This window comes from Coptis chinensis, chromosome 3 (assembly GCF_015680905.1).
Source record: "Coptis chinensis isolate HL-2020 chromosome 3, ASM1568090v1, whole genome shotgun sequence".
In the NCBI taxonomy this organism is placed as follows: domain Eukaryota; kingdom Viridiplantae; phylum Streptophyta; class Magnoliopsida; order Ranunculales; family Ranunculaceae; genus Coptis; species Coptis chinensis.
The window spans coordinates 14770888-14915066 of NC_141458.1; the positions used below are offsets into that span (position 1 = coordinate 14770888).

A 144179-nucleotide genomic window follows, 5' to 3' on the forward strand; every position below is an offset into this window, starting at 1 on the left:
CCGATTTGAATTTCGAGGGTTGCGAGTCCTATTAGCAGGAGGAATATCTCGACTATTTGGTCTGCTTTTTGTGCTTACCATCTTGATTGTTTCACGTGATAATGAATTCTAAGTTCCCCACAGACGGCGCCAATTATCTTTTGGCAATAAACTGCTTCAACCTGGCGAGAGCAATGGTAAAGAACGACTAAGAAACAGAGAGGAATTTGATATTGGGGGAGATGAAACTGAACCAAGATAATGGCTACCTACGTACCCAAGATCTATTCTCTAGGGATCAAGTTTCCACGTAGTTCCTTATGAAAAATAGTTTGGTATTTATAGAGGTAGAGTAGAGAGTCCTTGTAGCTTAAGTAATCTTGTAGCTTGAGTAATTGTGATAGAATATAACTCTCAACTGATAATTATCTCTTTGATAAGAAATGAATCTGGACTTAAATCAATGTACATTAGTAGCAAGCCATGTGGCTAAGGTTCATCCTTAGACACATGAGTTAACGGGCCTGTACATTGATCCATGGTATTGCAAATTGGGCTTTAGCCCTGTCGATTAAATGAATAAAATAGAGACCCCTACTAATGGACGTTTGCCACGTAGGTGGGGGTTGAAACACCTATCATTTGACAAAGATGAGCAGAAACTGTTTTCTTGTCACTACTTTCTCAAATTTCTTCAAAACCTATCCAAAAGAGAGAGAACATTCGATCACGGTCAATGTAAAAATGCAACTAAGTCGAAACAAAATGGAACACATGAAACCAAAAACTAACAATAGTAAGGCCAACGAGAAGTGTCATAAGATCTGCTGGTAAAAGGAAAAGAGCAACAGGTATTAGATATAAGTACTAAAAGCCTTTTATATAAAGGGACTAAACGTATCCAACTGCCCCTTCCCTATAATTTATCCTTAATTAATGAAAGAGGAACCAAGTGTCCTATCAGTGACATCTGAAATTAGTAAAAAAACAAGACCTATTCTTGTGTCTAACTCTAACAACCAGTTGCTGCCACTATGTTTAGATTCATCCAGAAGCTCACAAACATATAAGATAGTTGCTTCTCAGAAAATATTATTCATTATTTATTGGGTTAGTTAGACTTATCCCCCATTAATAGTTGCAATTAGGGTTACCCCCATTTTCAAAAATATTAGTGATACCCCCAATTGCAAGATCCAACGACTATGAGATGATTTTTTTTTTTTTCAGATGAAGAAATCTGACCATTGGATCTTACAAATAGGGGGGTAAGTCTATCTGACCCTTATTTATTTAAGTTTACTCCATGATGAACTTAAATATAGCAAGCACGACACAAATGAAGGAACAAACAGCATATATCCACAATGATAAACCTAAATATAGTAGTAATAACTTGAGTCAAAACTAAGCTGCAAAAGAGGCAAACTTCGGCTAAGGTCATTTCACTTGTTAAGGTTAGCCTTTTCAAATATGTAAGTGAATGAGAATGCTCAGTGACTAAGATTAAAGACCTCCACTTGCTGTATATAAGGTTTACCCATAGGTATTCCATCCCCTGGTAACATAAGTTTCCGAAGAAGTAAGAACTTTTCTTAATTTGCCAACCACATAAAAAGAAAGGCAACAACCCTAACAAATCCATATAGAAATAGACACACACCTGGTAGCCGAGAACCCCAAAATACTTGGATAGTTTTCTCATGATATTTTTACAATACCTGCAGGATCACAATGATTCTCTCACAATTGGTTCATAAATTGTGTATCTGAACAAAGACAACAATATATAAGAAACTGTAAAATAACTACGAACAATTAAATATACTTCTCTTTCAATTAGAACTCGGAAGACACCTTAACTAGCTAACTGAATTTTTAATATACCAATATAAATGTCCCCATCAGGCCTACACAACTAATTGGGCTTCCAATAAAACTACAAGAAAAACAAAATGAAGGACAACTAGAATTGATACACAGGCACATAATAGTTTACTGACAATAGAAGCAACTCTTTAAATGCACTCTTAACCTCCACAATTTAACAAGCCGACAACGATTATGCCTAGAAGAATCAAATAAATAGTCCTCATTTATACTACAACATCAATCAGTAAAACAAGAAGAAACATTCTTTTAGAACACAATAACAACTCCTATTGTAAACAACTTACTACTTCATCCATTCATCTAAGGCACAAGGAAATTAAGGAGGGAAAAAAGTAGAAGATAAATCTACAATGGGTGAAATTAAATTATCAATACAGGCTATAACCAAAGTATTAGCTAATCATAATGGCAACTCCGAGAGAAATAGCTAAAAGAGAAGCAACCCAAGTCAGTATCTCAGTTAGGGGTGAGAATTTGGCCCTAACGACCCTAACCCGGCCCTGACCGACCCGACCCTAAGCCCTAAGCCCCAGCCCTTACAAACTAAAGCCCTCCCGGAGTTTAGGGCAGGGGCCGACCGCCCTAATGCCTTCTAAGGCGGGGGTCGGTCTAAGGTTAAAACATAGGCCGACCCTAACTAAGCCCAACCAAGCCCTAGTTATAATTTCACTATAAAATACACAACTAAAACTATCCAACTCCTTGTTACATATTTTCAATTAAAATAACACTGTCCTTTGTAATTTATCACTTACCATATGGGTACTTCTAATAACTTGTCTTATATCATAAAAACTTGTAAACCTAATTGTTTCTATCTCACAACTCACGTAGACCTCACAACTCTCCGTCTAACCTAGTCGCCAAGAACAATAATGAGCATTGGGCACTAGCCTAATGAAAAATAGGTTGACGTCAGTAAAAACTCATTCCATACTCTTATTTGTCTTTGTGTTCTTCAATGTTAAATGTAATTTTGGTGAGATTTGGGTACAAGAAATAACGAATTTATGTCAGTGAAAGCTCATTCCAAAATGTGTCTTGTGCATTTTAACTGTAATTTTGAAATATAAATATGAGTCTCTATGTACTTCAGTTTATTAGATTGTGGATATGCATTTTAAATTATTGGACTTATCAAGAATTATTACTAGATTGGTTGTTATTCAAATTTCAAAGTGGTGGGACTTTGAGTTTGCAAATCTTTGAATTTTTTTTGTAATATAAATGAGTTTTAAAACTGATACAGTAAAAAGAAGAAAATATATAGGCCCGGCCCTAAACTGTTAAAGAGGGCTTAGGGTAGGGTCAGGGCTTGAAATTTAGACTTATGACCCGGCCCTATGGGGACTTTAGGGCCGGGCTGGCCCGGCCCTAATAACTGAAAGGCTTTAAATGTTTAGGGCCGGGCTAGCCCGACCCGGCCCATTGCCCACCCCTAATCTCAGTTATCCCATGTACCCTTTCTTTAAATGGGTGACTACAAGAACCCATAATTAAAACTGTATAAGTTCCCATGGAAAACACGGAGTAAGAACATACCTAGAAAGGCAACTCCAGCCAATCGAGAAAGCAAAGCAAGGGCAGGAATTTTCCATCAACCATTATCTTTTAAATCACTAAATTCCAAGCATAAAATGCCTATAGTTCCTTAAACCAGAGTAAACACAGGTACAAGCAAACATAAATTTTTCAAACACAGATATCCTTGATTTACAATCTTGAATAGCCATAGCCATAATGGACAGCATACAAAAGGATGAAAGATACAAACAAAGGCAGCTAGGTACTGAACGGTTAAATAGCTTGAACATTGTACCTTTGGAGGTTGCATCTCAAGGGATAAAGCACCACCATAATATTGCAGTACAAGTGAGTTACTAGAATTAATTCATTCAGCCTGTGCTATTAAATCAGCGAGTACTCGATGGGGAATCGCTACTCGGTACCTAGCCGACCCGACCAACCAATTACTCCCCATAAGTGATCGGGGTCCAAAAATCGCCAAGTAATCGGCCGAGTTGCCAATTTATGAGGAATCGGAATTGGGAGAGTTACTCACCATAAGTCGGTATATAAAAGAAAACGGAGATTTTTTAATTTTCTAACCGCGAAATCAAGTTAGGGCTTTGGAATTCCAACCTCTTCTCCAGCCGCAAAATCAATCAGTCTTCTCTCTAATTCCATCCACACAATGATATTTCTCCTTGCATCACCACTCCAAGAAATTGTAATAGGAGAGCCATCAGCATTCACAGAGACTTCAAACGAAATGAAGTTGTCCCAATATTAGGCCATGAGCAAAATGTGAGTAATAAAACAGTGATAGATTACAAATTGAGAGAACAAGTAGCTACAAACCCCGCACTACTAACTTGTGCACCATCAATATTTGTTATAGAACATGCTGATTTCACCGCGGCACATATTACATGCCATATATCAGTTGAAGATTACTGGTTTTAACATAGACACTACTAAAAGAAGGGCTTTTTGTGTCACTTTTTAAGTGACACAATAAGTCACTTGTGTCACTTTTGAAACTAATTCTGAAGTGACCTATAAGCCCCCGACACATAAAGTTATACCAAAAGTGACACAAAAGCCTTACTAAATGTGTCACTTTTTGTTAATAAAAGTGACACTTAAGAATAGCCTCTTGTGTCACTTTTAAGAAAGAGTGTCACAGTGTTTGTCTCAAAAGTGACACTAGTTGTATCCGTTTAGGACCAGAGTGGGACATAATTTCGTTAAAAGTGACACATTAAGTATACTAGTTGTGTCACTTTTGGACCAGAGTAAGACGTAAGTACGTCAAAAGTGACACATTAAGTATACTAGTTGTGTCACTTTTATATTAGAGTGAGACATAAGTACGTCAAAAGTAACACATTAAATATATTAGTTGTGTCACTTTTGGACAAGAGTGAGACATAAATACGTCAAAAGTGACACATTAAGTATACTAGTTGTGTCACTTTTGGACCAGAGTGAGACATAAATACGTCAAAAGTGACACATTAAGTATACTAGTTGTGTCACTTTTGGACCAGGAAGATGAGACATAGAATGCGTCAAAAAGTGACACATTAAGTATACTAGTTGTGTCACTTTTGGACCGTGAGTGAGACATAAGTACATCAAAAGTGACACGTTAAGTATACTAGTTGTGTCACTTTTAGACCAGAGTGAGACATAAATACATCAAAGTGACACATTAAATATACTAGTTGTGTCACTTTTTGGACCGTAGATGAGACATAAATCGTCAAAAGTGACACATTAAATATACTAGTTGTGTCACTTTTGGACCAAGATGAACACAAGAATGCGTCAAAAAAAAGTGGCGTTATAACTTCGTGATACAAAAGCCCCTTACTTCTTGTGTCACTTTTGGGGAATCAACTCCATACAACTTCGTATGAAAAAGAAAGTGACACATAAGAGTAGTCAGTTGTGTCACTTTTAATAGATATTATGTCACTTTTTCCAAAAGTGAGACAAATGAAAATAATTTTTTTTTTAAAACATTTTCTCATTTTTGTATTCGATCGTATTCATTTCTCAACCTGCATCCTATACGTCATAACCAAAATCCCATTAACCTGCTTTATGACATAAACAACATCCACATACATTTATCAAAACATCACAACCAAAATTACTTTAACTTTTGCTTTATGATCGTAAAACAACATCCACTCGAGGAAGAAAGAAACAACATTCAAAACAATTAACTTCTATTGATTTCATCGATCAAACCAAGTATTTATCATCTAGTTTGACTCCCAACAAAAGAAGTCATTCCAATACCAAAAGAATCACAATTAAAAAAAGCCTACATAGCGCCAATACTATCCTAGCAATATCTTAGCTTGTTGTCGCGACTTCCAATACCAAAACCTAGCTGCCATCTATTCATATGTTAATTGATCCATGACACCTGCATCATATCATGAAGTCGTCATTCCACTATGACTAGTATATCAAATTAAAAAGCAAGTGAATCAAAAAGGGTATATTGTACAAGTAAGAAAAAAAAACGATAAGAAAAGTATATATACATAAACAAAGGGAAAATATGGAAGCCCACTTATCCAAATTAACTACTCGATAAATTGTTGGATAAAGTCGATGAATTCAAGACGAAGTTCATCTATTTCAGTGGTGTAACTCTTCTTGCTAGAGAACTCCAATACCTGTTCGACGAAAAATATATTATAAATATTATGAAAATGAATAATGCAGGCAATGCATTACCTACCATATTTACAAATGCACCAATTTATAAGCTAGCTAAAACTATATGAAAAATAATGCTACTTTATAGTCACCTTCTTTTTGATCGGTGGACCAGGATCCTCTACTAAATCTCGCATAAAGCGCAATATATAATATCCGCATACAATCCCCCCTAGTTGTTATGGGCACTATACATAATTAATACTTGTATTAACACATACACAAATTGGAAGATACTTTGTATTGTATTCCAAAGAAACTAAACTTACTATCACATAGTTCCAATTTGGATTTGGATTCATCTTTCTCTTTTCTTTGGACATATTTGATGTCTTGATCGCACTGAAAATGCATTTGTTTCATTCTCATTATTTTCAAGATATAATCAAATATACAATGAAAAATACAATAAATAAAGACTAAACTCACGTGTTTACTAATAATTTAAAAGCTGGATCTGGCGGCCCTCGAAAATCTTTTAAAGAGTCCAACCAGTACACTTCCATTGATGGTATGTCAAGAACCATTAAGACCCAATGCCCCATACATGACCAATTATGTGGATACAAATTCAATTAAGTACTTTTATTTATATAACCAATCAGAAAAAAATAAATAAAAATAAAATAATTTTAATTATATGAAAATAATGTATATGTACTGCAAATGTATAAACACAGTTACCCTGTGTTGAAAGGAATTAAAAGCACACGATCACCGTGTTCTTCAGCCAACTTCCGAATATATTGAGACTTCTCATCATCCTTTGTATAAATAGTAAAACTTTCTAGGTTACCAAATAATACTACTTTACAGTCACCTTTTTTTTTAGTAGTGGACCAGGATCCTCTACTAAATCTCGCATAAAGCGCAATACATAATATCCGCATACAATCCCCCATTTGTTGTTGTGGGCACTATACATAATTAATACTTGCACTAACACATACACAAATTGTAAGATACTTTGTATTGTATTTCCAAAGAAACTAAACTTACTGTCACATAGTTCCAATTTGGATTTGGATTCATATTTCTCTTTCCTTTGGACATATTTGATATCTTGATCGCACTGAAAATGCATTTGTTTCATTCTTATTATTTTCAAGATAGAATCAAATATACAATGAAAAATATAATAAATAAAGACTAAACTCACGTATTTACTAATAATTTAAAAGCTAGATCCGGCGGCTCTCGAAAATCTTTTAAAGAGTCTAACCAGTACACTTCCATTGATGGTATGTCAAGAACCATTAAGACCCAATACACCCTACATGACCATTTCTGTGCATACAAATCCAATTAAGTACTTTTAATTATATAACCAATCGGAAAAAAATAAATAAAAATAAAAATAAAATAATTTTAATTATATGAGAATAATGTATATGTACTACAAATATATAAGCATAGTTAAAAGGAATTAAAAGCATGTGATCACTGTGTTTTTTAGCCAAGTTCTGAATATATCAAGCCTTCTCATCATCCTTTGTATAAACAGTAAAACTTTCTGGATTACCAAATGCATACTTTGCTTGAGCAATTCCAAAATGGGACAATGACATGGACATTTTGAAACTTGGTTCACTTCTACAGAGAATAGAAAGGTATGCCACAAAAATATAAAAGATAAAGGAAAATAAGAGATTGAAAGTGACATAACTTACCTTTAAGGCCAGTTGGCAACCATCCATCACAGCCTTCTCAAGTGGATCCTTTGCTTCTTAATGAAAAATAACTTAGTGTCAGCCGAACTAATTTCTACAAGATTAGCTAAACAACAAATCTTTTTTTCCCCTGATACTTAGCTAAATAGCATAAGTAATGATAATAATCTAAAATCATACAAGTTATAAAATCAGAGTTAGCTTGAAAGTATTGACTACAATGAGCAAGTTTGTAATATTCCAAAGGAGTCCATTTGACCAATTAGGGAACAAAAGTTCATGATAAACATATGTACCTACACAACCTGTTGGATTGTGATGCATCTTAAAGAAAGTAAATTCATTAACATATTTCATATGTATGTCTCATTGGAATTTATAAAACAGATAATATTTTACAGATGCAAATGTGGCAGTAAGTTATCACATCTTCATCTGTGAGATTAGGAAATTTATAAATATAAACAACTAAGAGATTTATCTGGACAATAAACTACAAACTCTCGAAAGAGTGAAAATCAGAACAATTACCTTCCAATATGGTTTTGCTCTTTTACGAGCAGCCAAGAGTTCTTCAAGAATTTCTGGAAGTATCCCCTGATTTTGCACATTCAGAGCACCACATTCAGACCTTCATCCAATGGATGTCTCATGTTACAATTGAAAAAAAACATCAATAATAGAACTTACCTTCTAAAGATTCGATTTGACAAATGTTTCACTAGATGGAGTTTTGTTTACACATTTTGGCAGCAAATTGAATTTACGCACATCCTCAGGTGTTACCTTAAGAGAGACCACAAGCAAAAGAGCTTCAGACATTATGATCTTCAAATTGAAAATGATAAGAGTTAATTATTAAATCTAAACAGTTTGACCATTTTGGCGAGGCGAAGGCGATGAGCAATAAGGACAAATGGAAGAAATAAGACTCACCAGATTGCAATAACATAGATTATAGTCCATCATAATGGACGGATATAAAGATGTGAAGTCCAATGTTGCAATAGGCTTCTCATAGAATCATGTCTTGGCCTCCAAAACCTATATTATAAATAATTCAATGGGTCAAAGTGCATTTATGCTTTTAGCCAACTCGTCAGCTAATTTAATTAAAGTCTGTGACTTTATGAAAGTTCAAAAAAGAGTGAGATTTCTATAAGATACAATACTACACAGCCCTTAGATCATGCTCATAAAGTCACAACTTGCTTAAACGATGCCCTATGAGCCCTGTAAAAAAACTACCATGTACTGAAAACAATAACATGGACAAAATAAACTTACAATTGCACCTTCAAATGTGTTGTCTCCAGATCCCTGCTTTTTGACACTAGGGATAACAAGATTCTTCTGCTTAGCTTTCCTCAAGAGTTGGGAAAGAACCTGAAAGCAAAATTTTAGAGTCAGAAGATCAATGAGCTTGACTCAGCATCATATTTCCTAGTTTAATCCAGTTAAGCAACCCAACACACTTACCTTAATGCTTTGACCTCTTGAAAGCAAGAAAGAAATTGGGACACCCGTGACACGAGCCATCTCCACATATAAACATCAATTTGTCCAAAAGCCTTTGTGGAAGGTAAGCATCCTATAAATCAAGTAAAAAAGATGGTATTTTAAGATGTCATTATATGATTGTTCATCATAAAAGAAGAGAGTTTCCATCATTATATACAAGTTACTTTAAATTATTAAAAGACAGCAAGCTCCATTAATAATTGAATTCTAAGAAGGCAGTGAAACCCTAAAGATAAATAGATTAAAGCAGAAAACTGAGTGAGAAAGGAAGATAAATGCAGGAAAAAACAATCTTGAGAGTACCTATGAAAAGCAATTAGAAAAAAAGGAGATAATCTTCACAGCACGTGAATAAATGTGCCTATGTTCCAAACATTAATGACGAGAAGCAAATTTGATGTTACATGTAATTTTGTTCACAATCATATCCAAGGAGGCAAAATCGATGAACATTTTGTAGATTTGAAAGTCTTGAAAGCAAGATATAAGAGCTTTCAATAAAAAGGACGAAATAGTGAATGAAGCTCTTGTCCGGAACTGACTTTTAGAACTGAAGGAAAGAGGGGAACATGGTATGTGATTCTATGAGCCAGCTGAAAAGGGAACTAGAACGGAGAGTGAGAGATGGACGAGAGACCGCTGGGTGGGAGAGTGCACGTGGTGTTAGAACGTCGGTGAGAATTAGTTGGGAAGAAGAACGGTGAGGTCTCTTCAGTGTTGTTTTTGCGAGACTGAGTTTTTCTTTTTTTTTTATTCTATTTTTTTTTTTCTTTTTTAACGCTAAGTGTTATTTTACTTTTAGGTTTAGTAAGTTAATTCTTTTTGGCCCAAATCACGACTTTCAATTTCGTGGGGCATAAGCAATTACTAGTGTCACTTATTATTTTGATAATTTGTCAATTTTCTTTTCGATTTTTTTACACCCAGAAGTGACACAACAAGGCAAACCACTAGTGTCATGTTCAAATAATGGGACACAAAAAATAAAATTACTTGTGTCACTTTTCCTAGAAGCAACACATCAGCCCTCATTCCATAAAAAAGTGACACATCAAAACTGTGTGTGTCACTTTTTTCTAGCAAGTGACACGAGACAAAAAAAATAAGTGACACAAAAAGCCCTTCTTTTAGTAGTGAGAAATGTAATAAATATTAAAACATAGAGAGAAAAAATAATATAATATAAGTTTATTATATGTATCAACCTCAATGTAGTCTCCTTCCTTCCATACTTGTATTGGACTACTTGTTATTCCCAAAAGCTTCCCAGTTTCGTCAAACAAACCTGTGTTAACAAAAGTAAAACGTTTATTTGTTTATTAATTTGATGAAATGGAAAATGAATGTTACCATCGATGAATCCAGTTGTGAAAGTAGCAAAGCCCTAGTTTCTTTTTCCCAGCCAAACCAAAAAAAAAAAACAAAAAAAACAAACAAACAAACAAAATTTTCCCAATTGGGATAATAAATTTAGAGTCTAGTGTTACAGTTCCCACAAAAAACATAATTTCCCCAAATTTATCAACAAGAAAATCAAATAACCTAACTTGAACAATTCAAGGAGCACAATTAAAACAAAAAAATTGGAAATTCACTAGCTAGGGTTTGGGGGTAGAAGGAGAGAGAAAGCATATCAGGAGAGTGAGAGAGAGAGGAAGCATACCTGGTTCGAAGTTGACAAAGGAGACAGGGAGATAGTGTTTGATGGAGGCTTGAAGACTTGAGAGAGACGAGCGTGGGAGATATCAACCATAACCAGTTTTATTTAATTGACTAGCCATGCTACCTGCCCTATGGTCGGGCCTGTTAATTTGGGTAAGTAATCAAGTTGAGCAACCCAAAAAAATGTTCTTGCTGATAATTGGTTAGTACCTATTTTCCATCAATACTATGACTGAAATGGACTAATGAATCCTGCATATTACATATTCCTGTAATCAACCATATTTAATTATTTATTATGTGATCGCAAAAGTGCTTAGCTACTGCCATCTCTTAGTACACAAACCTCCAAGCAGCCAATATATTTAGAATCATACTTAATTAATACATGTGAGTTTACAATGTTTCGTTTTAGCCATATTTCAAAGGGATGAATAAGTGCTATAGACCTCCTCTGGGTTTCGTTGTTCACTACTGCTTGCAAATTACTCTTGTATCTACCGTTCATTCGATAGAGCTTGAATTCAAAAATAACCAACTAAATATATGTTATATATAACCTCCTCTAGTCAAAATAATAGTAAAAACAGGATAGTACAGGTTCTAATTATGTTTATACATAGATGTTTAAATAAATTTACCATGAATGTGTCGTCAACGTTTACGACAAATGCTTCTGGATTAGGACTAATGCAATGCCAATCATCTTTGACAAACACTTGTAGTTTCCAACAAAGAATTCTTGGAACACGTATATGATAGGGTTATATACTAAAAGCATTACTTTTGTATTAACTCTAATTCTTTATATTTTGAATGAGAATCATATGGGCAAATGTTATGCATATTATATATGTTATTAGTTATATGCATGAGTCTAATACTTTATGTTGTAGATGATATGGTGTGAACACACAGAAGATCATATCATCAGTACCTTATAAAGTATAAGTAATCGTTCACAACCTAGACGGTTTTGGACAAACCATTAGTACGGTTGTAGTATAATCTGGTATTAGTCTATCTTGACTATAGGATTACACTAGTACACTTTGTGTGTATTGAACAGGACCAAGTGAAGTTGTTTCTCCTTATACTGACTATATAAGAGAACAAACACCTTTGTTATTATGGATGCTTGTCATCCTAATCCAGATATAATAACAGGCACTTGCATGCATTGTACATTGCTTTAAATCATCAATGAGTGAGATTCATATGTGAATCAACAAACTCGATGGATTGGGTAATGACATTGTATGTAAGGTGTGATGTTGATTATAGAAAGAATCCGTGTCCCGCAAGAAGTCGGGTTGATGATGTCCCCTTGAGGAGCTTAAAAAGATTGTCATGTAAACCCTGCAGGTGGATTTATTCCGACATGATAATGAGGTTGAGTGGTACTACTCAAGGACATAAGAAGTTGATTAATGTAGTTGTCAGTAACTTGACTTAATCAACGGACATTCGATATCTTAAACACGGAGAGATCAACGAGCATATAATATGGAGCCCATAAACGCTAACACGTAATTTGGGATTAGGGCGGTAGTGCAACAATGGCATTTAGTGGAATAAGCCATTTGTTGACGGACTTGGGCCATGTGTTCGGGGCGAACATGGGAAGCCCAAGCCCGTCAGGAGGCCCAACCCTAATTTCTCCTCATGGTCCCTGTTGTAGCCTATAAATAGAATACTCTTTCTCTCTGGCCGAGATTGACTATTCACTGGTTCTGAAAAAGAGGCAAGAAAAGTAGATCTGAATTCGTTTATGATCTTGAGAGAAAGAAAGGGGTTGGTAGATCGTTGTCCACACAACGTCCAATCTATTCTAAAGGAATACAACAGAAGATCAAGGGGTTGATTGTTGATTTCGGATTTGATAAAGCTTGGATTCTCAGAGTTATCTAAATTGGATTCAAAGGTATGTTTTCCAATCACAAATCGTGGACACCCATTAATTCCGCTGCGCGTGGTGTTTGCAGTTTGTAGAAAATAGTCATTCTGAAATAACGGTTCCTACAGTATATAGATTGTTTGCATCTACCTATGTAATCACATATGAGATATTTTATTGTCCATGTCTAGCGTATACAAAGCACCATACAATGAGAAGCCTCGACAATCAAATTTTGAAGGATCCAGCCACAGAACCATCTCACCCTGATATTAAGCCTACTGCAACTACTATTACAATTCAAACACAAAAATAGAAGTCTATTGGAGCATAATAGATCAAGGAACATTGAGTGAGAAATAAATACATTCAAACATATTAAGCAATGTAGAAGTCTACCTACATTCTTCAAATTAAAATTATTATGTTAACCAATGACATACCTGATACAACTTTGGTTGAATCTTTGTTTTGGTCAACAGAAAACACGAAACTTCTGCCCCTTATACCTCCCCATATCTGGCACTTTCGGCGAATACAAATCCCCATAAGGCAAACTAATATAACATCCTATAACATCACCTTCCATATATCCTTGAGATAAAAGAGGAGGATATAAAGAAATTCACATTAGATTACCTTGGTATAACTAAAAGAGATGAGAATGAAATACCAACAATAAATCCAAAGAAAACTCCAATAATAGTTGTGAGTGCAAGTTTAGCACCATCACTTGATTTCTTATTTACTCCAAATTTAATGGGAAAAATAGCTTTAAATGAATATAAACCTGTAGTCATATTGTAATAAAAGCTAAGAGCAAGATAGGTGCTAGCATAATAAAACCGCAGCATACATATGACTATCACTAAACGTATTGATAAGTGCATAAATATTATATATTTACGCTCAATTTTATATTAGTTAGTTAGTTTAATTTATTCGTTTGATTTAGTTAGCGTATTTTTTATGATTTTTGCAGAATTGGATTTGAGTTGATTAAAAGTGCCGAAACTATCGAGATTCAGGATGTTAGTGCATGAGTTCGTGGTTAGGTTGCTTGGTGTTGGTTATTCAGTTTTGGAGATCGAGATGCCTGGTGATGGTTTGTTTGCGTGCATTAGATTTGGCTTTGTGTTCGCTAATGAGAATTTAAAACCAATGGAGTCGTTAATCTGGACTTAATTGGTACCTTAAATTAGCACCTGATCGTAACAGAGAAACAAGGCTCTAGTTATGAATAGGCGGATAAAGACTAAACTTAAGTAGGCAGCTTAGATCCTTCATGAGCAAAGGCGTGGATCTGTTTGTTTAAATTATGGGCCGAAATTAGTTATGGCCCATGAGCTTAAGTAGTCACATGACCAGCAACGGGGTGGACCAAGAATTAAGGACCAGACCATGTGCACTTAAATAGACCCGCACCCAATAACTTGCCTTTAGCCTACCTACTGGACCGCCTGATCACCACATTCTATTTTTCCTCTTCAATTCTCGCGAACAGAACTTCAACCCCTTTTTTTTTCTCCACCGACCAAATGGAAAACGGAAGTTTCCTAAAACAAATGGGATTCTTCTAATTTCGGGTGGAGGGAACTATATAAAGAAAAGGGAAGCCAAAAATAGAGGGGGGATCAGCAAACAAATTAAAGTAGAAAATCAGATCTTAGGGGAGGAGAAACTCGAGTTAGCGCCAGCAGAATTGAAGCTTGGGCAAACCGAATTGAGAGAAGACGACACCACTGCTGGACTACGGTTTTGCGATGATTATCTCTTCTTTTAATTTCGTTTTTCCCTTCATTGATATTGTTATGTGTAACTAAACCCAAATCTAGGGCTTAGATGAAGCCCTGGACTGCTATTTGTGTATTGAGATTAAATTTAATGATTACCAGTTCGTTCAATATTATTTTATTCTTCTAGTTTCATATATTGATAGCTAGCTTATATCTTTCATATAGTATGTCACGCATACTTTATAGTTTGATATTCGTTGCTATTAGTTAAGCTTGTTTTAATTGTTGACGTCAAATTTAGATATTATTCGTGCCGTAAAAAGACGAGTAATCTTTTAAGTTTGATCTGTAGTGCCGAAACTTTAGAAGATACATGTTTAGTTAAAAGTTGTCACGATCATATCTCCGAGAAAGCAGTTGATTCTCATCGATAATGCTACTCGTATAAATCTGGAACATTGAATTTGATTCTAAATATACAAACAGAAGTTAAGGTGGATTCGATAGTCCTAGAATTCTCTTCCCATTTGATAAAACCCAATTATTTAGTTTATAGTTTTCATAGTTTAAATAGTTTAGTGAGTAGTTAATTCAATTTTCCATAAAAAGAATATTATCTGAATTAGTTAAGTATAATTTTAATACTCGTTTGTCGTAATTAGCAATCCCTGTGGGATCGACCCGTTTGCCGTCGTAACTATTTTCAACGATAGTTATGCGCTTGCGGTTTAACTAGGGTTAGATTAGTCTAATTAAATAGACCGACTAAATTCCTATCACGTATCTGACCCCATCTTCGTATAGCAACTCGATTTAGGAGGTCATACCATTACCAAGGAACAAACACTGAAATCAGAACAACACGATCGAGAACAACTTAATAGTAGTTCAGCAATAAAGATCAAACATACAAAAACATGAGATTGACTTAAATATCAACATTTTTTTTTAGGTAAGTACAAATGATGTAACTGTGAAGGCATATTAGAATGTACCCATTGATACTTCTAATCCACACAATCTTCGAAACCAAATCCAAGTACAACATTCAATATTTAGAGAATTTTCATAGATCCTTCATACAAATGAATGAAATATAAAAAGAAAATGAAAGAGCAATCAAAGTCAGAAAAAGCATAGAGTAACAACTACAAAATCTTAAAAAAATTTGGAGTAGATGCTAGTGCACTATTTTCCATTGAAACCATTGCCAAAGTACATGTAAGTTGACCAAAAAAAAAATTGAAATCCAAGAGAAACTCAATTAATCTGTACATGTAGGTGTTATAAGAAAAAGTGTTTGGATATACTTTCCAAGTTTCTATCATTGTTTATGGCGGTGAGCCTGCCGTCTTAATTCACTCAAACGATACATGGTAAGTTTAAAATCTATAGAACGAAACAGATGCCGAATGCAATGAGCAATTAGCAACAGGCGCTATGCAAAGATGATATGCAAATGGTGGAAAATGGAGAAAGCTAGGAACTCAGTAATAGAGCAATAATACTCGAGGAATTCGACAATAATTACCTGAAATCTGTAAAAGAGCGATAAATCTCACCTGAAAAACACCTCGCTAGAAATGGCCATTTTCGAATCCGGTGAAGGTAGATAATTTGAGAAGATTGATGAATTGAGGGAGACGATGATTTCAGATAATAGAGTTTAAGTTCTTAATCTGCATTCATATATATATATTTTAAAAAAAAAATCTTTCACCAAAAAATAAGAAAATAAAAACACAAATGTACGTTTTTTTTCCCCATTTTCAAGTAAACTAAAGCATATTCATAGGGCAATCACACATTCACACTTAATGATTGTAATAACGGATATAAATCTAGTCACAGTCTTGTTAGAAGTTAAAATGGTCATCATTTAAGACTCAAGAGACATATACTAATACCTGCAAGAGATGATGTATTCATAGTTGAAGCCTCTGAAGGAGTGTCGCGTGCTCCAGACCCAACGACATAAGAATTTGCTGCCACTAAATTCTCAACATCTTTTAAATACGAAGCTGACAAGTTTTCTAATACAGGTTCGGTACTTGAAGCAATTGGTGCACCACCACTCTGGAAGACAATATTAAGGAATAAGAAAACGATAATACAAAATTACAAACCCAACAGAATTGAATATTTGTTCATGAACACAACAAACTACTAATCCCTCAAGGTAATCATATGATTGAAGAAGAACAAAGTAATCTTACCAATTTCAGAAGATCAAATGAGAGGGAAGGAATCAAATATAAAAAACATAAGGATAGGTATTCACAGAAAGCAATGGGCCTTGAAGCAATCTCTTCTTCTTCTTCTTCAGAAAGATTGGAGATAGAGATTTGATAGATGTGGCCGCTATGTTCATTTTTTAGTTTGGAGCATTTGGAAAGGTTGTTTCTATTTTCGGTGGTTAACTACTGAATTACCCCTGACGTCTAACTCAAATAAGGGCGTGTATTTGGTTTTTTATTTCCTAATCATATGAAAATACCAAAAGGGTTTTTTATAAATTGCTAAACACACCCATAATAAGGCTAATTTGGTAATCAATATAGTAATTATTCTTTAAGTAGGGATTTTTTTTAAAAATAATGCTAACGTGGCTCTCTATGAGCATATTAGGAGAAACAGATATTAATATAGGTAGGATGTCTCTTCTGTTAGTTCCGTATATACCCTTTTGCACTTTATGCGAGTTGTTTTTTATTTGTTCCTAACGGACACAATTGTTACCAAACAATAAAATGATATTTTAATAGTAATTGGAAAAATAAATTGAGATATACTAACGAATACAATAGAACCTAACAGTTATGTCCGTTAGGTAGGCAATGATGGATATATGTGTTACAAATGAAAATTTTGCTGTGTTACAAAATGCCCATTGTGGTGTAGTGATGCTATAGAAAGTCTTGAACACGCCAAGTACTTCATCCTTGGTCTTCAGACTATATGCCCATATCTTTGGTGACGCATCATCAATGAGAGTCAAGAAGTACAAAGCTCCCCCGTGGGACTTTACTTTCATAGGACCACATAAGTCAGTGTGAACTAGTTGAAGGACATTGTCCTTTCTGTGAGATGGGAATCTTTGGAAAAACACCCTATGTTGCTTTCCTACCAAACAATGAGTGCATCTATTTAAATGTGTGTCTTTGATGTCTGGCAAGGACTTTTGCTTGGCAATAACTTCCATGCCTTTTTCACCCATATGACACAGTCTTTTGTGCCATAGTTTGGAGGAAGCTTCTTCATCTTCTGCCGTATTTATTTCTGTCGCATTTACTTCTGCTTTACACAAACTAGCCTGTGTCTTGTAAAGAGAGTAAGTTTTCTTCCCTTTGGCTACTACAATGGAACCTCTGCTCAGTTTTCATACCCCGTTACCAAACGAGTTTAGAAAGTCATCATCATCTAACTTTCCAGCGGAAATTAGGCTTAGCCGAATATCAGGGACTTGTCTTACATCCTTGAGTGTCAAGGTGTAGCCGACATTGGTTTCTACATGAACATCACCAATGCCTACAATCTTTGAGACTCCAATGTTACCCATCTTTACTTCACCAAATTCACCACAGCTGTAGATAGTGAAGAATCCCCTGTGCTGTGTGACGTGATAAGATGCTCCTGTATCTATCACCCACTCTGTATTCTGGCATGAGGTACTAAGACAGCACACACCACAATCTGACACAATTCCCACTAGATCACCGTCTACTAGTGCGGTAGTATCTCTGCTTGTGTTTTCGTTTCTCTTCACCATGTCTTAATGTATATAGTTATTTTTCTCATCCCTCTTCAGTGTTCTGCACTTATACCTGAAGTGACCCTTGGTGGCACAATAGTAACATTGCCTCTCTACCTTAGGAGTTCTAGCTTCACCCCTAGATTTGCTTCTGTCATCACCTCTAGAATGAGATGGTTTTCTGCGTTTACCTCTCCCCCGCTTCTCTGTGACAAGTATCTCTGAGTGGGAGGAGCTGCTTCTTGAACCCTTCTTGTCTCCTCATTCAACAATTCCCCGATAGCCATCTCCATGGAAATAACTCCATCCTTAGCGGCTCTGTTAAGAGAAATTGCTAACGTCTCCCAATTGTCGGGTAGAGAGTTTAATAGGAACAAAGCCTCAACTTCGTCTCCCATATCAATCTTCATCAAATACAACTAATTGATGGTATTCTGTACTTCATTAAGATGCTCAGACATTGAAGAACCTTTTTTGTACTTCGTGTTGGCAAACTTCTTAATGAGCAACACTTTGTTTCCGGCCGACTTCCTCTCATAGAGGTCTTCGAGTTTCTTTCACAAGACAAAAGCAGTAGTCTCTTGGGATACATGGTGGAAGACACTGTCATCAATCCATTGTCGAATGTACCCTATTGCTTTTCTATCAAGCTTAGTCCACTCAGCCAAAGGAATCGCTGTCGGTTTTTCTCCCCCATTTTCAATGGGTTGTGTCAAGTCCGTGCAATATAGCAAGTTTTTCATCTTAGCTTTCCAAATAGTGTAGTTAGCTCTATTCAAACTAGTCATGCGAGTATTTACGGAGTGGTCCATCTCTACAAGTTATTTAAACTCAAATCTTTTATCAGGAATTTCGTCAAACACCTTCCGAGCAAAATTTGGATAACACCCTAGATTAATCTAACCTGACTCTGATACCACTTATTGGGGAATAACACCGATACCAATCGATCCCCACTACACAGATAACTTATAATATGAAACACTTCTACTCCAGACAAATTCTAAATATCAACTACAACCTAGCTAGCATGCTCAACTCTCTAAACAACTATCAACAACGAATAATAATGTAAAGAGAAGAACAAACATACTACTACACAAAGATGTACCATGGTTCGGCCAATAGTGCCTACTTCCACAAGAGCTAATCCTTTTATAAATTGGGAAGGAAGATTACAATCACTTCTTTCAGTCTCTCACTTTATTAGATCACTCCTCTCTCTTTACAGGCTTTTCTCTCTGCAAATGTTTTCTCTCAATCTTGATTGCTCTTAAAATTGGGTTTTTCTTTGTGTTATGTTTTCCAAAACCTTGTTTTAGGTTTTTATACCAAAAACCAAATTCGCGGTTATTATAGCGAATTAGAAACCATAATTATAGACATGGGCGCGGGCGCGCTCTCGACAAGGCCAATGTCGAGCGTGTGCGCCCTCAACAACCTATTCGTGACTTCCAGTACCAAGGGTGTGGGCGCGCCTTGGGTTTAGCCCAATCTAAGTGCGTGCGCTCAGACCTTTTCATGCAGAATTGAACTTCTTTCTTTTTCATCCTCTTGTGATGGATAACTCCAATAGAAATGGCCTGCATGAATGATATTTTGGGATGAAAACAAAATTTGCATGTTGGTACGTCCATTCCACAAGACCATTAGCGGGTATTAACAATTTTTTGTTAAAAGGAAGATAGGAAGTTTTAATTTTACTTGCATGCAGGTTTTCTTTTGTCTCCATGGTGAAGCAAATGTCAAACTTATGAATGCTATGCTGCTTTAGAATATAGTTAAATGATGTAGATGGCTTTTTACTCCCTTTGAAATTCCAAAAGCAAATCTGTAATGCTGAAGAGGAGGAAGCCATGGATTTGGGTAATTAAAATTTGTTGACAAGTTGTTAATAGTGAGAAGATCAACAGAGAAAAAAATATATAGGGTGTTCAAACGAGTAAAATGAGCGGGAGCTAGTCTATGAAAGGTTGAGTTACCTAGTGATCGGTAGGGATGAGCAGTTCAGCATACTTGTGGTAGCCAACTAGCCATGTCTTGACATGCAACATCAACAATACATCTAGCAATGCCATGATCATCAATTTGATGATTTTCCATACTGTTTTCAGTGGGTGTGATATCGACAACCATATTTGTACCAACTGCAGCTTCAAAATCATAAAGTAATTTAATCCTCTTTTTAAATAGAGGAGAGAGCGCAAGGATTTCTTCTTGATCATCAGCATCCTCTTCGCGGGGATGCTTTTTGGAGTTGAAAGAAAAGTATGACAGGGTAGAGCTAGGTGTGGAGTTGGCAGTGGGGTTTGTATGGGAACTAGAGGCCATAGTTCTCGGGATCCTTTTAAAAGAGTGTGGGGGTTTGTTTAGAGCAGATGAAGAGTTTTTTGTTTGGGAACTGGAGTTTGACTGTTGAGTGTTAATATTCTTGTCTGTGGGTATTGGGTTGTCCAAAGAAATGGATTTGGAAAAGGTTAGGTCCAAGAATGGATGATTACTTGGCGACTAGGGGCTATTTGTTTTTTTGGGTTAAGTTATAAGAGGGTCTTATAAAACTATGTGCTATAAGAGGTCTTATAAGATGGTCTTATAAAGTGGTTTCTTTTTCATTTTAAGTTCCTTTTATAAGCACTTGTAAAAATAGAAAAAGCAAATACACGACATCCTATAGATGGTTATTTGACAAATATAACCCTACTTTACATCACATTTAACTTGAATAGATTAATTTGAAACAAGCGTATAGTTTGATTTTCGATTTTAAATCAATTTTGATAATTAGAATATCGATTTTAGGAAACTACCTTAATTGGCGGTGGTGGTGGTAGTGGTCTTAATAGCATGGTGGTGGTGGTGGTGGTGGTGGTAGTGGAAGTGGTGGATGTCTTAATAGCACAATGGTGGTGGTGTACGGTGATAGTCTTAATAGTACGGTGGTAGTGGTGGTGGTGGTGGTAGTGGAGGTGATGATATTGGTCTTAATATCACGGTGGTAGTGATGGTAGTGGTGGTGGTGGTAGTGGAAGTGGTGGTGGTCTTAATGGCACTGTGGTGGTGGTGGTGATAGTCTTAATAGTACGGTGGTAGTGGTGGTGGAGGTGATGATGGTGATGGTAGTGGCGGTAGTGGTAGTGGGGCTTTTAATAGTTTGGTGGTGGTAGCGGCTAGGGCAATGGAGTTATTTGGAGAAGAAGATAATGAAAATGGAAGAAGAGAGAAATGAGGTTAGGGTTTGTGGACGGGGGTATTTTAGTCATTTTTCAAGTTATAAGACTTAAAGAATTGAAGTAGATCCAATTTTGGTACTTATAGAATTGGAGCTTTTTATAAGAGGCAAAAAACAAACCAAAAAAATGTCCAAAATCACTGGGGCCACATCTTATAAGAGGTTATAAGACATCAAGGTCTTATAAGAGGCAAAAACAAATGGCCCCTAGGTTTCACTTGGGGTTTGGATAGAGGGAGCTGACATATATAGGCTCTTGATCAGTAGTAATGAGAGAAACTTGACATGCTTCTTCAACCTGCATCTCAGCAACTGTTGATTGTACGTGAGGATTTTGACAATACACCATTGAGCCATTACTACCATCGGTTAAGTCTACATTCATCAAATGAACATCTAAGTTCGATATGGCACTCTTAGGAGTGGCATGAGCATTTTTGTTTGCGACGTGGCTTGGAAGAAATTTGCTGGCAAGAAATTGGTCCCTAGGCCCATTTTCAGGTGAAAATCACTCTCAGAACTAGTGTTTTTTTAATCGCTCTCAAGGACAATTTTCGGGTGAAAATAACACGTAAGGACAAATAACCCAGATTTGAAATAAATATTTTTTGATTTTACCATTTTTGTTGTTTTGGTACCAAATAGGTGAACATACTTCATACACTATGTTGATGCATGAACAATTATTGTTTATAACTCATATTAAGATATAAACAATAATTGCTCATACCCCAAATATGCATGAACAATGATTGTTCATACTTCAATATGTGTTCTTATTGATCATATATTATGTTGAAGTATGAACTTATGAACAGTGATTGTTCATACCCCAAATAGGTATGAACAGTGATTGTTCTTATGAACAGTGATTGTTCATCATAACTCATATTAAGGTATGAATTGTGATTGATTGTTCATACTACTCCAATAGGTGTTCCTACTGACCATACATTATGTTGAGGTATGAACAATGATTATTCATAGCTCATATTAATGTATGAACAGTGATTATTTGAGGTATGAATAATGATTGGTCATACCCAAAATAGGTATGAACAATGAGTTCGTGTTCATATGAGTAGTGATTGTTCATACCCCAAATAGGTATGAACAATGAGTATTCATATAAATAGTGATTGTTCATACTCATGTTGAGGTATGAACAATGAGTGTTTGTTTATATCCCAAATAGGTATGAACAATAAAGTGTTCATATAAACCTCCCCAAAAAAAAAAAAAAAAAAAATGTATGAACAATCATTGTTCGTATCAGCTCATGTTGATATATATGAATAGTGATTGTTCGAGGTATGAACAATGATTCATGTTCATAGAACAATGATTGTTCATACTCCAATAGGTGTGAACAATCATTGTTCGTATCAGCTCATGTTGATATATATGAATAGTGATTGTTCGAGGTATGAACAATGATTCATGTTCATAGAACAATGATTGTTCATACTCCAATAGGTGTGAACAATAATTGTTCATACTTATTACTGACCACACATTATGTTGAGGTATGAACAATGATTGTACATACCATATACACTGGGTCAGTTTGGTTGGGTCAGGCAGTTTATTATTTCGTGTCAGGGGTATACTTGACATTTCATCTACCCGAGCCATTTTTAATTTTGTTTCAAGGGTACATATACTTGACCTTTCATCTATCTGGTCCTTGTGAGTGATTAAAAAAAATTAGTTATGAGTGTTACTTTTTCCCCCGATCTGTCCTCGAGAGTCATTAATACATTATCCCGCCCACTTGGGTTTGGGTTTGATTGTCTAGGCCTGAGAGCAAGGAACTAAATTTTGTTTTCAGTCACTCTTTTGGTTACCACAGAAAACGAAAATATTGAAATTTTCAAGAAATTTTCAAGAAAGTAAGAGAAAATATGTGAATACATTAACAAAAATTAAAAATATGGGCACCAACTATACTTTCAAATTTAAATGTCTATCCACCAAAAATGACCAAAATGGCATATAAGCAACTCCTTATCTCAAAATTAACAATCCTCTCAAATACACATATATTACATATTTCAATAATTAAATGTTTAGAAAACAAAAGGAAATCAAAATGGAGGGATTGGAGGGAGGATACACACTTACCAAGGTGAAGTGATGAGTCTCTCAAATATTTGGATAGCTAAGTAAATGTTTGAGAAAATTAATAGGGCTTTAATGTTTAGTAACTAGTAAATACTAAATACTAAATTGACAAAACTAACCTCTATTTAAAATATTATTACACTTGCTACCATTTTGAAATTTTCTCTAAATTTCATGAAACACTGCATATCAATATATATAATGAACGAAATCGAAAAAATACCGAAATTTTCGCGAAAAAACTTTGAAAACTTGCAAACATAAAATGTATGGTCCAAAATGTTTCGGTGCCCACTGAAAACGAAAAATTTTGTGAAATTTTCACGAAATTTTCCGAAATTTAGTTCCTTGCTTGAAAGATCTCTTTTGCAGGCACTTCCTTGATTGCTAAGGCAGCTGTGCCACATGTTGACAAATTAGAGTGCTTGTGATTGTGTGCTCCCGTATGAGTTTTGCTTTGTTGCAGCTGGCAGTTGGTGGCAGACTTCAACAATTTTTTGGAAACGCCACCTTTCAACCAACTTGAATATATATCGTCTCTTGTTGATCATATTTTTTGCCTAGCTGATAGATTCCTTTGCACTATAAGCAGTTTTTTCATGACCCGATCTTCCACATTCAAAGCAGAACAACTCCAATCTTTCAATTTTGATTAGAAAAGATAAGACATTGTTGTACTGATCTTGTGTTTCAGCATGCATGGGATGGGAAGGGGTTTGTTATCATGGAGAATAACTCGTACCCTCATGTAAGCACCATCATATCATAATGTTGTTCTGGATCAACAACTTGAACTTCTCCAACTGAAGCTCCCAAAGATTTACCCGTATCCGCTGTGAATCTTTCAAAGGGAATACAAAAGATTTGAATCCAAAAAGGCATGGAAAAGAAATCCATCTTTTCTGGTGGCTTATCTTGTGCCCAAGCTTTGAAGGACATTACACGTCCTCTAATGATCCAAGGAGCATTGTTCAGAACATGATTTATCTAAAGATATTGTATATGCATATCTATGCAACATACCATATAAAGTCTTCAATTCCACATATTAAGAATTTCTATACTTATAGATTCTTAGTTAGGATAGATTTTATCTCCACATATGTAATAGTTGTATGGAGAGAATAACATAGGATTTCCTTTATTTTAGGTTCCTTGATTGTGGGTTATATCTTTGTATAGTTGTATATTCAAATTTCAAATTTACTTCCTTGTAATACATGTAAATGATCTATAAATAAATCTTTTCTTCTTGGTCTTCTTAAGGAAACCAACCAAATCAATTCTTGATTCTATATGGTATCAGATTTCTAACCAAAAAAAACAAACAAATGGCTTCACCTTCCACTCCAAGTTCCACTTCGGTAATCCCCAATGCAAACTCCATTTTGGACCCTTTTTCCATGCATCATTCCGATAATCCAACAGCAGTTTTGGTCTCTCCAGTCCTCTTCGGTGACAAATATGGCACTTGGTCTCGTGTTATTAGCATGGCCATGCGAGCAAAAAATAAGCTTGGCTTTGTTGATGGCACACTCAAGAAATCGTCTGAAGAGAAAGATGTCCCGAATTGGGCTCGATGCAATAACCTTGTTAGTAGTTGGATACTGAATTCTGTGTCAATGGATATTCGTCATAGCATTCTTTATGCCGAAACTACTACAAAAATATGGGAAGATCTCAAGGAAGGCTTCTCACAATCAAACTCACCAAAGATTTATCAACTCAAGCAATTAATCTCCGCTCTCAAACAGGACGGTTCTACTGTATCGGTTTAGTTTACTCAATTAAAATCTTTATGGGATGAACTTAACTCTACTGTTACTGTTCCCCCTATGTGTTTGTGGTTATGGTAAGACCATTATTGAACATTACCATCAAGATCGTGCAATGGAGTTCCTCCAAGGACTTCATGGTCGCTTCTCTGCTACCCGCAATCAAATACTTTTAATGGATCCATTTCCAACCATCCAACGGATTTATTTTCTAGTCCGCCAAGAAGAGAAACAACAAGAAATAAATGTTGTTATATATGGTTCCTTCTATTGATTCCGCTGCTTTCCATGTGCGTCAATATGACTCTCGTCCTTCTAAATTAATTCATTGTGATATTTGGGGGCCATTCTCTATGCCCTTGTAGGAACTGTTATTCAGAATGCAAAATTTCTACAAACCGCGAGAACCACGCGCAGCGGAATTAATGGGTTCTCACAATTTGGATAGAGAACATACCTTTTAGATCCGGTTTAGATAACTCTGAGAATCCAAGCTTTATGAAATCCAAAATCAACCTCTTGATCTTCTATTGTATTCCTTTAGAATAGATTGGACGTTGTGTGGACAACGATCTACCAACCCCCTTCTTTCTCTCAAGATCATAAACAAATTCAGATATACTTTTCTTGCCTCTTTTTCAGAACTAGTGAATAGTGAATTTTGGCCAGAGAGAAAGAGTATTCTATTTATAGGCTACAACAGGGACCATGAGGAGAAATTAGGGTTGGGCCTCCTGACGGGCTTAGGCTTCCCATGTTCGCCCCGAACACACGACCCAAGTCCGTCAACAAATGGCTTATTCCACTAAAGGCCATTGTTACACTATTGCCCTAATCCCAAATTACGTGTCAGCATTTATGGGCTCCATATTATATGCTCGTTGATCTCCCCGTGTTTAAGATATCAAATGTACGTTGATTAAGTCAATTTAATGACAACTACATTAATCAACTTCTTATGTCCTTGAGTAGTACCACTCAACCTCATTATCATGTCGGAATAAATCCACCTGCAGGGTTTACATGACAATCTTTTTGAGCTCCTCAAGGGGACATCATCAACCCAACTTCTTACAGGACACGGATTCCTTCTATAATCAACAACACACCTTACATACAATGTCATTACCCAAACCATCGAGTTTGTTGATTCACAAATGAATCTCACTCATTGATGATTTAAAGCAATGTACAATGCATGTAAGTGCCCGTTATTATATCCAGATTAGGAGGACAAGCATCCATAATAACATAGGCGTTTGTTCTCTTATATAGTCAGTATAAAGAGAAACAACCTCACTTGGTCATGTTCAATACACACAAAGTGTACTAGTGTAATCCTATAGTCAAGATAGACTAATATCATATTATACTACAACCGTACCAATGGTTTGTCCAAATTCATCTAGGTTGTAAACGATTACTTATACTTTATGAGGTACTGATGATATGATCTTCTGTGTGTTCACACCATATCATCTACAACATAAAGTATTAGACACATGCATATAACTAATAACACATATATAATATGCATGACATTTGCCCATATGATTCTCATTCAAAATATAAAGAATTAAAGTTAATACAAAAGTAATGCTTTTAGTATATAACCCTATCAGCCCTCTCATAGTGGTAATCGTTTTTTCTCACTATAGTAGATGATTATTAACATTGCACTTGGATTTATTTAATGAAAGCAAAATCAGAAATCATGAAATTACTGCTTTATTTTTTTTAATCTTGTAAATAGGCAGTTCAATAAAAAAAAAAAACCAATAATATTCATTCTGGAGCTGATGATATTTTTCCACATGAATTTGATATGGATGGTGATGTGAATGGTAATAGGCTTTGGGTGAAACCATACTCTAACTGACCGTTTGGATATATGAATGGTGGTTGACTATTTATGGTGGAACTCTATGAATTTTCAACATGATTAGAAAACTTTTGAGTGTATGGGATACTAGGGAAGTTTGAAAATTGAGGTTAGTAATCGTAAAGATTCCCATAGTATACTCAAATTCGGTATATGATAGACAATGGAATAACCAGCGATAAGGACTACCGCAAAAAGAATAAGGTTTTGGGTTTGCATTGTAATTCCATGATAGTTGCAATGCATATTGATAAGACATGAATGCTCAATCAATGATAATGCACAAACAGTAGAAATTCTTTTTTTTTTTTTTTTTTTTTTGAAAATATTTGCTTTTGTCTATAATTTACTATACCCTATTCAGGGGAACAATTGAGCGCGAGACTAGGATAGCTCTACTACATGTCTTAGAAGAGTAGCCAGTCATTTCACCAAGTGGTGTGCTACCAAGAATCTCACTCACAATAAATCTGGGAGAGGGGAGTGAGGAAGGTAGTTAGTCCACCGAAATCTGGTAACTGATTACTCTAAATCCTCATGGCTAAACTTTTGCCCTTTTCTGAAGGAGCGTGACTACTTGGGCACTAGTTGATTGATTTTAATTAATTTTTTTGGTCTAGGGCTTTCAAGAATCAAGCAATGCGATACCATAATAGGATATTTGCAACACCGACCTTTTTTGCTTTGCAACGGTTATTTATCGTTAGCAAGTTGCCAACGCTATATAAGCGTTAGTAATGTTGTTAAGTGTTGTTTTAATTCTAGTGAATTTCATGAATTAATTTCTAACACTTAAAAAGCGTTTGAGAAGTGTTACAAATCAAAATTTTAGAAATTTTGCGAAAGAGGGAAACCAAAAAAAATCGCGCTCTATTATTTCGGTCGAAATATAAAAGATAAACTTTAGTCTCTCTCCTCTCTCTCACCGCCGCTGCACTCTTAGGTCTCCTCCCTCTTTCACTGCCGGTACCCTTTTCTCTCTCTCGCTCACTTGGGTTAATACTATTTCAATCTTGCTTGGCTTGATACTGCTCCAAATTTCTTGTTTCAAAGGTACGATTTTTATTTTTGCCGATACTGAATTTGGATAATTTTCTTGCTTCAATTTGCTTCAAAGGATCTTTTGTCGGAATTGGTTTTCTCAAATGCTGAAGATCATGGATTCATGGCAATAAACAGAAAGTCCCACTGAGCATCCAAGATGACAGAGTTTTGGAAGAGATGATGGGAAACAAAAAACTCGGAGTTGTGTTCAAGCAGATTTATGTACTAGCGGGAAAATAACTGATTGAACACAGAATCTGGAGTCAAAGTTCTTCATTCAACAGATCTGTTCTTCATTCAAACGTCGTCTATGATATACTTCCCCATTCAACAGATCTATTCTGTGAGTGTGAAGTGTTTTATTGGTTGATGCAAATAGTTCATAAAAAAAAAACTAGTGTGACTTTTTAGTTATATATTCATAACTGGGAAATTGATATTGGTTTATGTAGTCTGACCACTACTTTAGAACTTGCTTATTATGTTTGAAGTGATTATGTCTTTAATTGATATGTTGGTGAGACCTTCTGTGGTGAAATTCAACATCTATCACCAGCTCTATTAGTCAACAACAAAATGCAAACTTCCGCAATGCCATTGCGCATCCAGGGAGCAAGGTTACATTCTTCTCTTTCTTGGAAATGTGTTTATATTCCTTTATGGTATTGGTTGATCAGCTAGACGCTCAATTAGGATCTTGACTAATATACTGGTTGTAATTCATGTGTGTTTGTTACACCCTGAACCTCATGCATCTTCTGGTTGGACTTTCATGCGTGTTTGTTAAACCCTGAACCTAAATCAGTTGAGTCTTTTCATATTCTAGTGAGGTTAGAATGAAAAAAACAAAAGAGATAAGCGGCAAGGAAAAACTTCTGTAAAGATATGGAAAAGCTGCATATTTCTAATCAAGAAGTATTTAGGCTGTTAGGCATTTAATTATTTTTAGAGGTATTTATGACCGAAATATTAAAATGTTCATTTGTTTAAAGTGATGCAAATGGCCATTAAATCAAATATGGTTGTTGTCTGAACATTATATTTTCTTATTTGGGGCTATTAGGAATTAACCCATAGGCAACAATTCTTTTTCTGGAAGAACTACATAAACAATCGTCTGAACACTAGTAGAAAAAAGGGCTTTTGTGACTGTTTTAAAATATTATTTGTGGTTGTTCTGTTCGAAACGGTCACAAATGGCAGAAAAGGGCTTTTGTGACTATTTTGAAATGCTTTTTGTGACTGTCGGATCTAGAATCGTCACAAATATTTTTTTCTTGGAAAAAATTCATGTATTGAAGATTATTTGTGACTATTCTCCCAAAATAGTTACATACTCCCGCACTTTATGTCACCATCTTAAATGACCTCATTTAGTTTTCGGTCTGCGCCACAACTCCACTAAAAAATAACTACTTAGATACACAAACACACCCCAGTGAGCCCACGTTCAGACTCCTGCTTTCTACAAACACTTCCATCCCATACGTGGCTACGTGCCATCAAAAGAACAAAAAAATCCCGTCTAAAATAATCCCAACACTAAACACACTTAGAAAAAAAAAATACTAGACAGTTCCAAATGAGCCAACTTTCTCCTTCACCCACTTAGTTTCGTCAGCCGCCTCTGCCAACTAACCTTTTTTTTTTTTTTTTTTTTTTTCTCCTTCTCTCATCTTAACAATGCTTGTAGAAATAAATTGTGAAACTTTACTTTTGAAGGGCCTTATATTGGATATGTTATATTTGCTGCCCATGATTTCCTTAGTTCACATTGATTGTGTATAATATGCAAATTTGGCTTGCAAAACGTTATTACATACTTTGTCCGTCTGGCTAAATCATTGTGTATTATTCATGCTATTAATTTCCTCCACCCATTCCCACAGAAACCTACTATTTTTTATTTTATTTATATTTATTTATTTATCGTCGATAATTCCATGGAAAGCTGCTTATCACATGCAAGGTAACTCTTGTATACTAATGTATCGCGATTCACCATACCCTATCTTTCATGTGGTGATTTTGAGAGAAGCTTTATGTTTAAGTTGGTCTTTTAGGGGTTGGTGGCAGCAGTACTAATGACAGCTAACGAAGTTTGTAACAAGGTAGCTCTCTGTTTACCGTTTTGAGGTGCACTAAGCTTGAACTGTGCTGGGATCTTTTACCACAAGGAAGATAAAATCACGAGTCACCAGGAACAGAAGTCTGTGAGGTGAGTTATTTTCTGCAGACATTATACATACCACTTATGTAGTAGATGTGAATACACATTTCAATTGCAAGTTACTAGTGCTATTGTAGAAGTAATGTTTCCTGATTTCATTATGTTGTAAATCATTTCTTTCATATCATCTAAAAAATCTTGGAAGGACTTTATTAGTTGCGGTCTTGAGGTCAATCATAACGTTATATTAATATATTATACAGATATAGGTTAACATTTTCCTATTGACGGTTTTCTTATTCATTATGTGATTACTCGATATAATCTTGCTAGGCATTCAGTTCATATATTCTCATCATCTGAAGATGCACGAGGGTGTTATAGCCTATGTTGACAACATTTTCCACTTTTCAGTAACTCCATAAGTATTGCCAAACATCAGACTCTAATTTGAAGTTCTGTGGAAAATTTCTTTCACAAGCATATAGGAGGGAGTTAAGTATTGTATACTATTTAAGTATTAACCCTTTAACTCTAGTTCACATAATTGAATACATTGTTTAGATTAAACAAAATCAGGAGTCGCCAGTTTCCTCTCTAACACATTAAGCCACTTCCTCATAAGAGCCCTGTTGAGTGTTGAACCTCACCACATGCCGACAGTTTCGGCACGTCCTTATTGAGTAACCTCTCCATAGTAAGCCTTCTCATCTTTGTTTTACTGTAGACATTAAGATAGTTTAGTAATCCAGAAATTTGGGTATGGCCTGCCAATTTGAAAGTGTTTTGATTGAAGCATAAGTATATACTTAGGAGCTACAATACCAATATAGGCAATGTTCCATTTACATCCAGGGTCAAAAAGTATAAACACTTTTTCTGGTGTCTCTGGTACTTTCCAATTGTCATTGCATAATGTGTTTAAGTCTGTTCCATATTTGTGTTTGAGTAGGCAAGACGTCGTGTATGTAAGCTTAGGATTGCATTCAAATATTATTTTATGGACTGATAAAGCTATGTTTTTTCACTTAACACATGAAACAGATGTGAAATACCAAAGCACATGAGCTCATGACTTAATTGACTGATTTCTAGTTACTACATCAGAACGCGCATTTTGATCCCAAATCGCTCACAATAAAAAAATTGCCTTGTAATGATGTCAATTTTTGTTAAGGTTGAGCAGCCATTTGATCTCAATGTCAGTGAAAACTTTTCTGGAAGCACTCTTAGCAGTTAGAAAATATGTGGGAAACTTTTTATTCTTCAGAAGGTTTAATTATTGTGAAAAGTCATGGTTATGCACATTCTTTCAAAAAGTGTTTCTGTTTACTTCCTATTATTATGTTTCTATATGATTTTAATTTATGATCTATCCTTGTTTCTCATCTAGTTGCTACAAAATTGAGAAAAAAGAGTTTGTTGTACTCTGTTAGAAGTATTTTCACCTCCACCCAATTTTACCTCATGTTGACATTTCAAACTTAAATTGGATTCATTGGAGGTGAACATAAGACTCCGAAGAGTGCGCATTAAATTTATTTCCCTTATGACGTATTTTGCTATTTCGATTGCGGGCTTCTTTTATATGTTCTGTTTATAAGGAACGGTGAACTTTCCTACTCACATTAATTTGATAGTGTCTTTTGTTAAAAGAATTTATTTATTAGCATAACCACTTCTATGTTTTTTCCGAAGTAAGAGACCTTATTTTCTTGGTTGCATTTATTCAGATTTCAAGATTGGAATTCTGCGAAAACTTCAAGTTCCGAGAATCAAATTTCAGCAAGAGGTAGACAATACTCAGACCACCTTACTGAAACAAGCTCATCTCATGAATGGATAAAAAAGTACTTTGCTTGGGGCTCGGACATAATTAATAGCATTACAAGATCCTTCATGAATGTGATTATAACAAAAGGTGAGCAACTACTCCTTTCTAAATTCTTACAACATCTCCATGTGCCTCTTTTAAATTTCTATTGTTTTCACTGCGTCTTCTTTGATGTGACCTTTAATCTCTTGGAAGCAGGGCCATTTCCCTGACCTCCACAAAAATAAATGATGTGGAACTTACTAATATAGAGATAGAGAGAGATGAGCCCTAATTTCGTTTTTGGAAGGAAGACTCTCTCAGAGTGGTCGGACTGAATTTGTTTTCTGTTTATATATCATTTTTCTTTTACCAAATTGGGCCCTCCTTAATAATGGGCCTTCAGCCCATTTGACTTGACCACGTTAGCTTAAATTACCGATATAAATTACAGGGAGGAGTTTTGTTTTATTTGGAGAATTTTCTAGGTTGGTTTTGGTATTATAATTTGTGATAAAAGATATAAGGGAACTAAATCATGAACGAGTTGGCGATTAAATGTAGCTGAGCCATTGAGGCTATACACATTGTGAATTTTAATTTGTTGATTTTGTGCAGCAATCATGGTGAGAAAGAAGAGGACTGAGGATACTGGTGGTGAGGAGAGCTCGGAGGAACAATCCTCGAGCAGTGGTGGATGTGGTGGTGCCCAAGCACCGCCCTCGAGTGGTGGTGAACGTCAAGGACCACCAGTGCACCAACAGTATCCACCACTCCAGCAAGGAGGTGGTCGTGGTACAGAGCAACAAGGTGGAAGAGGTTTGGGGACCTTCTCAACCTCAACAGGGGGGCCGAGAAAGATACAGTGGTGGCCCTTAGGGAGGACCTCAGCAAGGAGGCCGAGGAGGATATGCTGGTGGCCCTCAAGGCGGTGCCCCTTTTCAACTCAGCAAGGGGGCCGAGGAGGATACGCTGGCTCCTCAAGGACATGGTGGGTACAGCCCACAAGGTGGAATGGCAGCACCACCTCAATTTGGAGCTCTTCCTACATGATATCAAGGCCGAGGTCAGCCACCTCCTCCTATGCAAGTTCCACAACCTCGAGTTGTTGGTGTTGGTAGCGGTTTTACTATCAAGTGCAATTGACATATCAAGTGTGGTCTGTCTAGTTTATCTCTTTTGTTTAATTTGCATATCTATTCTTAACATGTGGTTATTTAATTTTTGTCTGAATTTGCATATCTATTCTTAACATGTGGTTATTTAATTTTTCATTTTTATGGGTATTCAGTGACACAAAATTGTGGATGCCATTCATTTTTTGTAGGTTTAGCTGGTCTCGTTACAAAATATGAGATTTTTTTTTTTATCAGCAATAATTTATAACCGTTACAAATGATTTTTAAATTAACTAACAATTTTGCAACGGTTAAGAACCGTGGGTAATATTTTTAACAAATTACTAACGTTTAAAAAGTGTTGGTGAAATCAAAAAACTGTTGCAAAGGTTTTAAATTTGTGTACGATATAGTTATAAAAAACTTTACAAATCATTATTGCAAATAAGCGTTGTAAAAATTTTCAATACTTTACCCACGCCATATTTGCAACGCTTAAAAAGCGTTGCGAAAATTATTAGCAACGGTTTTTTTCCGTTGCAAATAGCCTATTATGGTGTAGTTAACGTCCACTTTACCTACATTGGGCAATGATTTCCCAATGGTTGTTATGGCTCGGGTTCAGCTTTATGCGTGAATGTAAATTGCAGTGCGAAAAGTAAATTTTAAACAATCACATAAGCATGCTTAAACACACAAGTATCCTCTTACTTGGGCTTCGAGGAGGTTTAGAATTTACCTCTCAAGCCATGCTTACACGCTGCTTGAAGAGAAGACGATGTCAGTTGGCGCCTGATCTGAGAATCAGGCCCAACCTTTCGAGTTTTACCCTATTTTAAGTTACAAATAAAGGCCCACTTAAAAAGCCCACAAGTTGGGTTTTTGATAATTTATACAACTTTGCCTTCAAGGGCTCAAACTTAAAACTAATCTAAGATTATTCTAATCTAATTAACTAGTTTTTAGATTAATCATCTAGATTAACTATAGTCAAATGGACTTAAAGTGTTTATTACCAAGTTGATCCATAGTGTGTGAGCTATGATCCACAACTTGCTTCACACACTTGAACTTCCCAAGCCAATTAAAACTCTAATCCCTTGGTAAGTATTAAATTTAAACTAAGTTTAACTCCTATTCATCATAAGAAATCAATCAAAACCCAAGTTTTCTTTTTCTTTTCTTTTTTCGTTTTTCTTTTTATCCCTAACTATTACAAATAAGTTTCACTGTTTTCTCCTACTCTATTACAAAATCCGGGCTCGGAGTACAACTTCTTGTCACAAATGAATTGGACTACAAAAAAAATCCCACACACTTCTATTGAGGTGGCTGGGCGATCGCCCTCACCATGTGCGTGGGATCTCCCGCGGGTCGCCGGTGAACGGCCGTCGGTTTTTGTCTATTTCTTCAGCTCCTCTCCAGCTTTGTTGTCTCACAACCTGATTTGTAAAAAAAAAGTAGATAGTACTAAAAAACAATAAAAAAAATGACAAAAAAAAAATTAAAAAGAAAGAAATGGAGATATGAGAATGATGCTCCTTTCTTAGATTCTCAACCAATTACTCTCACTCTTTCAACCCCAGCGGCGGCGCCATTTGAAGCTTTAATATTGTAGTGAGTATACTTCAAAAGAGTCTAGATTAAGAGTTGAGGTTCATCCTAAATTGTTTAGAGTTTGAGTGAAGGAGATATGAAGAAGAAAAGTATACTCTTGAATATTAGAATGATTCTAAGCTAATGAACTTGAAAGCTTTGATTATTTGATTGAAATAACTTAAAAACATTAAAGGAAGATTGATTAAAATATTGAAATGAAAGCAACAAACAAGATTGAAGATTAAAGCAAAGAACAAATAACAAGTTTGATTGAAATAAAGAAAATGAAATAACAAGTTGATTGAAATAAAGAAAAGGAAATAACAAGTTGATTGAAATAAAATAAAACAACAAGAAATTAAAGACATGAATTGAAAAACAAGACAAGAAAATAAACAAACCAAATGGTTTGGATCCGAAGATAATGGATGAGTTCTCTCTTCTTTGCTTTTTGATTATATACCCTTACTTTTGCCCTTTACAGATTTGCCCTCATCCATTATAAACTAGACATCTCACCCTTTCACTTTTGCTTTCACTTTTTGGTGCCTTCTTGACCAAGGTAGGTTAGGGAGAAAGTTTTCATAATTTTAAATAAGGGCATCCATCTTTGGTCTTCTGATTTGAGGACTTTGACTGTTGACTTTTACCAGTTGACTTTGGCTTTTTCAGCACTTTTCCATAGCAGCTACTGGTTTTCATAATAAGCGTGATTAATGCTCATTTTGGTACTAATACACAGCTTTTATGATAAGTGGTCTGAAATACTCCTTAACCTGAAAAAGGCAGTAAAAGCTATTAGTTGTATTTTCGTTAAGTGTAAGAGGGACTGTAATACAGCAATATACGGGTAATAAAATGCACATTTGGGAGCTTATCACCTACTCCTATCCTAGGCCACCAAATCTCCAAACCAAATTTTGTTTGGTGCCTTTCCTTTTTACTCTTCTTTGCGAGTTTTCGGATGCTTATGTTTCAGCATGAACATGAGTATCAAAAACAAATTCAATGCACGTGCCAAACCAGGCATTTTCATAGGATACCCATATGTCCAAAAAGGTTATCACATCTATGATATCGCAACTCGTAAAATATATATATACATCCCGTGATGTTATTTTTTACGAGGACAAATTCCCTTATCAAGACATGCATCCCCACCAAATCAGTGGATTCACATGTATTTGTCAAACCAATACTTGATGACACATCATATGATCTTCCATTATCACAAAGTCCTTCTCCACTCAGTTCTATAACACCTGAGTTATCTCAACACAATACTTCACTTGGTTCTCTTATTCCCGAATCGTCCTCCTCAAACTCTCAAGCTTCTACAGATGAACCAACACCAACATCTCCCATAATTGATCAAGCTTCTACATATGAACCAACACCAACATCTCCCATGATTGATGTTACTCTTCCTCCACGAGTTCGATGCCCTCCTATTAAGTTAGGAGATTATGTTTGTTCATCTACATCACGTGCAACAAATTTTCCCATTGCAAATTATTTCTCTCGATCTTTCTCATTTTAAACAACACCATCATGTGTTTATCACAAAAAATTTAACTAAAGAGGAACCAACCTCTTTTACTCAAGTAATTAAAATTCCAGAATGGTGTGACGCCATGGCCATAGAAATCAAAGCTTTAGAAGACAATAATACTTGGTCTTTGAGCATTTTACTAGCTGAAAAACAAGTAATAGGTTGTAAATGGATATTTAAAATCAAATACCGCTCTGACGGTTCCATTGAAAGATTCAAAGCATGACTAGTTGCAAAAGGATATACCCAAATTCAGGGTATCAACTATCATGATATGTTTGCATCTGTTGCGAAGTTAGTGACAGTTTGTCTTCTTTCTATTACAGCCATCAAGGGTTGGTCTCTTCATCAACTAGATGTCAACAACACATTTCTTCAAGGAGATCTTAATGAAGAAGTGTACAAGAAATTACCTCCCGGGTTCTCTAATAAGGGGGAGACTCGCGTTTGCAAACTAAATAAATTCTTGTATGGTCTTAAACAGGCTTTTCGGCAATGGTTCTCTAAATTCTCCTCGACACTCAATAGAAAGGGATTCACTCAGTCCATTGCAGACTATAGTCTCTTCACATACATTAAGGGAAATATATCTCTTTTTGTTATTGTTTATGTTGACGACATAATCATCACTGGAAATAATAATGATTCAATTTCCAATCTCAAATCATTTCTAGAAAAATCATTCTTCATAAAGGATCTTGGTAAATTACAATATTTTCTATGCATTGAAGTTTCTTGCTCAAAACGTGGAATATATTTTTCTATGCCAACGAAAATATACACTTAATATTTTAAAAGATGCTGGAATGACTGGAGCACGAGTCACTAGTTTTTCAATGGAACAACAACTCCAGTTACGTCCTGCTGATGGAGAACCTCTTGCTAATCCAACATCTTATCATCGCTTAATATATAGGGCGACTACTTCTCTATCTCACTGTGACATGGCCAGACATTCAGTATGTCGTCAACACATTAAGTTAATTCATGCAAACCCCTCATACCGCTCACCTTGATACTGGTAATCGCATTCTTCGTTATCTCAAGGGTTCTGTTTGCAAAGGTGACACGCGTTCATTTTGTGTGTAGAAATGAATGGAATATGGAATGTGTAGATGGATGATGGATAATGGTCGTTGAACAAAACAGAAGCGTATCAAAACCTAATTATCCCTCAATGAGTAAATAATGAGTTGGATATCATTCCACTTTTAAGTGTATGTTATATGAAGGACAAGACTGGAAATGGGGTTTGAAGGATTAAAAACTATGATTATAGATATTGTAAATTGCTTAACTAAACTAAACTAAACTATTGAGAATTTATAAGAGAGATAATTCAAGAGATTAGAATCCACCGCTACCTTTGATCTGTGACCTTCTCCTTCATGGTTGTTCTCACGAGTAGACTACAATTAGACAATCGAGCGAGTCTCGATGCCCTCTTGGACGAAACATAGTTAACAATTAATTCTACTCAAGGTTGTTCCTATGTTTATGTTACTAGTATCTTCTCTCCTTTTATGTAAGCTCGGGCAGCCATTCAATGTATTACCGAGAGCAACATCAAAAAGTACTTTCTAATAGGGCGGCCATTTAATGAATCACCATTTAAAGCAAACACAAAAAATACTTTCCGTAGGCAGCAACTCCCTGAGCTACCCCTACTAGGGCAACACAAGGAATACTTCCCTAACTCTAAAGAACTGTACTACTAGAAGAAAAGTAAAGAACACTAGCATGATATTAATTAATATTGAAAAACATAAACCTTATTTTATACTTCCATCCCCTGGTGTGGGCAATGGAACTAATAACTAAAAACATAAATAACTAACATGATTGGAGAACACCATGAACCAGAAGAATCATCAAACCCTAAGCACCGGCTTCATCTTCTCTCTTGAAGGAGAAGATTAGTCTTCCATGAAAAAGGAAGAACACGAAGAACGAGAAAAAGAAGAAGAGTCGAAGAACATAAAAGTAGAAATACTATTTATCAAGACTCGACTAGTTAAAACTGAATATTTTATTATTAATCTCTCTCTGCCTCAAGTTCTGGAGACAAGAATGTAAGTGAATTGGCGAGTTTCATGAAGCACTTAGGTCCTTTATTTATAGGGGTTACAATGAGTTCTAGAAACATCTCAAGCCGTGGCTTGTTTTCTATTACAAATCAACCTCTTTCTGATTCCAACTTCATTTCCAAAACTGTAAAAGAGGTGGGCTACAGTGTCGGTTTCATGCGTCTAGACGCACAGGCTAGTGCAATTCTTTGCGTCCCAAACGCAAGAGTCTGTTTTCCCTTTTTTTTGTTCCATCCTTCTTTCCTCTTTTGCGGGCTTTGATCCAAGCAACAAATCCTTTTTTCCATGGGCTTCCAAATAAGCTTTAAAACAGGTCTAAGTCACATGTTTCATGGCTTCAAATCCTTGGCCTTCTCCATGATTATCTACGGGCTTTCCATATGGTCCTTAATGCTCCAAATTGCTCCGTTTTGTCCCCTTTTTCTCTAATATTCTACAAAACTCTTTTTTTCACTTGTAGAATCATAAAACATGACTTACAAGCACTGTTAGTCCACTAAGATGGCTAAACAAGAGGTATAATCGAGGGTTAAAATACACTTTTTGAGCACTTATCAAAAGGCACACTATTATTCGCATCCAGTTCACTCCACCTTGGTGGATATACTAATTCTGATTGGGCGAATTGCCTTATTTCACAATGCTGGGTTCTAGTCCAATCTCTTGGAAAGCCAAGAAGCAACCCACAGTATCTCGATCTTCAACTGAAGCTGAATACCATGCCCTCGCTGCTCTATCATATGAATTACAATGGCTCAAATCTCTCCTCACTAATCTTTGCATAGATCACTCGCAACCAATTTCAGTTCACTGTGACAGCCAAGCTGCTATTCACATAGCAGAAAATCCTGTATTTCACGAATGAACAAAACATATCGAATTTTATTGTCATTTTGTTCATGAGAAAATCACTTCTGGCTTGACAGAACCTTGCTACATTCAGTCTCGTGACCAAGTTGCCGACATATTTACCAAACCACTTGGAGATGAGGCCTTTCAACACCTATCTGGCAAGTTGGGTGTCGTTGATCTCTCAACACCTACTCCAACTTGAGGGGGAGTCCAAAGATATTGTATGTGCATGCATATCTATGCAACATACCATATAAATTCTTCAATCCCACATATCAAAAGTTTCTATACTTATAGATTCTTAGTTATGATAGATTTTATCTCTACATATGTAATAGTTGTATGGAGAGAATAACGTAGGATTTCCTTGATTTTAGGTTCCTTGTATATTCAAATTTCGAATTTACTTCCTTATAATACATGTAAATGATCTATAAATAAATATTTTCTTCTTGGTCTTCTTAAAGAAGCCAACCAAATCAATTCTATAATTTAGGTTTTCCTTCTTTTCAAAGTCAAAAATAAACAGCCCAGTTTTGACAATGGTAAAACTGAAATTGGAAAACCCCTATTGGATTTGTAGTTGTACAATAATGTTTAGCAAAGTCTTTGTGTAATAAGTTTCCTGTACGCCTTGAGCTTCCAAACTTTGAGAACATTATCATCCACTTGAGGGAGTTATTGAAGCCTGTATGGGGCATTGCTAGAAATCGTTAGTGCTAGTGCTGAAGTAAAGTCTGGACTGAGATCATCATCATACTGCTGGCCTCCTGAGTAGCTAGACTGCGACATCCCTACAGACACCAGATAAACGAATGAAGGAAACAGAGGTGAGAGGGAAAGAAAGTGAATGAGAAAAGATAGTGCAAGGACAAACTAAGATAGAATTATGATGGAGATCGAGAGGAAGAAAAAAGAAAGTTGATGGGGGAGGGGGTGGTGAGGAAGGTTTCTCGATCACGAAGGAGGAGGCCTCAGAAACGAGTTTTTTCTCACTCAGAGAGAGAGACTCATGAAAGGAAACAACTTTTGGAAAAAATTTAGTAAGACAGACATATTTATCTCATTTTTGCTAATACACAATTACCATCTAGCAAAAAAAATGAGGGTTGATCATAATATAAAACAAAAAAATCATTTTCCATTGTGGATCCCAAATTGGCTTCTCTAGTATATGAGAGATCGTGCATTATGATATCCTTTCACTGCAATGTTTAGATCTAACTCTGAATCTCCATGGAATTGCTCCTGATGCATGCAAATATAAGAGTATAGAAACATGTGATGGTTAGTTAGGTTGTTAGGACAGCTGTCCATTATGTTAGTCTGTTATGACAATTGTCATTCTGATAGATTCTATATTTAGAAGTGTATATAAAGAGTGATGTGCATAGTAATCAAACTAGTTCTTTGGCCTGTGCGTTGCACAGGCTAATCTATTGGGATCGGTAGAGTTTACATTTAAGGAAGTACATAACACTAACAACAGATATAGAGGTGTAGTAATATGGATACGATTGTATCTGAAAGTATATATTACATACTAAGCCATCTGAATTCTTGTACAGAGTAAAGAATTAGATGGTATACAGGCAACATAGATGAAGTATATATTGTGTACTAAGCCATTTGAACTTAAAGTTTGAGTCAATATGTCAAATTCTTATACTGAGTAAAGACTTGGATGTTATACAGACAACACAGTTGAAAATACGAGGCAAACAAAATAATGGCTCGTGATCAAAGTTATTAAACATTAGAGTTGTTTGGTTTGTGTTAGATAGAAATGCACTGCAAAGGAGGATGATAATGATTTGTTCTAAAAATAAGAGGAAGAGGATGAGCCAAGCTCATATCGAAAATTTGCAGAAAACAAAAGAGGCCATCCAGTTAACACCCTACACGGATGTCATATATTAGAGTCCATGCCACAATCTAAATGCAGGATGAAAAAGGAACTCAATCCCGTTTGTATTAGAGTTTCAATTTAAATAGCATATGCGTGCCACCCCTAGTACTATATATATGGGAGATCGAAATACGAAAAAGAATAAATTGTATAGTATGATAACTCAACAGCTAAATCAAAACGAATCAGTCTCATAAGTGAGAGTTATTCATCCATTATTACAAATATTATACTAAGGAAGTCAAAATAAAATAACTTATATAGATACGACAGTAAACTCCTGACCAACATCGACGGTTATTCGACTATCATCAATTTTGCTTCTGCAAACAAAACAATTTAATTTTGCTTAGTAAATGATATGTTGTAGTTGTAGTTGGTCCTAAAAAAGTTGATATCATACTTATTTTATAAGTTGTCCTCTTTATTCTCTTTGACTTGTAGCTCAAGGTTGAGCAATCATTAGGAGCGTCATTTGTATCAGACTATGAAAAAAACATCGAAATCATTTAATTTAAATGTGATACGGTGGGAAAATCATATCATAATATTAAAGGTACCTTTGTATTTGTTTTGTCTGAAGTTACCATCTTGGAAATCAAAATGTTTTCTTCCGAGCAATCATTCTCTTGTTGATCAATAACTATTTGATCCTGCAATAAATAACAATTAAGTGTACTTTACAAAGAAAAATTACTTTTTACGCATAATAGTAAGTGAGTCGGATACTAAACCTTTTGGACGTTCTCATTCATGTATGCCACCAATCTATATATTCCGATCTATGTGAAAGATTTTACTGACAGTAAATGATTTATTCTGATCTTTCAAATTGAATGGAGTTATTTTAATTTCAAAAGTGAAAGATACTCCTATCAGTTTCTTCAATTCTTCTTTGACCAGTTCAGAACAATTATCAACAATGTTTAGTACATTTTCCTTTTACCGTGCAAGGTGTATCTCTCTTCAATAATCCACATGGCCCATCATGAACTGAACAACATGTTCATATCCCACTGGATCAGTTGTCTTATCAGGTAGTTCTGCTGAAATTATTTTACAAAGTCAGTTATAAAATAATTGATAATATATAGTGTGGATTAGACTATAACCACACAGGATGTTTATTTCTTAAGAAATGCTTTTAATCCTTAGTATGTATATATTAGAACTTAATTTGTTCTAACAATACTGCTACCGTCGGTTAAAAGATTATTACCATCTAGCATAGGAACCACTTTAAGAAAACAAATCTTGAAGGAAACAGTGTAGGCAGAAAACATTATTACCACTTTTTTATAAAAAAACCTTAAAGAAAATAATGATGCCAGTTTCGAGGGAAAGCTAATAAAACTTATAAATACTCCTATGAAATCGAGTTGAGAGAATGTTTTGTTAATTTATACTCACTTGATTTCCATGGGGTACATTTTGAAAGATGTTCGGGCTCTGCAGATGCAGATCTGCCTTGTGCTGCGAACATTGAGCCTAGTATGTTGAAGTGATAAAGAACATTATAGCATACCCAAAATCTTCTTTTGACTTGGACCTTTCCCACTCGGCAACATATAAAAAGATGGTTCCCTTGGTCGTTTTCCCTTACTGTTCCTTTCTGCATACCAAGCGATCGAATATTCAAATGCTCCACAATGACAACAAATTTGATTTGGTGATCACAAATTGTGCATTTCAAAGATATTGCCTATAAAAATAAAAATAAATATAATAGTAATTTCCGGTTAGATAAATACAACGTTTCTTTCAATAATCAGTTCGAAATTCGAAAAATATCGAAAGAATGGCCTATAAATCGTTGGTGGACCTGGACTGAAACCGAATCGGAGGTAATGTTAAAATCCAGAGACGATTGTTGCGCAGTGTTTGAGGTAGTTATGGTCGTCATAGATGTACCATTCATATGAACAACAGTATGAGAATGTACACAAACCACAGGCCTTGAGTTATTAGAACTTGGCAAACTTGGTTTTGGTCTTTTTCCTCGAAAACTGATTGCGCACACAGGGACCATTGTTGCTTAAAGCAATCTGGATTCAAAAACAAATATCGAATGATAAACTGTCGGTAGATCTGAACAGAAAAGAATGAACTCAAATGGTATGTAAATAAGGAAACAACCATTATAAAGAGATAAGAAGGAATAAGGAGAAAGAAGTGAACTTACAAACAATGTTATTTTAACCAATAAATTTCGTTTAATGAATAATTAGAAAGTAAATAAAAAGGGCGGAGGGGAATCGGAGTTTACCGTCCTGCAAAGTCTGGCAGTCTGAGCGACTATGGCATGATCACGAACTTGCCGATTTTGGGGTAGTCTACGACAGTGGTTGCTAGCTCTGCCAATTGAATTGCATTTCTCATACGAGGCCCCATATTCACTTCGATCGGTGAGAACAATATGGGTGTTGCATATAGCACCTGTAATATCCTTCAAGATATTCCTACTGAAAAAATCAGTGATATCCTAGCAACAAATTGGTCTGAAATAAGCGTTGATATATAAATATCATAGTGAATGTCAACATTGTGATTTGTGAGTTCTTGGTACAATTACGGTTGACTCTATCACAAAGGTCACAAAAAAAGAGTATAGATGAAAGCATTTCATACCCGTTTAAGGTCTCCTTCAATGGGGGCGGGACGAAGAGGTGCTCCTGTAGCTATCACTTATGCATGTGTCACATCAGTTTGCACCTGCCATCTCTTCCTACAATTTGGTTTAAAATATAATATACCCAGGTTAGAGATGCTTAAGCAGAATAGTCAGACAACGTTAGAAATGATGCTAGGAAAACTGTAGAAATAAGAAACACCCTCTCTATGGTCAAAATTCATATGTATACTTGTTATCATTGACATAAGACGATAAGGTTGAAGCATCTAAGCGTCCAGTTATGATCTACAATAAAGAGATAAAGAATAAAAAGTAAACATTGTTGCTAACTGTATAAAAAGGATTGCCCAGACGGTGTCGTACCTTGGATCCCTTTTTCTGATAATGGAAGGTATCATTTCTCCTTACTTGGTCGGTGCATATTTGAGTCGCTGGAAATACAGAGAAATGTCAAACTTTGTTGTTCCGGTCCCATATAAGGATGAATGATACAGAAAATTCATAACACAACATTTGTAAACTACATCTGTTAAAGAACATTTACTGCATAACAATGAGCATTTAAAACTAAGATTAGTCTTCACCATCTTCAATAACCATTATGGTTACGTTCGATAACGACCCCTGCTGACACACTTGAAAAGCACTTGCTCTGAACTTTCACCCTCCTCGGAAAATCTGTATCCAATATCTGTTTTTCCATCATCAAGGCGATTTTGAGACAAAAATATTATTGTATAGGATTGATCTAACTGACCCACTGCAAAATAGTTAAGAAGCATGTAAGAAACATGCTTATTATTATACTGGGATTCACTTTCGAATTTGGTCATAAGTCCTAGGGATAATATGGTTGAAGACCCATTGTGGTCGTTCCAAAAGTCGAATATTTGGCCGCTCCTTGAAGCCCCCACAAACTTCAAACTTTAAAAGAGCAGAACCTAAATATGTTAAAAGAACAGAGTTTTTATAGAATACTATAGAAAAATACATTACACATTGTAAAGCATCATGTCTATCCATTTCATCTTTAATTATGAAAATAATAGAAGTTATAGGATTGTGAATACAAACGAAAAGTTTCCCGATTCACTAAACAAAAAACGAAAAGTTTCCCGATTCACTAAACAAAAACTTTCACTATACGATAGTGATTAAACTGAACTGTAATATAATTCTCTAGAACTCGAATGCCTGGTGAGAACATATAGATAAGTGAAAAAGGCGGCAGTAAAATCTTCTTAGGCATTTTCATAAACAATATCATATAGTTAATAGAGAAATGCGGAAGTAAAGTGTTCCTAGGCATTTTGTCAAACAACATAGGGAAACGAAAGTGTTAAAGAAAAAGAAGAAGAATTCTCAAGAAAAAGTTAAAGAAAAAGAAGAAGAAAATAGAAAAAGGGCGCACCTGAAGAAACCGTTTGCTAATTTGCTCGATTGCTGGGAAGAAATCATCTTAAAACTGATGATAAACTAAGGAATGGCGATTTGAAATGAAAGTGTCGCACTATTTGCAAATGAAGCAATTAGGTGAAAACTGAAAAGATTCATTTTCGGATTGTCTCTTTTGAGTTTATCTTTTTCCTGATTTTTACGACAACCGCTGTAGTCTGTAAACCTGATGAAGGAATGGCCATTTATATAGAGAGACTGATGAAGCGACTGAGTAAGTTTAAAATAAAGCGTCGCAACATTTGGGAACAAAGAAGTGAAATCAAAAGGATTTAGTTATTCGGGATTTTTAACAGTGTGTTATTTTGGGTTTAGGATAACTGCTTTTTCCGATTTTGTAGGATAACTGCTTTTTCCAACGTGGAGCGCTGAGCACACAATATAAGGCTCTGTTTGGCAGTAGAAAAACTCGTAGCCGACCTGGTTTAGCTGATCTAATTCTGTAGATGTGCAACTTAAAGCAAGGTAACCTGGAAGCTATGCTCGCTGTTTGGTTCACACTGTATTTGTTACACTGAACCTGTTACATACTTGAAAAAATAATAGAACATTATGAAGCAAAAGGAAAATAATAACTTAAATGCCCCTATTCTCACCCAAAATTTCTTTAAAAAAAAACTCCACAAAATATTTAATTAGAAACACATACCATCGATCATTTCATTCTTAACATGAAACAAATCTAAAAAGGAAAATCAAAATTATTACATCAATCTGCATTGTGATAGTCACAATAGTCATTCCACATTGCAATGGCAATAGACTTTCTATAATTTGATGTCATTTCTCGTATTCTATTTCTACTAAGGTTTTCTAGATCTTGTCTCCTCATTCCAGAGTCTCCTTCAAGTTCTTCTTGCTCTTTCCGATCCTTATCGAAAAATTCATCATTAAGTTTCTCTCTTTGTATGTGATTGTGTAGAATACAACATGCTATTACTATCTTTACTTGTGTTTCAAACGGACATAGAGGTGGAAGAGCCAAAATAACAAACCGCTTTTTCAAAATTCCAATGATACATTCAACAGTATTCCTCAAGATGAATGATGAAGATTGAATAACTCTTTGTAATTTGTAGGATGCAACACTCCAAATTCTTTTAGATGATAGCGAGTGCCACGAAATGGAGCAATAAAATTTGGTGCATTGGCATAGCCCGCATCCACCAAATAATATTTACCTACATTGCAAATTAAATAAAATTTGGTTACAAATAATATACAAAACGCCCTAGAAAGATTTAAGAAACTCTTAGTTTATTACTAGAAATATTTTCCAAAATAGGTCTGTGCACCTACAACAACAACATGGCAACTTGATGAAGCTATAACTTTCTCTACATTCATCCAAATGACACGTGACTTGATTATTTAGAAACTAAGATATGTACACTTATTTTTTCATATTGAACACAAAATCTCAATGCCAGCCTATCCTAGAAGTAAATATAGCACAAACTCGGTAAAAATCATGATTTCTACAGACTAGAAATCAGACCTAGTATCTTCCGGATGGCACATGTCTTTCCATATATGCCCAAAAGCTATGAGGCCTTTTGCGTTGAAAAGAAGACTCACAGACCTTACTTTTATATGTTTTACAAAAAATCTAACTCTTATGCTAACTATACAAAAACGGGGCTCGAATACAGTGCGTAGAAACTGTATTCTGACGGAATATTTTTCTGCCAACCAAATTTCTAGACACCATAACTATCTCCACATGCCTCGGAACGGGATAAGGCCAATTGGATTAGAAAGAAGACACTCAAAACTTACATTTTCATGTTTTATCAAAAACTTAAATCTCAACTTAATCATGTGAAATCGTGGATCCAATCCAGTGCACACAACCTGAGTTCTGCAGTCAGAAAATTCTGACAGGCTAAGTTCTCGAGTCCATAACTCTCTCCTCACAAATCCAAAAGGACTGTGGTTTGCTGCATTGGATAGAGGACTCAATAAAGTTTCATTCAGAGTTGCATTTGGTGAAAAAGACTAACTATTCAATTTTAGACGGAATTTCAAATATCACCGCAGATACAATATTATAGCTAAAAGCAGACATCAAGTTTGTTATACAAAACAAATGGATGCAACAGGCCATCATTAGCTAACTTGTCACAAAACAAATGAAATGTATGAGCTAACTTGCACAATAATCTTGTTTAGAAAAGAATGAAACAAAATGCTACAAGAAAAATGTACGAGGTAACTAGTGTTACCAAAAAGCTCAAACTAAAACAATCTATAAAGAAGTTAGTGTGTCCCCCGACTCTCTTATACACCCATACACTCTTACTTTGGCAAATATTTCCAACTTGAACACTCTATATAATTGATTAAGCAATCAGCAATCAGCAATTCAGCACTAGCTTCATGTTCGACATAGTCGATTCTTGATTCAACCTCATTCGCCCTAAGTAAGGCATATGGTCACTTATACATAGAGCATACTAGACTACTAGAGTAATAAGTTGTTCACTGGGCACCTTTTGGAAGAACTTCACACCTTAGTTCATGGGAACCTTGAACTAATCTGATAAACGGTCTTCATCAGTGTAATAGTTTTAGTTGGACATAGTAACTCATAAGAGGGAATTGAACTAACTAGTATGTCATACTAATATATTACCTACAAGCCCACAAAATATGTAAATCGTCCCTCAGCTCCTTTTCCTCTTCAATTATTACTCTCTAGTTGAGTACTCCTTTTCCTAAAAGCCTATGGAGCTCTAATCGATTGACTCGCACAAACAATAGCATATACATTTTCCAAACTCCAAAGGCTAGATCGATGACTTGTGCCAACCACATACATATTTTTTGAAAGGCTATAAAGTCTTGCAAACTACTGAAACTAGTTACTTAGTTAGAAACCATTTTGCATAACAAATTGCCCAAACTTTTAACAAAAGAATATAACGTACAATAACTGCAGAAAAGTGATGGATTTCAGGGGGTAAATTTGTGTTTTCAATTTACCAACATTCCTAAATTTTGAAACCCTTTTACATTGTTCAAACTCACACTTCCATTACCAATGTTCTTGAAATATAAAAGTAAGAGAGAGAAGAAATACCTGAGTTTGAATCAAAAGTAATAAAGAGATCAATGGATAAAAATGGTGGGAGCTAGCTGGTAGCAGGTTGTTTCTTCACTTCTCTTTCGCGGTCATTTTTTTTTCTTCTCGTGGTTTTTTTCTTTTATTTTCTTGTTTATGGGTTTTATAACTTAATCTGTAGATCGGAATCCAGTGCTCCACAAGTGATACCAATATACACGCTTTTGTGGTTGGGCCAACCAACTAGTTGCCTACGGTCTACGGAATTGGGCTCAAAATATAAGAACCAAACATAAAAACCTGGATAGTGCACCCTAACCATGTACAGGTTTGCCCATACAGGGCCTAAAGGACAGCCTTTTAGTAGTGTTAATAGATAATTCATTTTTCAATAATAAAGGTTTGTAGTTTTCAAACCTATGTGTCGATATATCCACCTATAGGCATATTAGATGCTTTTTTTTATTTAGCTACAATGTCGGCTACAAGATTTGCTTCCCTACATATGTGTGAAACATAGATGGACTGAACTATTTTCAAACAAGTGTTCCACCGTCCTTTGAGCTTCCAGGGCATTGCACCGTTTTAAAGGCTGAAACAGCAGCGGATCGGAGTCTGATTCAATCCACAAATTTAACCAGTCTCGTTTTAGGCTACTTCAGTGCATGATTGCACAACACTCTGCCCAGTAGTTATCTGCCACACCCAATGCTTTACCTGTAATCAACTTAAAGTTGCCTTCGCAGTCCCTAAAGGAAGCACCGTAGCCCGCACTGCCCCTAGCGCGCTGCTTCATGTGTATTGATTTGGATTATGATTTCACAAGACCTTTGGAGACGTTGGAGAATAAGATATATATATTTCTGATCTCCATTTCTTTTCTTGTAATAAGGATATAACTTGTTCTTGAGATTATTCCATCTTGTAATCTCTTTGAGAATATATTAATATAGCCTCTGTCAATTGGGCATCATCCATACTGATGACCTATTTCGTCCGTTTCTTTTTCTTTTTTTTTCACAATACTTAAATTTAATTTGCAACATTTCTCTTTTACTAGTTTGTAGGCATGTGCATAAGCACCGGTTCTTTTGAAAACATTTAGATTTTTTTTAGAAAATTGGGACTACCGTTTTAGTCGCTAACCCGTTTTAATTTTCTAACAAATTATTTTAAATTAAGTTTTAATTAAGTTTTAAAAACCCGTTTTTTCAATTGGGAGAGAGATTCTGTTTTAATAGGAGAATGATTCTTGTTTTAATTAGATACGCTAGATTTTCTCTTAATTTTCAATATGAGATAAATTCCTATTTTAATAGGAGAAGGATTCCCGCTTTAATTAGAAGTGTTATAATTTGTTTTAATAGAAGAAGAATTCCCGTTATAATAGGAGAGAAATTCCCGTTGTAAAAAAGAATTTCTGTTTTTCAAATATGAAAAAAAATTCTTGTTTTAATAGGAGATAACGTTGAATTTTAATAGAGCTCAAAAAATACCCCTTGTGGGAGCTTTAATATTAAGATATAGATAGATATACTTGATTTCATATATTTATTTATTTGACCCAAACGAAATTTCAGGGTTTCTAGGACATACTTAGTCTTTTGCTTGTTCCTGGGTGTGAACCAAAAAGAAGCTGGTGTAAATTCTATTTAGTACAATCACACAAGGGCACAAGGCTTTATTCCAAAACTCTTTTATAAACGTTTTTGGATTATGAAAGACATTTCAATGGATCGACGGCAAATCAGATAAATAAGTAGTAGAATCAGGTAGAGCCCGGCTACTGAGGAGGCTCATTTGCTTCATTTCCATCTCAATTAGTAGAGTACACCATAATTAACATGAGCTTTTAAATTGTACCAGCCTTTTTTCTACTACTAAATATCCTTGATAAAATATTCAAACAAATTATTCAATGCCTTTAAAAAAGATTATTTGGTCATTTCAATTTTTACTACCGTTTATACCCTTAACTTAACATAGGAAAAAGAGGGCATTTGTGTAAATTCAAGTCGAAAACCAACTGCATGCAATATATGAATTATACGCATGTATTAATTATTTATAAATTAAACTTTAATTACCATAAATACACTCTGCCTCCTTTCGCCTTCCCTCTCCCCTCTTTTGGTAAACAATAACTTCTTTCCTTTCATATTCTTTTTCTGTCTCGTCATCTTTTCTTCTCGACTCAAAAATCTCTAGACACTCTTCTCTTTCTTCTTTCACTGTCAATGCAAGTGCAGAGAAGAAGAAAGTACTTATTATTAATACTAACAGTGGTGGGCATGATGTTATTGGGCTTTACTTTGTTAAAGATCTTTTGAGTTATGGTCATGAAGTTATTATGTTGCGGGAGCGAGGATGTAAGTAAGATTAGAAAAATAAAAGTTTTGCATCCTCTCGCTTTCCAAAGTTTCAAAACTCCTCAGTTCTCCAAAGTCCCAACCACCTCTCTGAGTCTTCCTGAAACTTCGTTTCTTCACCAAAGTATCAACCAAGAAGAAATCTGAGAAATTTAAGCTCTATCAAGTTAATTGAATGATTTAATCCATTGTTTTCTCTATCTTCCTCTGTTGGCAAGAGGTGACTACTCCGTTTCCTCTCGCTCAGGTTCTTTCCATTCATTCTCTCCTATTACGTTCATCTTCCTTATTCGACTTCACAATACAAATTGTTAAAAATAGTTTGTGTTAGGACTTGGGAAGGAAGCAACAATTAGTGTTTCAATTTTTATCGATTAATTTTACTGGAAATTTATACATTCTTCTATTTCTCTCCTCATTCTATTGCACCTTTTAACCATCCATGTCTATGAGGCCATGTGTGATTTCTACTGTTCTAGATAATTATAGGAAAGTTAGTTAACTCCAAGGAATCTATTTGTGTTGTAGTATATTTTATTATTTTACAGGTTAAGCAAATTTGCTTATGATTTTGGGTCAATTTATTCTTTCTAATTTGTTGAAATGAAATGCCTGAAATGTTGTAGAAAAGCCTGCGGAATTATTAGTTTCTTTCTGTTATGCCAAGTTATACTCTATTAAAGTCTGGTAGAATGTCAAAGTTATCTCCACTGTTAGTTCATTTGTATCGAAATACCAAATATGTGAATAGAGATTGTACATGTTTTTGTCCATTCAGAATGTGTTATGGTGGTGTAGTGTGTAGTGGAGCCTGTATCTTTATTCAATATTTTCTTTTGGGTGCATATATGTTGTTCACTGTTGAAATATATTTCTTCTTCAAAAATAAATCTATATATAATTCCAGTTTTAAGCCCTGATCTCTATAACTTATGTTAATTCGTAATCTTGGGATATTTTCATCTTCAATGTGAACTTGATTTTTTTCCATTAACGTATAGGTTTTGCCTTCAAATATCACAATTTTGCAAGCAACTTGATGGAAGCTCCTGCCAATCTGCCATGTATTATCTACTTAAAGAAACTCGGTAAAGAGTTGTCAGGTTCTCATGGGATACAGGTTAGTCTTGACACTTCTCTTAGAGTTCTTTTCCTTATCAATTTGTTCCCAGTTAACTTTTCTTTTCATTGATGTACTCATATATATCCAAGTTGACTTTCTGATTTGGGGTATTCTAGGGGTGTAATACGGGGTGGGCCGGGTCAATTACGGGTCAAATAGTGATGGGTCGGGTCGGGGCGGGTCTAGGGGATACAAATCCAATGGTCCCCGACGGGGCGGGTTGAAGTGTCATGTCTTAGTACCATCACCCGGCCTGTTGGGTCAGCTTACGGGGCGGGTCATCTGGGTCAGGTGGAAATTATTATTTTAACCCAATTTCACCCAAAAAAACGTTCTAATTCTGCAAGTAATATATTTCCAATTCACAACATAGAGAAAAAAATGGAATCAATCAATAAAAAATAAACAAAAATAAAATAAAAAAATAAAAAAAACTTAAACTTGAACCCAAAACCATATCTGTAAATTTGAAACTTTTTTCTCATGATTTACCATTTGTAAATTGATTATTTTCCATAACATGATAAAATGAAGATGGGAGCGAGGATCTATGGTACAAAATAATAAAATATAAACTAAAAGAATTCAAAATTAATACAAAAATGAATGATTCATCTTCTCCAAAATTCGAAAGTTGAATTTGAACTTTTGATATTTGCCCAATGTTCAAACTTGAATATGTGAAATTGATGTTTAACTCATAAGTTTGTATTCATATTTCTCAAATTCCTACAAGTTAAAAGAAAATATAAACAAAATACAAAAATATTAGATTTAAAGTCTTGAAATTGTGCAGGTCAACGGGGTTGGGTCAACGGCTTTTGACACGGTGTGGGTTGGGCGGCTTGATGGGTCGGGTTTGAACATAGAAGTATAGAACCTACATCCATAGCCGGACCGCGTAAAAATGGTGGCGGGGTGGTGCGGGTTTGTGTTCGGGTCGGTGTGGGTTTGGGTGGCGGGTGAAAACCGGGTACCCTACCGGATGATGGGTAAACGATTTTTTTTTTACACTCCTAGGGTATTCCATCATTGTTAAAATCTATTAGGTTTTTTTATATTGATGTATTCATATCCAAGCCAGTTTCTAATTTGGGGTGGTCCCTCATTGTTAAATCTTATTCCACTTTGCCAATGCAATCTAATCGCTAAAATGTTTAGTTTTACCCATTGTGATCAACAGGTGTTCTTCTGTCAAAAAATTGCCTTGCAGTCGTTTTTCTTTTTTCCGGTTTTGCCCTCTCTTATTTCTTATTGTTTCCGATTTTGCCCTCGCCTATTTTTATTTTTCCATAAGATTTGCTCACGCGGGAGATATAAGGAAAAACAAACACCGACTCACCGACTCTTCCTCCCTCAATATCACCCCCTCCTAATATCACTCCCTCAATATCATGTATGTAATTCTTCTTACTATTCTCATTTCGGTATTGATTTTTGTAAATTGTGTGAGTGGGTTCTCCATGCACTTAGACTCTTTTCAATTTCCGTGTACGTGGATACGTGATGTGGGGTGTGTTTTTTTTTTTTTTTTTTTTTTAAGGTAATCGTATTTTTATCTTTAAAACGCCATTTATTTTAGACGTTTATTACTCTCCCTGTAGAGACCATTGAACATGTCAACGACTCAAACACCATCTGACCAGCCTGATCATGTATGTCGAAACGCCTTCTTAACATTAGTGAGGAACAATTGGCATTGGAACGAGAACGTCGTCGTCTTCGTGATAAACAATGTAGACAAACTATGAGCGAGGAGCAAAGGTTGGGGAGAAAAGGCACGTCTACAGAGATATTATCAACGTCGTAAGGGTGTATTAAACAATTGTCGTGGCAGTGAATCTCCTAATCAGGATAACAAATACTGCTCCAACAACGATGTACATACCCCTACCACTGACAACATATCCTCTGTTTCTAACACTATGGTTGGGTGCACCTTTCGTTCGTTGTCCATGATTCAGCCACCGACACACATCAATCTCTCAGGTATGAATACAACTCTAATATTATTCTTTGTATATATATCATGCATTAACATTTCTACTTAATACAACTATGATATTATTCTTTGTATATATATCATGCATTAACATTTGTACTTTAAAAAAATCTTACTCTGCACCTTTTACAGACCACGTACATAATGTCATTCAATGTCACGCATAATCGGTGGACCGGGCTTAGCGAAATTTACCTCTATCTACCATTCTAAATCTAGATGGAAGGAATCTTGATATTAACATTGGTACTCTGCTTTAACATACTCTTTTGTTGATTTTGTTTTTACGTGGTATTGGTTTTAACCCATTCTTGACGTTTACATTTTAGGAAACTCCGGCAATATAGTAACTACAAGAACGCCTCTCCAGGATGATATAAACGGGTATGACAACGGTGTTCCGGACGACGCTAGCACCAGTTATGATAACGACATTCAAGGAACTTTCCTATTGTTACACGAAATATTTGTCAACTAATTTCTTATTCTGCATATACAGTTATTCTTATTAATTAATGACTTAATCAATATATTGTTACAAAAAATGCAACATATGCCACTAGGCCAAGAAGATGAGAATTCTGTTCAACCAATCCACCCCCTTCGAACTAGGAGAATTCCACTTACATGTAGATCTTCTCACAATTATGCAAGAGATTTCGTTTACACCCCGAACTTCCAGCGTTTCGAGATAACACACATAAACACATGCAACCATCGCCATGCCGAATTATTCCGCTCTGAATCCCGTCAATTTTGTTGTCTTCGTGGAAAAGTCAATCTCCCGCTATTGCCGACACCACCTGATCTGATGTATCTATATGCATCACACACGGATGAGGCTGTCCACTTTCGTCATAACATTCGATCTTACAACAATGCATTCTCCTTCGCTTTAATGGGTGTACACTTGGACGAAAATCTAGCCATTGGAAGGCGTGGTATTTATACATACCGTGCGCAAGGATCTATCTACCACAGAATTGGTGGTCTTCTACCTTAGTCTGGGCAGCGACCAAGATATATGCAGATGTATGTTTATGACACAGATCATGAGATTGCTAATCGACAAGCTGAGAACAAGATACTCTCAATCCACAAGTTCTGTCCATTTTACAAAGGGTCCTTGATGATCATAACCCCTTTGTTCACACACTTCGTCGTATTTCACAGTCTGAAAACATACTAGACATACGATTGCTACTAAAGGAAAAGCCATGTGAACATCATCATTATACCTTGCCAATGTCTTCCCAAGTGGTTGCCATTTTGATTGGGGGTGACGACCCTGCAGAACAAAAAATGAGAGATATTATTGTGGAAACTGTGACAGGAAAATTCCTAAATGTCCCCGACCTTCGCGACTTCTATGATCCTCTTCAATATCCACTGTTTCATCCTTATGGAAATTTTGGGTCGATTTACAGATTTTCAAAGAACGATGCACGGAGAATCGATTGCAGAGAATTCTACTGTTATATGCTCCAGGTTCTTTTTGTATTCCATCTATTACTTTCTCCCTTTAATTTTTGTCATTATACATATATATGTATCAAGAGTTTACTGTATCCAAAATCTTTGTTGGAACAGATTCGATCTAATTACGACTCGGTCCTGCTTCGTTCCGGTCGGCTTTTGCAACATTTTGTTGTCGACATGTATGTGAAGATTTCCACAATGTAGCTTCGATATATCCGAGACAATCAAGATGTTATAAGAGCTGATTTGTATCATGGTCTGATAGATTCATTAGCCTCCGGAGAAACAAATGCAGGTGAATAACATGTCTATATATTAGTTTAGCTTTAGATTTCTTTCTTTCATTTCCCACTCACACACAGTTTATCTATTTCTAGCTAACATCGGTCGAAGAACTATATTACCGTCATCATATATCGGAAGCCCTAGAGATATGCATGAAAGATACCATGATGCGATGGCTCTGGTTCAAAATTTTGGAAAGCCAGACATTTTCCTCACCATGACCTGCAACCCAAATTGGGTCAATATAACACGTCGGCTTGAACCTGGTCAACTCCCACAAGACAGGCCTGATCTGACTACGAGAGTTTTCCATGAAGCGTGTGAGGAACTCGAAAAAGATTTATTCAATATCGGGATCTTGGGGAAAGTTGTGGCACATGTACATGTCATTGAATTCCAGAAGCGGGGTTTGCCACATGCACATATGCTCCTAATACTTTATGATGCTGACAAACTAAAATCTCCCGAAGATTACGACCGAGTCGTCTGAGCTGAAATTCCTGATCCCTTAAGTGAGCCCGATTTATACAATGTTGTTATTAAGCATATGATACATGGTCCCTGTGGCCCATTAAATCCTGATTCTGTTTGCATGAGGGATGGGGCATGTAAAAAAAGATTTCCAAAAGAGTTCTCTGCAGTAACTTTTCACGGAAATGACTCCTACCCTATTTATCAACGACGTGATAATGATCGTACATTTTTGCTTCACGGTGATCTTAGTGTCGACAATCGTTGGGTTGTCCCATACAATCCATGGCTGCTGTTAAAATATGATTATCATATAAATGTTGAAGTATGCTCAAGTATTAGATCAGTCAAGTATTTGTACAAGTACGTGTACAAAGGTTTTGACCGAGTCTCCATGGAGGTGAACTCAGCTGCGCCACATGACCATGATGAAATCAGGCAGTTTATGGATGCAAGATGGGTATGTCCACAAGAGTCACTATGGAAAATTTTCAGATTTCCTCTTAATAGAATGTACCCTGCAGTTTATGCTCTACAAATCCATCTTCCTAATATGCATCAAGTTATCTTCTCGGAAAAACGGGATGTCAGACATTTGATTGCAGATGGACGTACATCCTGAACAATGTTAACTAAATTCTTTCATACAAATATGGCTGACCCTGAGGCAAGACAATATTTATACAAGGAGTTCCCTGAGCATTATACATGGAATAAGTCAAACAAGCGTTTGCGGAAAAGGGGGAACAATGTCAAGGTGATTGGTAGAATGCGTGTTGTACATCCATCTGATAGTGAGAGGTACTTCTTACACATTCTTCTTAATCATGTCAGGGGACCTACTTCTTTCAATGACCTTAAAACTGCTGGCTCACAAACGTGCTCAACGTTTAAAGAAGCTGCTGAACTACTGGGACTTCTAGAACACGACAATTCAATACGCGAGTGCTTATTGGAAGCAGCCGCAATACATATGCCATCAGCCTTAAGAAAATTGTTTACTTCTATATTGGTTTTCTGCAATCCAGTGGGTGTTCATGAGCTATGGAATGAATTTTACCCGTATATGATAGAGGACTATTCTTCCACAAGCAACATAAATTCTGCCATTAATCGTTTGCTTATGGAGATTAAAATATCTTTGTCTGAAAAAGGGAAGAAGTTGTCAAACTATGATTTGTCAGCCATTTCTAAAGACTATGATGATCATTCTAATCTTCAGAGTCTGATTGCTAAAGAAAAATCAATCGTCATACCTCAAGACAATCTATCATTTGTTAGTATGTTGAACGATGACCAAATGTATGCCTTCAATAAAATAATACACTCAGTTGATCATCACAAAAGCTCTGTTTACTTCATCAATGGTCCAGGTGGTACTGGTAAAACGTTTTTGTATCGTTATATTCTAGCTTACTTGAGAAACAGAGGCCACATAGCCATTGCAACGTCTACTTCAGGTCTTGCAGCTACCATGCTTCCCCGGTGGTCACACCGCATTATTCAAGGTTTAAAATTCACGCGCGCTACACAAAAGTCCACCTGTCAAATAGGCAAGCGAACCCCTCTTGCTGAATTGCTATATCAGTCAAGTCTCATTATTTGGGACGAGGCAACTATGACACTGCCACACATTTGAAGCACTGGACAGAACACTAAAGATTTAACCGGTTCCGACTTGCCTTTTGGTGGAAAGATTTTTGTATTGGGAGGAAACTTTCGACAAGTCCTCCCTATTGTTCCTCATGGAACTATTGCTGAGAAGGTCAATGCATGTATAACAAAATCTAATATATGGAATAGTGTCAAAATGATTCATCTGAGAGAAAACATCCGTGTAAGGACTGATCCCTGTTTTTCAGATATGCTATTACGCATAGGCGACGGTAACGAGCCTTGCATACTTGACGATATGGTCAAAATCCCAAATGACATTCTTATTCCATGGGAGGGTGAGCATTCTTTGTTTCACTTAATATCTAATGTTTTTCCTACACTTCCGTAAAATGCTCATAATAAAGACTACATAGCTCATAGGGCGTTACTGACCCTAAGAAATGACTGTGTTGATGAGCTAAATGAGATAGTCATTCAAATGTTCCCGGGTGAGGAAAAAACATTCTATTCGTTTGACTCAGTTGAGAATGACCCTAGGCATTTATATCAACAAGAGTTCCTAAACTCCATATCTCCAGGGGGTTTGGCCCCCACAAGTTGACATTGAAACTAGGAGCTCCCATTCTACTTCTCAGAAATATTGACCCAGCTAATGGTCTCTGCAATGGGACCAGGCTTATCTGTCGTGGATTTCGAAGAAATGTCATCTATGCTAATATTCTAACTGGAAGTTATGCTAGCAGACCGGCTTTTCTTCATCGAATTCCGATGAAGCCATCAGAAGATCTCAATCTTCCTTTCGACTTCACTAGAAAACAGTTCCCAATTCGCTTGGGGTTCGCTTTGACGATGCACAAGTCACAAGGACAGACATTACCTCATGTGGGAATCTATTTACCAGATCATGTGTTCGATCAGGGTCAACTGTATGTTGCACTATCACGAGGTGTGCCCAGGAGCACAACCAAAGTATTGGTGAGAAATGGAATCATAAAGGGTTTCACAGGCACTTTTACTAAAAACGTTGTCTACAAAGACGTTCTTCGATCAACAATGTAACATGCATGTGCAGTCCGATATAACTTCTCCATAATCCATATCTCTCCTCATTATAAGTACCCTTACTTCAATTGTCTTCTCTGAATATAGTAATTTCTTTTGTAATTTTCCTGTATGCTATAGTACCAACCTCTTACTTCTGTTTGTAAGTTTTTGTAGTTTTTGTTTGTATATCAAACAATATCTCCATACACAGTGTCCACCTTTGCAATTCTCTTCTTTTTGGACATGTTATATAATGTTTTTACTGATTATGCTGAAATTCGATACTACCTTCTTTATCTCATCTAAAAGAAAAAATATACTACCTTCTTTATTTGAGCTGAATTCTGATGTGAAGGACGGAAGTATTTGCTAAATTCTGATTCGCTTGGGGACGTTACTTATTTGCCTTTTCCCGTAAATATTATATTAAGTTCTGGTTATCCTTCGTCTACTAGACTTAACTGTCGTCTTTTGGTTTGTTAAAATTTTGATTTGTTGTGAATATAACACTACGGAAACAACATTACCCACTACAATAGATCAATCCTACACAAGGATCGATCCTTCTTACTAGACAAGACTTCAACACCCTCCAAAGTAATCCCAACAATTCTCAATATCAAATAACAAGTATATAAAGTAAAACAATTAATATAAAAGAAAAACAAACCACAAGACGAGATATATTGTAGTTCGTCAATTTGCCTACGTCCACACTACGAGTTCCAAGCTTTACTAGATGTTCGGAGTAAAAGATTATAAATCTCTCAATTCACTCACAAAGAATGAACACTCAACTCACAAAGAATTGCTGACTTATAATCTCTCTCTTTCTTGGTTTTGGAAAAGTTAGGTTTCTACAGAAAAAACCTATATTTACTCTATTTCATAAAACTTCCGAAAAAAGGCAAATTCATGCTGAAATACGGTAGAGCGCAGGTCGCGCCCTCGACCAGGCAAAGTTGAGCTCGGGTTGCGCCTTGTCTAGTTATTGTAAATGGAGCGCGGGCCGCACCCTTCACACCAGAATGAGAAAACATCTTTTTTCTCTACAATTCTCCACCTCGGTAAGGTTTTAACACATAAAACCGAGCTAAACACATCTAGCAAGAACACATCCATCCAGAAACTTGCAGTCCATCCGCCCCTAAGGGCCATGCCCACAAAGGCTCTATCAAGCATGTAGGATTTGGAGCAAGTCCAAACAATGTTAGAACTTAACTCCGGTGACAACCTTAGTCAGCATATCAGTAGGATTGTTATGGGTGTCCACTTTCTCAAGTGACACATCATCATCCTCAACGACATCCCATATAAAGTGATAACGGACATCAATATGCTTGGTCCGAGCATGATGAACCTGGTTTTTCACCAAATGAATAACACTCTGACTATCACAATGCAAAGCAACACCGTTCTGCTCAATACCCATATCATCCAGAAGACCTCGAAGCCATAATGCCTCTTTTCATTTGCCTCGCCATTGCCATATACTACGCACCGGTAGTAGATAGAGCAATCAGAATCAGTAGCATAGACCTCCAACTAACCGGTGCACCATGCATCATAAACACATAACCAGTAGTCGATCGTCGTCTATCTATATCACCTGCATAATCTGAATCCACATATCCACTGACATAACAAGTGTCTTCACCATAAACTAATCCTACATCCAAGGTACCCTTCAAGTACCTTAATACCCATTTCACTGCTTCCCAATGCTGCTTCCCAGGATTAGCCATATACCTGCTTACAACACTAACTGCTTGTGAAATGTTTGGGCATGTGCACACCATAGCATACATCAAACTACACGCTGCATTAGCATAAGGAACATGTTCCATATGTTTTTGTTCCTCCACCGAACTAGGAGAGAACTTAATTGAAAGCCTAAAATGCCCAGCCAAAAGCCTAGAAACCGACTTTGCATTCTCCATACCAAAACGCGAAAGTACTTTCTGAAGGTATTTCTTCTGAGATACAACTATCCGTCGCTTCTGCCTATCTCTGTCAATCTCTATGCCCAGTATCTTCTTGGCTCCACCTAAGTTTTTCATCTCAAACTCAGAGCTAAGTTGAGATTTCAACTTGTCTATCTCCACCATGCTTTTGGAAGCAATAAGCATGTCATCCACATAAAGTAGGAGATAGATGAAGTCATTACCACGGCTTCTTAAAGTAAACACAACAAGCATACTTACTTCAGGTGTACTTATGTTGCATCATGAACGTGTCAAAGCGCTTGTACCATTGCCTGGGCGATTGCTTTAACCCGTACAGTGACCGATTCAATTTGCATACATGATCTTCTTTCTCAGCAACGACAAACCCTTCAGGTTGTTGTCTCATATAGATCTTTTCCTCCAACTCCCCATGCAAGAAAGCAGTTTTTACATCAAGTTGATTTAACTCCAAGTCGAAGTGAGCAACTAAACTCAATAACACACGAATGGACATATGTTTGACCACTAGAGAAAATACCTCATTATAGTCGACTCCTTCCTTCTGTGAAAAACCTTTTGCTACCACTCTTGCCTTGTACCCAGTACTGTCGGACTCAGGAAGGACCTCTTTCTTTTTGAACACTCATTTACTGCCGATAGTCCTTTTGCCCTTTGGCAATAAAACTAGGTCCCATGTGTGATTTTTATCAAGAGATTAATTCCATCTCTGCTTGCATAGCTACCAACCAATATCTGCAATAAGCATCTCTAATAGCTTCCTTGAAGCTATCTGGCTCATCATCTTTGATATTCAGTGCATATGCCACTAAATCCACCTGACCATAGTATTTCACCGGCTTCTCGTGCCCATACTTGTGCACTTCTTTAACTTGTCTCTTTGGCCTAGGGTCAGCCACTACAAGTTGCAGATGTTCTTGCTTTTCTTCCTGTTGTTGTGTGGTTCCATGATTTGGTACCTCATCATGATCTAACGAGTCATCTGCTACATCAAACAACTCAAGCTCAGTAGCTTGAACTTCTATAGACTCACCATTCTGCCCAGCTACTTCCGGCTTACTGAAAGATAACAAGGAAGTCTCATCGAAGATAACATGCATCTCTGCTGACTAGGAACTTGTGGTCTTCTAGACACCACAATTTGTATCCCTTTACCCTATTTGTGAAGCCTGATAAGTACCCAAAACTGTAATATTAAACCCCGAGAGACATAGCATTTTGGTCGATTATGTGTTTAATAATCATGTAATAACTATATTTTCGTACTTTTGCAGGTTTCCGCAATTAAAATAAATATAGTGATAAAACATGCATCGAAGTACGGGAATACGGGAATAATTGAAGTTTCCCACTCAACCCCCGTGAAGCCCAACAAAGCCTGACTAGAGCCGAAGTTTCCAAAAGAACAAAACCAGTCGCGAACGGTCCACATATAAAGAAGCAAAAACTTCCGCCTCAAATCGGATAAATCTAGATGCCGACGTTGGCTAGTGAAGCCGCCAAGTCAGAATACGGGGAATATTTGAAGTTTCCCACTCAACCCCCGTGAAGCCCAACAAAGCCCGACTAGAGCGAAGTTTCCAAAAGAACGTAACCAAAGTGAGAATGGGTCCACATATAAAGAAGCAAAAACTTCAAGCTCAAATCGGATAAATCTAGATGCCGACGTTGGCTAGTGAAGCTGCCATAGCAACCCCGGCGAATTTAACTCGAAGGACAAAAGTCGTAAAATGCCAAAATCGGTAGCCACTAGACACACTAAGTGGGATCTACTCTACGCCCCCGTAAGGCATGACCGGTCAACAAGATAGCGGTGGCAAAGAATGGTTTCAATTTGGTACCACGGCAAAAGAGAAGACACGCACTAATTTAAACCAGGTGGTTTGAATTGAAATGAGCTAACAAACAAAACATTAAATCAGCAAAAAGACAAAAAATTAAAACAGATCAAAACTTCTCAAAGTTTTGAAGTAATCAATTAGCTACCGAACAAAACTCAATTAAATGGGTCTTCAGTCTCCAGCCTATATATATGAGGGGGTCGCCTTCATTATTACCCCTTCAGCATATTAATGCTTAAGCTTCCGCCTAGTTAGATTTCTTTTCAGTACTTACATTCTACCATTTCCATTCCAACAACTTAAATACTATAAGTTATTTTACCTTCAATAACAGTCATTTCTTTTCTAGTTTAATTCCTGTCTTGCATTTATTTACTTAATGTATACAGCAAGTTTTATTATTCCTTCTATGACCATGAACTAATCCCCCCCCCCCTCAGGGGGAAAGTTATGCCGCTTGTATGAAAATCCGGATTGACTCGTTAATATTCTAGAATCACTACTTAGGAATTAGGCATAGAATTGACATCCGGTCCCAAAATGACTGAGACTGTACAAAGTTAGACTGCTGATGCTCCAGATCTACGCTACGACTCCAAAATGTGTCCTGCGACTCTGCAGTGTCGAATGACTCTCCAATTCGTCCAGCTGATGTGAAATTGTGCCAGGAGCTGAAATAATATACCAGAGATGAAGTATTATTGAAACTCCTTATGCTAGTGAAATGCGACCTAGAGATGTGGGGATGCACTAGGGATCAATACTCGACGTCGTCTCCGAAAACGAGACGAAGTAGAGATGTAGTGATTTGGAAATAAAAACTGTTGAAAAAATGATTCTTGCATGAGCATGATTAACTCTCTCCCTGTTTCTCTATTTTTGTTTACCTACATATAATCGCCGTAGTAATTTACGTTATCTGCATTACCGTTATTTTAATTAAAACCAACTAAAAAGAAACCTAAAAATTCTACTCACCAAAAGTTGTAATTCCAGTTGTGAACCTATCCGAGCCCTAAGGTTTAGACGATCCCTTACTCGACCTATCCTACCAAACCCACGTGAGTAAGGTAAACTGACTAAAACGCATGCGACTATCACGGACGTTGGACTTTGGACTTTGGACTTGGGTCTTTGGACTTCGGACTTTGGACTGTGGACCTCAAACTTAAGAAAATAAGTAACTGAAAACCAATAAACGTGTATAAAGAGCGTTTTATCAAAGCCTAAGAATATGACCTTCTTAGCTCTAGGATCTAGCTTGCTTTCCCTCAAATGGTAGTAAGCTGTCGATCCAAACACTCACAAAATACTATAATCAGCTGGGTTACCTGACCACACCTCATAAGGTGTCCAACAATCTATAGCTGGTACTGGTGACCTATTGTACAGGTAACACGCCATGGACACTGCATCTCTCCAATACTCTTTGCCTAGACTGGCATTAGACAACAAACATCTTGCTCTTTCAAGCAAGGTTCTATTCATCCTCTCGCCATTCCATTCTGGCGTATGCGTGCCTCGATCGATTAATCCGGTCCGACAATTCCCCTCATTGCAAGACAAAACTCTTAGAAAGGTCCATAGGTATACTCAGTACCATTGTCAGACCGTAATGTCTTTACCTTCTTATCTGTGCGATTCTCAACCCTTGCCTTCCACTTCTTAAATGTCTCAAACACTTCATCTTTCGATTTCATCATATACACCCACACATAGCGAGTATGATCATTAATGAATGAGACATAATAGCGGTTACCTCCCTTTGAAGCCACCCTGAAGGGTCCCCAAACATCTGTATGCACATAGTCAAGGATGTCTATTGTCGTGTGCTTGCTTGACTTGAACTTGACTCTGCACTGCTTCCCATAGACGCAATACTCATAGAACCCCATACTTGGCTTCTTCAAATTCTTCAAGAACCTTCACTTGCACAACTCAGACAAACCCTTTTCACTCATATGCCTAAACGCATATGTCATATCTTAGTGCACTCAGAATCATTACTACATTCACCCACTGCTACATCGCCTATCACCGTACTACCTATCAAAGTATACAAGGTTCCATGTTTTTTACCGTTCATAACAACTAAAGAGCCATTAACAATATTTATGACTCCACTTTCGCCCACAAACTTGTAGCCTTTGGAATCCAAGGTACCAAGAGAAATAAGACTTTTCTTTAGCTCAGGAACATGTCTCACATCGGTTAAAGTCCTCACTACACCATCATACATCTTGACCCGTATAGTTCCAATTAATTCCTACAGTCTTACAAGCAACGTCATTACCCATCAAAATGGAACCACCATCAATGCTCTAATAAGAAGTAAACCACTTTCTATTCGGGCACATATGATAGGAACATCCGGAATCAAGAATCAACATTTCGGTCATATGGTCTTGTGTGGACACAAAGAGACTGAACTCATCCCCTTCAGAGCCTGAAGCATAACTTGCCTCAATTTTTGCCTTACCTTTCTTCTGACCATCTCTCTTGTTCTCTTTCTTCGGGTGAGGATAATTACTTGCATAATGTCTCTTTTCATTACAATTGTAGCAGTGTACATGTTTTAAAGGCTTCTTTAACTTGGACCTAGAATTCTCATTGCTTGTAGAATTCTGTTTATACGAATTTCCTCTTGCCACTAGCCCCTGTCCTGCATCAATGCTATTCTCAACTCGTGTCTTCTTCATCAACTCATAAGAAAGAAGTGCAGTTTAAACTTCATCGAGATCTACATCTTCTCTGTTCATAAAGTTAGTCATTAGATGCTCATAGCTTTCTGGCAAAGAGAATATTAAACATGCCGCTTGATCCTCATCATCCATCTTCATGCCAACATTCAAATAATCCGCTAGGCGTCAATAGAACTCACTAACGTGCTCTTGCATCGTTGAACCATCCACCATCATGTACCGATCAAGACGCTTCTTAAGGTACATCATGTTAGTCATGCTCTTGGTCATATACATAGACTCTAGCTTGAGCCAAATACCAGCAGCGGTATCTTCTCTCATCACACTATACATAACCTCATTAGCAAGACACAACCGAATTTATGAACAAGCATGTAGATCGAACTCTTCCCAATCATCATCACTCATACTCACCGCCTTAGATTTAATCCCCTTTAAAACCTTATGCAAACCTTGTTGGATGAGAATGTCTCTTACTTAGATTCTCCAAATCCCAAAATTATTCTTCCCATTAAACTTCTCTATTTCAAACTAGAATTTGACATCTTAGGAGCCAGTTTTTCAAGTTACACACAATAACAAAAAAAAAAAAAAAAAACTTTAACTCTGGAATTTAATCGAACACCTTGTCTACATAAATTCCTAGGTCGTAAACATACTCTCTAATACCAATTGTTGTGAATATAACACTGCGGAAACAACGTTACCCACTACAATAAATCAATTCTACACAAGGATCGATCCTTCTTACTAGACAAGACTTCAACACCCTCCAAAGTAATCCCAACACTTCTTAATATCAAATAACAAGTATCTAAAGTAAAACAATTAATATAAAAGAAGAACAAACCACAAGACGAGATATATCATGGTTCGGCAATTTGTCTACGTCTACACTGCGAGTTCCAAGCTTTACTAGATGTCCGGAGTAACAGATTACAAGTCTCTCAATTCACTCACAAAGAATTACTCACTTATAATCTCTCTCTTTCTTGGTTTTGGAAAAATTAGGTTTCTACAAAAAAAAAACCTATATTTATCTTATTTCAGAAAACTTCCAAAAAAAAAAACAAATTCGTCTGAAATACGATGGAGCTCGGGTCGCGCTAAAGAGCCTGTAAGTCACCAAATGCATGAGCTCGGGTCGCGAAATTCACACCAGAATGAGAAAACATCTTTTTCTGTACATGATTGTACTTTATTTTCAAGTTACTTTAGTAAATCTGATATTTTTGTGGTGTTTGAACATTAGTTATGATGCTTTATAATCTAAAATACATTGTCTGCATGGAAAACAAGGTTTCTAGGTAGTGAAAAAAAAATTTAGGGATTACATGTGTCTTTATAGCCACGCCAATCTTGGTGCTCAAGTGATTATGCTCGGTAGAGGTCGGTCACGTATTGAGAGACAGAATAATGCTTGGTTGCGATGAAAGGGAACTGGGAAAGTATAAAGTTTATTTACTGATAATTGTGACAAAAGTTACAGTGTGTATCTCTACACTATAATCTTGTTAAGGCGACGGGCAACCAACGCAATTAATCTTTCATCATTAGAATTACATACAGAGACAGAAATAATCAGATCTCATGCTTACTTCAAAGAGGTACAGATTATCTAAAGAAGATGATACTGTGAAGGTTACTCAGATAGACATCCAGGATTAGTAGTGTTTTTGCAAGACTTTTCAATGGATGCCCGAGTTTTATTGATCCCAAGCATGACACCTCTCTCGCATTGGTTTGTGAATTTGGGTTCAGTAACTTTCCAGAATTCCAGTTCACTTTTTCTTTCCATCTATATTAAAAAAAACACGTCAAATACTATTGTGGATGATACTACCTTCTTTATTTGATTTTTGCTAGATACTGCTGTAAAGGGGATAAAAAATATGTGCGTTCTATTAAGCGTGTTAACAGCCTCAGGGACCAATTCACGCCATCTAGCGTGCCCAGATGGCTAGTATATATAAGTGACGACCTCTCCCATCAAAATTGTTCTTTAGGGGGAGATCACTCTCATGCATGAGTCCTATTTTAAGGAATTTTGGATTAAAAAGTCAGACCTGCAAATGGTGTTAATCGTTCAACTTTTAAATATAATTCATTTCTGTGAGGTCTCAACGCATTATAACATGCAAGGTGCTTAAAATGGCCTTCTATTATACAGGGTATTTAAGCAATCAAGCTAAAAGAGGGATAAATTGAACGTTACATGCGTAAAAGGAAGTAAAAAACAATTAGAACAAAAAACAATGTGACACTACTCCATTACCCAAACGTTGAAAGAAAATGAAAGTTATAACCTCATTGCAAAGAAGCACGGGTATGAAGCGCTACCAAGGACGCGTAAAGTCCATCCTTGATGTTAATTAAATAATCATGCTTTCCTTTCTCAGCGATAACCCCATTCTTAACAACTGCGATTACGTCTGCATTTTTAATTGTTGACAACCGGTGTGCTACCACAACAGTTGTTCGATTCACCATGACTCGATCCAAAGCATCTTGAACTATTCGTTCAGACTCTGCATCAAGTGCACTCGTTGCCTCATCTAGTAACAATATCTTTGGTGCTTTCAACATAGCACGTGCAATAGCCACACGTTGCTTCTGCCCTCCTGATAACTGGATTCCTCTCTCTCCAACTATTGTATCATACCCCTTCACATTTACAAGTGAATATATAGTCATCGTTAGAATGCACTTAACCAACATATAAACTCGTCATTCCAAATGCTTCCCCATGTTTTTTCTTGTATTTGTGTATTATTTAAACTATTCAAGCCATTGCCCATTGGATATGAGAGTTACTAATGGCGTGAGTGTTGGTGTGTGTCTGTGTGATGTATTTATTCTGTTAAAGTACTAATTAGCTCGTGATCTAGCTTATGCTGCTCCTACCTGTTGCAGCCCACTAATGAAATTGTGCGCATTTGCAAGCTTAGCTGCAGCTAAGATTTCTGTCTCTGTGGCGTCTCCTTCCTTTCCGTACGCAATGTTGGCTCTAATCGTGTCATTGAACAATGCGGGTTCCTGGCTCACTAGACCCATCTGCTGCCTCAGCCACCTTAACTGAAGCTTCTGAATTTCAATGCCATCTAGTGTAATATGACCTGAATCGGGATCATAGAATCTCAGGAGCAATGAGATCACTGTCGATTTTCCACTGCCACTCTCTCCGACCAGAGCAACCGTCTGATAGATGACATTTAAAAGGGTGAACTAGAATTAGTTAATGGTGCCATGAAAACAGACCGAGTTTTTGAACTACTTGTTTTAGAGTTTCCAGTGTGTTGGACAGAATTAACCTTATCTATGAGTTTTTCACGTGATTACCTTGCCGGAATGAATAGCCAAGCAAAGGTCTTTAAAAATTTGAACGTCGGGCCTTGCTAGGTACTTAAAACTGACATGTCGAAGCTCAATTTCTCCCTCCGTGTTTTGTAATGTAATTCCAGAGTCGTCACTTGAATCTATCTTTGACTTTTGATCGAGAATCCCGAATATAGAAGCAGTAGAACTCTTAGCTTTACTGGAATCAGGTGCAAGGGAGCTTGACTCTGAAATTCCTGTGGTTGCCATCGTAAGAGCAAGGAATACCTGTGAAGCAAGAAAGACGTAACAGATTAAATGACGAATAAATCAGGAGCCTTTGGTGCTTTGTGTGTGTTTATGTGTAAACTGCATTTGACTGCTTAATGATTTCTTCAAAATGTTTAAAATGAAAAGCTCGATAGAGGTAAATATATCTTGATGCATAATAATTCAATATAGATGGAAGGGAACGTACTCGGAAAACCTCCTCCGTGAAGCGTTGTTTTTCCATCCTCAACTAAACGCCACCAGCATAGAAACTGATTGCAAAGAAAGTGAACATCATGAAATTAGAAATCCCAAAACCAATTCCACTGACCAAACCTAGCCTTATTCCTGTCTTCATTGGGCCTTCACACTTCTTTTTGTACAATAGCATCACCTTCTCTTCAGAACAGAAAGAAGCCACTGTCCTTATACTCCCAACTGCATCATTAGCAACTTGACTTGCTTCCTCGTTACATCATCTGCAACATTAGATTACTTATCTTCACTAAGAAGTAATAACTAAGGATATGCATATGCTGAGAATAATTAGTTTTGAGGTTAAACCATATATGTACCATTTCTTTCATAAAGGAAAAATATTTTTTATATGTTTATGAAAGTTGGCCTTAACCTTTTAGACTAGCTGAGTTCACAAAACAGGCATTGTCAAAGGAAGGAAAGATAATTTCTTCTTTTTGTATGATTTCTTTTAAAATATATACATTAAAAAAGCATCACGATCCAAGGTTCCCATTTTTTGGAAACAAGATAGAATGATGACATTTAGTATAGATAATCGGCCCAGCTCTTAAACGGACTAGTCTGTTTACGGACATGTGTCTTGAACAGCTTATATAGTGTCGTGAACAATTTATATAGTGTCTTGAACAACTTTTTAAATTTACGCTTATTAACTTTTTAATTTATGCTTATATATGATACTATATAAGTTGTGCAAGACACTATATAACATGTCCGTAAACGGACATCCGTTTAAGAGCCGGGCTGTATAGATAATACTCTACCAAATTCTGTCTACATCTTTCTTTACCTCAAAAACTTGAGACCAGGGTAAGAACAAACCTTTGCATCTGCACTGAACCCTTTCAAGAACTTCATTTGGACGTATCCATTCAGTACTATCAGCGGTAGCAAGGCAAGAATGATGAGAGCCAATGTCCAATTTGCTGTGAAAGCAATAACCAAGGCAGCAACTACTGAAGTTGCATTCTGAACAAGCAGAGCAAGTGCATCCCCAACCAAACTGCGCACAGTAGCTGCATCTGCAGAGAGCTTTGCACCAATTGCTCCGCCAGAATGTTCGGGCTCATCAAACCAATTGATCTCCATGTGAACCACCTTTTTGAAACACATAGAGCGAATCCGTTGTATTAATCTACAACCAGCCACAGAAAAGAAGTATGTTCGACCAGGTGATGCAATGAATGAAACCACACCAAGGGTGATAAACATCAATGCCCAAAACCTAGAATCCTTCTGAAGCTTTTGTTTTGGCTCAAAAAATGTTTTAATCACACTAGAAAGGAGTAAACCAAATACTGGAAATATGACTCCATTGACGACTGCGAATATGACACCAAGTACTAGTATAGGAATCTCCGGCTTATTCAAATAGGCAAGTCGTGGCGGGGAACTTCCTGTGGCTGTTCTATAGCTGCTGGCGGCGTGCATTCACTATCTGTTACCACAGTTTCCTCGATGTGTCCTATAGGTATCCCAAATGAGACTGAGAATGAGCGGCGGCTACTGTTCCCCCTCCCTGATGATGCCAGGCTTATCGATCGTCCAAATGAGTGCCGTTCACTGGGGTTTCTTGCTAACCCCACATTTTCTGCCTTTTCTTTGTCACATCTGTTTACTTCTTGTAAGCGTATAAGCTGGCAGTATGCACCATCAGGATCCTTTAGGAGCTCTAAGTGGGAACCTGGTCATATGTACAAGGATGCCACTTCTCATGCACGTTCCCAAATTAATAAGCAGGACTATTTTAAGTTCAACAAAGAGCAAAACAACCACACAACAAATTAAAGCTGCCCATATGGCATCAATCTACGAGCATCAATATAAGGGGTATGTAAATTTCTTACCTTTTTCAACGACCTTCCCTTGATGAACAACTGCAATCATATCAGCATTCTTAATTGTACTCAAACGATGGGCAACAATGACAGTAGTCCTGTTGACCATAATCCTGTCCAGGGCCTCCTGAACAACGTGCTCAGACTCTACATCAAGTGCACTCGTAGCTTCATCTAAAAGTAAAATCCAGCTGGTCTTTCAGAATCGCTCTAGCTATGGCAAGCCTCTGTTTTTGCCCCCAGAGAGCTGAGTCCCATGCTCACCCACCAAAGTGTCTAATCCCTGGATGAGAAATTTATTGCAATATTGCAGAATTCACATTATAATTTACTAAGGTAAGAATTAAGAGAAACAATACGGCGTTATTTTAGTTTTCAAATGTCATAGGAGGTATATAATAATGTTCAAAGGAGCACCTTTCCTATATTAAGATCTATGAGAAAAAGCATTATCAAACACAAAAGTAAGAGAAAACAACAACAATTTTTTTTTCACAGTGACAACAACAAACAGATAACTTCCGGAAAATGTTAAATTCACACAAAACTTTACATCAAACACAAAACGATGGAAAAAAAGAAAATGAAAAAACCTGTGGCAGTTTGTCTATGAACTTCGCAGCATTAGCAAGCTCAGCTGCAGCTGTAATTTCTTCAATAGTTGCACCGTCCTTGCCATAGGCAATATTATCTTTAATACTTGAGGAAAATAGCACAGGTTCTTGGCCGACAAGACCAATTTTCTCTCTGATCCATCTCAGTTGAAACTCCCTGAGATTTATACCATCGATCAGAATTTCACCAGCTTGTGGATCATAAAATCTCTCTATTAGACTGATTACAGTTGACTTTCCGCTACCACTCTGTCCAACCAAAGCTGAAGTAGTGCCACTATGCATGGAAAGAGAAAATCCATCAAATATTGGCTCATCTGGTCTAGCTGGATAACTGAAGCAAACATCCCTTAACTCGATATCTCCAAGAATGTCATCCAATATACATCCATTGGTGTCAGAAGAATCAATCTGTGGTTTCCTATTTATTGTCTCAAACATCTTATATGCTGCTGCTCGTCCAGAAGCAAATGCCCCCAAGCATGGAGATGCCTGCCCCAGGGACCTATAAAAATCAAGTACTACATGAAAATGATGTACAAGATCATCTTATTCAATTCTTCACAGTTACTATGTGTGATATTTTTGGGAACAGATATATTTTGATAAATAAGATAAGGATATTGTTGCCTTTATCCCTCACATGAGGAGGAAAGAATTTCAGCCTGCACGGGAAAGCTTGAGCGCACCGTGCGCTCGACTTGTGCTTGATCGAGGCGCACCCACGCTCGAGTCTATTTTCAGAAGAAGTCTAATTTTGTGGACGCAAGTTTGCAATAAGAGTTAGAGTTTTTGGCAAAACCTAACAACCCAGAAAACACACGAGTCAGCACAAAAGTTAGAGAAAACCCAATCTCGAAAGCTATCAAAATTGAGAGGTAATTTTTACAGAGAGACAACCCTATAAAAGAGATAAGAGTGATCTAGTAAGGTGAGAGACTGAAAAGAGAGATTGTAATTTTCCTTCCCACTTTATAAAGAACTAGCTCTTGTGGAAGTAAAGATCATCGTTAATGAACCACCAGGTATCTTTGTGTTGTGGTATGCTTTACATTATTATCTGTTGTTAATAGTTGTTTAACGAGTTAGGCATGTTGGTATATCTTTGTGTTGTGATATGCTTTACATTATTATCTGTTGTTAATAGTTGTTTAGCGAGTTAGGCATATTAGTATAGGTTGTAGTTGATATTTAGAATTTGTCTAGAATTGAATTGAATTCAAATACAAATTATGTGTGTAGTGAGAGAATCGATTGGTATTGGTATAAATCCCAACAGATATGATAACTCCAAAACATATCCGTAGGGACAGCAGGTTGTGGGTTAATTGTTCTATGTAGAGTAATACAAGTTTGAAAAGATAACTTACAAGGAACCAGTCAGCACAGCAATAATAATGTTTATGACAACTCCACCATTATAGCCTTTTTCAATTATCATCTTTCCACCAAACCATACGGCCAAAGCATAAGTACAGAATACAATTAGCATAACTGCACCAAAACCTAAACCAGAAGCTAGGCCCTCGTGTACACCAGACTCGTAAGCCTTCTTTAGGTACTTTTCGTACTGAATAATAGCATGCTTCTCCCCAGTAAAGGATGCGACCTGAACACAACCTTAGGTTCAAGCAAACTACAAAAAAAAAACAAAAACAAAAGACAGCTTGTTGCTGTTTGTCTAAATTATTTATAAAACTCGTTATCAATAAAATTTCTACTTGTTTTAAAAAAAAGGCACCTAATTAATTATACATACTGATTAAGATGGATGCAGCAATTACGAAACTTTGTCCTTTGTCAGAAGAATACTATGGCGGTTGGAATTCTCAAAGTCTACATATGTGCTACAGTTAGCTAGCACATATATATGGAGGAAAAGGAATTATAAGAGATTCATAAACACTACTCAAGACTGACTGTAAGGAGGTTAATTACTTGCAGAATTAACTATCAGTAGTAAATTAAGAACTTAGGGCAGTTGAAGGGCACTGTTAGATAAGTTGGGGAATACTGTGACGGTGTGACCTATGTTACTAAAGAGCCAGTCCAATGTATATGGAAGAAGCCAGAGAGAGGAACAACCAAACTAAATTCTGATGGCAGCATGTTAGAGAATAGATGTGGGATAGGGGAAATCTTAAGAGATTCTAATGGCATGGTAGTATTATATTATACTAGAGCTGGTGGTCCAAGGTCTAATATATCAAGAACTTAAAGCTATCTTGGCTGGTCTGCAAGGGTTCTAGAAGTTACAACTACTCGAAGTGCCTTCTGATTCTTTGAGGGTTGTAACCAAGAAAGAGCACCATGGCAGTGTGCCAACATTTCAGCTGCTATTCATGATCTCATTAGGCAATTTGTTAGTGTTAAAGTAATACAAGTATATAGAGAAGCTAATAGAGCTGCTGATCATCTTTCTTCTCTAGAAAATGATCATGAACTTGCATTGAGTATTTTGTACCCTCCTCTGTCTTCAACTTGAGGAGAACAGAAAGGGAACTATTTATTTGAGAACTTAATGCAGGTGGTGTTGGAATCTCTAAGTGTATTTCGAAATACTTGTGAGTGTGTGCAAAGTGGAGGAGATGAACTATATGTGTTCTCTCCACTTTAGTCCATAGTAGATAGTCCCACATTGGTTATCCACCACATCGGGGTAGGGTTGGGCTTGGGCTTGGAAACTACTTGTTGTGGGTAGTGGTTGAACCAATAGCCTAAACTTGTTTTGCCTTTTTCTTGAAGCAAAGAAGTTTCAGTGTTCTATTAGGAGTTGGTCTCTCTTCCTCTTAACCTCTATAAATAGGACTTGTGAGTCCATAGAGATTTGACTTGATCGAAACTCAACTCGAGAAAGAAAAAACTCAAACCAGGTCATTTTTTCTTCTCTTCTTCACATCCACCAAAAAGAGTTATATTACTCGTTCTAGAGGGGTAGTCCGTTCTAGTGCAAAAGTCAGGCTCTTTGTTAACCATTGAATCCCTCGTGAGGAAGACGCATGCTTGTTGCCTTTCCGCACCATTGGAAGGGGCGAAATCTTTCCTAAGGACTGACTTAATCCGCCTTTGGTTATTCCCGGTTATTGTTGTCCTTGTTTCTTCATTTCTTCTTGTTCTTACGTTTCTACTTTTAGTTGTTGTGTTCATACAACTATTCTAACAATCTTAAGGAAAGAGTTTTGTAGTAGAACAAAGGAGAGTGCTTTTAATACGGCAATCAAAAGATAAGTCTTTTACTTTGAATTATTTTTGTGTTATTGTGTTATGACTTTAGAAATTTTCTAATAATTTCGTTTTTGTTAGGGAAACCAATTAAAGATTCAATATTTATTGATCTTTTGTGGTTTATCAAACCCTATATGGTTGTAGACCTTTCTCCTACGTTTGTGGGAGTCAAATATGAGATTTCTATCAAGAAAAACGTCAAAGTTCGTCTTTTTGACAGCTGCGTCACTCGTTACGGAAACTGCTATAACTTTCAGCTCAGAGCTCGGTTTTGCAATCCGCTTCTTGTGTTGGATAGCTGATTCAAAGAGCTTTCCAGTGGTATAAGGCTTGATACCCAATTCGTCCTGAGCTGGTTTAGAATTACAGTTCTTTTGAACTATTTTTCTAGAATGAGGAAAATATGGTAATCCGGTTTTTCAATCGGTTAGGTATCGTATTCTTTCACTCTTTGCAATTCTTTTGGTTGAATTATATGGTGATATTCTTGCCTTGAGTTGCATGCTAGTTTTCTTAGGAGGAAAATCCCTAAGCTTAAACTTATTTAATAACCTAGTCAACAAATTATAATGTTTATCAATCGAGGAATTAATTAGTTTGACTAGAAGTAGTTTGATATTAATTTTCTTTGTACATATGTAGATGTATGTAGATGGTCTAAGAGAGACCTTAAGATAGTTAATATCAACCACACTCAAATCTTGGATAGTAATTATAATGTATTCAATGCATAATTGCTTACCTTTATTGAGTGAACGTGTTGTTAGACGATGGTTATAATTGTACTGTTGTGAAAATACATGTTAGATGAAGTAACTTGTAGCTTATATCCAATATAGCATATGTTAAAGTTGTGTAGCATGCTAGTTTTGGATATTAATCATCGTGGATGGATTTACTTTAAACTTGATAATAGTTTATTGATAGAATTTTTCTAGTTGAAGACATTAATGGGTTGAGCCATTAGATGTTGTGGTAGTACTTGAGGTCTTGTTGATGGGGTATTCTATCTTACTTGAGCTCATGTAAAAAGAGGAGGTGGAGTCCTCGGTTGTTTTGCATATTCATTGGCTAGATTTGCTTAAATATCATATACTTTTTGTTGTGAGGGTACAGTTAAAAGTTTACTTTTTCTCAACCTATGATATGATATTTACCATGTTTTTGGCATGAATGCATTATTTAACATTGACATGAAGTTTAACCATGTCATATATTATTAAGTAATGAGCATCGTTGTCTATGAGAGGAAACAATATGAGAAACAATCATATCCTCCTAAACCTAATTTAGTCAAGGAGATGTAAGGTTATGGATTGTCTTCTTAGACAATATCCTCCAGTGACTATTTTAGATAAGGAGATGTAACGCTTGTGGATTGTCTTATTAGGCATTATCCTCCTATGACTATGGATAAATAGCCAAGGTGATGTACAAGTGTGTGGATTGTCTCCCTATGACAGTTGGAATGTTGAATGATGAAAAGAATGATGATAATGATATTATCTCGGGTAAAACCATTTTCATCTAATTCTTCTATTCTTTAAGATTCATTAGAATCTTTTTTGAATTTCCTTTCATATAGATAACATGAACATAATATGACTATGTTTAATATGATCCAGAATCATAGACTTGAGTAAAGTATATTCTTGTCATAAGAGTGCATTTTATTGTTGTTGTTTCTTTTAGTGTTTGTAGCGGTATAATGTGTTTTGCATGTAAGTTTGATTAGGTTGAGTAACTATTGAACTGTGGGGGGTGGTGACCCATATGCATAACATCTTTTTTACCATAGTTCATCTCACAAGATAATTGGAAAGACATTTGAACTACAAAGTATGGAAAGGTCTTGGGCCTATCCAAAAATGTTTCAAAATGTGGGGGGGTGTCTTGCCAAGGCTATTGTGAATGAATCTAAAAGAAGTCTTTTTGAGACCTAGAATTATCTAGTAGATATTCATTGGTGAAACTCATAATAGTGATGTTTGTTTTCAGTTGTCATGAGTGATAACAATTTTGTAAATACCACACTATTATTGAATGTCTTATATGCTAATTTTATTTGAGGTTGTGCTTTTCGAGAAATCGCATAGAGTGGTTGAATGTTCATAATGAACTACATAAGATAATCCCATTATTTACGCACAAGAAATTTGGAAGACTATCAATGAGTATTTCCACCATTCACGGTGATGATGTTTATATGTTTCTTGAGGAAGATTCATTAACCTATAAAGAAGTTGTCTGTCTATGAGAAGTGTTCTTTTTGAAGGATACAACTCCTCTAAACTGGACTCTTGATTTATTGGGGGATCTATAGGTTGAATTGGATCTTCAAGAGAAAACTAAAACGTGATAGTTGTATTGCAAAATACAATGCTAATAATAATAGCCGGGGGTTTCAATCGAGACAAGATTTATACTATTTTGAAACCTTGCTCATATAACTAGAATTTCTTCTTCGAGAATTCTAAAGACTCTAGTTGAGTAGTTGTCTTGGAACTACAATACCAAGTAGTACCGGTGATGAAATGAAGGTATACAATTTAGTTAAATCTTTGTATGAGTTGATTCAAGCCCTATAAATGGCATGAGCAATTCAACAACATATTAGTGTCATATGGATGTCAAAGTACCGTTGTTGATAAAAAAAATGTGTACTTTCTTTAGAGCAAAGCAAGACATATGTGTTAATCTCTCTTTTTTAGATGATTTAATATCATGAGTGCTAGCATTGAGAATGTGTATGAGACGAGAGAAATTCCTATTTGAAACACGCCATAAACCATCATTGAAAATGATAGTTTATTATGTTGTTAAACTCATTTCTCAGAATCGCTATATATTAGGTTGTCAAGATGTTGACATTTGAATATGGTTGAAAACCAATCGTACCTTAAATCGGACCGGATGATGGTATAAGGGAATTTCGGGCACTCTGAGAATTGAATGGTGGGTGAATATATGAATTAAAACTCATGTTGGTCTCATTATATTGTTACAAAGACTTTAGTAGAAATATTTTTCATTGAAAAGTATGGGTATTATGATAGTAAGCATGTGTTAACACCTTTTGTGGCATATATCCATCTTATGAAAAATAATTTTCTTGTGTTTTCTCATACTAAATATGTCAATATCATTGGTAGCCAATTGTACTTGATGGATAATGTATGTGAGACATGACATTGCCTACATTAATGACATCTTGAAATGATAACTCATTGTGTCCTTATAAGGAACTTTGATGTATATTGTCGATTATCCAAGTACTATAATAGCGAGCCATTGATTATGGACTGATATTTAGTAGATTTCCATCATTGTTAGAAGGGTAATATGTTATAAACCGGATCCATAATGTTTATGTGTTTACCTTTGGTGGAAATTGAGTGTCTTGGATATCATCCAAGCTAATCGCCTTTAGAAAAGGCATGTGATGATCTTTGTGGGTTAGCAACCTCTTGGCAAAATCTTCTCATTGGCTCTAAAATGACCTCTGATGTGTATATGCTTTGCAACTCGCCTCATTGCAAATAGCTAAGACATGTTATCTTATGTGCAATGGGAAAAGAATACATGTAAGTTGAGATATAACTTAATCAAGCAGTTGCTAGAGATTATGTTAGGTTGGACTTAGTTTGGCCACATGTCTAACCGCACCACTTCTTTGGAGGCAAGTGGTTATACGTCGAGGGGGATGGGACTTTTGCCTTAGATAGAGGGCGACACTGACGGCAACCCCACCTATGTGATTGGAGATCCCATGAATTAGGTTCAAAGGGAAAAACAAGTCACCTCGTCGCTCTGGTATGCTATTGTCTTTCTTTGAGACGTCCCACCCTATGACTAGATAGCATTTTTTGTATACTTTGTATAACTTGAATTGCAATGAGTAAGGATGAGTTATTTTACTCTTATTGGAATCCATAGTCCATTTTATAATGAGATAGTGTATTTTAAGCTACAATGTACACTTGATGGATATCCACTCGTGAATGTAGAACCTGGTCGGTTCTTATGAGTATACGGGCAAATACTCTAGAGCATTCATGGAACACAATTGTAGCGTAAGGGCCAAAAAAAAAATAATCGAAACATATATAATGAAAAGCAATGTGGGTGCATGTCCTCTATTTTACTACAAGGGAATGTTGGTTCAAAGATTTTTTAATCCACCACTTTCACGTATTATAAGACATGTTACCTTATGATCGGTTCAAGCCCTAAAAGCACCAATATCTTATGCATTGTTTTTCGATTCTCTCGGCATTTCGTTAACCCTTTTCTTTTGTAATATCCTATTCCAAAATAGTGGGGACTATTAGTATTTTGAAATAGTGGGGGATTGTTGGAATCTCTAAGTGTATTTCAAATACTTGTGAGAAGGTGTGCAAAGTGGAGGAGATGAACCATATGTGTTCTCTCCACTTTAGTGCATAGTAGATAGTCCCACATTGGTTATCCACCACATCGGGTAGGGTTCGGCTTGGGCTTGGGCTTCTTGTTGTGGGTAGTGGTTAGACTAATAGCCTAAACTTGTTTTGCCTTTTTCTTGAAAGCGCCAAGTTTCGGTGTTCTATTAGGAGTTGGTCTCTCTTCTTCCTAACCTCTATAAATAGGACTTGTGAGTCCATAGAGAGAAGTGACTTGATCGAAACTCAACTCGAGAGAAACGTAAAAACTCAAACCAAATTCTTCTTCTTTCTTCTTCTTCTCCGGCCAAAGAAAGAGTTATATTGCCGCTTACAGAGGGTAGTCGTTTCTAGTGCAAAGTCAGTTCTTTGTTAACCATTGAATCTCGTGAGAAAAGACGTCCACTTTGTTGCCTTTACGCACCATTGGAAGGGGCTTAAATCTTTCCTTAAGGACGACTAATCCGCTACTTGGTTATTCCCGCTTATTCTTTGTCCTTGTTTCTTCATTGCTTCTCGTTCCTTCGTTCTACTTTAGTTCTTTGTGTTCATTCATACAACTATTCTAACAGTGGTGCCTTAACCAAAACATATATACATGCTTTGAAACTTGAATAACGGTTACATACAGTCTGATTGAGCCGACTGTCTGATCTACAACAATCCCTGCTTGGGAATAAGCAGCTTGTCCACGAGATGCCATCTTAGATACAACAATAGCCATGAGTGCACCAGAGATCACAAGAAGAGGTATAGAGCTCAACAGCACAAGGGTAAGGAGCCACCCTTTGGTAAATGCTATTGTAAAACCACCTGTGAATGTTGAAAAAAGTTGTATGAACTTCCCAACCTGAGAAATTCAGAAATAAACATGTTATTCATTAATCGTTGAGTTTTCAACTACAAAAATAAGTTGATAAACTGATAAAACTATTTCAACAGAGGTTGCGGTGATACCTTCTCACCCATTGAGTCTTGAATAAGAACAGTGTCACCTGCCATCCTCCCAACTACTTCACCCGTGTTTGTTTCTTTATCGAAGAAAGCAACATCTTGCCTCAGTATAGCTTTCAAGTATAAACTCCGTATTCTTGCAGCCTGTCTCTCCCCTGTCACCATCCAGCATGACACCTCTGGCAAAGATAAACACTGATATCCTTAAGACCTTAGTATCAATAGTTTAATATTTCTGCGCACTGCGCAATGTAATTTAAATCAACTAATCAAGAGTGGGAACCTGAAATGATGTACTTACGCAACAGTGATGCAACACCAGAACCAGCGGCCAAATAAACAAATTTCAAAGCTATCTGAAGTCAAAACCGAAGAATATATAAGTTCTCTACCTGGCAATATATAAACAGTTCAACGGTATTGGATTTTGCAGTAGACAAGATTCTGTGTACTCTGATTGAAATTAAGGTATAAACCTCAAGAGGATTAGTTTTAGTTTCTGCGGTGGAACGAACTTTACCTTGGAAACTTCATGAGCTGTATTCTTGCTGTTTGCATTTTCTCCAAATGCGTTAATTAGATCTCCAAAAAGAATGGTCATAATAGGCATACACACTCCATTTCCAACAGATGCAATTGTCCCGATGATCATGAGCAGAACATCGTTCGAGTCTGCGAAGGAGAATAGCCTGTAATATGGAACAGTACCAACACTCTCTTCTCCCTTGCTGTTTTCTGAATCTTGCTGGTCATCTTTCTTTCCTGAGGTTTCATTTGCCACTTCTATAGGCGAGTGACTCGTTGATGCAGTGGCCTGGTAATTATTTAAATTACCCTCCAAGCCGATTTCCTCAGCCATCTTTCGTCCTCCAAGGTTCGATATTCTTTTCTCCTACGCTCCTAGCCAGGCTTATAGAGTTTTAAAAAAACACACATACACACACACACGTTACAAGTAAAGCAGAATAAGTACAAGCAAGGGGGGTGTATATAAAGACAGAACAAGGCTAATTACATTCTGTTGTGTGTATCTAAGGGACCTAATCAAACTGATTGTTTGGTTATGATTGATAAAAGCTTACTGTAATTACAAAGTTATGCAAGACAGGGAAGATGAGTTTTAGAGATTTTGTACTTTGTGAGCATAAACATCTTATACCTTTTTCTTTATGGAGATGTGATTTGTCAACCTTGTCTGTAACCAGCAAAGTTGCTTACTGGTGAACAAAAAACTTATAATTAACTTATGTAAGGTGGACTACAATATAATGGCTGTTATATTGAGGTCTTTCACCTCATTGTATTATACGTCAATAGAAGTTTCTTGTTTTCATTTTCACAGAGTCAAATATCATGGAACTCATTATCAAAAAATAAAACACATCATGGAACTCGTGAATATGCATAGTACTACTTGTTAGTAATTTAATAAACGTAGCTAGTTGCCTAGTACTACTTGCACTCCAATAGAATAATTGAAGTGGAAGCATCAACAGATTGCGTAGGATTTGAACACTGGACTACTCCGGGTGTCTTTGGAATTGATTGCAAAAAGATTTCCTTGGCATTTAAAAACTACAAGTGATTTTTCTTAGCGAAACACGTGCTGAGACGTACAGTGCCATGTGCGGGAATTTAAAAAATGTTTTAATTAGATTAGTCAGATTTCGAGGTGTTGGAAGATTCCTGAACTACTGGGCGCTGTTCATTACTTTAGTAGGGTAGACCAACTGAAGAAATACGCTAACATACGTGGTTTGAGAGATGAATGTGACTGTGTTCTATGAGGCATACTAAATTGAGATTTGTTCTCGTAACGTGCAATGTTGTTATAAATTTCTTACTATGGATCCTCGCACTCTCGACTTAATCAAATTAGATTGCCGCCACCAAAGGATATTAGACTATCTCAATATTAGAATATGTCTTATATGGAAAGTCACACGTTTCTATAAGTGTGGACATTCATATCTAGTAGTTTTCATTATCATGTTTTGGGTTACTTCACATACAAATTATATTAGTATAAATACGTAACTCTCGGTAGAGAACAATAATCAATCTATCACTCTAACCCTAATCAATCTATCTCTCTCTCTCAATCAATCTATATTATTCTCCATTGTTCTTTTTCTTGGTTTCTCTCAATATATCAATGCCACAACTCTCCTAGAATCACCACTAACATGTAATTTAACATAGTATCAGAACGTCAGGTTCAAATCAAATCAAAGTTTAGTGGTCTTGGTTTCTCTCAATATATCAATGCCACAACTCTCCTAGTATCACCACTAACATGTAATTTAACATGGTATCAAAGCGTCAGGTTCAAATCAAATCAAAGTTTAGTGGTATGTTACGAGAGGAATCTCTCAAAATCAATATCTATCAAAAAATCAATTTTTTTTTTCAATTTTTAATATTCAATTCAAGTCAAGTTTCAATCTTTCTCACAAAAAGAAGTTTTTTTATCTCGATTCAAGTTTCAATCTTTCTCTAGATGGATTTACTGTTCACCGGCACTGTTCACGGGTGTTGTTCATCGTCACTATTCACGGGTACTGTTCATCGTCACTGTCCGCCGGTACTATTCATTGCCATGTTCAAGGCACTTTTCAAGGTTCTACAATCTCTCGTCTCATTATTCTCCATGGTTCGAAGTCAATATTCAAGTTTCGCAATCTTTCTGACTTCGTAATCTCTCTGTTTCGAAATCAGTATATAGGGTGCGCACGCCCTCAAGATTGCCTTCATCAAAGTGCGTCTACTTCTCTCTCTCAGATCACGCGACTTCGCTATAAAGCGCCATCACGCCAAGATTGCCTTCATCAAGGCACACCCGCGCCCTCCTCTCTGTATCTCGCACTAGCTGTTCAATTTTGTTGCATGGGGCGCACGCGCTGGATTTAGCCTTGCTCAAAACGCGCCCACGCCCTTGTCTAAACATATCAGGTCCAGTTTTTCGTATTCTTCAGAAGTTTCTCCTCGTCTCAACTAATATGATTTCGTAGAATTCCTGATTATTGGTTGGTTGATAAGTTCTTTCATTTATAAGGGTTTAACTCCCTTTCATGTCATGGTTCTGAGTTTTATGGTGTTTCACCGGATTTCTATTTTTCGCCTTCTTATTAAGGAGCTTCTCATATGTTGCTGTCGTTGATGGTTCAGCTTTTCAGGTTTTGATTCTTTTTATGCCACAGTGGTGCGGTGTACTTTCGATAATCTCTCGGTTGCAAATCCACATTATCAACGCCTCTATTTTTCATCAATCTCTCAGGTTGCAGTCACATCATCACTATACTATTCAAATTCATCTCTCAGGTTGCAGTCATCACACAAGTGTTCTGTTTCCAGTTTGTGCCTGTGGTATAAATTTAATTTTCAGGTTAGGCCATTGTTTACACCGACAATTTCACTTTTCAGAACGTCTCATCTCAACAGTTGTTTGAGTTCTTCAACTAAAAGTAGTTCTATGCGAAAGAGGGAGCTATATTCTTATCTTTTCTTTCTGTCATTCAAACTGTAATTTGCAAGTTTGCGGCATTACAACTTGAGGGGGAGTATTAGAATATGTCATATATGGAAAGTCTCACGTTTCTATAAGTGTGGACATCTATATCTAGTAGTTTTCATTCTCATGTTTTGGGTTACTTCACACCCAAGCTAAGTTAGTATAATATGTAACTCTGGATAGAGAACAATAATCAATCTATCACTCTAACCCTAATCAATCTCTCTCTCAATCAATCAATCTATATTATTCTCCATTGTTCTTCTTCTTGGTTTCTCTCAATATATCAATATCACAACTCTCCTAGTATCACCACTAACATACAATTTAACAAACGAGATGCCGAAGATTTTCTAAGGGACATGCAATTTTTTGGAAATCTTTCCTTTTGGAATGTCTCTACATAATTAAAAGGCCCTTTATGTCATGGGTTGGGCCCCGATTTACGACGCTATACGACTGTGTCCCCGCACTGTTCACACTTAACAATCATAGCTGGCGAATTTAACGACGGTGCCTGGTCACATATCTTTTGAGCGTCCTTCTTTTTGTCCAGTTCTCCTCGTTACCAAAGTCAATATTATGAAAGATGATTGACGACACTTGGGTCCCACCATTGACGAGGAGGAGTAAAGTTTGATTTTGTACGTGTGTCTAAAAGAAAATTATGATGCTTCCTTATGGTACGAAATTGATCCCAATGCCTATTCATTCGATGACGACACAACTACTTGTGTTTCTAGGATGCCAACATTTTCTCAACAAGGTTTTCCGCATACACATGCGTATGTAGTCTTAGACACGAAAATATATATCATAGGTGGTTATGAAAGTATGTTCTGTAAAACACCTTCTGTAGTTACTAAATTTATTCAGTACGTTCCGTCTTTGAAAGTTTTCGTATACGATACTCACTTTCCTGAATGTGGTTGGAGAATGGGTGTTCCAATGATTGGTGGAAAAGTGTAGAGAAAAAAAGTTGTTTGCGTTTTTTCTTGTAAGGCACGACTCGCGTCCTAGTTGGCTTGGAGCATACCGCGACATCCGCTCCTTTGGAGGATTTGTACTTAGCCAAATTTTGGGTCGAGTGAAAGAAAAGTTAATGGACTTTTGTGTACAAATTTTATTAAGCGCGCTCACGCTCACCTAAGCCTAAGGCAAGGCGCAACTGACGCTCGAACCCCTTCACAGACACATCGATTTTTTTTCAGTTCAGTATAAAAACAGAAGTTAAGTTTTCTATTCAACTTAACCTAATCAATACTAGAACAGAGACAGATATTGAAGAGTGCATTCTAAGTGAGTGTTTGAGTGTTCATTCTTTATAAGTGAATTGAGAGCTCTTGTAATCTGTTACTTTGTGCATCTAGTAAAGTTTGGATCTCACCGGTGGACGTGGGCACATTGCCGAATAACGTTATATCTGTGTCTTGTGGTTTGTTCTCTTTTACATTAGTCTCTTTACTTTATATGATTATTAGTTGATATTGAGAAGTGTTAGGATAGTACTTGGAGGGTGTTGAAGTCTTGTCTTGTAAGAAGAATCAATTCTTGGGTAGAGTTGATTCTTTCCTGGAGTGGATAACATTGTTTCCGCTTTAGTTATTCATAACAATTGGTATCAGAGCAGAATTTAAGACATTTCGAGTTTGAGTCTGTGAACTCAAAAAATTTATGGAGACAAGGTGTTTGATAAAATTCCTAAGTGAACGTTTTTTTTTTGTTATTGTATGTGACTTGAAAAAATGGCTCCCAGGATGTCAAATGTTAGGTCTGAAGTAGAGAAATTTAATGGAAAGAATAACTTTGGGATTTGGCAAGTCTAAGTAAAAGACATCCTCATTCAACAAGGTTTGCACAAAGCTTTAAAGGGGATTAAATCAAAGACGGCAAATACAAGTGATGATGATTGGGAAGAGTTCGATCTACAGGCTTGTTCATCAATCCGATTGTGTCTTGTTAATGAGGTCATGTATAATATGATGAGAGAAAGTACCACCACCGGTATTTGACTCAAGCTAGAATCTATGTATATGACCAAGAGTATGACGAACAAGATGTACCTTAAGAAATGCTTTATCGGTATATAATGGTGGATGGTTCAACGACACAAGAGCACGTTAATGAGTTCCGTCAACGCCTCGCGGATTATTTGAATGTTGGCATGAAGATGGATGATAAGGATCAAGCGGCATGTTTAATATTCTCTTTGCCTGAGAGCTATGAGCATCTAATAACTATATTTATAAACAGAAAAGATGTTGATCTTGACGAAGTTCAAAGTGTACTTCTTTCTTATGAGTTGATGAAGAAGACACGAGTTGAGAATAACATTGATGCAGGACAAGGGCGAGTGGCAAGATGAAGATCGTATGAAAAGGCATCTACAAGCAATGAGATGTCTAGGTCCAAGTCAAAGAAGTCGCTGAAACATGTGAAGTGCTACAATTGCGATGAAAAGAGACATTACGCAAATAATTGTCCTCACCCGAAGAAAGATAACAAGAAAAATGGTAAGAAGAAAGGTAAGGCTAATGTTGAGGCAAGTTTTGCTTCAGGCTTTGAAGTGGAAGATGTAAGTCTTTGTGTGTGTCACAAGACTATATGACGGATCGGTGGATCCTTGATTCCGGGTGTTCCTACCATATGTGCCCAAATAGAAAGTGGTTTGCTTCTTATGAGAGCATCGATGGCGGTTCCATTTTGATGGGTAATAACCATGCGTGCAAGACGGTTGGGATTGGAATTATACAGATTAAGATGCATGATAGTGTTGTGAGGACTTTAAATGATGTAAGACATGTTTCTGAGCTAAAGAAAAATCTTATTTCTCTTGGTACCTTGAATTCCAAAGGCCACAAGTTTGTGGGGAAAGGTGGAGTCCTAGAGATTGTTAGTGACTCTTTAGTTGTTATGAAGGGTTAAAGACATGAAACATTGTATACTTTGATGGGTAATACGGTGACTGGAAATGTAGCAGTTGGTACATGTAGTGATGATTCTGAGTACACTAAGATGTGACATATGCATTTAGGGCATATGAGTGAACGGGGTTTGCCTGAGTTGTGCAAGCGAGAGTTCTTGAAGGACTTGAAGAAGCCAAGTATAGGGTTCTGTGAGCATTATGTCTATGGGAAGCAGTGTAGAGTCAAGTTCAGTTCAAGCAAGCATACGACAACATGCATCCTTGATTATGTGCATACAGATGTTTGTGGACCCTCCATAGTGGCTTCAAAAGGAGGTAACCGTTATTATGTCTCATTCATTTATGATCATACTCGCTATGTATGGGTGTATATGATGAAAATGAAAGATGAAGTATTTGAGATATTTAAGAAGTAGAAGGCAAGAGTTGAGAATCGCACAGATAGGAAGGTGAAGACTTTAAGATCTGACAATGGTACTGAATATACCTATAGGCCTTTCCAAGAGTTTTGTGTACAACAGGAAATTGCCAGACACTGGATAATCAGGGGCACACCTCAGCAGAATGGAATGGCAGAGAGGATGAATAGAACCTTGCTTGAAAGAGCAAGATGTTTGTTATCTAATGCCAGTATAGGCAAAGAGTATTGGGCATGCAGTGTCCATGACGTGTTACCTGTATAATAGGTCACCAGTTCCAACTATAGATTGCAAGACACCTTATAAGGTGTGGTCAGGTAACCCAGCTGATTATAGTATTTTGCGAGTGTTTGGATTGACTGCTTACTACTATGTTAAGAAAAACAAGCTAGATCCTAGAGCTAAGAAGACAATATTCTTGGGCTTCACAAATTTGGTAAAGGGATACAGATTGTGGTGTCTAGAAGACCACAAGTTTCTGGTCAGTAGAGATGTTACTTTTGATGAGACTTCCGTGTTATTTTTCAGTAAATTGGAAAAAGTTTGGCAGAATGGTGAGTCTATAGAAATTCAAACTCTACCGAGCTTGAGTTGTCGATCGCGATGAGATGACCGGTTGGTTCATAATGAGGTACCGGATCATGGAACCACGCATCAACAACGAAAAGAAGAGCATGAGCATCCGCGAATCTAGTAGCCGTGGTGAATCTCCAGCCAAAGAAACAAGTTAAGGAAGTACACAAGTATGGGCACGATAAGCCGGTGAAACATTATGGTCAGGTGGATTTAGTGGCATATGCACTGAATATTGAAGATGATGAGCCAAATAGCTTCACGGAAACTGTTAGAGATGCTCATTACAGAGATTTGTTAGTTATTATGCAGAAAGAGATGGAATCTCTTGATAAAAATCACACATGGGACCTTGTCTTATTGCCACAGGGCAAGAGGACTATCGACAGTAAATGGGTGTTCAGAAAGAAAGAGGTCCTTCCTGAGTTTGACAATACTGGGTACAAGGCAATTAAGAGTGGTAGCAAAGGGTTTCTCACAGAAGGAAGGAGTCGACTATAATGAGGTATCTTCCTCGGTAGTCAAACATACTTCCATTCGTGTGTTATTAAGTTTAGTTGCTCACTTCGACTTGGAGTTAGAGCAACTTGATGTGAAAACTGCTTTCTTGCATGGGGACTTGGAGGAAGAGATCTGTATGAGACAACCTAAAGGTTTTGTTATTGCTAAGAAAGAAGATCATGTGTGCAAGTTAAATCGGTCATTGTATGGTTTAAAGCAATCGCTAAGGCAATGGTACAAGCGCTTTGACACGTTCATGATGCAACATGAGTATACCCGAAGTAAGTATGACTGTTGTGTTTACTTTCGTAGGCTTCGTGGTAATGACTTCATCTATCTCTTGCTTTATGTAGATGACATACTTATTGTTTCCAAAAATATGGTGAAAATAGACAAGTTGAAATTTCAACTTAGCTCTGAGTTTGAGATGAAGGACTTGGGTGGAGCCAATAAGATATTGGGCATGGAGATTGACAGAGACAGGAAGAAGCAACAGCTAGTTGTATCTCAGAAGAAATACTTTAAAAAAGTAATTTCTCAGTTTGGTATAGAGAATGCAAAGTCAGTTTCTACTCTTTTGGCTGGGCATTTTAGGCTTTTAGTTAAGTTCTCTCCTAGTTCGGTGGAGGAACAAAAGCATATGGCTCATGTTCCTTATGATAGTGCAGTGGCCAGTTTGATGTATGCTATGATATGCACACGCCCGAACATTTCACAGGCAGTCAGTGTTGTAAGCAGATATATAGCAAATCCTGGTAAGCAGCATTGGGAGGCAGTGAAATGGATATTTAGATACTTGAAGGGTACCTTGGATGTGAGATTAATTTATGGTAGAGGTACTTGTTATGTTAGTGGTTATGTGGATTCAGATTATGCAGGTGATCTAGATAGATGACAATCTACTACTGATTATGTTTTTATGATGCATCGTGCACCGGTTAGTTGGAAGTCTATGCTACAGGCTATAATTGCTCTATATACTACAGAGGTAGAGTATATGGCAGTGGCAGAGGCAGTGAAAGAGGCACTATGGCTTCGAGGTCTTCTATATGATATGAGTATTGAGCATAACAGTGTTGCTTTATATTGTGATAGTCAGAGTGCTATTCATTTGGCGAAGAACCAGGTTCATTATGCTCGGACCAAGCATATTGATATCCGTTATCATTTTGTGCGGGATGTAGTTGAGGATTGTGATGTAGCACTTGAGAAAGTGGGCACCCATGACAATCCTACTGATATACTGACGAAGGTTGTCATCGGAATTAAGTTCCAACATTGGTTGGACTTGCTCCAAATCCTACATGTTTGATTAGAGCCCTTTGTGGGCATGGCCCTTTGGGGTAGTTGACGGCAAGTTTGGGATATGATTTGAAGACTAGTGCTTCTTGATGGATGTGTTCGGCTTGGTTTTATGTGTTAAAACCTCACCGAGGTGGAGAATGTAGAGAAAAAGGGTTGTTTGCGTTTTTTCTTGTAAGGCGCAACTCGCGCCTTAGTTAGCTTGGAGCACAGCGCGACACGCGCTCCCTTGGAGGATTTGTACTTCGCCAAATTTTGGGTCAAGCGAAAGAAAAGTTACTGGACTTTTGTGTACAAATTCTATTAGGTGCGCTCGCGCTCACCCGCTCCTAAGGCAAAGCGTGACTCGCGCTCGGACCCCTTCACAGACACATCATTTTTTTTTAGTCCAGTATAAAAACAAAAGTTAGGTTTTCTATTCAACTTAATCTAACCAATAATAGAACAGAGACAGACATTGAAGAGTGCATTCTAAGTGAGCGTTTAAGTGTTTATTCTTTGTGAGTAAATTGAGAGCTCTTGTAATCTGTTATTTTGTGTATCTAGTAAAGCTTTGATCTCGTAGGTGGACGTAGGCACATTGTCGAACCACGTTATATCCGTGTCTTGTGGTTTGTTCTCTTTTACATTAGTCTCTTTACTTTATATGTTTGTTAGTTTATATTGAGAAGTGTTGAAATAGTAATTGGAGTGTGTTGAAGTTTTGTCTTGTAAGAAGAATCAATCCTTGTATCGAGTTGATTCTTTCCTGGAGTAGATAATATTGATTCCACTTTAGTTATTCACAAGAAAAAAGTAGTGCAGGAGTGGGCTAGTGGCTGCTTTCAACGGCAAGATATATGTGTTAGGCCGGCTCAAGTAATAGAGAATGTCCTAATTAGTCTCTGGGTGGGGTATTTGATCCCACCTCGAATTCATGGTCAGACTTGCCTTATCCTCCACAACGGGTTCTTACCTCTTGTTATACAGCAAAATATGTTGTTAGTTATTGTACGAAATCAATTATTTTAAGTTATGTAGGCGCTGGTCTTGTTACTTTTAATGCAAAAGAGTGTTCATGGACGTGTCATATGGAAGATAATGAGTCATATAAGATGGACATGTCGGCTCTGAGTCCATCTATAAAATATTTGATTTATCTTCGAGAGTGGTTGCTGGCGGACATGTGTATATGTTTTGGCAGAATGGATTGTTTGCTTGTCCTTTAGCTGCGTTTGTGTCCATAGAAGGTATGAATAGTGCTACTGAGTCTATGGACTACGATACCAACGTCTTTTTCCTTCATTTGGGAAAGAAACAATTGTGTCTGGTTTGGTGTGTCAATGGTTTCCCAGATAAACATCGTGTTTGTTGCTTAACGTTTTATGTTAGATCGGAGGAGGACAGACAATTGCACGCTGACATCCATCAATCTAGTTTCTATCTCGCAAAGGGTAGATGCATTCTTAATTGCTCGGCAATGTAAGTACTCCTGATCTGCTTCTCTCTCTCTACATATTGGTTCTATTCAAAGGGCCAACATTATTCCTTTTATTGACACTTTCAAGTTCATAGCAAAGTAACAATCTCCCACACATTTTGAGCCTGTTTTCTACCTTTGTTACCATAAACGTACTGCAATAGTGCAATACTATACCATTTTCTGACAAACTTTTTTGCTATGAAATCTCATATTTAGTCTGGTGTGTGCTGTCTAATATATTCCGCGGAATCTATGGTGGGGAAGTCTTTCTGGCATGACTGTACACTTGAAACGCCATTGCGAAGAACAGCCTTACTTCAATAACAAGTGGATACAGCTAGCCTATATGTACATGTGTATAAGTAACGTAACGTAAGGGTGTTATTAGTTCGTTTGAAGTAATGGTTAGGTTTAACTCGTCAAAAGGATAAAAAAGGCTTAAGAATTAAACAGAGGCTTTAATTATTCGGCTTAAGAATTAAACAGAGGCTTTAATTATTCTGAACTACTTTAGATGGATGATATTTCTTAGTGTATCAGGCACAAATCATATAATAAAGTTGATTATGGAAGCTTTGGAACTTCAACGTTTGAAAGTAGGTGTAGTCGTGTAGCAGTTGCAAACCACCTCTTCTTTTACATTCTTTGACATTAATGTAGGAGCATCCATGTTCTGATGATGGTACCCTGTAGAAATATTGTGATAAACAATTAGCATAAATACTAAGAGTAACATTTTGAGACAATCATATATTCCATAAACTCCTGCTTCCAATGATTCTCGATGTATAACTGCTTGATGTACATCTCCTTACAGGAAACGGGCAAGTTGCGATAATATTGGATCAGTAGGTATTAGCACGATACGTGGTTGTGCTGTTCCAGCCTTCCAGGTATGCACAATCAACCAACTTTTCTACCGTACCTGAACAAATTTTCTTAGATTATCTTATATATGTAGATATCCCTGTCCAGTAGCTTTTTCTAGCACTCCTAAGCTAGTTCCTTATAATCAATTTCTATTCATTTACTAATTGTTTTTTATGTGTATTTATATGGATCATAATTGGTATGCGTTAATCGTGCCTGTGTAATAAAGGTCGAATTGCACTGCACAACTTACTGTGAACTCTGCTATCTTATAGGAATCATCATATTGGTATCCTTTTTTTGTGGTTAAAAAACAATAGAAAACTCTGAGTAGTGTCCCTTCTATGCCCTATAGGATGTATGATCCACCCAATTTGCATGTTTGAAATTGCCAGTTACTCTAAAACCTTGAATTCGCAGAGAGGGAGGAACACTATTAATCTCAACATTCCCCATAACTAAAGCATGTTGGAATTAACCTTCGGTGGGCACACCTAGAGAGACTTGAACCAGCAATCTCCTCTAACCAAAGTTCTGCTACCATGATAAAGAGGCAGCTACTCTAAAATCCAAACATGTAGAAATGTAGAGGATGGAATATTATGGTTAACATTAGGTGGAAGTGAGATGAAATAATCTCATTGTCAAGTAGCCTAAACCAACTATATTGCCCCTCATATACTGTATAGATTTTCTGATCCTATGACAATGATGCCTAAATATTTCAGGGACAAGACAAAACGTGGTCCCGTCTCCGAAAGTTCATTTTGCATTTTCAGGGACAAGCCAAGTGATGATCCCGTCTCAATTAACACAGGTACTAACGTTCAAGCCATCTTGTGTCTGTGTTCTGTAATATATTTCATATTTTTTATTTATTCATTTTCTTAACAATTTTTATAGATCAACACGAGTACACATATATACTTAAAGATATCTTTGGATACACTGATGAAAAGAAAATTGTTTTCAAGCAATTTTCAATCGTTTAAATTTATTTACCGCACCAACCATTGCACAGAAGATCTGTTTCTGATTTTTTGTCTGTTTTTCAAACTTTGTTTACACGTTACGAGGCATGCACGTCGTGTCTACGTTGGTGACCTGCCTACTGGGGTAGATGAGCAGGTTTTTTTTCTCTCTTATTTGTTATTTTCTTATAATTAATAAAATGCTTGTCATGCTAAAGCTTTGTAAAATCTAACTGAATTTGGTGGGTCTGAACATTTTCACTCCAAGTGTTTGAAGATTTGTGTCACTTATATAATCTGGTTGCAACATATCGATTAGCAGCCATAGCATTGCATTGCACTGCACTCTTTTCCCCTCTCCTCGACATTTACTGTTCAACATTGCACTTGAATTTTCAGCTTGAGGGTTCTAGTACTTCACCCTTTCATTTCACACAACACATCCCCTATGCATCTTCTCTTTGGTTTTCGTGGTATGATTTTCAATCATACTGCTAATGCAGGCAGTTGTCTCCTCATTTGTGTTGCACTCTAGTTTTGTTGCTCTACGACTTTCCTGCCATAATTTTGTGTAGCATAATGTAGCAAGACAACATTTTTCACAATCCTCTTGGCAAACTCTCACTGCTTCATATTGTGACTAGGAGGGGAATGTTGAATATCATTAGAAACTTGGACATATTATTTATGATTAGGGAATATTGTTAGAAATAATATTCAGTAATGTTTAGGGCACTAATTTGTTCAAAAGTTCAGTGAGAGTTGTGTATGTCTCGGTTCTACAAGGGTTGAGATGCGGTAGATCACATGTCTTGACACCACAAGTCTTTCGGTTAGCTGTGTCGAGATATTAGATGTTCCTGGGTTTTTACTTTGAGATTGTCGAGATATTAGATGTTCCTGGGTTTTTACAGTAGTGATAGTGTCGTGAAGGATCTAAATTCTAGGGTTTTTTGGTTGCATTGAAATCTATTCTTTTATATGAATACGTTTATAGTTTGACGAAACATACAAGATTTTGGAGTTAACATATAGAGGCCTTGATGTTAACCTTCTCAAGTTCTTCATTTGTATTTATCAATCTTCAAGTTTATTAAGTCTATGTACTGCAAATGGAAGTTCCCTCCGATAGGGTATATGAAACTGAATACTAATGGTTCTATGAAGCGGAACACTGTGGGCTGTGGTGGAATAGCCATTGATCAATATGGGAATATTATTCTCACTTACACCGGTGGAGGTTACCAACATTCAGTAATATTTCAAGAGCCTAAAGCTATTGAAGTGGGACTACATCTCTGCCAGTAACAAAATATTCAGAAGGTTAAAGTTTGCTCTGACTCCCTCAGAGCAATTCAAATTCTCAAAGGTTCTGAAGAAGCCCCATGGCTCTGCTGTAATTTAATTGCTGCTATCAGATATGAAGTTTCAAGGTTTCGGGATGTGATCTTCTCTCATGTCTATAGAGAAGTTAACAAGAGTGCGGATTACCTTGCAAACCTATCTGTGTCTTTTGATGATCAATATGTATGTAATGGTCCTCCCTTAGACAGTAAACTTTCTGAACTAGTTTCAAATGATGTAAGGGGAATGATTTATTTAAGAGCTTAATACAGGTAAGGGTCTGCCAAACCCTATTAACTTGTTTCAAAAAAAAAAGCCTATGTAATTGTTTTTTTTTGCTTCTTTTGAAGCAGAGAATTTTAGCCATTTTTTGCAGTGTTATGGTTGGTATTGGGGCATACTTTACAGGTCCAGGTCTGTTTACACTCAACGTTGCTTCTTTTCACACTGTCAAGCATTTTATTTAAGTTATTTTTGAACTCTACTTGTAGATCTTGCTGTAGTTGACATCTACATTAATAGGGAGAACAAATATGCTATTTTGGAAATGAGATCTGTGGCACTAGCAAGCAATGCAATGGTGCTTGATGGCATTATTTTTTAGGTGAGTATAAAGATAGGCAGTTGACGAGTATTAAGTTAACGAGAGATTAAAGTTTGTGTTTTAAGGGTTCTTATATTAATTAATGTTTTAATCAAGTTTTTATCTCGCTACTTAATTTTCATCACCTTATTTCTTGAAGCGCCACTGCTTAATGATCACATCCCTGAGGTGTGATCGAGCTTAGAGTTCAAATGTTTTGCACAATTGCATGTTCAATTCCAACTTACCCACTTAAAATTTGTTTGCACTGTTAATTTCACTTCTATCTAAACTGTAGTTCAGTGATTTCCATGGGTTGTCAGTAAGCATCATAAACTCATAGTTGCTCAATGTACCAATTTCTTTTATTTGATCAGGGAACCCCTGTAAGGATTAGAAGGCCTGGTGACTACAACCTGGATTAGCGGCGGATCTTGGACCTAGTCAACCAAGCTGTTATCTAAAGCTAGAGGCCATCAATCGAGAAACATTGTAAGTCTTACTTTTAGTTCTTTTTTTCTCAATATGTTAATAATTGTATTAAACAAACGTAAGAAATAGTGTACAAGGAAGTGTTCAAACTCTGAAGGTTGAACAGAAATTTAAGCAAATCTTAGAAAGCATTGATAGTGGACCTCCAATTTATACATCCATGGTGGCCTCTCAAAAAACTAATTGTTAATTTTTGTCAAAGCCACTTTTGCAACTTTATCAGCTAAAAGGTTCACTTCCCTCAAAATATGAGATACCAGAATACTATCTAGCTTTCTGATGCATTCTTGATTTCCTTCAAACTACCCTTTAATAACCGAGGTGGAGAGTTACTCCTAAATTCTCTCACAGATGCTGCTGCATCTGATTCGACTCGTTACTTCCTCCAAGCTCTTGTAAGAGCTAATTTCACAATCTCAAGTATGGCAGTGCACTCTGCACAATACTTTCCCCCAACCCCTTACCTGCTATCAGCAAGAAGTTTCCCTTCATGTCTCTGAAAGTCTGAATGATGCCCCATATCCTGCCATTCTCTTCAAACATCGTTCTGCTACATTGCTCGATTCTCCATTCCATCCATGTCTCTATATGTTGTAAGTTTTTTCTCTATGTGAGCCAAAAAAAAAGTTACCGAGCAAAAAAAAAAAAAGTTTTTTCTCTATGTGAGCCACTCATTTGAGCTGTTATCCTCATATGTGTATTCCACATAATAGGTTGATCCTCTATTATATGCAAGGTCATTTTATTTTCTTAGTAATATTTCATCATTGATGAAAAAAAAAATAGTACAAGCTATATATGAGAGGGTTTAGTCAAGCATCTGCAAGGAACTAATACATCTGGATCCCCTGTAGCCTGCTTATCCATAGCCATCCCATCTCTTATATAGAGATGCTTCCTAAACAAGGCTCTGAGGATTCCATAGGACTTGCAAATATGCCAATTACAGGATCTTAGAATCGTCATCCATTTTAAAGTCACAAAATATGTAGTCTCTATGGCCTAAACATAATATACCAGACAGTCCTATGAAAAGACTATTTGTGATACTATTCCTGCTGTGCTTTAGTCAATGATCCTTAGTGGTGAAGTTTCTAGTATTTCTGTCCTTCCAAATAGTCCATTGGATGACTGTTTCTACGTGTTTGAAAACGTCTTTTCTCGTCTAAGAGGAAAGGCTCCAGAAGGCAAGGTTATTTACAATACATACAGTACTTGATCTTTGTTTATTACATCAATTTTGTTTTACCAATGAGAACCGATAATGTCATATAGCAATAATGAGAGGGGAAAACCCCAAAAAATTGGTCATATCTCTTGAGTTGAGAAAAGTGGTATAAGAAGAAGAAACTTGGAATGTCTTATTCTTCACCTACACAATGACCAATGACAATAAATTGTAAATCCTTTTCTCAATGAAGGCATACAGCAGCAATGGGGACGGGAGACCACAAAAATTTGGTCCTATCCCTTGAGTTGAGAAAGGTGGCACAAGAAATAAGTGGTGAAGGTCTTATTCTTCACTTCTATGCAGTGACAAATAACTAGGAATTGTCATCCTTTTCTCCACAATTTATCGACCTCTTATATTCTGTGTCTGTTGCTGTTCATCATAAGGTCATCTTCAAAAAAAAAAAGGGAAAAGGAGAAGAAAGTCTGCCCTTAACTCATTTCTGGTGGTTGTTTAGTATCTTAAGATGCAATGGGACGGACAACGCAATTTTTCTGTCTTAAAGTCCTCCTTCAATACACATTTAGTTTCAGACCATTTTTCGTTTTACTTTCAGATTATGATGACTCAATCATGGTTAGTTGCTTCCAATAGCTTTTTTTTTTTTGATAGTCAATTGCTTCCAATAGCTCCTCCATAATTACAAGCATGCTTATAACATGTGCGTGGGAAATGAAGTCAAATACAGACTATATGGAGGATTGTCATATTTTCTTTGCTTATAAATGAGCTCCATTTTTCTTAGAGACTTTTTTTATTTTTTGAATAGTGCAGCAAATGGCCAAATTACCATGTTACGGAAGACAATGCAGGTAAATAATTATTTCAATGACTTTGTGAATTTTTTTAACTTTGCAGTTATTATTGGACATATTTTTGTTTATGATACTCATAATATGTGGCATTGCGTGAGGCATTAGCCTGGGAAGCAAGTATCCCGCATTCAAATGGATTGGATGCTTGTCCATCACGTGTTCTCTGCTTGCTTGAGGTATTATTACTTTAGCTAAGTGATGTTTGGTATTAGGCACATCAGCAAGCGCATCATTACATGGCTTGACAAGAACGTTATTAGTTTGAGCATAAATTGCAGCGCCATCTGATGGAATTTGTAGATGTATCTATCTGTATTCTGAAGTGGATAATGATCTTGACCTCTTGCTTCTTTTCTTAAAGGTTGTATGTGCAAGTGGTTTGTCTCATGAGGATTACTTATCTTATGTGGATATCTTTCGGAAGAATGGAGAGAAGTACGGTATGAACAATTGCATCCTTGCACCTTTCTGTTTATTGGAATTATATTCAAAGCATTTCTTAACTCAAAAGATTTCCAGTTCTGCGGTGTTGGATGATATATTTTAGAGTTTTTTTTTTCATAATCCGTTTTCCATTTTGCCAAGCACTCGAGAAGAAAATAAAGACATTTTGGATTGAACTAATTTTTGGTGGATACCTCTATTCGTACAAACCCTGCCAGATGTAGCCTCGATTTAACTGTGAAAATGGACAATGCACAGTCATTCATTTTGTAAACGAGTAGCGATATGCCGATATGGGACTTGATCAATGTGGTTAGGAGATCTTACTTGCCTAAAATTAAAGAACAACAAAATGTCTATGCATTTCAAACGTCACTTATAAACATGAGTATGGCTTTTTGAGTAAATGGATCCTTAAGTTTATGTGTGTGTGTGTGGAGTAGTCTACTGTTGAATGAAAATCATGAAATGGAAACTTATCACATAACCTGTGTTGTGTGCTAAGAGTTCGATGTATGAATAATGTAGTAGGAGTATACCTAGTTCCGGCTTACTGTGCAAAATACTGTCTGCCTAATTTGTAGTTTTTGTTGAGTTCAAAATAAGATAGGTCACTCGTCTGACGGGGCCACGGGAGTATATACTTTGGGTTGCTTGGTTACTCGATCAGCTATAATTCTCTATTAGGAACCAAAAAGCATTAAGACACCAACATGAACTCTTATTTCATATTCTCTTTTTTATTGAAGTAAACAGAAAAGATAGATGTACTACTGATAATATAAGCAAAACGGGTTGTGTCACCATTTTGACCACTCAATGAACCAGTGATCTAGTGCCTCTTTTTAATAGCATGGTGGTTAGAAAACTTTAGATGGACCAGACTCACACCATTATGGAAATAGTGAAACAAGATGATTAATTTGTTTGAACATTATTTAAATTGCATTTCCTTTTTGAATGTTGGCTATGATTGAGGCAGATTCGGCACTATTATTGAACAATATCTGTTTGAAATTTTAATAAGCGCTACTAATTTGTTTTCCTCTACTTGTTGAATCCCTCAGGAACCCTGAAGTCTGTTGTTATTCCTCACCGAAATGGAAAAGAGAAGACCACGGCTGCTGGAAGGGTGGGTAATTAACTGTTTGTGCTCCTGTCTTACAAAACTCTCATGTCGTTGTTTTTCCTAAGAAAATTGTTTTATGCATCTATTGTTAAATGATATCATCCTAGATCTCCCCTCATATGATTATGATGGAAAGTACCGTCGTGGTCACCCAAGCTGCACAAAATTGCCAAATAATGTCATGCTCCATACTTTTAGACCTTAAACTCAACGCATATGCGTATGGGTATTTATTTAATCAATGCAATATCCAAATCATGTTGCTACAAGTCAGATTTGTTAAAAGAAAGCTTCCTTATGGTGAAGGTTCTTTGGGATCATGATTATGTAAATTAGTGGTGGATTGACTACTTAGTGAGTGTGAAGTGTGAGGGCGAGTTCCCTAGCCCATGTGGCAATTCCACATTCATTGGTAGTTGAGACTTGGGACCAACCTTTAGATGCTCGTCCTCTTGGACATGTTTCATGTTCGAAATCAACTATTTCTAAGGAATCCTACAGAAAAGGATTAGACATCAATCTGTCTTAAAGCTGTGGCCCTCAATATTTTTTGGTTAATACACATAAATAGTTTCTTCTTTTATTCTTGTTTAGTTTGTGCAGTCTCAGGCATTCAGACTTTCATGTTTTGCCACAATCCTTGGTTCAGGTTTTCTTGGAGTATTCATTCAGACTCCGCGAAGGCAATGAAAGGGATCAATGGAATGCAACTCGGATATAAGCGCTTTCTATTATCCTGGAGACAAATACAAAAGTAAGGACTGGAATTATTTGGATGATTACAGTAACTTCAAAGGTTGCCATGACAAACTGGCTGCTACTTGGCCTTGAATGAATTACTCGTTACACCCTTCTAATATGTGGTTTGTTTTTAGTGTTCGGTTGTTCACAATATCTACTATCTATATACTAAAACAGAGACCTTTAAAGAAGGATTTTCTCTCTCCTATGTGGCACTCTAATATGAGAGTTAGCTTTTTTTTCTATCTTATGTGGCACTCTAATATGAAAGATAATATTTTCTAATAGTCTCCCACGTAGATGGAACTTTTTGGAGAGTTTGAGTGTATTTCTAATTCTTATATTTTGAGAGTTTAAGTGTATTTTCAATTCTTATATATTTGATCAAATAAAAAAAAATTACTAAAAAAAAACTGGATGCAAACTCATTGAACTAACCTCAAACAATAATTAACGGGAAATCGGAAACTAAATGCAAATGCAACTTTATCAAATAATAAACACGAGAAATCGAAAACTTGATGCAAATACATTAAACTAATCTCACAGAATAATTAACGGGAAATCAGAAATTGGATGCAAATGCATCGAATCGACCTCAAAGAACAATTAATAGAAAATTGGGAATTTGATGCAAATGTATTGAACTAACCGAAAAGAATAATTAACGATCAATCGTAAACCGGATGCAACCGCAATGAACCCGATCTCAAAAATAAATAATGGGAATTGAAAATTGGATGCAAACTGCATTGAACTAACCTCAAAATATAAATAACTAAAAATCGTAAACTAGATGCAAATGCATTAAACTAACCTCAAAACATAGTTGGGTTATATGTTATGGGAATGTCTCGATAAGTATAGTTTTGCATTTAAAATGATGTTTATCTTATCTCTTTCAGATGATTAGGAACTCCTTTGCTATTCAAGTAGCTTCAATATATATGAACTTAGCGCTTTATTAGGCAATCTCACAAAAATTCAATTAAACTTCTATTATTAAACAAAACAAATGAAGTTGAAGAATTTTATCAAAGGTGAGTTTTTTTTTTAATGGAGAGTGAGGTTTTCACGTTATAAGAAATTTGGTTGAGTGATCAATATAATATTAATATATAATAGTTATGCATATTTGCAAATATTTTTTTTAGAATAATTAATATAACAACACCCATTCATAGATAATCTTTGAAGATTCCACATAGTGAGTCATGCATAATTTAAATAATAATTAACGAGAAATCGAAACTAGATAATCTTCGATGATCCCACATAGTAAATTAAAGCATAATTTACTTTTTATGTCATGTTTTCAAGGACACTACTGAGGATGGATCGATAGAAGTTGGTATTACACACCACATTGGATAATTATAAGGAAATTGGAAATTTGATTCAAATACATAACGAGCTCAAGGAGTAATTAATGGGAAATCATAAAGTTTATGCAAATTGCATTAAACTAATGACAGAGTAACTAACGGATAATTAGAAATTGAATGCAAATCCTTGAAAAATATTTATCGGAAAATCGAAACGGTATGCAAATACATCAAACAAACCTCAAATAATAATTAATGAGAAATCGAAACCGAATGCGAATGCATTGAACTTTACTCAAAAATAATTAACATAAAATCAAAACCGAATGCAAACGCGCATTGAACTAACCTCATAAAATAATTGGTGGGAAATCGAAAACTAAATGCAAATGCATTGAAATAACCTCAAAGAATAGTTAACGGAAAATAAAAAACTGGATATAATTATATCGAACTAACCTCAAAGCATAAATAATCGAAACTAGATGCGGATGTATTAAACTAACCTTAAAGAGTTATTAACGGAAAATCGAAACCGGATCCAAATGCAATGAACTAATCTCAAAGACTAATTAATGAAACATTAAAAATGGATGAAACTGCGCACCAACTAACCTAAATGAATAATTAATAACGGAAATTATAAATTTGATGTAATCGCATTGAACTAACCTCAAAAATAATTAACCGAAATCGAAACTTGATGCAAATGCATTGAACTAACCTCAAAGAACAATTAACATAAAATCTAAAATTATATACAACCGCATTGAACTAATATAAAAGAATAATTAACGGAAAACTAAAACTGGATGCAATCGCATTAAACTAAAATCGAGATTAACTAACGGAAATCAAAAATTGGATGCAAATGCATTGAAATAACATAAAAAATGGTTAACTAGAAATCGGAAGTCGGATGTAATCGCATCGCGACTTGACCTCAAGGCATAAATATCCACTTTTTAGCTTTCTCATATGAATAATTACAAGTAATTATGAACCCAAAATAAAAGTGAGTTTATAAAAACACAGACTCTTACATGTATGCAAACTGTATAGAAATTGTAAACTATCGAACTAACCTAGAAAAACAATTAACGAAATCGTAAACCTGGATGCAAATATATTGAACTAACCTCAAAGAGTAATTAACGGAGATTGGAACCGGATGCAAATGCAATGAACTAATCTCAAAGACTAATTAACGAAACATCAAAAACTGGATGCAATCATGCGTACTAAATTAACTTTAATGAATAACTAATAGGAAATCATAAAGTGGATGTAATTGCACTGTACTAACCTCAAATAATAATTAACGGAAATCGAAAACTTGATGCAATCGTGATTGTACTAACTTCAAAGAATAATTAATGAGAAATTAGAAACGGGATGCAACATACTATATTAAACTAACCTCAAAGAATAATTAATGGAAAATCATAAACTTGGTGCAAATGCATTGAATTAATAATCCTAAAACATATTTGTATTAACGAAACATCAAAAACTGGATGCAACTGTACGTACTAAATTAACTTTAATGAATAACTAATAGGAAATCATAAAGTGGATGTAATTGCACTGTACTAACCTCAAATAATAATTAACGGGAAATCGAAAACTTGATGCAACTGCATTGTACTAACTTCAAAGAATAATTAATGAGAAATTAGAAACGGGATGCAACATACTATATTAAACTAACCTCAAAGAATAATTAATGGAAAATCATAAACTTGGTGCAAATGCATTGAATTAATAATCCTAAAACATATTTGTATTTTATGTAGGGGGAATAAATGTCTCGACAAATATAGTTTTGCATTTTAAGCAGTGTTTATTATAATTATTTTTATTGTGATTGGGAATATCTTGCTATTCAAGTATCTTCAATATTATCTTCGCCGCATTGGGCATTCTCACAAAACTTTAATTATTAAACCTAACAATAAAAAAAAAAAAAAAAAAATCGATTAGTTTTATCAAGATTTGGTGCTTCCTTTTATAGAGAGTGGTGCAAAAATTTAAATGAGTAATTAATATAATTTTCATATCTCATAACTATGCATAGTTGCTAATATTTTTAGAATAATTTAATATAACGGCACCCGTTAAGTAGGACACGCTCATATGATAAATCTTTTCAAGTGGGAGTAGTGTATTATTTGAGGATATGGAAATAATCAATCTGTTTTAGTGATTTGTACACATTAGTACGTAAGCTGAACGGTGATGATTTACCGCTAAATCACTATAAATCTAATAAAACTATTATACAAGCTAGATCGAGTTTAAAATAATTTTATTTGAAAATTACAGATTAATATTATAAACCACAAAGTGAATGGACTGTCTCAATTTGATCCCTTAGTTTCCAAGTACTTATGCACCATAATCATTTGTTCATTAACGTATTTCGGTTTATTTTCAATAAAAATATATTTCTGATTCAAAAATTTGCCGCTAAATCACCATAAATCTAAGAAAACTATTATACAAGCTAGATCGAGTTTAATATAATTCTATTTGAAAATTATGGATTAATATCCTAAACCACAAAGTGAATAGGCTATCTCAATTTGATCCCTTAGTTTCCAAGTACTTATGCATCATAATCACGCTTCATTAACGTATTTCGTTTATTTTTAATAAAAATATATTATGATTCAAAAATTTGCCGCTAAATCACCATAAATATAATAAAATTATTATACAAGATAGATCGAGTTTAAGATAATTCTATTTGAAAATTACGGATTAATATCCTAAACCACAAAGTGATGAGGCTATCTCAATTTGATCTCTTAATTAGTTTCCAAGTACTTATGTACCATAATCATTGGTCATTAATGTATTTCGGTTTATTTTCAATAAAAATATATTCTGATTCGAAAATGTGTGTGAGACATTTTGTAAAGCATTTTCAGCCCACAAAATATTTAATAGATCCCGGGCGTATGTCCGGGTCCAAAATCTAGTTAACGCTATAAGTCTGACTAACTCACGAAATTCCAATAATTTCACCTAAACCCAAAATTTTCAATAACCTTTGAAAAACATTTTGTACTTTCTACTTTTCTAGTAATCTTCAGAATCAACGAGTAGGTCGAAATTTCGATCTTTCTGACCAAATCTGTAACATTGATATGAATAAAGGTGTGATGTGAGTATGTGACACACCTACACAAGTATGCATAGGTTGAACTAGATGAAGGTAACAGAAGTATACAAAATTACAATGGGTGAAATGGTGAATTGCTTTCATGCTATTCGCAATCACAGTAAACCGTTGTATCCTTTCAATTTATTCAAACAGACCAAATTGGGCAAATCCCATGGAGTGCGGAACGAAGGTCACTAACATCTTTATCATCCTCACATGGAAGTTGGAAGTCACGGAACATATCTTTCTTGGTCTTCAACAAAACCACGTTAACAAACTAACTAGGACCCGAACCCGAACCCCCCAAGGCCCCAGTGAGCTGCAAAATCCAAAGAAATGCCAAGGGTTTACACGTTACTAGCATCTTTGTACGGGTCTCCGCCACATTAACAATCTCCTATTTTATTTTATTTTTCATTAATTTATAGATGTGAAACTACCATTTTATCCCTACAAAAAGACAAAAAAAAAAAAAAACAAAAATAGCATGAGCTGTAATATTCGTGTTTGGCAAGGGGCAAAATTGGAAAAAAAATTAATGGCGTGATGAATTTACTGTTGAAGCCCTCGTTTTCTTTAAAGAAGTTAAATATGTACAACTATTAACTTAACTACAGGTCTACAGCACCCACAAGTTAGCTAGATTCCTGGTTCCATCCAGGCTTGTCAACACAAATTTTGATGTCTTTGATGCTAAGGCCGAGTCCAATGGGTTCCTATTTCCACATAAGTGGTGTACAAACCTGTGGATTTTACCCTCTATCCATATATTACTCTCTATGAGAATAAGGAGTGCATTCCACACCAATATAACTAGCTCCAAATGAAAATGATACATTCCACGCCAATTGAACTCGCTCCAAATGAAAAAAACAAAATGGCGCCACGATCTCGTTTGGCCTCACCATAAATTTGACCTCATTTGGCGATGGTTGAAGTAGAGTAGTATGTTCCAAACCATTGCACACAAAAGTCGTACTCTCTATCTTTAAAACATTATGTTTTAGAGAGGTATACCATTGGACTCAGCCTAAGCGTGCATGTATTTGTCAATTTATTTTCTGCATTCATATACCTTTTAAAATTTTGAATCTCATAGGCGACTTAAATTTGCACCCCGGTGATATGTGGGCCGAAATTTAGTTGCTTCTCATCGGCTGGGGAATAGTTGTAGTTCAATTAACCACACAGCCCAACCAGAGCTAAAGCCTTTTTAGATAAAACTCCACATATAGCTTGTTTTCTTCTAATGCTCCCTGCAAGAAGGATGGTTAAATAGAGATAATTTTTTTTGGGTCCTGTTAAATACACGCCCCGGTTCCTAAGAGGGCACTCTCCAACCCGGAACGGGTTCCCTGTTACGAAAAATATATCCAGTTCACTAAAAAATTAGAGGGCACGCTCCTTGTAATCGGGGCTTAATTCTTTCCTCGGTTACGAGCAGTTCTAACTCATCTAGAGCAACGCAAAAAAAAACAACCGATCGTAACTTCGCAAAAACAAACTTCATAAACACGGTAACCTCTCTCTCTCAAAAAAAGGCGCTACTTTCTTCTCTTTCACAACACCAATCACCAAACCCGTCTTCTCAAGTAATTTGTTTGCTAATGGTTCGAACTTCATTCCCATTAAAATTTCGAACTTGATATAAAAAAAACCAATTAATTAACTTGATTAATGGTTTGGAATTTAGGGTTTCAGTTGTTTAACTTGTTTCTGCGTGAATCCTAACTTTGCACAATTAATTGCTTGTGTATTCTCATATGTTTTTCATTTCTATATCTTTGGATACATTTTGACTTGGCTAATTATAGACAAAAGAAAAGGAGGGATGGATACATTTCTATATGTTAGTCTCGTACATTTCAAAATTTGAGTTGGTGCTCACTATTTTAACTTGTTGTAAGAAGTACTGAAACAAGAGTATTTTGTTTTTTTTTGCAATTCTTTTTTTTTGGGTGTTTGATCACTCACTTGTTTCATTTCGCTTTGGGAAGTTATTTGCCGAGGAAAAGGAACTCTGTCAAGGTATGTACATTTCTTCTTAGTCCACTAATAGTGTGAGCTAAATTTTGTATTTGGTCCTGCTAAATTACGATTTTGCATAAGAGCGCTTATGTTAATCTCAATGTGTGGAAATGTGGTTCTGACTTTTGAAGTCATATGAATAGTTTTTTTACCATCTTTGCTAATTTTTAGTGCTATTTTATAGAATTGGTAGCAATGGCAAGGACAAAGATAACCGGCCAGACAGGGATAATGATCGGATGAAATTAAAATTGGTTAGTAATGATGAGTCTTTAAAAAATAAAAGAAAGCCCCCGACTGCTTCAAACCGAAGGAAGAACAAAAAAGTAGCAATGGATTTTGAAAAAACCCATTGTGACGAGGTCGAAGCGGAAAATAGTGAAATTCGTATGGATATCAATGAGACTGAAAATGTAGATGGTGGTAATATGTCACAGCCCGAATTTCTAAACAATTAAAAAAATGAATATTTGAAATATAAATATCTCAAACATCACTATATTCAATTGTCTAAAAACCCAGGCTATGACGGGGTGGATACTACACATGCCAAATTCGAAAACCCACATCATAAAAGAATCTTAACAACAAAAATAATCTCCAAAATTCTCTTTATTACTTTATAAAAAAGTCTATCTTCCGTCCCAATAAAACATCAAACCACTCTAAAAATAACAGGTCTTCAACATCGTATTTTCATGTCATATGAAAAGAAAACTACGTTATTACATACTTTCAAAAGATCAGACCTAATAAAATAACCTCCCGGACTGCTCCAGGCAAGAATCCAAATCACACGCCGCGGTTCCACTGCCTTCCACCTATGTTTCCAAGAACACACCCACGTTGCCAAAACAAAGCAAACATGGGTCAGTAAAATGAAATTTGCTGGTATGAGTAGACTAACCACATAAAACCATTATCATACTTTAATTATCCAAACAATCACTTTATATTTCCCATAACTTAATTTTTTTCAGCTTGGAAGACAGGTAGTTCCGTTATTTCAACCGGCATAGTGTCTTCCCAAGCAAGACTTCCATTCTATTAACTCATTATCATAACTCGTTATTATAACTAGGTAACTGAATTAAAACTTACTGATATCCACTTTTGGATAAGGGTAGGACCGCGTCCCTGCACAAAATGTTATTAAGTCCTACCCTCCTACAAAAGAAAGTTAGAACTTCTATATAACATATGTAGATATCCTATAGTTATTCAAAAGAAAACCCAAACACTCGCATAATCAAATTAATACCACTAACCCGCAAGGCGAATACCTTAGTTCCTCTCTAGGGCAGTCCAAACAATCTGGTCATTCATGGCACATTCAATGAATACCCGGGTCATTCATGGCACATTCAATGAATACCCATATACAACACTAACGAGCCATTTATGGCACATTCAATAAATGCCCACCTAACATATGACATCAACAGTCATAAAACTCAATTCCAAAACTTTAGGCGTGGAGAGTTATAAAAGGTTGCAGTAAATTGTTTACGCATTATTGAACTTTATTGCATATATTATCTCCGAGAACGAAGGAGTATTTTGATTAATGTATTTTTGGTTTACGCGTTATTAATTATAGAGATGTCTAAGTGTCATATCGTTGCATATCATAAAATACGAAAATCTCACATAGTAGTTAATACACATACACACGTATATATAACGGTCTTAGCCTAAAACCAAGCATGCTAATAGCCCTAGACCTATCCTAATAACCCAAATCATAATCCGAGTTAAAAGGTCAAAATGGGTCAACTGGTCAAAGTCAACTCTGGTCAACAGTCAACTCTGGTCAAAGTTGACCTACCAAGGGTCAACAGCAGTCGACCAGTCCCAAACTCTTTTAACCCAAAAGCCCAAAGTCTAAGGCCCAAAGTCTAAAACAAAAAAAGAACTGGCCCAAAACTTAACTTGGTTCGGCCCAAAGAAAACCAAATAGAAAAGGCCCAAACAAAATAAGGTTTTTGGCCCAACCGATTAGGCCCAAGCCCAAGCCCAAATACAAACAAAAACGCACTGTTCATCTTCTTCCTCCCTCACCAGTGCTACCACCACCACACCAGCCACCACCGGCCATCCATCTCCACAATGAACCCAGCGGTTTGGTTCATGGAGAAAAACCCCATGTACCTGTACCAACAATTCGTGATTCTCTTATACAGTGACAATCTCGATTTGACGCCATTACTGCTCCTCCACCAATCAGTTCGGTTTCCGACCACCACCATCCTCCAAACCTAACCAAAAATACTCCCCATAAAAACCAACAACATTTAATGAAAGCAAAAACTTCAAATTATTAGATCAATTATCCTCATCCAAACTAGATCTGGATTCGCCCTCCATTAAAGCTTGTTCAAAGCTTCAAGCTTTAACAGCTCCACCCAATTTAACATTCAACCCAACAACTACAAAACAAAATACTTAACATCCAGATTCAAATCTATATTTCTCCTCATAGTCGGGGCGATCCCGCTGCCATTAACACTCATCTCCAGCTCCCAACAACCCTCATCCAAACGTCCAAACACCTATCCAACACTTCTCAACAACCAAGCATAAACCCATCTTCACCATAGCAATACGAGTTCAACTCACAACAATAGGACAGGGGACGCCATGAACAACTGTTTCACAGTTTCGACAGTTCAACATCACCACAAATCAAATAAAAACATACTTCAAACACAAAAATAAAAGGGACGGTTTGGTGTTGATGGCGACGCCATTAACCACCGGTGTCCAAACTTCGACAGTTTAAATGCTAAAATTCTTCATAGTTTTATTTACAGAAGTATTCCAAAGTTTTGTATCCGTCGGCACCATTACAGAGTTTACAATATCTCGGATATGTAAAACAGTATTATTGATAGGTTTAGCAAAAACAAATAATTAACCAAAATAAACCTCGTCAGACTACTCACAGTTTATAAACCGAACAGCTTTCCAAAAGCGGTAAAACCCCGAAAGACCGAAGTCGACTGTCAGCTAGCTATCCGAAGAACTCTTCCTTTTCTTCTTTCAGCCAAACTCCCCTTTTTTTTCCTCTTGTAAAACTCTATAGGTTTTTCGACCAACCCTATTCTGTTTCCTTTCTGCTAAAAACAAAACCCTCGAAATAGGGAAGAAGGTTTATCCCATAAACCCACGTCTCCTATTTCCACTAACACTTATCCTATTTTATTTTATCTATTATCTATTATTATTATTATTAGGAAAAAGAAAGAATAAAACACGGGGTGTTATAATATACACACCTTAAAAGGATCTCGTCCCGAGATTCAAGGTAGAGTGTAGATTAACCAAACAAACAGTACGTCAACCAATAAAAATGAAACATACGTGTATACGCAAGTATACACACCTTAAAAGGAATAAACGTAAATAGTTTTCTTCAATTGTCAACACTTAATTAAAAAATCATTCTTTCCGCGGTTCAGCATTGATATCATCAACGACTTATACTATGTCCACTATCACATAGGATCAAACACCTACAATGTGATGCATGCACACTGGCTCCCACACCAACGATATGCAAGTATACACTGGTTCACACACCAACGATGCATACTAACTCTCTACCATCACATAGGATCAAACACCAACAATGTGTGGTATGCACACTAGATCACACTCCAACAGTGTACATGTATACACTGGATCAAACTTCAACGATGCATACAGAGAGATGTTATGTATATTGGATCACACACCAACAATATACATAACTTGGACAATATATAAAAACTTTCAAATCCACCTTTTATCAAAAGGGTTTTCCTTATTCCTTGGATAAATTCCAAATTACTCAAATATGAAATTTTAAAATAACAATTTCTTCTTTAGCCAATACTTACTTAAAATAGAAAACTCCGTTAGGAAAACAACACTATAACATGCTGAACAATTTCAATTATAAATCATAAGAAACTAACCGTTAAAACAACCAGCATTTTATTTTCATAATCATACGATAAATTCTTACATGCTAAGAACCAATAAAGGAACTAGTAAACTGATATATGCTTGGAGAACACTACTTAGAGTTTTGAACTCTCTAAATTAATGTAAAAGCAATCAAGATTCCTTACTCACGATCTTCGTTTCGTAGAGTTTGAATAAGGATTCGAACTAACCTAAAGCTTAGAACAACTAAAAATTAGATGTTACAATAAAGGGAAATTAAGGAGTAAGGATATAATATAAATGTTAGATTTTTCCTTCCTATACAAACATTAATAAAAACATTAACAATGAAAACATGCACTTAATACCGAAATGGAAATTTGAAAGAGAAATTGGAGAGTTAATCCTCCTCATGTGAAACTATCATTAGTGTTGATTTGAAATAGGTTTTGATTCTTCCTAGACTCATAGACAAGTCCCTAACGGAAAAATAGATTTGATCCCTAGCATGCATGGCTCACTAAAAGAGCTCATACATACTAGCAAGTGAAACCAAACAATGACTTATCTCTAAGCTCATTGCTTGATTTCTAACTAAACTCTACACCAACTACCATTTTGGGGTAGGATGTAGGGATTAGTTGTTCTTCCTAAACCTACCAAACCAACAATTGGTTTACCCTCACATGAGTTAGACTAACTCCCCAAAGGGAAGTTAGCTCATGATCCTTGGGACAAGGACTTATGAACTAATAAAACACAAAAAGAAAAGAGAGAGAGAGAGAGAGAGAGAAAAGAGAGAGAGAGAGAGAAACTCCACAACCAAACTATTTCTTTATTTCTTAGAAGAACAAGTGTTCCTCCATTAAAACTATTACAAGCTTTTTTTAATAAAAACAAAAACTTCCTTCTCATTTTCACTAAGGAACTAAAATAATGTCATGTGAGGAAAATAAGTCAAGGGAGTAAATGGAGTGTCCCCACATTTGTCTAATTTCTTCTCCATTTGAGAGAAATCTCATTTCCTCCCACGTGAATTATCAAACCACATTGATTCATTTTTATCTACCACATTAAAACAAAGTGACACCTTGCATTTTTTTTCACTATTAACACCTAATCTAATTTATTACATGCAAGGTGTCAACTTTGCACCAATAATTTATTATCTTTGTCTTGACATGCTCCATGATTGATGACTCATCCAATCTTGTGGCCCCGCATAGTGGGTCCATGTGCGATCGATGGCGATCCGGTATTTTGGGCGGTTTACAACTTCCCTTTATCGTAGAGTTCATCGCATACGATTATCCGAAAGCTCTCTTGTCGCATTCGAGTCCTGGTTCGAGAGGTAGGAGCTTTGGAAGTTTGATGCTTCTACGGATTTGGAAGAATTGATATATCGCCGTTCCTCGTGCTTTATTGCGAGGTTTAACCAATATTTCCATGTTTCTTGCAAATACCTACAAAAGTATGAAAACATATTTATTTCATGATTATTAAACACATAATGAACCAAATTTATATGTCTCAATGGGGTTTTATAATACACTTTTGGGTGCTTATCACACTACCCCCCAACAACACTTTGCTTGTCCTCCGAGCAAAGAAGAGACACTAAAATAGATAAGTGGCCAAAATGTGTAGTCCTAAACTAATTCTCGTTTAGCAGAGTCTCGATTGCATTGACCATATGCAACAAGACCTTAAACCACTAGGAATTCCCTAGTGGGCGAGTTATAACCTCGTGAGAGTTTTCCAAAAAAGATACTCACAAACTTCATTTATACTACTGGCGACTTCGATGTAAACTTGTCTCCTAAATTAATCTCGGATATCCATACATCTCCTTAGCGGGGAACGAGGATTTATTTCTTTGAAACTCAAGTTAATATGTATTCAATAATTAAAACATCTACATATGATTATTCATGCGATGAACTTTTCATTGAAATATACTAGCGGGGGTTGTTTACGGATCCTTGGAGAGCATACCTAAATGGGTTCTCACGGTATGTGTTGAAACACATATTCACTCAAAATTTTCCCACTCGGGTTTTGTTAACTCCGGTGTCGCGGTGGGCACACGTTTCCTTATCATCTCAATGACGGTCGAGGAGGAGCCGATGTCGATCAATCACGTCTACTACTTATTATCACACCACCACTCCTCCTAATTGAGCTAGAGGTCTTTATTAGGTATTGTGGGGCTTAGGTGATAGTGTACAAGAAAATAGAAATGGATAATCAAAATTTTACGAGTATGAGAGAATAGGGTCTTCATATATTTATACTAGAGAAATCCTTTTTTCCTTTCCTTCTTCTAACTGAGTTTTTCCAACCTTGTTCTTAAGCCTCTGGATACTAAGGATTTTTTTTTTTTTTTTATTTTTTTATAAGGCTTAAGAACATGATTCTATTTTCCTTTTTTGAAGCAAGTAACTGACTTATATTTGGGACAAGTCTTTCTCTTTATTCTTTCCACATTTCATCCTATTTCTCATACTCATCACTTAGGTAGGTTCTTTTATTTGGTTTAATAGATGGGTAAGGAATTTTTGTGGTGAAAGTGAAAGGTTTGATGAAAGGTTCGATTAGAGTGACTAAGCGGTAATATTTGTAACAGGTAAGAATTTTTAGCTATGTCGATCCAAAGAAGGCCTAAATTCTCGCCTAGGGTTCGGGTGGTGATCAAGTAAGTAGATGCATAATTTCCTCTAATCGGAAAAACTACTCCTCTGTGTCATCACACACAACACTCATATCAAGGCTTTTGGTTAGATTCTCACAGGATTTATAGTTTAAGTAACTAACCGTTGGTTCGAAAACTTCTTGCTATGTACAATCAATGATACTTTCGGTACATGAATATTCATGAAAAGATGTATAAACTATTGCGTCGCATTATTATCTAAAGTTTCTTAAAAACAAAACCTAATTAGGATACTAATGTGAGATTTCTAGACAATTTTCATCATTGAAAAGGAAACAAGACTTTGTCACTAAGTACAATTATTAATATGAAAATAAAAACTATATATAGGCTACAAGATGCCTAATTTTTTGCTATAGGTTTAAAGCACCCCAAAACGAATAATGCTTAGTCCTCGAAGGATCAATAATTAAAGAGAGAAAGTACACGAGAACTGTGAGCAAAATTAGGGCTAGATTCTTTGGAGCAGAGAGGTTGGAGATCATAATATATTATTCAAAGAACAAGAAAATGTTCAATAGCACACTAAACATAGCACCGCGATATAATAAACCACGACATCTGAAACATGAAAAACAATAGCACACCAAACAAAAGGTTTAGCTAGATATATGTACAATGGCAAACTCAAGTTTACTATCCAAATAGGCGTGAAGGTCTGGCGTCCTCTTTAAGAAAATGCATTTCCTTAGCATCGCTTGATAGATAATAGTGTGCCAAATTTCTGCCCATTCTTTGTCTCCTCGATTCCCTCAAATTGGTCTTCATCTTTTAGATCCTTTGGGTAACATCGAACATGCCTCGTGTATCGGCGGGGCGCTTCCATTAATGAAAACCTTAATGAGCGAATGATTACGTTTCTTTGGGCACATGGAATCCACCTTGACCCAGATCATGAAAAGTAAACTGCAACCGTGGGAAATGTGTCTTCATGATTAAATAAGCGGTGGTAGTAAAAGTATATACTTATCTTGAAAAGTCGCGAGCTTCGTTTCAGTGGAGACAACACAACCTAAAATGTTAAATAAAGCATGACCACGAGCTAGTGCACTGAATCGACATGGCGGCCTCATTGGCGGTAGAAAATGTCAATCTCCCATAATGTTCGAGTACAAATAACATTGCAGTCCCCATGTTCATGGTCATGCTTGCTAATGGAATGGTGATGTTAGCCCATGGTACATGGCCATCTCCTTCTCGTTTGATCTCAAGACCATCACCATAAGAGTCCGCGAAATGCTTGCCACTTGAAAAGAACGGTAAAATTATGGTAGATGTAATGCCAAGATCACGGCGGGTTAAGTGATATGGAAGGTCCAAAGTTAGAGCAAGTTGTTGTTCGAGAAAAGATATGAGGTGTGTCACCAACTTCGGATTGTGAATCCGTCTAAGTAGAAACCATGCATGGTTGAATCTTTGGTGTGTCATCCATATTAGCATAAAAGTATGCACCAAACTAGGAGAATAAGTTTGGTCAGGTTGAAGAATTAGGGAAGACCACCCAATGTTTGTGATGTAATCATGGAAGAGATGGGCATAGGCATTGGAATCCATCATAGACTGAAAGGATTGCTCAGGAATGAGTTTGGGAGGGACCATGGATGATGAAGATGCTGTGTTTGATGAAGATGCCATGATGGATGAAGTAATGAACTAGGTACGGCAACTGGATGGAAAAATGAGTATGTAAGAAAATAGACCCTCCTGTGTAGCACATGTTAAAATTATATTAGTCACAATGGAAATGATGACAATCCTACTAAGCATTTCATACAAAATAAAACAAAAGGATAAGATAAAATACATAGTATGCGAGGGAAAAAGCGTAATAACATATATGATTATATACTTATTGACTTAGTAATATCATGGATTCGATATTGATCTAGGAGATGCATATTTTGCACCCGCAGGCTGTTTTAGGTCATCTATTTGTTGGCCGAAACATCTGAATGTCCCCTTGGGCGCGAGAGTACAGTTTGATTTTCCATTAGGAGAGCATGATTTTGCAAAATTGAGAATGATTTTCCAAGATCTCTTCTGTTCAACATCATGCGTTGCTTGACGATCTTGGAAATCCTGAAGAGTTGTGATGATGATATTCTGACGAGCGTGTAGTTCCCTCAAACCCTGATGAAGAAGCTTAATGCCTTCCATGGGATTATTAATATTTAGCATGGCATTTTCATCAAATAAATGGTAAGAATTGGAGCTTGAGGTGTTCTGCTCATTTATCAGAGCATCAGGGGTCCAAAAACCAACGGAGTAGTCTGTTTGAAGTACCTTTATATATGCTCTTTGAAGGGGTGTCTCTGGAGATATTATTGGATAACCCCAACGCATCATAATCTGCGTAACCAAAGTGGGTAGAACTGCTGACCGTCTTGTTTTCTTGGTGATTACGTGCCAGAGGTGTTGGATCAGACAAAAGTCATCTCTTTGAGTTTGCAAAATCCAAAGTAGGTGAAGTTGAGGCTTTGTGACTTCAGATTGGTGTGATGTACCTACCACATTATGTCCCAACCGATGGAGCACAACCGTTGATTACGTTTCAAAGAGCGTTGAAGAACCATGTGATGTGTATGTTCGATGTCGCCATGAGATACGGTAGCTCGCAGTAAAGTTTTTGCGGAATCGAATGATGACTCTTGAACAAGGGACTCCTGGGTTTTTATTGGTATTTGAAGTATGTCGGAGATCATTTCCTTATTTAATTCCAATCGTTGTCCATAGGCATTGAAGTAGAATTTTCCATCTTCATAACCGCTAAATTGGTAGAACATCAAAACCAATTCTCGGGAATAACTAGGCTGGCGAATGATATAGAAGAAGCGTCCATCCTCGATGTATGATTTCAGTGTCAAAATAAGGAGAAAACCGCCTTCTTCGAAAGTTTTTAGGTAGTCTTTCTCTGCCGTTATTTTTTCTTGGTTGAGCCATTCTTTGAGGAAGGATATTGAAAATTGTATGAATAAGAATGGCTTAAAAAGAAGAGATTTATAGGCAATCTATGAGGCTATACCAATCTGGAGTCCAAGTGTATTTAATGACCCATGTGATTATGAACGAGATCATAGGGGATCCACGATAAAGTCTTTGTCATGTCGGATATCCAAATACAATTAATGAGATGGTTTAATGTTTAGAAAATCACGGAGGAAAGTTTCACGGGGTAGTTAAACTTACACGTAATTTCAGAAATGATGATCATAACTTCGATAATAGAATATGGATAGAATAATCGAAATGCATGTGTGACAAGTGTTATGTGTACCTTGTAGCGTCTTGCGATTTTCTCTGAACACTATGTGTATCCATTAATTATTTAGGTGAGTTTGGGATGGCCTTTCTTTGTTATGGTTTGTTTATTTATTTACTTATTAATATTTTTTTTTTTTTTATTTTATATATATATATATATATATATATATTTTTTATATATTTTTTATTATTATTTTTTTTTTATATATATATATATATATATATATATATATATATATATATATATTATTTTTTTTTATTAGAGAGGAAAAGACTACTAATATACACAACTAATTAATACGGAACTTCTCCATTTAATACGTAACCCGTACAAATGTGTGAGAATTATTTAACACACCATACTAATATACAAAATGAAAATAAGAAAAAGAGACGGTTACATAGATCTAGATGTTCTGGATCAAGTTATGCATGAGTGACAAGAGAATAATGATAAACACTGTTATCACGATTAATGTGATAGCCCATTCGCGTTGCTCCTTTTCCCATCGCTCTAGTTTATTCATTATTGTCAAGAAATTGAAAATTTGTGAAGAAGAAGTTGTGAAGATTGAGAGAAGGGAATGAGTGAAAGAGGAAAGGAGAGTTGTATTTATAACTTGATTTATGACCGTTGGGCATGTGACCGTTTGGATCAGTCCGTTGGGTTCTGACCGTTGGGCTTTGAGAGTAGGCCCAATGAATCAAGGAGCAAACTCATATTTTTGAAAGTACTATATTAAGCATAACATAAATAATTTCTCATTTAAACCGTCTGGAGATACAAAATTATGAGAAATCAACCGATATATAATAATTTAGCACTAAAAAATAAAAATGCAATGCATTAGGGAAATAAATGACATAGTCATTTCTAAACCAAAGAAAATAAACGACTCTTGGGAATCCTCGGGTTAGCGAGAAGATGAACCGGGTTTCTCGTCTTGACCCACGGCGAACTTCAGTTTGGTTGGGTAGGAATGTGGCCTATAGGATGTAGACAACCGATCTTGGAATTCTGGCGATTAGCCATCATCATTCTCTGGAATTGGCCTTGGCGATTTCTCATTTCTTCTTTGGAATTCATTACGGGAAGTAATCATCTCTTCTGGCGAAGAAACATCCTGCGCATACTAGAATTCATGTTCCTCAAGGCATCCATAGGAGTATTGATTCGGGCGTGGTATCTTTATTAAAAAGCAATGCGGTGGTGGTGAAGGAGGAGGAGATGCGTTATCATGCTCAATGTCATCTCTAGCTCTTTGGGTCCCAATGGTCTAAAACACAAGTCTCAAAAATTCCAAAATTCTCGAAAGACCTTGTTTCAATGAAAGGAGTAGCGATTTGAAACCACTAAGTTAAGCATAAAATTTGAAGTAACAAGTCTGACAAGAGGAGACCTTTTTGACGCCGGTCGTAGAATATGGCCCGAGAAATGGACCATACGAGAAAGTGTGCTTCCTCTCCCAGTAGGATCCACGGCCAGTGCAAGAAAGTCTTGTTCACGTCGGGCGTCTTTGAAGTTCCAATGGCGTTGTCGCCAACCATTGAGTGACGGCTAATTGGTTACGTCGGCGAATCTTTGGTACACGCAGATTCGAGCGATGTTGTACTCCCCTCGAAAGCGTGTCAAACATCAAATCCCTCGTGGTCGGATACTCGATAATAACGAGGTCGGGCTATCGAGTTAATCGAATCTGCGGTATTCGAAATCAACTCCAGCGTGAGTTCACGTTCCATCCCATCCGCCGTGATCCAAAATTCGTCACCCCGGAAACCTCCATTATTATAAAATTTCAACACCAATTCTTCGGAATATTGAGCTGGGATTCGATGCAATAGATATTCCCACTCTCTACTTTCAATTTCCTCATCAAAAAATGGGTGAAACATCCCGGAATTATAGAGATTTGTGAAATTTCTCTCGACTGTAATTCGTCTTCGTGCTGCCATAGCGCGGTATAATTTAAATTTTGATGGTGCAAATAGCAAGAGGAGGTGGAGGAAGGGGGTTGAGGTTGGTGGAGTTTGGCCAGCGTCTTGTGGTCGAAATTCAACTTCTTTGGTATGCCTTGTGAGTGGATGGTGAGGGACCAAGATCCGTTTTGTGGAAGAAAGAAGTGGGGGTGGGCCGTGGGTGCCCGCCCGCGCGTGGGCTTTGTACCCGGATCTTGGGTTTTGGGTTGGGGTCAAAATTTTGGCCCAAGTACAAATGAATTACAGAAATTCCACTTATGTCCCTAAAAGTTCGAAATTTCAAGCGTGGAAATTCGATTCGTTTCAACTCGAATTTAAACGGATGAGATATCGAAACGATCGATTATTAAAATGCCATCCACTAGAATATGAAAAATCACATTCAAACATCAATTTTTTTTTTTAACAATCTTTGGTTTTATTTATTTATCCTTTATATACAAATGTACAAGTCGAGAAGAACGTGTCAACAACACCGGAAATCCAAATAAAACAACACATCACAAACAGCTTAACTCAGGCAACTTTCATGTCGGCTCTGGGCGAACCCAATCCAGCCAGACTGTGGCTTATCCTTTATGTTTTGGGGGCCTAGGTTTGGGGCGGTACCATCCACCCCACCAATGTGCAATGGTCTAATAATAATATTACCCTTAGTACAAATGGTATAGCCTCAAACCGCCCAAAGCAGATCCACATAGAAAACTGAACGGGGTTGGCCTGGTGGAATCCATTGCCCGTACGAACTAGGAAATGTCCGATGGTGCATATCACGACTCTCTTTGGGCACCATGCTGGGTGCTAATAAAACAAAACGAGTATATACATGTTGAGTCTTTTAACGTCAGATCCTCAAGACGAAAGTGAGTCTTTTAACGTCAGATCCTCAAGACGAATGTGAGTCTTTTAACGTCAGATCCTCAAGACGAATCCCACAACCCGGGAGCGGGACGGACGACGAAGTTTATCTGTTGAGCTGGTGTCGAGACAATAATATACCTTATACCGGCTCATCTTGGATAAAAGATCAAGACACAGACGAGAAAGGAGTTTGACGGTTCATACACCACCCCATCCTTTTAAACAAATTAACTTTTGAGCAAAAATACTACGACCATTACCAATTCGAGATGGGTGAGATTTGGACCAAATGATGAGTTGGAGTTCGCGAGGAAGAGAATAGAAAAGGGAGGAGAAAGAAGGAGTTGAAATTTTTGGTACCCATTGTTTTCCCGAGGCGTTTGCTTTCGATTATCGAGAAGACATTTATACTCGATTCAAGTAGAGTTTTAGTGGACTAAGGTTCCGGCGACAACCACACACACTCTAGGGAATTTTAGAAAAGAAAATAGAAGGCGGCCGGCTACCCTAATGGCATACTTTTCTGTTTAAATACATGGAAAGAAGTACACCAAATAATCTATTAGTCCGCGGTAGACTAGATCATTGAGAAGAGTCTCTTCGACATCATCCGGAAAGCGCCTAACTCATGATAATGTTTAAAGCTACCGCCATTTACTTGAAATTCGCTACCATCATTTACGTTTTCGACGAGAGATAGCCCCATAAGGGGTGACAAGCAGAGACGATGAAAAAGGACCGGACCATCGAGTTTTTAATTTTCTGGAAAAATGTGTAACCTTGAGTTGTACATCAAAACTTTTGACCGACTTTGAACTCTTTTCGCAATATGTGCTTGTCATGCACTCTTTTCATGTTGGCTTTATAGGATTTCGAGATCATAGGCATCACTCGAATTTCCTCAAGCTCATTTAACTGCAATTTTCTCTTTTAAGCTGCCGTTAATTAGTGTTATAATTTAGGCTTTTGATGGCCCATAGAGCACGGTGCTCAAGTTCAACCGCGGATGACGGGGTTTTCAAAAACGAAGCGATACGGAGACATCCCTATAGGTGTCTCAAAAGTCGTTTTGTATGCCCACAAGGCATCGATAATCGTATAGACCAGTCTTTCCTAGATGGATTGGCAGTTTTTTCCAAAATGGATTTTATTTCTCGATTAGAGACTTCTACTTGACCAATCGGTTTGAGGATGATACGGAGTTGCCACTTTGTCGCGTGACTCCATATTTCTTTACTAATGATTCAAAAATTTATTGCGAAAATGTTTTCCCCGTAACTAATTATAGCTTTTGGAACACCAAATCGAGAGAAAATATTTTCTTTTATAAACAAAACGACCGTTTTATGATCATTAGCTCGACATGCCAATGCCTCAATCCATTTTGACACATAGTCAACTGCTACAAGTATGTATAGGAAGCCATGAGAATTTGGAAATGGACCCATGAAGTCGATGCCCCATACATAAAAGATTTCCACAATTAGAATGGGATTTAAGGGCATCATATTACGTTGAGTAATGCGACCTAACTGCTGGCAGCGATTGCATGCTGATAAATATAAAATGAATAGTCTACCTACGAAATGAACGATGAATCCAAACGTAAGTAAACTAAACTTTTCCTTTTACGAGTCTATTATCAAAGCTTCTACTCTCAATGCGAATTGCACTAAATGGAGTACGAAGTTCGTTCCACTCCTAGTTCCCTAGCATGGATTGTTTTCTAAGTCTAACTAGTCGCTCTTAAGTCAATGAGAGCTTTACGAAATATTATACTACGATACTTAATTAAGATGATTACTAGAAATGAACTACAAATGCTATGGAAATACTATTGTTTGACTCTAGATAAGGAATTAGAGGGGAATTGAATCCACCTCGAATCTAACTTAATGACCTAGCATAGATTGTGGTATCTCGATTCTTACGGTTTCACGGCAAGAATTTCGAGTCTAATCCCTAGTTTTCATGGCATTTCTACCAAGTACTAACTAGCATGTGGGGTAAGCCCCCCATTCTCATGGCGAAACACGACCTTCTATAGTGGAATAGATTCTACAACGTTTCTATACTAAACAACTAAGTTTTCATCAAGGCTTCATCAACCCCTCTAATGGAGGTTTAGCCTTGAGTCATCAATCTAACATTTACCATTGAATCTAAACTAAACATAATGTGAGAAATTGAGAATTACTTAATTTAGCAATAATGAATCTAATTTAATGGGTTGGAATAAAACAATGACAAGAATTGAATTTAGATCTAAAATGGAAATGACAAATTCAACTTGATAAAAAATACTACTTTATTTATCTAATCAATCCAGAACAATGATTCAGAGATTTAATCTAAAACAAGAATTTAAATGGAACTAAAACTTAATTTAATTAATAAAACTAGATCTATAATTCTATATCTTAATTTAGGTCTAACTAGCTACCATTAACAAAGAGCTAAGCTTTTGTTTTTATACATCCAGATCCAAAATTCGTGCATGGGCTTGGAGCCATGTTTTGGGCCAGAGAATCAGGCCCAAAACCCAATTCTTTTAGTCCAAAAAGGCCTCTTCAGCTGCAGTTAGCTTCCACAGACTTTTCGTCCACTTCTGCTCCTCTGATTGGGTTAAGGCTTGAACCATTGCAAAGCTCTTTCCGAGCCGGTCGTTTTGACATAAGGTAGGCCCAATTCGAGGTCCGAGTCCCAAGATATGGCATTCGAAGTTCTGGCGACTTTTGCTCCTTTATCTCGCTAATGTGGCACATTTACGCACATAATGGACTTTGAAGCCCGAAATGCATAAAAACACGTAATCAGATTAACTCTTACTTATTATTCACATAATTGGTCTAACAAGATGATTATTAAGGGGTTAAAACTACAGTTTTGGGCTCTTATCAAACCACCCCAAACAAAGCATTTTGCTTGTCCTCAAGCAAATATGAGAAATTAGAATAAGTGACCAAAAATGGAGTTCTACCTAATCTCGTTTCACCGAAAGGCGATTGCATTGACCATATGCAACAAGGCCTTAAACCACTAGGAATTCCCTAGTGGACGAGTTATAGCCTCGTGAGAGTTTTCGATTGAAGGTACTCACAAACTTCATCTATACTACAACGACTAAGAAATAAAACTATTGTTTTTCCCTTCATGCTCAACTATCTATACATCTCTATAGCAATTACATAAGAATAACAAGAAAAAACCTAAGTTAATATATGCATAATAATCAATCATCTACAATAAACATATAACAATGAGTAATACTATGAAATGTTTAGCAGGTTTGTTTCTGAGAACTCGGAAAAGCGTCCTTAAGTAGGTCCTCACATAAATGTCAAGACAAAAACCTCTCTGATTTTTCCACTCAAGTTTCCCCTACTCCGGTGTGCGGTGGGCACACTTTACCTTACAATCTCAATGACAACAAGGAAGCGGGGTCGATCAAACACATCTGCCACTTACTATCACACTAACCTATTCCTAATTGAGCTAGAGGTCTTTATTAGGTGTTGGGGATTAGGAGATGGTTTAAGAAGGAAGGAAATGGATATTCTAGAGAACAAGTCCCGAGATAATAGAGTCTTCATATTATGTAACTAGAGAAAACCTTGTTATTTTCTTTTTCTTCTATACTTTGTTTCCATCCTTAGCCATATTTTTTCTTTTTCTTTTTTTTGGCTTTTGACTCCCTTTTATTCTATTTTTTTTTTTTTTTTGAGTTTTTATTTTATTTCTATTTTTCTTTTTTTTGGATGGAAACTTCTTTTCTTTATTTTTACGGAAGCAACTAACAAATTTTTTGTTTACAGTGTTTTTTCTCTTCTTCTTTCTTCACTCATTCTATTCTCGGACTTATTCTAAATTGGGTAGGTTGATTTATTTATTTATTTATTTTTGTTTTGTTTTTGTTTTGTAACAGGGTAAAGGAATTGTGGTTTATGGAAGGGCTAATGAAAGGGCTCTCGAGTGGCGACTAAGCGGAAAATAATTCATAGGTTTGAATTTCTGGCTATATCGATCCAAAGAAATTTACTAAATTCTCGCTTAAGATATGGTTTAGTGATCAAGCAAGTGGGCGTGTGATTTCTCTATCCGATTTAACTTCTCCCTTGTGTCATTTCTCACATGTTTTTTATTTCATATAAGGCTTTAGGCTATATTCTCACAGGATTTGTAGAATAAGTACTCTAGCCTAGATTTCAGAAACTTACCTTTGCTAACAATCATAGATACTCATGTAATAAATTTATAGATAGATGCAAAGATTATTACCTACATATTAACCTAAGTTTCTAACAATTATTCGATCTGGCAAATTTCATTGAGACTTCTAGATTGTTAAGAGCATGGAGAAAGAAAACAATACCAATATTCCTAAGTGTATAGCATACTTTTTATTTATATTTTTGAATTTTTGAAATTTTAACTAGAAAACAAGTGCATATTATACATATCTATATCCTAACAGATGTCTTAATTACACGTGTTTCTATGCCCCCAAACAAAAAGCATGCTTTGTCCTCAAAGCGTTTAAATAAAGAGGGTAGGAAAAATACCATTGAAACGCGGGAAATTCAGAAACATCTGCAAAACAATGTTAGAACGTACTAATATAGGAAATAAAAACTGACGCAACACTATAAAGAGTTCCACCCATTATGGGTTAACAGTAATTAAATTGCTTGGGACATAAGCGGATACTAACTTAACGAAAACTTACCTGCACCCCAACATCTACTCGTCATCCTCCTCTTCTATATGAGGTTCTTTCGCATCCCCGCCATGCCATAACAACTTGCCACGCCTTCCGTGGTGTATCATCAACTAGTGCTAACCTCTCTAGGGTTACTTGGTCCGAAGGGGTGTAAGGGGCAAACCAAATGTGGTTGCACCTGCCATCCCCGCCAAGTCATGGCTCGAATGATCTTACCACATTGATTGGTGGTCTCATGATTTCGACCCTTTTTCAATCTGTATCGCGGTAATGCAGAATCACGGGTAGGCAAGCGCGCGTAATCGTAGACCAAGACAGGCATAAGAAGGTACTTATGCCTCAAGGTATGGGCTCGCCTGAGAGTAGAACTAAAACTTCGGGGAATGTCATACCTCCGGCGTCCCTCCTAAAGCAAGGAAAACGTCACCGGCCGTATTATTGGCAGAAGTAAACTGCCGTTCCCTCTAGAATGTTCATCATGATGAACAACATGGTTGTGCCTACATTCGATGATAGGCTACTTTCGAGGCGATGTTGTTATATTGGTCTTGGTCCATGATAATGAAATACCCTCCCCCATAATACTCATGGAAATAGGCATATTCATATAGGTATGAGTTATCCGTCATATATCCCCACGTGCATAGGGTGGGTAATGGCAATCCCCAAACCAAAGCTATCAAGTGCTTATTGAATTCCATAGTCGCACCATCAATAGTAAGGGAAAATTTTTGTTCTCCTTCTTGGGTACAAAAAAAAGTAATATTATTATAGAAGAATTCAGTTAGCTTAGGTGAAAAAGAATCTAAGATCACTCACCGAAGATGCAGCCATCCTAATTGCAAGATCCGCTTCGCTGAACGATGCTCCATAGGTATAGGTTCCCATCAAGTCTTAAAAGACTGCTCAGAATGACTATAGGTGGTGTCATCTCAACACTACTTTGTAGAATAGCTGCGAAAACCCGGAAGAACCTCGAGAAAATCTAAAATTCCCCGTGGTTTACTAAAAAGAGGCGCGGCGGGGCTGTCAGATAGAGCGCGAGTCGCGCTCTTTGGTTTTGAAATTACAGTTGTTTTAGCGCTGGTCGCCGCGCTTCTACTTGCAAGTCGTGAAATGGCTCTAGTGAATTTTCGATTCTGATAAAAAGTAGGAAGTCGCTCATTGAAGCGCCGCTTCGTGAGGTGCAGAAAGTGAGTTTCTAAGAAAAAAAAAAGAAAAAAAAACTAGAAAAGGGCCGGAGTGAAAAGTGAAAGATGATTGTGGGGTGTAGTGTGGGTTGTGAGTGTAGTATGATGGAAGTTTAAATAGGTTACGGGTTTCCAAAGCGAATCGACAAGTTGCCAAATTGTTTTAAGGCAATTTCCGAAATAGGAACCGCCAAACCCAAAAACGGAACTAACCATGTCTTTGATTTCCTAACAACCCTGGGTATCTTTTAAACTTGGTTTAGAATAGTAACTTCTAAACTCTCCTACATATCATGCTACCGCTACAAAAAAATCATAGATATGCCGGTATCGGCCTAATTTTCAACTTTTACTCCAAGACAACTATACGAAAGATAATCAAAATAAATTATATTAAAATAATATGAAATCCAAGCAATCTAAAACAAACAACTTAATACTCAAATCTAACTACTGAAATAAAATTCCACTAAGAAAACAATAAAAACAATGTAATTAAAGGACCTGTTGACGGTGAATACCTAGGCGTGTGAAGAAGATGGTCCCCGAGATGGAGATCGGCTGTGGTGACGAATGGCTTGAGCCATCCGGCTCTCGGCGACGACGCTTCATGCCTCTCCTCAAATCGGTGGAGACAGACTCATCCACGAGTGGCATGCGTCGTAGCATCTCTATCCTGAACAAGCGCTGTGCTTCCATCTCAGTCCTGAGTACGGCATACTGGGCTTGGTGATTATTGTGGATAACCTCCATGTTAGACAAGATATCGCCCCCGCTTTACGAGCATTTCAACTATCGTCCAAGGTTCGCTTGCTTATTTCGGCTACGATTTGTCTATGTCTAATATCTTCACACAGATATGATAAGCGCGCGCAAAACCAGTTTTGCGGCATTATCAATCGCTCTAAATTAGAAGTATGACTATCAAAATTATCCTCAACCAACCATGTCATATCTTCCCCTACATTATCCGACTTCGACTTCCTTCTCTGCTATACAACGGCCAAGTCTTTTGAATGCATTCCTTATAAATACTTGGATTAGAAGGCAATTTGATCTTAATAGGAGCAGATCTAGCGGCGGCTCTAAATGAGAGCATAATCTTAGTGATCAATACGGGAAGAGGCGCCGGCTCTTTCCCCTCCTCTAATCACATTCAAAATTAAATCAAGGATGCAGAAATTATACTCGCCGTTTGCAAATTCGAGAACGTCACGGAATTAATCGGTCCGATGTCGCCGACTTTGTCTTTCCCGGGCGTTCTTACCAATCCACCGGCGGCCCGGTTGATTGGTTCTCGTCGTCGCCCGGGCGAACGAATGAGATATCGTATTGTATTCACCCTCTATGACCGTGTATCTTTCATCAAAACAGAACTGCAGTATTCTTGGATTCCTCGAATGGGTCGTATCTAGGTTGGTTCTGGGGGTGATTCCTAATAGCTCGACCAACAACAACTCAATGTAACTTCCTCCGTTCCTCGCTATCCTAATGAAAATCCTATTTCCCTCCACTTCTCGTTTCTTATAAAACTGTTCTACCAAATCAAAGTGATAGAAATCCTCCATTCGAATACCACAAATTGTTCCAATTTCTCTTAAACATCTCCGCGTCATAAAATGGCGCTAAACCGGCTGGAAGCAAACGCTTTTTTCGGCAGAATTCTACGTCGTTAGCGCCATTGAAGTTATTTACTGATTTGGGGTTTTGTAGATGGTGGTGGATGCGAAGTTTGATGAAAACTAACCAAACCAACAAAGGGTGGTTATGGTAGGTTCGGCGCAGGTTCGAAACTCGATTGGTGGGTGGTTTCTTGGTGGAAACGGTTGGAGATTGTGTTGGTGTTTGACAATGGGGGTTTGGGTGGTCTTTCTATTTGAATGAATTCTATTTTTATTTATTTTTTTTATTTTATTTATTTATTTTTTATTTGGGTTGCTAGGGTTTGGATTTAAACTTTGTGTCAAGCTGGTGGAGAAGAAGAAGATCGCGATTTGGTTTTGGAAGTAGGGGCGCTGGGCTTCTGGGTGAGCTGAGTCGGCCCAAGCCCAATTCGTATTTTTCGACTTTTTGTCGATTTTTAAGCATAATTTCAAACTAGATTTCCCGCCGTTATCGGTCCGATTCTTGCGAATGAGATATGGAAATGATCAGGAGAGAATTTCCAATCCAATGATCCATAAAACACTCGATTCCAACCGGGGTGACTAATAAGATAGTGGAAAACGCCTCGTAGTGCGTGCATGATGTAAGTTATGCGAACGAATGAACACTAAATTTGATAACGCCAACCCCAATGAACTATACTAATGGACCTAAACAACACAACTAGAAAGTTCGAAAGCATCCGATGGAAAGATCTGATTTCCCACCCCCAAACAAATTTTTAACCACAAAATTTGTTTACAACGTCAGGTCGTTTAAAAGTCGATTCCCAAGACTTGTTGGATTGCTATGTCTATGATTTTATGAATTTTAATTTATTTTTTATTTGTTTACTATAAGAAACACGAAAAACAATAAATACATAATTCACTCCATAGAGAACATGACTCAAAAAAATCGAAAAACATCGCGAAAGTGGAAAACGTGAATTATGTGAACCGCGACTTAGGATCCGGTACTTCATACCACACACTCCATAAGGAGGGCCGGTTACCTGAATGGTGTACTTATCAAGATATGGAAATGAAAGTAAGTACACCAAATGACAAGGTCGATCCTCATAGACAGGGGTCCCGTAAAAAGGACTTCCTCCACATCGAGGACAAAAGTTAAGTGAAAATGTTTTAACCGTTGACCATTAACTTGAAAGGTAATCTTTGTTGTCATTGGGATTTACCAAGGTAATTGCCCGTAAGGGTGACTTCATAAACGTAAAAAGGACCGACCAACGGGTTTTAGTTTCCCCGGAAAATATGTGAGACGGAGTTGTAAAGCAAAACCTTTTGTCCCAGACCACAAACTCTTTACGCAGGATATGCTTATCATGAACACGTTTCATGTTGGCTTTATAATCCTTTATCGAGATCGTTAAGAATCGCTACAGATTTCTTCAAGCTCATTTAATTGTAACTTGCGTTTGACGCCTTGCCTTCATCAATATTGAAATTAAGGCTTTTATAGCCCACGAGCCGCGGTGCTCTAATTCAACGCAAAATGACATGGTTTCGAATACAAGTCTAAAGGGAGACATACCTATAGGAGTTTTGAAAGCAGTTCTATATGCCCATAAGGCATCCGATAGGCAACGACCCGTCTTTCCCTATCGGGGTTCTTGTTGTTTCTAAAATCTTTTTGATTTCCTATTAGAAACTTCTACTTGTCCGCTAGTTTGTGGATGATAAGGAGTTGCTACTTTGTGTGTAACTCCATACTTTTCACTAGGGATGCAACAACTCATTTGCAAAAAATGTGTTCCCCATCACTAATGACGGGCTTTAGGAATGCCAAACCTACGAGAAAATGTATTCTTTAATAAAAATACTACGGTCTTATGGTCATTGCTCACGACAAGCTAGGGCCTCTATCCATTTAGACACGTAGTCCACGGCAACTAGAATATAAATATAACCGTGGGAAGCGAGGAAAGGGCCCATGAAATCAATACCCCAAACATCAAAAAATTTCTACTATTAAGATTGGATTTAATGGCATCATATTACGCTCGCGGATTCAAGCCCAAAGTTGTTGGCACGAATACACGTCTTGCAATGCACTTGGGCATCCTTAAAAAGTGTAGGCCAATAAAATCCACATTGAAGAACCTTAGCGGCTGTTTTTTCATTCCACTAAAGTGGCCACCCACTCTTGTCATGGCGAACGATAGAACTTCATTATATTCCCACCGGGAATGCAACGGCAGAATAATAATCCGGGCATCCGCCAATAATACTTAAAAAAAGGTAGGGCTCATCCCAATAGTATAATTGACTCGCCAAGAACTTCTACGCTCATTTCTTGACCCGATTATGAGGCATAACATCAGTTTGCTAAATAATTCTACGATGTCCGTGCATACCATGGTGATGAAAAAAATAGCATCTGATGCTCATGGGGAAAGAGTCGTATGGACTCGGAATCACTACTATCGTCATTTGTAAAGTCTAGATAGTTGGTCGGCAACTACGTTTTCGACCCTCTTTTGTCCTTTATTTCTAATGTGAACTCTTGCGAGGGAAGAATCCATCGGATTAATCTACGCTTAGCATCCTTCTTTGCAAGAAGGTACCTAAAGGCTGCATGGGTCCGTGTAAACTAAAGTTTTAGAACCAACCAAATAAGGACAAAACTTATCTAAAGCATAAATAACTGACTAAAATTCTTTTTCATTAGTTGTATAATTCCGTTGAGCATGGATTTAATGTTTTACTAGCATAATAAATAACCGTGGACTTATTATCTATTTTACGTCCCATAGACACTTTCATTCCATAGATTGTGAGCAAAGAAAATCACTCTCCGGGTGGGCATGCATGTGCCAAGAACAAGAAGTTTCCAGTCTTTACATTATTAGTTTATACACAATGGTTCAAAGATCAATGACCATTAAAGGTCTTTTTTTCGAGTTTAATGTTTCACAAACTTAGGTAACACCCGTAACACAATAATTGGACTACTTATATACAAATACTTATATAAGCGTGTTGGTCCTAACACTAAACTCGTACATTCTTCAATGTTGAGCATTAACTTATTAAATTGTGGGGAAATATACTAATCTATTCCCATTGGGAAAACTCAAAGTTGTAGGATATAGAAGAGATCTTGATGAATATAATTTTTTTTTATGCAAACACTAAATGAGAGCGCGTCTTTAGAAAGATACCAAAGAAGATCTTCCTAAAGATACCGTATCTCGAATGCTATTTTCGATACTACCAAACTTGAAAGTTGAGATAACTAAGGCCACCGAAAAGACTGATACATGGGTGAAGTTTTGTACTTAACATTAGCTTGGTAACGGTACATAAATATGACTCTAGATTCTAGAAACATTCGATTATTATAAACACTCCATTGTGATACTTCAATAAGATAACAAGTTAATCGTTTGGGTTAAAAGATTTTGTCAGATTTTAACAGTTTCCGTGTAGTGATATGCAAGTAAAAGGAAAACATAACAACATCCGGAAATCCCTACGGATCCTAAGCACCCTGATCTAAGCATTAAAAACTTGTCTTTGAAACTTCGATTCTCGGATATACCCGATTGACCAATCTAGAGTCCGGATAGCAAGAGAATCTAATCTAATTTTATGCCACATTGAGTGTAAAAGATAATCGAGAAACCAAATCACGTTTGACGTCTTAAACGATATGTGCAGTGGTTTACCAAAAGAAACCGAATCTAATAAGAAATTTTATCAATGTTAAAGAATAAAGCATAGAACAAGAGTTAAAATGGATGGAAGGGCGCCCAATTAATTATCTTTCAATCCTTCCCCAGCCCCAAAAAACATCCCGGCTGTCTTTCCTACTTGAAAAGACTGAAATGGATAAGCAAAGTCCAAGTAATCCCCCTGAAAAGTTTAAAGATGTCACAGTGTGAATGGAACTAATAGGCTACCTAAACCACGACAAAAAAATAAATCAAAAGGAAAACAAAATCAAATACATAAAATGAGCAAATGTATAACTAAATGAAGAATACAAAGCATCATTTAAAGGCAACCACTCACATTAAAAGTATATAAGCTAGCATGTCACCTAGATAGAGAATAATACCATCAAGTGGCGGGGCGGCATAGGTGGAGAGGAAAGTCTAGAGAACACCTAAACATACAAGTTGTAATGGATTCAAAGATGTTCGGATAGAGATGATATGAGATATCTAACAAAAGAAATCACTAGGATTTGACTTGCTTTACCCACCATAATGATTCAATTATTCGAGAGAATATCCAGGGCTTCAATTCTTTCAATGCACTTGTAAATGTGTTTGATCCTCCCGATCGTCACAATCATTGGTAAACTCAAAATTCCTTCCCTTCTTTCTATGGGGAGACACCTTCTGTTTCATTAATGAAGATCTCTTTTTGTTTGGCTTCCCAGATTCATTGATTTCAATATAGGGTGTAGAGGGAGCTTGTAGTCGCAACTTCTCGGCTTTGGCGATGCTTGCTCGTCGACAACTGAATTTGACAAACCCAAAAGTTAACCTGTTTTTCAATAAAGCATCCCAAACAATGAACCGACTAAAGAAGTGGAAGAGTTCACGAGAATTAAATGTGCAACAATTGGGATATGATAACAAAGAAACAGGTTTGGAGAACATCTAAGCTAGACATATTGGTTTGTAAAGTTTCATCGCCTTTGTAATCAAAAAAAGCTCAAAAACCCGATGACACGGGCTGAACTTTATGAGAGCCATGTGGTTGAACGTAAAGTAGGGACGCTACTTATAAGCGGGGAAAGAGTCTAGATACACTTGATGTCTTGACCGCATTCAAACTCCGCAAATTTAAAATCTGGGAGGTGTATTGATGAAAATTTCAAGGAAGAAAAACAGCAAAGAGTGAGTTTATACTAACCTTGGGACATCAGTTGCACATGCTTTCACAACCAAAACTAATCCATAAACGGCAGTTTTAGCGCCACTCTCCCTCGCTAGTCACGATCCATTCACAAGCATGTAAGTATAACCTCGAAAGGCGCCGAGTGGAGCATAAACCCTATTTGTCGAATTCCCATGCTCATGACTATCGAAAGTAAAGAGAGACCTCAGCTGCGGTAGCTTCTCTTAGATCTCTCTCAAGTTTCTATTTTACACTCTAATTCTCGAAGCTTTTACCATCGGGTGAAGCTATTTCTTTACATCTTTAATGACCAACTAGAGTGTCTTTCTTTTCAAAATTCCCGAAGGTATTAGCACCACTACAAAAGTCAATCAAGACATCAATTTCCTTTTATTTCTTCATTGCATGGACTGTTTTTAGTTGACTCATTGCTTGTAGCCGAGTCCAAGCGTGTTTGAATAGACTTTGGATGCCTCGGTTTCTTCCTAGGGAAGGTACCACTTGCTGCAATACTTCCTTCATTACAAAGCGGAAGTGTAGCTGGAAGATGTTATGAACTTTTGGGTAGCATATGGTGAAAATTTAGCGCATCCCTTTGTCTTCCTGTAGAATCATTTTCCTTTCTGCTTTGTTCTTCTTGTCCTTTCTCATGCCACCTCCATCACCATTTTTGCTCTCTATAGAAGCGGACGCGCTATAAAAGAACTTCTTACTTCCTTTCCGTGCCAATTAATGCTTTCATCCCAAGCTCGGTTTGTCCTCTGCTTAGAATGACAGCGAGAGTCATCGAAGCTTCACAAGTATCGCCTTCTCACTCACCGCGTGAGGATCTTGCTCTGAGCTTGCATGCTTGGCTACAAGAGAATTGGTGTTGAAACCCTTTACAAGTTGTTGAGCATTTTCTTTAAACTTGTTTCTGCTTTGACAATCTTTTTCATGAACCAAATTTAACCAAATCAGCCTCCGGCCCAAACTTCTCCTGCTTTTGTTGGATATCACATCTCGCATCCTCCACCTTCAAAACCAACAATGGGGAAAAATTGAGGACTTACTTTTTTCTTATGAGCTAAATGATGTTAATCTTTCTTCATGGTTCTTAACAAAAGAAATATGCTCCTTTTAGCTACTACACAATACTGAGACTATATATCTATAGGTGATAAAAAGGACTTTCATAACGGTTTGTAACTTAAATCATCATTTGTATGCGATCTACTTGAAAGCCATCCTCTCCAAGAACCCCGACCGCTTCCCTCTTTCAAGATATGGCGATGGCTCACCGGAGCGTCTTTGAATGTTTGTGGAGTTGGCTAAAGGCCTAGCTGAATGCTGAGGATGAGGATGATAGTAACCATATGATTCATGTGGATAACCACCAGATCGACCGGAGGGTCCATAAAGAGGCATACTAGATACCTCCACTAAAAGTCCATCGAGGATTATGAACGGGAATCATGTGATAGGGTCAAAATGCCGAGGAGGCATATTGTGGATTGGGATAATGGTCAGTTCTCTCGCCACTTATCACCGACCGGTGGCACTCCTTCTCCAATATATGGAAAGCGTCTCTTTTCCAAGTATTAACAGATCCTTTATCGGTGGTTGCATCTGCAGATTCAACTTCCGAAAATACAAGATTTAAAACCAAAATCGCTCAATTAAAAAATCTCAATTCTATCATTTAGAACTTCAAATTCTAAAATTTCAAGCCGATGACAATGGACACAGTCTCTTGTGTCATTATAATTCTTTATAAAGAACTCCAAAATTTCAAATGAAGGATATCGGTCTGGTGCCCGGATAGAATAGTTAAGCATAAGCATACCCACCCGCCATTCTAAACTTCAGATCTCCTTTCGGTGTTCCTAGTCTCACCCGAGGTCAAGCAGTTGACCTACCGCGATCGAGACCGGAACATGTGATTACAATAATTAACAACTAATGGAATCAGAGTGAGAAAACCCACGCATGCACGATATGAATAGAGAAAAATCTATGAATAGAGAAAGTGACCCCGAAAACCCAACAACTTGTTGCATGATATGCAACATATTAAACAACCGAGGAACATTAGGCGTGCAATATACCCATGCTTCATGAGAGCGGAAGTAAAAAATCTGGGCTACGAGCTAAACGAGCTAGATATCGAGGTTTCTAAATTTAAAAATACAAAAGGGATTCCCGGCGAGTCGATTTTTTAGTGGGTTTTGAGTTGGTATGATGAACACCCTATGTTTTGTTTTTATAAGGTCAATGATTAACAATATTAGCTTTGATGGTAATTATAAATCTTAAATTGTTTCCTTAACAATTTTTCGAAAAGAGGCAACAAACCCTAAAACTGAAAAATGTGAAGAAAATTAATACTCACTGCTCAAGTATGGACTAATTTCTTATCACATAAAAACCGGAAATGACCACATTACATTAAATATTAAAACATAAACTTAATGAGGTAAATATGCAAACCTTGTTGATCATGCTTAACTCGGTATTCTTTTCAGTACCAAGTGTTGGGAAATCTCTTAACTCAAATCAAACCCATCAATCTTGAGGATGGCACTCCCTACAGCAATGTAATTATCGAAAATAATTAGACTAAGCATGATGAAATCAGACTTTCTAATTAAGTGCATTGATGAGAATCATATATTAAACAGCAAAAGCACGCCATAATGTTCCAAAGAAACCGCGATAGAATGAGAGCTCCTGTGTCTTGTTTCGACTATGAGGACATGTTTGCCGCCATTGATGTTTCGATTGTTTACAATTCAACAGATCCAAACTCATCATCACAAATCATCATATGAGCAATGTAGAATCACCAAAGGCTTGCTATTTTAGACAATTAGTAGAATTCATATGATTATCTTAGTTGTTCGTGACTTGATATAAGAGAAGCCGTAAAGCTTTTCAAGCAATACACACACACAAGAAAGTGATGAAAAGAGTTCGAGATGTTCGTGGTACCTTAGTGGCTTAGCATAAGTCACCACTGACAACATTTCTCCAACAAAGATGAACCTCTCATGCATCAAACAATTACACATTTATTAGTGATATAAATGAAAATAAGAACTTCATATTAAAATAGCTAATAGAAAGAAGAAGAAAATAAACAAAAACTAACTGTGGGGTTTACGATCCCCCGGCTGACTACTAATTGCTCAAAATATCTCGACATCCGCCATCCGCACTTAAACTTAAATACACAAAAGGCCTTGGTTTGTTTACAACAAGGCAAGTCAACATAAAACCAATAAAAAGATTTGACTAAAGAGTTCATTATATTATTACAACTAGACAAGACTAACCACATAAAAATTTCAAGGCATGACAACACACCCAAAAGTTCCAAGTCATGGCAACCACAACCACATAAAAAATATGTCTTGAGCTTCAACTAAAGCGGAAGAGCAAAAGTAGAGAAATCCAAAAAGGTCTAAAACCTACAAACATCAATCATACTTCAATCGCCCATCAAGCCAAGCTATATACCCTCCTTCAAGCCAAGCATTCAAAGTTTCATTACCATCTTGTGGACCATCATAAACAGTAGCATCGGGAACCAATACTTCATCAATATACACTCTTCTCTCTCCACCAACCAGAATTCTGCCATGACAAATTTTTGCACTTAAATCAATAGACCCTTTAGCAACTTCTGTACCAAACTTATCTAGTAATGTGACTCTAGGCTGTTCAAAAGCCACCCAAAAGCAGAGTCAAGTTCGAGGGGTTGGCGGAGAATGGCGCTGAGCCGAACTTGAACCAACTTCAGTTCCGGGTGTAGTCACACCCATATGTGCTTTTGGCATTGGGTCACATTATTGGTCGTCGAGTATTGCCTAGTTGCTGCTGAAGGAGAACCTATGCGGGTATAGATGAAGACATGATAATTTTAAAGTGTGGTTCACATATTACTAACTCTAACCATTAACCGTAATTGCCAAGAAAAAACTGACCTTGAGCATTGATTTGACCTCAGACATGTCTGTCTCGACCTTTGATTTAAATGTAGCCACGGCCTCAACCTTTGCAACTGATGTAGCAGCCATTTGGTTGAGTAAAGCGCTTATGACAAAGAAAGATGTTGTAGCTGCTTCCTAGAAACATTAGAACCAACTCCACCTAACACGGGTTCTTCTTATCCTTGCCAAATACTTCAGTCAATGCATCGGAGTCGATGTCTCCCGTGTCAATCTCTCCGTGATGCTAGTTCTCTTTCTTTAACTGCTTTCACTTGATCCTCATTTTATTTGTTTTTTTTAAAAAGCAATCAAATAGCCCAAAATATACCCTAGAGCAATCAAAAACTGAAGTTACAAAATAGAAGCGAAAAACTTCTACTCACATATTTTTCCGAAAGCACTTTCCAAAACTGCTCCATCATCCTACTTCACGATTCCTTAAGCCAATCATCAACTCGAAGTTATTTTTGCTTGAGGGTTTTGTTGTTGCTACAGTGCAAATAATCAATGCTTAGTAATAGTGCTTCAAAAAGGACGACAATAGTATTCATATCTCTATATACATAATCAAAGGGTTAATAATTTAAAAAATGATAATGCACCAAATCGTTATGCCTTTGGGAGAAGGTTCTCCTACCATTAGTACTACCAATAGTATTCATGGCCCTATTTGCCACATTTTTCGTGATTCCTTTCTTTTTACTTTAGTCCGAAGCTCATAGTCGACAAAATCTACCCAAAGAGCGGGGATTAATAGCAGGTGGGCGGTTTTCCTTAGTCGCTTCAATGCTTTCACTTTCTCCAAAAACTTGCCATGTATGTCGCTTGGTCCTAAGTTTTTGAGAATAATTTGTCTCGCCAACGGACGAGCTTCAAAGTTTTCGACATTAAATTCAATTCCTCCTATCATGAGTACAGTTGATAAGAAACAATATATTAAGACATAGCTTAGCTTAATGGTAAAGTTGATCATTTAATTAACACATTAAATAAATAAATAAAAATAATTACCGGCCAAGGCTTTCCAAATTGCATCCTTAAAGCCACCATCCACTAGTCTCCAATCCTTGGTGTTGATAGGGATATTAAGCCTCACTTGGTTCCCTATTGCAGTTTTGAACTTGCTTGCATTTTGTCCAACAATTTGGCCATTAGACCATAACTCAACAAGCACTTTCCCGGAGGGACCCATTAATTGTGTCTTCTTGGATGACTGAGAAGTACATTGACTCTGTGGGAGAAGAGGCATCCGATGCAAGATTGTGCAGTTAATACCACCATTCCATTATTTAAAAATAGCCTAACAATTTCCAACAACATTTGAAAACAAATTATTAAGGATTTCATAACACTTAAAATATGGCATAACCAATTATTCAAAAAGAACGAAAAGAAATAAAAGAATATGCACTATCAAATTAACCATAATATCCAAAATTAATTTTCCAAACTACTAGAAAATCTTAAGATGATCATAAAAAAAAGGAAGGCATTTGAACATATTTTCAAAATTATTGCACACTACAATCAACGGCGTGGTTCTAGCAAAGTGATCTCAAATGAGGTTGCTCTGCAAGAGTAGATTGGAAGTCTTCTGGTTTACGGTGCTTCTAGCTTGTCCACTTCTTTAGTCATTAGCCTTTGGTGAATGTATGACCACCCACCAATCGGGATATTTCAAATCCCTCGAATAGAATACTTGATTTGCTTCTTTGGCACAAATGGTCGGCTCATCTAACATTTTGTCGGAACTCTTGAGCCGATTAAAATTTACCACCACCAAGTTAGAGTCTAGGCATAACTTACATCCATTGGTCTTATCTTCCACCCTAACCCAATCACAATAAAACACCACTTTCTTGAAATTTGTGTAATTCACCTCTAGTATCTGTTTGATGACTCCATACCACTTAGCAGACGCATCGATAGGATTTTTATCTTTCCTACTTGATGTAAATGTAGTAATTGCACTCATGCAAACACCACAGTCTTTAGGTAAGAACGGTTTCATCGTGAGACTTAGTAGAAAATACATAACCATTGATCGCGATACTTTCCGAAAAGTTTAGCTTTGAACAATGGCCCTCTAGCAAAGAACCACAATTCAGATGAAGTGTCGCCATTCTCCAACAACTACAGAGGAAACATACCACAATTCAAAAAGTGAAAATAACATAAAACATAACTTACTATCCTAATTAACAAATACCTTATTATATAACCAATCGATAAAATCTGTTTGTATCTCTACTGCCTTTGTTATCCCTTTTCTCACACGCCTCGGGAACTAGATTGCAAAGACTCCTACGATACTCACTACAATTTATTCAAATAAGTTAGTATATATGTGTGAATTTATTAATAGGGAAGTAAACATTCATGCCAAAACTAACACCAGAGTGATCATCAAGTCCATCGACTTCCAAACGGAAAAGTAGCCATCTACGGATTTGTACAAATTGCTCCTTCGACAAAATCACATCTTTACCTTCAAGCCGCGTAACCCTCATCGCTATATTCATCATTTTCATCTAGAAACACTTGACCATTGGTTTTGTGATTCTTGGGCTGTGAATTTGGAATGTACTTCATTGCATACCCTAATGGACTTCACGTGACAAGATACTTCTACTGCGCAATCGATCCTTCAACAAATCGTTTGTTACTTGGGTATATCTTTGCACTCCTTCATTGACCTAATTAAGTGATAAACCCATGAATGCATTTATTAATTTTATTTAAAAGCAAGGAAAAAAGAATTGGGATTGAAAGAAGGATTATTTACCGCTCAAACGGATACATCCAACGATTTTGAGTGGGTCCACACATCAATGCCTCATCGCCTAGATGCACAACAAGGTGAATGCTAATATCAAAATGATGGTGGAAAGTACTTTTCCAAAGACGCACAACGCCTCTACAACCATGTACTTGGCATCTTGGATTTCTTTCCAATTACAACTTTCGAACACAAAAAGGTTAAAAATAAGCTTATCGATGAAGAGCTTTCCGCCAAATCGGGATGAGTTGGAAAAACATGTTGAAGTAGCACGGGCAAAAGATATTGCATAATCACATGATAGTCGTGTGACTTCATTACAAAGCAAACCCGTGGATCAAGACCGACAATGTTACTCGTGATTAGATGAAAACCCGGCGGGAGGCTCAAAGTTTTAAGGAAATCCATCTTCTCTCGCTTTATCTAGGAAGAACGGTGTTGTAGGTTTAACTTGTTTCCCACTTGCGTGGTCGGTTTGCATCCATCGATCCCGGTGTATGCCAAGTTCCCTCATATCCTCTCGTGCACGATCAGATCTTTCGATTTGTCTTTCTTATTAAGGATCGTGTCTAGTATGTGCTCTGCAACATTCTTTTCAATGTGCATCACATCAATAACATGACGAACTTTGTGATAGATCCAAAGAACAAGGAAAAACAATATGGACTTTCTATACCGGGCCGATGTAACTTCATTACCTTCATTGTCATCAACCACAATTTGACCACCTCTCTTCCGCTTCGACCCGGGTTTATACTTCACATAACTCAATGTTTGCAAAAGTACATCGCCATTTAATCGTTGAGGAGGATTTCTACGCTCTTCTTTCTTGCTACCCACTAGCCCTGAAGTACTTGCCGTTCCTGAACGGGTGATTGCCTTTAAGAAATATCACGGTAATCTAAGTATACATTTTTCCTACTAGACTTCAAATATATGGAAGGAGTATTGTCACCACAAACAGGGACAAGCTTTGTAACCATGTGCTCGCGCAGCCCGCTAAGTTTCCATATCGCAGGCAAATCATGGATACCCCACATTAGCATAGCCTTCAAAGTGAAGTTTTCTCTTTTGTTCATGTCATAAGCCGACACTCCTTTCCACAACTCTTTCAACTCATCGTCTGATGGTTCAAGAAAAACATCTATGTCTCCTTTTGGTGCCTTTGGACCGGGTATAAGTAAAGACAACATCCAAACTCTGCTTTCATGCACATAGAAGGGGGAGATTGTAAGGCCACGGTGATAACAGGCCAACAACTATAACTAGTAGATTGAATGCCACGTGGATTAAACCCATGGTTTGCAAATTGCAAGCCAAACATTCTACGCTCATTAGCAAAGTTTGGCCACTTTTCTTTACAAATTTTCCATCGACTGAATCAATTGGATGACGATATAAGCCGAGAAGTCTCGCTTTCGTGCATGCCATGTCATCTCATCGCTATCCACGGTATAGTATACAACCGCTTGAGTCTTGGAATTAAAGGAAAATGTCTCAAGACCTTGTTAGGCTCCTTGGAATTCTTCTTCCCTTTACTCCCTCCTTAACTTTAAACCTTGGTGCTTGGCACTCGGGACATTCTGTCAAATCTTTGTTCGTCTTCCAATATAAGATACAATTGTTCTCACATGTATGAATGCACGCAGCCTTCATCCCTAAGTCTTTCAACATCTCCTTCATTACCGGATACTTCTCAGGGAGGGTGTTACCTTTAGGCAACCATTGCCTCAACAAGGATAAGAGTACTATCATACCAGTTCCAGACCAACCAAATTCTTTCTTTACATTATGAAGTTCTACAAGTGCTGAGAGAGTTGTCTCAGGACCTTCACATGTAGGATACAATTTTTCAGTTGCCTTTTTCTTATAATCGTAATACCTCTTTCCTAAGTCTGGTTCAGGAACATAAGGCTCATCAAATTCAATTCCCAAATTGTCATCACCTGCCACCGCATCACCATGTAATCCAAAAGCAGAGTCGACAAAGTTTCTCATCCCAATCCCAACATCCCCAATGGTTTCTTCCTCAGTGTGCCCCATCTCAAACCCATCATCATCCGAGGTTTTTTCTCCAATATTTGCAACCAATGGAGGATGAACAACAGCGTTAGATAAGTCCTCACCATGTAAAGTCCATACACGATAGGACTCTCTATACCTTTTGAGATTAAATGGTATCCAACCTCTTTATACGTCAACCAATACCTATTCCGACACTTCTTGCACGGGCAAGGACACTTCTTCCATGACTTCCACTTTCCACTCAAATTTAAGAAAAACCTCAACTCCCAATGAATAGACTACGCGCCTCTTTCATTTTCACTCATCCATTCTTTATCTATTGGTTCGACATTCTATACTATATTTAGACACCAAGGGAAATAATGATCAACATAAATAACGCACAACTAGCTATCCAAGTACAACCAAAAATAAGAAACAAACGCATCATAAAATATAAATAATGAAACTTTATATACATAAAATAAAAACCAAATAAAACCAATAAGTCCAATGAGTCCAATAAGTCCAACACGTGCGCTAAATACAAACACGTTTAAATACTACGCAGCTCGCAAGATAAAACCAATGCATAAATGATCTGGAAGTTATGATTCTAATCATGCATAATTACTAGTTCATTAACCCCCATACTGAAATGAGCTCCATACTCAAACCTATATAATCCAATTTAATCTTCGTCTATTTTCGATATGATTTAACCTTACTTTTGAAACAATGTCGCCTAACATATCACTAGTCGTTCATAGGATGTGCAAATTATACAAGCATTGTTAGAATTCAGTAGCAACCTCTTATTTTATCATCAGCATTGCAAAATATAAACTTCGCATAATACAATAATTCAACCAAACTAAATATTCAAGTGTGCAATAATGATATATCTTTCTCAACAAAGACATCGAGAAAAAAAAAAAACTAGAGAAAGAAAACTACTTCAACAACTATATCTAAGATAACATCCAGTACTTAAGATTCCAAAAGATTTTAAATTTCAGCACTTGACAATGTGTAACTCAATACATTGAGTGCAATACCATAAATTGTTTGTGTAACATAGAGTTACCATCATCATAACATAGAGTTACCATCATCATAAACTAACCCTTCAATGGAATTCTGAAAATAAACATGTTTACAAACAACCAACAAAAATGAGAGAGAGAGGTATCGGTAAAAAAGCAACCTTTTTTAATCAAGCAGAATATATATTGAGACTGTAAGAGGAAATCGAAAATGAAGTCAAGAGACTAACCTGATTCGTCAGCAATATTTCACAACCCAAAAGAGAAATCGGAGAAGATGCGAAGAGAAACCTAAGATCTTTTCAGAAGGCTAGGGTTCTATAGAGAGTGTTTTATTTTATTTATTTTTTGGTTTCCTCTTCACGAAAAAACAGGCGCGAAATTAGAATTGCTAAATTAGTGTTAGCCAAACAAAAAGAAAAAAAAAGAAGGGGAAACATAGTCGTGATATCAAATATTGCCCGGCTTTTGATATTTCTAGCTTTTCATTTTAAATTTATTTTGCCTTATTTTCTCCTTTACTCACGGATACAAGTGTTACTCTATCCTAACATAACCCGTCAAAACATTATTAAATATTAATTTCGGACTTTAAGTAACGCTTGTGGTAAAACGTAACGGATATATCTGTTACTTAATAAGTAACAGTTATTTCCGTTACTTATGGAAAATTTGCACTATTACAAAATAGCTATTATGGTGTAGTGCCATCCAAACAAATACAAGATGTAGCAGAGGACAGATTAATCAGGTAATGGAGGTTATGTGTTGCACCAGTACACGGTTGACTCATCATTATCTTTCTTTAGAATGTTTTCCAAGTGATACCAGGTCTAACTTATAAGACTCAAAATATGATGGGCTGGTAGCCTCAAGCCAAAGGTTACCTAGTTCTCAACATTTAACTGGGGTTTTGGCTTAGGCAAGTAAATATACGCCATCTAAACTTTAGCCAGGAGTAATATGGGTTCCAGTTGTTGAAGTCTGGCTATGTCTAGGTTGTAAAATTGTAATTCAGTCGAAGATGGTAGTAGTTTCCCAGAGAAACCTTGGATACACATCTGCAAGGACATCCTGGGCTTTATAATGCAATGGAGCAAATAAATTTAAGCACAAACACTTGGTTCAGTCGTTTTTAACAACTAAATTGTATCAAGCTGAAAAGTCATACAAGTGAAAAAAATTAATAGGTATTGAAATGGAAGATTCAAGTTTTAAGAAAGTAGGATAGGAAACACTTTATATGTGAACATAGCTTCTCATTAAAATGACTCCAGAGCACCATGTGCAATTTCAACAAGATACCAATTTCATGACTCAACTAAGAAAACATTCAGAAAATTGGACAAAGACTGCAACAAAATCCAAACACTTCCTGCATACCTTGGTTCCGATGCTAGTAAAACCACCATTGTTTGCAGTGGAGACAACAACCGAAGGATATCAGAAACAAAGTTTTTAAGAAACAAAATTAACCAATATACGACCTAAAGGTCCTCAGAGCGATAATACACATTAATCATATATTCTTGGAAGTAATTGAAAGGTATTAACCTTTAAAGAGCCTAGTGGGTCCACCACTCTCACTGCCTGTTGGATCAACTTGAAAAGTACTTTCACTAACTCCTCTCATGACAACATCATCTAAAGCACCCCAAGGTAAATCTGCAGATAAATTATCTTCAGTGGAAACTCACTATGTTATTGACATAAGGGTGAATAAATATGTCCTTAGGAACAGAATTTCCATCTGACAAATGTTCTGATCAACATAAGTATGAGACACCTTCAATCAACTGTTGGAAGTTAACTACGTTTTCCTAACGCCAACCAAAGCTGTGCCTTGAAATCCAAATAGCAACTTCCCATTTTGAAGGCTAACATTTTTCTTCACAGCATTAATTACATTATGCATCCCGATATACTCCACCATTTCAGGTGAATCACCTTTTATCTACACAACAATCACAGGAATATTAAAGGTTAGTCAATAATCACATGTATAGACATATCACAATATAAAAAATAAGATCCGGAATTCAAAATTTTATAAGAGAATGAATCTGACTCTTGACACAATAGAGACAGTCATATACACACCTCTAGTTCGAAAAACTTGATTCCCTGTAAACACAAGGAAATCCAAATGTTAATATACTAAAAAACGTTTACACACTTCTAAATGTGCATTCAAGCTTTAAGATTAAGAAAATAATAAACAATTAAGTTCAATATGCTACACTCACTCAGCTGTCATCAAGAAGTAATACATTTAATCAACTGATTAGGGATCAAGATCCTACTTGGCTGTATTTTTGCCTATCAAGAGTGTCTCCTTCCTTAGGGCCAACAATGACAGATACTGCATTGATAACTTTCTTCACTCCTTTGAAGTACTCAGGAGTTAAAGTACTCTCCTTGGTAATGTCTCCAACAATCTAAAAGAATAGGATACCAAATTATCATTTTTTGCACATAATTATTTTGTTGTTTTTTTAAAAAAAACGGAAAACCTAAAATCCTTCACATTCATTGGTTGAGAGAAAATAAGTTACCATGTCAACATCCGGGCCTAGCATTCTTTTCACCTTCTCTTCATTTCTAACCTGAGAGAATGAATATTTGTAAATGAAAATTTTGAAAGAATAACAAAAAGGAAAAGCGAGATAAATATTAGTTTACTCAACTCCTCAGCTTCTTTCATTGATCTCATACACATTCAATTCTTGCAACTTAGCTGAAGAAAAAAAAAACAAAACATATTAGTTTACCAAAACACATAGATCATATAGAAATATATATATTTATACTCACTTGGCCTTGCAGAATCAGAAATGGCAGAAGCAGTTTTAGTTTATTTGTTATTCCAAAAGAAAGACTTAGTAGTGAAGTTCTTAGTTGATTTCTTCTTTCAACTTGTTATAT

The 144179-nt window shown here is 36.6% G+C and overlaps 3 protein-coding genes, 3 long non-coding RNA genes and 2 pseudogenes across 42 annotated transcripts in view; 4 read left to right on the forward strand and 4 right to left on the reverse strand.

Annotated features, from left to right (window-relative positions):
• Positions 1 to 9069: 9069 nt before the first annotated feature.
• LOC147508134 (uncharacterized) lies at positions 9070 to 9878 on the reverse strand. Its single transcript, XR_015216310.1, has 3 exons — positions 9609 to 9878; positions 9264 to 9375; positions 9070 to 9170 (listed from the first exon to the last, which is right to left on the reverse strand). It is a non-coding gene; the product is annotated as an uncharacterized LOC147508134 (long non-coding RNA).
• An 18314-nt stretch (positions 9879 to 28192) lies between these two features.
• LOC147508135 (uncharacterized) lies at positions 28193 to 33701 on the forward strand. 4 transcript variants are annotated; one of them, XR_015217895.1, is made up of 6 exons: positions 28202 to 28327; positions 28479 to 28748; positions 28928 to 29022; positions 30469 to 30623; positions 32309 to 32496; positions 33007 to 33701. It is a non-coding gene; the product is annotated as an uncharacterized LOC147508135 (long non-coding RNA). The 4 variants fall into 4 exon arrangements; XR_015217892.1 differs by having other exon boundaries at positions 28193 to 28327; positions 28479 to 29022; XR_015217894.1 differs by having other exon boundaries at positions 28479 to 29022; positions 30457 to 30623.
• Positions 33702 to 40013: 6312 nt separating this feature from the next.
• On the reverse strand, positions 40014 to 48922 carry LOC147508136 (uncharacterized). Of its 11 annotated transcripts, none has more exons than XR_015217897.1 (11): positions 48675 to 48922; positions 45549 to 46773; positions 44722 to 44828; positions 44501 to 44568; positions 44134 to 44230; positions 43772 to 43951; positions 43328 to 43550; positions 42916 to 43117; positions 42066 to 42551; positions 41909 to 41990; positions 41577 to 41828 (listed from the first exon to the last, which is right to left on the reverse strand). It is a non-coding gene; the product is annotated as an uncharacterized LOC147508136 (long non-coding RNA). The 11 variants fall into 11 exon arrangements; XR_015217903.1 differs by having other exon boundaries at positions 42066 to 42158; positions 42452 to 42551; positions 42916 to 43550; XR_015217904.1 differs by having other exon boundaries at positions 42066 to 42158; positions 42240 to 42551; positions 42916 to 43550.
• A 7140-nt stretch (positions 48923 to 56062) lies between these two features.
• LOC147508137 (uncharacterized) lies at positions 56063 to 57007 on the forward strand (annotated as a pseudogene).
• A 30-nt stretch (positions 57008 to 57037) lies between these two features.
• Positions 57038 to 58024, forward strand: LOC147508138 (uncharacterized). Its single transcript, XM_086596887.1, has one exon. The coding sequence runs from the start codon at positions 57038 to 57040 to the stop codon at positions 58022 to 58024; it is 987 nt and encodes a 328-aa protein (XP_086453013.1).
• A 9672-nt stretch (positions 58025 to 67696) lies between these two features.
• LOC147508139 (ABC transporter B family member 4-like) lies at positions 67697 to 81582 on the reverse strand (annotated as a pseudogene). Its single transcript, XR_015217907.1, has 12 exons — positions 80969 to 81582; positions 80750 to 80804; positions 80452 to 80627; positions 80114 to 80344; positions 73222 to 73460; positions 71831 to 72356; positions 71247 to 71520; positions 70215 to 71083; positions 69347 to 69609; positions 68893 to 69156; positions 68458 to 68751; positions 67697 to 68217 (listed from the first exon to the last, which is right to left on the reverse strand). The product of XR_015217907.1 is annotated as an ABC transporter B family member 4-like (transcript).
• Positions 81583 to 90212: 8630 nt separating this feature from the next.
• Positions 90213 to 100124, forward strand: LOC147508140 (splicing factor U2af large subunit B-like). Of its 23 annotated transcripts, none has more exons than XR_015217920.1 (13): positions 90213 to 90909; positions 91052 to 91141; positions 91960 to 92035; positions 92741 to 92829; positions 93089 to 93140; positions 94681 to 94741; positions 94819 to 94931; positions 95288 to 95402; positions 97408 to 97445; positions 97554 to 97624; positions 97810 to 97888; positions 98960 to 99024; positions 99671 to 100124. XR_015217920.1 is itself a non-coding variant. In XM_086600709.1 (12 exons), the coding sequence occupies exons 8-12, from the start codon at positions 97425 to 97427 to the stop codon at positions 99740 to 99742; spliced, it is 315 nt and encodes a 104-aa protein (XP_086456835.1). In that variant the 5' UTR covers positions 90238 to 90909; positions 91052 to 91141; positions 91960 to 92035; positions 92741 to 92829; positions 93089 to 94741; positions 94819 to 94931; positions 95288 to 95402; positions 97403 to 97424; the 3' UTR covers positions 99743 to 100124. The 23 variants fall into 23 exon arrangements, 8 of the variants coding, with proteins under 8 accessions (XP_086456835.1, XP_086456834.1, XP_086456832.1 ...); XR_015217913.1 differs by having other exon boundaries at positions 90226 to 90909; positions 94151 to 94741; XR_015217917.1 differs by having other exon boundaries at positions 90227 to 90909; positions 93089 to 94599; positions 94678 to 94735.
• A 42590-nt stretch (positions 100125 to 142714) lies between these two features.
• Positions 142715 to 144179, reverse strand: part of LOC147508141 (uncharacterized) — a 1823-nt gene continuing 358 nt past the window's right edge. The window contains exons 1-6 of the mRNA XM_086599108.1: positions 144069 to 144179; positions 143942 to 143991; positions 143810 to 143860; positions 143558 to 143692; positions 143355 to 143378; positions 142715 to 143208 (exon numbers count right to left, since the gene is read on the reverse strand). The exon at positions 144069 to 144179 is cut by the window's right edge and continues 358 nt beyond it. Coding sequence (XP_086455234.1) covers positions 143065 to 143208; positions 143355 to 143378; positions 143558 to 143692; positions 143810 to 143833 — 327 coding nt within the window. The 5' untranslated portion in view covers positions 143834 to 143860; positions 143942 to 143991; positions 144069 to 144179 and the 3' untranslated portion in view covers positions 142715 to 143064. The remainder of the gene's footprint in view (positions 143209 to 143354; positions 143379 to 143557; positions 143693 to 143809; positions 143861 to 143941; positions 143992 to 144068) is intronic.

What these genes read in the sequence shown, in the direction of transcription:
- LOC147508138 (XM_086596887.1), top strand. Translation starts at nt 57,038, where the DNA reads ATGGCTGACCCTGAGGCAAGACAATATTTATACAAGGAGTTCCCTGAG.
- LOC147508140 (XM_086600703.1), top strand. Translation starts at nt 97,100, where the DNA reads ATGCAATGGGACGGACAACGCAATTTTTCTGTCTTAAAGTCCTCCTTC. An exon ending in ATTATGATGACTCAATCATG is followed by an intron (nt 97,210 to 97,402) that starts GTTAGTTGCTTC and finishes TTTTTTGAATAG; the next exon opens with TGCAGCAAATGGCCAAATTA. An exon ending in TGTTACGGAAGACAATGCAG is followed by an intron (nt 97,446 to 97,546) that starts GTAAATAATTAT and finishes GCATTGCGTGAG; the next exon opens with GCATTAGCCTGGGAAGCAAG.